The following is a 144,179-nucleotide window of genomic DNA, read 5'->3' as shown; positions in this document are numbered from 1 at the left end:
CAACCGAGCAGGATGGGGGCGAGGTCGGTGCACTCCTGCAAGCGATGGGGGAGTTCTTGGAGGCCGGGGAGCATGCTATGGAGGATGTGCTTCCTCTTTTGAGCAAGCTGAGCAGGATGGGGGCGATGGAAGCTTGCTCTCTCACTTCTCTCCCTTAACACGGCGTCATCCTTTGATCTCTCACGGCTCCAGCCTCCTTTTTTTCTCCAGCGGCCCCCCCTCGTTTAAATAGCGGAGGGGAGGGGGATCTTTCCTCCCGGCGTGTCATCACGCATGGTCCCCCTCCCTCCATAAGGCTCCACCAAGGAGCTTAATAGCTCCTTCTATTCCCCTCCCCCTCCAGCTCGTCAGTCGGCTGGAGGGATAAGGGGGGAATTTAAAAAAATTTCCATTAAACCAATTCATTTTTTTAACGCGGAATATTACATTGTGTGCCTCATCAGCATCCAACTCTCCTCTATCTGTAGTTACTTTACCCACACAACCATATCTAAAAAACACTTCTTCAAGCAAAAAACAATAAACAGCTTGAGTGGATTTGGTTGTTAAGGCTTTACCTTTAACTTGATTGGTTAGATCCTCTCTTGCAAGCACTAAATACTGCATATTCTATATTCCTATAGGCATGGTTACAAGATCAATAACCCATCTATAATGTAGACAAAGGATAAGTTGGTTGTAACCCATCTTGATGCTTGACCATAGAATACATTTGACACACATAACAGGTTTCAACAAAATGTGCTATGTCCCGATACATGTTTTGCCACCAATATTTTTCTTTGACTTTACTAAAGGTTCCCCACATGCCTCTATGGCCAGCCCACAGGCTTTCATGAAATTCCTTCATTACCTATTGTTGCAATCTTTTGTTACCTAAAACTCGAACAAGCGCTCCTTTCTTCTTCTTTGCGTGCTTCCATAGATGTCCTTCTTTAAGAAAAAAGCCATAATCTTTCCTCTTGATATGTTTGAACCCCTCATCAGTCCAAGTCTCCTTCTTCTTCATTGTGCTCAAATATTGGCCGAATCTTCTTCAAGGAAATGAACTAGAACTTGAGCAATGCAATGAGCATGCTGGCTTTTAGTTGACCATCCTATTGTTTTCAGCTTTGGACCAATATATGCACTAACTGAAAAGGTATTTTCAGCAATGAAATTCAGCAAGTATAGATTCTTCAGCTTCATATTCTTCCATCAACTCTTCTTCATTGTCACATTTTGCACGTGATAGCATGTCAGCAATTGGATTCGCCTTTCCTACAATATGCTTTAATTTGGGGTTGAGAGACTTAATATATGCAATCCATCTTAGCATAGCAATGTCGGGTGTAGAGCAGTTGGCAATCATGCCCAAGAGTGGAAGACAATCAGTTTTTGCTGCTATAGAAGCACCTATAAAGTATTCAGTTCACACGTTAATGCTGTTACAACTCCCCACAATTCCCTTTTTACTTGTGCATACCTTCTTTGAGGTTCATTGAGAACTTTTTCTCCAAAACGAATTGCATACTTGTTACCTTCAAGATCCTCTTGGCCAACAACCCATCTTATCCCAATGGGACTTGTATCCACAGTACGGATGATGGGTTGACCATTTGAATAGTCAGCCCTTTTGAGAGTGGGGGTTGAAATTAATAGCTTTCTTAATTTACACATAGTGAGAGTATGCTCTTTATTCCAAGAGAATCTTTGGCCTTTTCTTAATAATTGATAAAGATTTTTGGCTACATGAGCAAAATGTGGTATCCATATGAGATAGATTACACATGCGCCAAGAAATCTTCTCACCTCTGAAACATTTGTGCATTTTTCTTGCATTTTACTGATGGCATCTACCTTGATTGGAGAAGGTTTGCGTCCATAGGGGCCACATAGATGATCGACCACTAGGACTTATTCTACTCCAAAAATCAACTTAGCTCCAGAAAGGGTAAGATGTACCTCTTCTAGCCTTGTCAAAATCTTGTCACAATCTTGAATATGGTTAGCTACAAATGTCCTGCAACCATCTTTTTCAAGCTCCTCATTCTTTTCATTGACTTCACATCCCTTGATAGGTACATCATCAAGAAATGGAAGAGTAAGTTGTGGAATAAAGTCCCTTAAGACTTTGTGCATGGCATTCATCATATGGGCTACGGAGTTTGTTGCACCTTGTGGTAGAGTGCACATGGGGACCAATCCAAGAGGTGGCTTCATTGTGGTAATGTCTCAGCTTTCTAATGAAAGCTGAAATTGGTCATATCCTGAATATAGGTCTCCCATAGAATAAATTGCTCTACTTGCAAAAGCTTCAGCAAACTCATCAATAATTGGACCTGAACCAATATTTCGGATTGTGACATGATTGACAGGCTGTAGATCTTGAATGAATCGTAAAGATCCATTTTTACTAGGCACAGTAAACCATCGATTTGAGTAAGGTGCTGAAGAAGGTTCTAAAATCTTCATTCTGATATTCTCATTTAGAAGTTCCAATAATTTGGGTAGATGTGCCCTTGGAAGGGGAATGGGCTTGAGGTTCCAAGGCACATGTGGGACCTTAAAAATGACAATAGGAGCCACAATATTTGGATCTACACAGCCTATTTCACTTGGTTGAAAAGCAAAAGCTTTTCCATGTTTCATTAGCATTTGCATAAAAGAGTGTTTTTCAGCTGGCGAAAGAAAGAATTTTCACCTATTTTGAGCTCTTTTATACTTTCAGATGTTAGCTTGTGACCAATGTTGGAAGGATCACGAAGACTTGGCTGACTTCAATGAGCCCTTCACTTTCAAGAGACAGTGGGACTTGACTTTCTTATCCATTGTCTTGTATTTTGTCTCCACTTGTGCTTCAACCTTGTTGAGTAAACCATTGTCTTCCTGTTCAACAAATTCTTGAATTGTTTGATAAAAATCCAATGTATATACTTTTATGGACTGATTTTTAGCCTGATTTTCTGCATGAGCAGCTGCATATATTTTAGCCAATGTGTCAGTAGTAATTAGTCCAAAAAAAATGCTCGAAATATCTTCATTTTCAGCCATCATGTCATAAGTTTTCAGCTCCCTTTTTACATGACATAAATATTTTCTTTGAGCCTTAGTCATGGCTGGAAGAGACTTACAACGGCCCATACTATTGGCTGTACATACATATAAATTTGCTAGAGACACAGTTTCTATTGCATGAGGAGGTTCAATCTTTTTACATGATGCACTACCATAGCCTCCCTTTATAGTAGTGCAGCCTGAAAGCCCTTGAATTCTCGGGCATTAGGAGGCACAAGATAATCCCGCAGTCGATCTGTGTTTCAATGATGGTTAACACAGGCAGTAAGAAATTGGATAGCTCGTTCATTATCCTTGCTTTGGATTCGAGCATAGGAAGAATCATCATCAAGAGCTTTTGTTTCCAAGTGGACTTTAGAAATGTAAGGTCGCCCAAGAATGATAGAGTAACTACAAGAGTCTTGAACAAAAAAGTGAAAATTATCTTTTATGTCTCCAATAATTACCTGCACATTAGGACATGCAGCATATAATTCTCCAGAACAGTTATTTGCAGCTCTCATTCACCAACCTCAATCAACATCCATAGGCCATCCACCACTTTCATAGAGACTCGTTGCCATGACGTTTATCTCTGAGCCATGGTCTAAGAGTGCAATACATGGTGTTTCTCTTTCTTCAATTTTTACGACTGTCTCCATTGTTGCTCTTGCCCAATGCGTACAGGAGTAGTGACTGCTTGGAATGAACCAAGCCTCTTCTTCCTCATGCATGTGCTGTAGACGGCCTTCTTTTTGAGAGGTGGACTGCCCAACTAGTTTGGACCAGCTAAACATTCCATTTTCAGCTTTCACTTCTTTAATTTTTACGTTCATGTTTTATTTATCTTCAGCTTCAATTGCTGCAATTAATTCTTTTACTACTTCAAGTTGAATTCCTTGTGAAGTCAGCTTCTCTTCATCTTGCATAAAAACTCAAAGAACTTGCAAAAAAGCATGCACAGTTTCTTCATCACCAACATATTGTATTTTCCTTTTGATTACATTAATAATTACATCATGGAATTCACATTTGAAAATTCCAAGATTTCGCCTAAGGTAAATTCAATTTTGCTTCCTAGAATTTGTTCTTCTAGGACTCGTTTGAGATCGGTTGCAGATTCTATGTCAGAGTGCAATTTGTAGCCTCGCTGCTTGCCTTTCTTCTTTCCTTCGGTCTTCTTTGTTTGTGGTGTATCTTCCATCTCTTGATTTAGGGTTATATTTTTAGCAAGCTTTGGTTGTTCAGGTGTTCTTCTAATTACCCGCTATTTTGGAGGGCCAGAAGAGGAAGGCCCTAGTTCATCTTCTCTTCTTCTCTTTTCTTCAATCAAGACTTCTTTATGATTGACGTCACCCAAATGTGCAAAGACAAAAAAAGAATCTATCAGTTCTTTCCAACCAGTTATTCCTCGAATATACTGACTGGTGTTAGCCAAATCTTCTTTGGCTGCTTTACCACATTCCATTTGATCTAGTGCCTACATCCATACTTTAGATTGTACATTAGCTTTACATGCTTTCAAACTTGATTTAATTGGCTCAATTTGCAGCCCATAGGTAGCTGCATCAATTGCTGCATAGGCATTCTTTATAGCTAAATCTTCTAATTTTTTCTTCATTCCACCATTGCCAAAATTTGGCTCCAGTGGAAGACCAGTTTCAGCTGCATGAATTTTTTTGTCTTTCCAAAAGACGAGCTTCTATGCTTTAGCCACACAGAAGGCAGAACACTCCCTCTTGTCATGTTGTTTGTCACACTAAATACAGTGCCTCTTAAAGCCTTCTCTCATGGGTCTTTGAGTTGATGCTCGTCCTCGCTCTTCGACTTTGACATCCAGCTTCTCTACTTTGGAACTAATTTCTGTAAGATTCAGATGAAGGTCACGCATGCTTTTAATGAGTTCATATTCCACGGTGGATTCCGTGCCACGGTGGATTCCGTGAGGTTTTACGGTGGATTCCGTAAACTTTGATGACCGGGGCTCATACACAAAGTGGATTCTTTGTGCGAGAAGTTGATGGGGACGCCTGTCCTTTTCGGGCGTTTCATTAATTTAGTGTGTACATGGGTGATTCCATAGCAGGTGATTCCGCAAAATGCATATTAAATTAATAAACGTTTATGAGTTTAGAGTGCGCACTCGTAATAAATTAAGGTTAGGATTTATTTCTAACCAGTTGATTTATTTATGTAGTTGAAGACTGCTAGGTATTCACTTTTGTCGGTTTAATTGTATTATTTGACTAACGATTGTGAATGCTTCAGTTGATATGTAGAGATAGCAGCAGTGGCGGAGGAAAGCATTGGAGTCTAGTGAGTATTCGACCTATGGATTATATTTTGATAGGCACCATGCCTATATTTTGTTGTCTATTGAGGCATTGATTATTTATTATTATTTTGTATGCGCTTATGCACACGGATATGTTATTTCTATTTGGACATTGTGTTGGGCGTGCGAGACTCTATGGGCACCGTCCATTAGCTTTATCTCCTATTTTTGTAAAAGCAAACTCAAAAGCTAAAATCTTTTCATATTTTTGTAAATTAGGCTATTATTGAGCATGAAGATGGAAATATACATAAAATACATGCTTTGTGAAGCGCTCACACAAGGCATGGGGGGAGATTGAACCCAATTGGTCTCTTGCTCTTGTCGTTCATACTTTTTACATTGTAATTTGTGCAAAAAGGTAGAGTTCATTGTTCTTGGGGACCTTCCGGGATTCACTACGTGAGCATACAGTGACCGATCTGCGCACCAGTGGTATCAGAGCGGAGCTGAGATCAAGAGCTTCCAATCGCTACCCATCTCGTATGAATGCGGAGCTCCTGGAACGATCGGGCTCTACAGTAAGTCTCGTCGCGAACCGTCGATATAGGTAGACTTCTAGTGATCAAGAACCCCTGTTTCTGTTATCAAATCGCGAAGGACCAGGCAATATAGGCGGAGGACCACTCATTCATCTCTATCAACAAGTTGTGGATATACAGTGAGAAATTCCATATCTCCTCTCTTTCAAAGTTGAATCTTCAAGTTCATAAGCTTTAAAAAAAAAGCTTAATAGCTTCAGTAAATCATCGCGAGGTATCTGAGGGGCTTCCGAAATTTTCGGGCGGTGAAAAAAACGGCCCCCCCCCACGAGTGCACCGTTTTTCTGTAGCAAAGCCCCCCCCACTAAGCTTAATTCATTAAGCTACTCAAATCAAGTCAGATTACTCAAATCAAGTTAGACAAGTTACCTCCCAACTCTGCAAGTCAGCAACTCTAGGTCCTGCACTCCAGAAATCAAGTTTTGCAAGTCATCTGTGATCAAGTCCTGCAAGTTCACTAAGTCGGCTAAGTTCTGCAAGTCTGCAACTCTGCAAGTCACATAAGTCTGCAACTCTGCAAGTCAGACTAGTCAACTGGAGTCAGAAATGACTTGTGCTCAAAACTCCTAGAAGGGTTGTTCCTGTGCAGAAACTTCGAACTGCAAAGTTGTTCGTTGGAAGGTATTCTACCCATACACAGGTTTGCTGAAGTATTTTCAGCACACGAAGAAGGAAAAATCGCAGATTTTCTAAAGATTGAGAAAGAAATACCCAAAAACACATAGCCTTGTAACCCCGAATTTGAGCTACGCTCATCCCGCTAACCTGATTTTGAGTGAGAAAGGTCTTTTGAATTTTACAGGATGACGGAATCACATATGGATGATCCTATGTCTGAAGACGATCTACTTGAGCCTACGATGGAGCAAAAGCTGGACTTAATCATGATGCAATTGGAAGAAGAATGAAGGGCTAGGCAAGCATTGCAAGTGCAATTGGCAAAATTACAAAGAGCATCTACCAATCAAGAAGAACCTCAAGCTGAAGATTTGATTCGACGTACCATCGACGCTACTCTTGAAGCTCAAACCATCCACAAGGAATCAAAGATAAGTAAACGAAGTTTCAAATTTCGTACTTTCAATGGCATACGAGAAGGAAAGACTGTTCTAGCATTCATTAGTCAGTTTGATGACTATTTCCATGAGGAAACTTATCCAGAAAAAGATAAAATCAAGTGTGTTACTAATCATTTGGTAGACAGAGCATCCCTTTGGTGGACTGTAGTACGGAAGAGCATAGAATGTCCTGCTACTTGGGAATATTTCAAGAAGAAGTTCATGCGGAATTTCCTTCCACCGCAATTTCATGAGAAGGCTATCAAGCAATGGGATCTACTTCAACAACGGGATCGTGAGCCTATTCCTCAATATACAGAGCATTTTTGGAATGCACTCTTACAGCTACGCATGCTTGAAGACGTACCAGAGACGACACATAAGCGAAAGTATATGTCTGGACTTCTTGGACATTACTACGCTGAAGTGAACATGTTCAAGCCTACTACCCTTGAAGATGCCATTTCACTAGCTCACGACATTGAAGATAAGCTATGAGGTAGAGACAGACGACCACAGCAATTCCAAGCCAATGGTAATTATGGATCTAAACAATTCAATTCCAATTTTAGAAGATTTAATCCAGGTCATTTCTCTTCATCATCTTTCTGCAAGAATTGGGCTAAACCACCTGCATTACCATCCAATGTCAATCCAAATCCTAAGCCTATTCCACAGCCAAATCCAAATGTACCTAGACTTCCCGCCATTGCAAATAATGTAACCAAAGCCAAGCCAATAGTATGCTATAAATGCCACTAGCCTGGACATCTCGTAGCAAACTGTCATTCAAAGAAGCCACCAGCTCATATCAACTATCTTGGAGCCATGGACGAAGATGAACATGAGGATATGCCTGATTTCACTGAAGATGAGGACGACACTACTACTACTTCCGATACTTTACCAGGTATGCCTACTCCACATTCATTATTGACTATGAAATGTTTGGTGCATGGAAAGGAAAAGACTATTTTGCATGATGACGGTAGTACTCATGATTTTATTTCAGCAAAATTGGTAAAGGAATTGAAATTACAGACTATACCTACGCATTATCGCATAAAAGCTACATTTTTAGGCACTAGGTATAATGGTACACAGGAAGTGCAAGATTTAGAGATTCAAATTGGTTCATATACTGAAAGAAGAAATTTCTTAGTTGTTCCATTACAGTCGAGTGACATTATTTTAGGAATGCCTTGGCGACACCAGCATAATCCAGATATAGATTATTCCACACACACAATGAATATTAATTTTCAAGGAAAATCTATTACATTATACGGTATGCATGCATCCAATGTTTTTCCACTGCTTTCGCATACTCAAGCAAAACGTGCACTACGCAAGAGTAGTAAATCCTATCTCATTTGGGTGAATGAATTGCAAGTAAAGGAAAATCATATGCATCCTAGGCATAAGGAATTTCTTGCATATTTTAAGGATTGTTTTGCAGAAGACTTACCACCAGGTTTACCTCCTTCACGTCCAGAAGACCATAAGATAGATTTGATCCCTGGCACACAACCACCTTGCAAAGCACCATATAGGCACAACCAGATAGAGCAAAAAGAAATCTAGAGTCAAGTTGAGGAATTACTAAATAGAGGTTTCATTCGACCTAGCAGTTCTCCATTCGGTGCACCTGTACTGTTAGTCAAGAAAAAGAATAATACCTATCGTATGTGTATTGATTACCGAGCTTTAAATAAGATCGTTGTAAAGAATAGGTATCCTATTCCTAGAGTTGATGACCTTATGGACAAACTGCAAGGATCTTCTATATTTAGTAAAATTGACCTTAAGTCTGGTTATCATCAGGTGAGGCTAGATAAGTCTGACATATTCAAGACTGCATTCAGAACACAGTTTGGTCATTACGAATTCTTAGTCATGCCATTCAGATTGACTAATGCACCTACTACCTTTAGTAGAATGATGAACTGTATCTTTCTAAAATATCAATATTGTGTAATTGTTTTCGTTGATGATATTTTGGTGTTTAGTCAAAATGAGAAAGAACATTATGAGCATTTATCATTAGTTTTTCAATTATTGAAAGAAAATCAACTGTATGCAAATCCTGAAAAGAGTGAATTCTTTAAGATAGAAATTGAGTATTTAGGTCATATTGTATCATCTGATGGAATTAAAGTTGATCCTAAGAAAATAGATGCAATATTGAATTGGCCTGTTCCTAAAAACGTGCATGAGTTACGCTCATTCCTTGGTCTTGCTAGTTTCTATAGGAAGTTTGTACGTAATTTTTCATTACTTGCTTTACCATTAACCAAACTTCTGAAGAAAGGAATTGTTTATCAATGGACTGAAAATCAACAGAAATCCTTTGACTTACTGAAGCATGCATTAACCAATGCCCCTGTTCTACAGTTGCCTGACTTTAATAGACCATTCTTTCTAGTAGTGACCGATGCTAGTGGATCAGGAATAGGAGCCCTACTTATGCAAGACAATCATCCTATAGCATATTCTAGTTGTAAGCTGAAACCATCTGAGCTGAAATATTCCACATATGACAAAGAACTATTAGCAGTTGTACAAGCATTAAGACAATGGAAACACTACTTAATGGGTTCAGAATTTATGATAAAGACCAATCAGCAAAGTATTAGACATTTACTTAGTCAACCTCAAATCTCTGACCGTCATATCAAATGGGCTTCCTTCATTCAAATTTTTCATCCTATCATTCAATACCAACCTGGAAAAGAAAATGTAGTGGCTGATGCATTGAGTAGAAGACCTGCCATTCATAATATTTCTATCATAACTTTTGATTCTTTGATTTCTATGAAAGATACATATCACCAGGATATTACTTTTCATTTTGATTGGAATAAATTAGTTCAAAATAATTTCATTCCTATTGATTCATTGTCATATAATGATGGATTTATGTTTTATGAAAAGAGATTGTGTGTTACTATTCCATTCTGATCTTTTGTTTTGAATGAAATTCATTGTCCCCCATATCAAGGTCATAGAGGTATCATATCTACATTACGTACGTTAATTGAAGATTTTTATTGGCCGCATATGGATGCTAATGTATCTAACTTTGTTTCTGAATGTTTGATTTGTCAAAGAGTTAAGAGACATCATGGTAAACAGTATGGATTACTTATGCCTTTGTCTATTCCATCTAAACCTTGGGAACAAATTTCTATGGATTTCATTACTGGTTTACCAAATACTAAATCTAACCATGATATGATTTGGACAGTTGTAGATAGATTTAGTAAACAAGCATATTTCATTCCATGTAAGAAAACTTTAACAACATCACAAGCAGCACAATTGTTTTTGAAAACTGTTTTTACTAACCATGGATTACCAAAAGTTATCATTTCAGATCGTGATTCTAGATTTTGTAACAATTTTTGGATTACCCTGTTTACTAATCTAGGCACAAAGATTGATTTCTCATCTGCATTTCATCCAGAAACTAATGGACAAACAGAAGCCACAAACAACACCATTCTAGATCTTTTACGTGCATATACTATCTCTAAACCTTAAACATGGGACACTCATTTGCATTTATTACAGTTTGCATATAACAATACACCGCACACATCTACAAAGAAAGCACCGTTTGAAGTCATTTATGGATATAGATTATCTACACCTGTTGCATCTTTGTCTAATAGAATTCAGAGTGCTGATGATATTGCTAGTATGCATAACAGTATTTTTGATGAGGTTAAAGATATGATTGCTAAAGCCCAGCAATCATATACCAAACAAGCCAACAAGAAAAGATAAGCTATGAATTTCAAAATTGATGATTATGTTTGGCTGAGAATAGAAATACGTAGACTGCAAAGTGTAGATAGACATCCAGTTGTCAAACTAGCTCCTAGATTCTATGGACCATTTAGAATCATTCATAAAATTAATGACAATGCATTCAAGTTAGAATTACCATCTCATCATGAGGTTTTACGGTGGATTCCGTAAACTTTGATGACCGGGGCTCATACACAAAGTGGATTCTTTGTGCGAGAAGTTGATGGGGATGCCTGTCCTTTTCGGGCGTTTCATTAATTTAGTGTGTACATGGGTGATTCCATAGCGGGTGATTCCGCAAAATGCATATTAAATTAATAAACGTTTATGAGTTTAGAGTGCGCACTCGTAATAAATTAAGGTTAGGATTTATTTCTAACCAGTTGATTTATTTATGTAGCTGAAGACTGCTAGGTATTCACTTTTGTCGGTTTAATTGTATTATTTTACTAACGATTGTGAATGCTTCAGATGATGTGTAGAGATAGCAGCAGTGGCGGAGGAAAGCATTGGAGTCTAGCGAGTATTCGACCTATGGATTATATTTTGATAGGCGCCACACCTATATTTTTTTATGTCTATTGAGGCATTGATTATTTATTATTATTTTGTATGCGCTTATGCGCACGGATATGTTATTTCTATTTGGACATTGTGTTGGGCGTGCCAGACTCTATGGGCACCGTCCATTAGCTTTATCTCCTATTTTTGTAAAAGCAAACTCAAAAGCTAAAAGCTTGTCATATTTTTGTAAATTGGGCTATTATTGAGCATGAAGATGGAAATATACATAAAATACATGCTTTGTGAAGCACTCACACAAGGCATGGGGGGAGATTGAACCCAATTGGTCTCTTGCTCTTGTCGTTCATGCTTTTTACATTGTAATTTGTGCAAAAAGGTAGAGTTCATTATTCTTGAGGACCTTCCGGGATTCACTACGTGAGCATACATCGACCGATCTGCGCACCAGTTCATCCATTACATCATTTTTAGAAGGAACAGAAGAAGAAAGAGCTGGTTGATTAGTCAAAGGAATAGGGGATTTTGAAGGTGGAACAGGCTCCATCAATGGAGTTGTTGGAGTTGAAGTAGAGTCTAATCTTTGTCGCATTCGCTCTCTTCGAGCAATCATGTTAATTGCATTAGTAACATCTGTCCATGCTGTCTTGACTCCTGATTCGGAGGTAGCATCTTCTAGGTGATCAGCAAGCTTCTCTTGCAGAATGGGATCTGCAGCCTTAAGGAATAATTCAATCTTTTGACCTTTCCATACTTTGTTGGTCTTCAGCATCAAGTTGTCCAAATTTACTTTCCAGCTCATGGTATAGAGCTGTTGCACCTAAACCTTTGTTGGGTTTTTCAACCCATTTAGTGAAACTTTTCTTCGTCATTAGGCCGGAGTCTTCTAAGAAGAATTCTTCGCATAGGGCTTTTTTGAATGCAGCCCAGTCCGCATCTTGTTGAAAAAGACCATGGATTCTTTCTTGAAGACCACGCTTGGCTAGTCTAGCAAAATAACGGCTCCATGCATGTTGTGGTACACCAAAGAAGAGCATTTTTTCAAAATATAAGAGAATAAAAACACAGACATTTTGACCATTAAATTGTTTTAATTCATGCCCAACTTCCTCTAGGGCCTTGATAGCTATGGAATCAATCTTCTCTTCCTCTTGCCTTTGTTGTTGTTATTGTAACATTTGGATTTGTTGTTGCTGAGTCTACTGCAGTATATGCGCACCAATTGTTGTAGAGTATCTCCTGAAGAATCCCCCATCTTGGAGTTCTCTTACACCGACCTTCATGTTGGGTTCACCAATGTCGCAGCACGTAGGGTTGAAGGTCATCACAGGGGTTTGGCTAGAGAAGAATGTATGGGGGTTCAAGAGCTTAGACTTCGGAGATGGTAAAGATAAGAGAAGGGTTGAAGGTTTCAAGTCAAGTTCTTGAAGATAAGAGACAGCAGGATGTACGTAGATTGAAGGAGAGGAGTAGATGAAAGAGAAGGGGTTCGAAGAGATTGAAGATGTAGAAGAATACTCTAAAAAAGAATTAGAAAATATAGAAGAATACTAATAGAGATGAAGCCTGTCAGTTTCTTTCAGCATTATGAGAAAATATTACTCTAATAGATAAAAACGTGTACAAAATAATACCTTCCTCTATGCTGCTTGGATCGCCAATCTGATGCTTCCAATGGCTCCGAAAGGGGGGTTACATATTAGGACAGCTGACCAGAATCCTGCCAGATCACTCCTTCATCTCCCACTTTTAGAGTGCTATTCACTACCTAAAAACATCAATCGTGCGTCATGCGATTTTGCTAATCTCTTTTTTTTACATAAAATCCTCTCAAACTGGCTGAAAGCTACATACTTTCTTTTACATGTCCTCCTAATCTAGAAGTTTTCTATAGTTTTATGGATTTTTACAAGAGATAATATCTAGAATATCAAAAATTGACTAAAAACTTGTCCAAAAAAATCTAATATTTTGAACCATGGACACTAATACTAATGTCTAAAGTGACATTGGCTCTCTAAATCTAAAAGGAAGCCACACTCTAGATTTTTTTTTACACGGTGTGTGCGTAGCGGCACGACAACGTGGCCAGCAAGATTTTGGTAGCACCCATGGTTTTTTTCATAGCACCTATGAGCTGGGCGAGCCCTCTATGCGACATGATGAGCTCATCCTCCCCTCACCCATGACGAATCCTTCCATCCCATCCTTCGGACAGCAGCTCCTCCGTAGTGGAAGCTATATGCACGGGCAAAATGCAAATTTTGGGCAACATAGTATACAGGGTGTACATGGGCAGCATGCACATGGTAATGGGCAGCATGCACATGGCAGTTTTGGGCAATAAGGCCCCAATGTTCAATTTGGTTCGCATGTATGAGAGCGGAATTTAGGTGACGGGAAGTGCTTAAAAATAGCTAAAAATCATGGATATCAAGGGAAAAATATTCAATGTCAAAGGCGGCGGCTCGATCTAGGAAAGCATAAGCAGTCGATGGGCGCCCAAGTGATACCTCCGGATTTTTAGTAGTTTTTCTGTCAGTTAGGACAGGATGTGGGAGCTGCAGGCCTATCCGGGATGCCAAGGCGGACACCCAGAAATTTATAGCACGTCAATCGGAGCTCGTATGCGGAAGTTGGCCCGAAACCGGCCGGGGTGCCCAAAAGGGGGCCCAAATTTGAAATTCCAAAAGGTGTAAGAGAGGGGGGTGACCTTTGGCACCCCCCTCCTTTTAAAAAAAAACGTGATGTAGAGGGGGGGCGGCAACTGTTTTCAGCCGCCGAAAAAAACGCGCCCCCCCCCCCCCAAATCGTGATGCTGCTTGACAAGCAAGCTATGGAGTGCATTATGCCAGGCTTCAACAATCGATCCACGCTCCGCATCGCTTCAATCCGCACAGGGAATGGTGGCCTGTAGAGGGAGAGAGAAAATCAGTCTTTCTCTCTCCTCCCTCTCTCTCCTCTAAGGGGGAATTCATGTGGGAAGGAGAAGGAAGAAGAAAGAATGATGGAGGCTTGTCCGGCATGGATCGGATTGCTCCACGGGCTGGAAATGGTGATTGGTGATTGTGCTGGACATGAAGTGCTGCTCATTTCCAAATCTGCAGCCATGGACATGAAACCCGAAACACGCAAATAAGTGGTAATTTAAAATTTTCAAAGGAAATTTGAGCTTTTATGGCTTTTGATGGATGAAATGTTGTTCATGTGGGATAAAAATTGTTCATATTGCTGTTTTCTATGAGTTCTTGCTGGTCATAATCAAAAAATCAGAAAAAATATGCATCTTGTGGTTCAAAATAATATGCTAAAACACGTAAAACATGAGAAAACAAGGGAAAATGATGGTTTTTTGGCATAAAAATGGGAAAGTAAATAGGAACATCAACTAAAATTTCATTTTTCTGCAAGAAGGAACTAAGGGCCATAGCCCATAACCTGTTTTGAATTTTCAGTAATTAAATAATGCAAGAAAATAAGGAAAAATACAAGAAAATGGTGAAAAAACCCTAAAAAATAGGGGAAAAATACATTTTGGGTTCCAAAAAATAAGGATAAATAAGAGCAATGTTTGTGAATGTTTGTGGGGACTGAAGCATGAGGATTTTCCTCAGTTCAATCCCACCTTCTTGTTCTAGTGTGTCTTTTTCCGTTTTTTTCACATAAAATGATGACAAAATACCCTATAAACCTATGGAACGATGCAATATTTAAACAGGGAAGGGTAGAGGAGTTGAAATATGTCTAAAGGCCATGTGAAGATGATGGGAAAGTTGCTGATTTCTATGCATAGCATTTAGGACGGATGATAATTAAAATTAAGAGCTTAGTAGCATGAGGATCACCTCGGTGCTAGGCCCATGCAACGAAGCACGAATGGTAGTTGGAAACCATTAAAAGAATGTTTTTGCACTTGTGCACGATACTGTTTACTAAATGTTTGAGCCCTAGGCATCCACCAAATGCATGGAGCATGAAAAAGAATTTAAAAATATCAGTGACCAGCTCCTCGACATGCATTGCAATTGGTTTATTAGGACATGACCTACGATGAGAGGCAGTGAGGTAGCCATGTTGTAGGCTAGTCGTGGGGTCTAGGGGAAATAGAAGTAAGGACAATGGTACATTCCTGGACATGCTTATTTGGTACCTTGAGCGACTTTTGTGCGATGTGTCTATTTGTTGAGCGACGCACTGAGGGGCCAATCCCCAAGGTGTAGGAGAGTCGCAGAGGGTTGACGGCATTCAGCCGTAGGAGGAACCACATGTGTATGTGATTCGAGCCTTTTGGCTATGTGAAAGGGACTCCCTCTGAGGAGTAATATTGGGTAGGATCAGTTGGACTACAACGTATTACGAACGCAATGTTTAGGAAGGTAGAGATTTTGATAGACACTCCTGGCCGCGAGGCTGAGGGGTTGTCTTCTGTGTAGTGACGAGGCCCGGCTAGTGCATGAGCCAGTGCCGGCCCGTTTTTAGGTCCACCAGTGGTGCATCTGCCGGGAGCCGCTTAAAAGTGGCGGTTCTCGAATCCTGGTTGTTTAGGGACCAACTAGTAGTTTATGCCAAAGGATACTGAGATTGATCCGTTATTTATTGATAAGCATCGTCTAGCAGAAATCCAAAAACAAGAAAGAGACGAAAGAGCTAGGCGACGTGCTGAAATTTTTAGGAGATATTCCCCTAAGCGTAGCGGTGCTGAAACCTTACGAGGGAGTGGATCTAGTGGTCTTAGTACCACAAGCAGTAAGTTAGGAGAAGGTGGAAGCTCTAGTGCTCCCCTTCCTTCCATAATCCAATCTATACCAAGAACGGGAGGTGTAACCCCACCGTTCCCTATTCCTAGTGCAAATCCAATCCTCATCATGGCGCAGCCTATTGCAATTCCAGCAGGAACGACGGATTTGCCAGCTCTAGGTTACCCGCTACCCATTTTTAATGGGTTAGTTGAGGAAGATGCGGAACTCCACATTAGGGAGTTTCACAAGCTGATGTTTAACTGTCGCATTCAAGAGGAAGGACATTTAATGATGTTCTTCAATATGACTCTCAAAGGAAGAGCCGCTATATGGTATCATGGTTTAGAAGTCGGAACCATATTGAACATTGATGCATTTTATGGAGCTTTTCGAAGGGAGTTTGCCCCTGAAAGGGGTGGGCAATATTGGTTGCGTGTACTTAACGTGACCCGCAAGAACCACACGAGGATATTCGTGCTTATGCTAAGAAAATAAAAGAGGTTTTCCGTAAGTTGGACACCTCTATTCCTATCCCTGCAGCTGCCCAATTGCAATATTTCCTACATGGTTTGGACTTTAATATCCAATTGCAGTTGAGTAGTGTCCCCTTGGGGGATATAAATACTGCCATTACGCGAGCACAAGAGGTGGAATCCCGACTACAAGCAGCCTATGCTTCTCGAGGCAATTCGAATATGGGTTTAGTATTGGGAAACAATGTGGCAATGGCCAATGGCAGTGGTCGTCAAGGGATAGCGATGGCTAACCCTAATGGGAGAGGAAACATGATACAGAATGTCCCTTTATTACCAGCTCCCCCTAGCATGTCGATGCCTACGGGCAGTCAAATGGCTCCAAATGGTGGAGGCCAGGCGGTCAATTCTAATACCATGCCTGTGGCTCAACAACCAGTGCCTAATCGAATTGTTAGGCTGATGGAATGACATGGTAATGACCAGGGCTATGAGCCGAGTTCTTCCAATGTTCTTGGCGAGGTTAAGGACATGATGAAGCATTATACCGACATGATTACGGAGCAGTATCGACAAATAGCCGTTGATGTCAACTTCCTTAAAAAACAACAAAATTTGATAGGAAGTAGATACCCAGAGGAGGGTGCACCGTCGAGGTTTAGTTGCAAATGGTGTGGCGGGCAGCACTATCCAAGAAATTGCCCAAATGTTAAGTGCGACATTTGTGGAAAATCTGGCCATTTAGCAGCTACTTGCTGGAGTAAGATCAGTTCCCTCCAGCGAGGAAGTCGGCAACCAGGGCCTGTTAATCATTGTGCCCAAGGAAATGATTCCCAGCGAGAGGACGGGCCTAAACAAATACTTCAACGACCAAAGACTACAATGGAGGAGCTACCAAGTGGTAGTGGGGTTAGTTTGATTGAGGCTGTACGCGTTAATGATGCTGAAACCTCTAATCTACGAGCTGTCCTTACAAGAGGTCAAAAGGGTAGAGAAACCGACAAGGATAAGCCTGTCGACGGAAACCCTAAACAAGGCGACAAAGGAACGCAAGTTTTGGATCCTGCCATGGAAGGGGGACCTTTGAAGCCCGTAGAAAGTAAAGCCGATAAGGAACCACCAAAGAAGAAGGTGAAAGTTAAGAAAGAGGCAATAAAGCCAGTTCAACGACCTAAAGAGCGGATGGTTTGGCGTGAAAAGCGAGCTCTATCGAACTATCATGAATTCGATTTGGCGAGCTCTCTTTGCGAAGTCAAGCCGGATGTGAATCTTTTACAACTTATTAAGCTTTCCCCAGGAGTACGTAAGGAATTTAGAAAGATCCTACGTACCGGGTATATCGTAGAGCCTTTGGGTATTGTGCGAGTTGGTGATGACTGGTTTGAGCATGCTGAGAAGCATTGCCCAAGGGTTGCAGCCTATGTCGATGGGATATTAGTAGATTATGCCATTGATGACACGGGATCATCTGTTAACATTGTGAGTTCTGAACTGATGGAAAGGTTGGGTCTTGCGATTCAGAAAGATACCTCCACAATTCTCAGAATGGCAGATGATAGTTTGAGACAGCCGGAAGGCTGCATTACTAAGGTCCCTATCACTGTTGCAGATGTAGAATGCCTGTTGGACTTTAGGGTGATTCGTTTTGCAGGCCGTCCAAGTTACCAAGTATTACTTGGACGACCTTGGATCTTGCAAGCGGACTGTCAAGTGGATATATCCGCCGGTCAGCTAATATTTGGTAGAGGTGCCCAGCGTGTGGTGGTTGATGCTTATCCTGAGTCCCCGTAGAGTGAGAGAGCTCCTCTATCTTCTACAAAATTGGAGACATTAAAAGATTTATCTGGCAGTGAGACATCATCGAGTGATGAGTCCAAAGAGGGATCCACCATGGAGGACATCTATCAGGTCAGTTTGAACGAGCCGATAGAGGCCCAAGATCGTATAAGAGATGTAGATGTTATCGAGCTAGACCTTGGTACGCTTGGTGATTCGTGGCCAATCAAATTAGGTTCTATGCTCAGCTCAGCAGAAAGGGAGGACTATGTGGCCTTGATCCAGGAATTCCGTGATATCTTTCCCTGGAGTTATGATGAGTTGAGAGGCATCCCTCCTAGTCTTGCTGTGCATACAATTCCGTTGAAAGAGGGCAGTCGTCCTGTACGGCAGAAAGTAAGGCGTATGCCTTTCGAACTGAGGGACGAGTTGTTTGAAGAGCTGCAGAAGCTTCGAAAAGCGGGTTTGATTTTTCCTGTGCAACACACGGAATGGTGGTCGCCGATTGTGATAAGAAAGAAGAAGAATAATCAAATCCGATTATGTGTAGACTTTAGGGAGATGAATAAGCAGACAGTTAAGGACTACTACCCGTTGCCATTTATTGACTAGATTTTGGATCAATTAACGGGTAGGGAGATATATTCGTTTATGGATTGCTTTGCAAGATACAACCAAATGGCAATTGCAGAAGAGGACAAGTTGAAAACAACGTTTATCACTGTATTTGGTACTTTTGCATACCATGTGATGGCCTTTGGTTTATGCAATGCGCTTGGTTCGTGGCAACGAACAGCAGATAAGACATTCGGTGACATATCCCCTGAAGAGTTGAAGGTGTTTATTGATGACTTAGGGGCTGCCACCGTGAGAGAAAGGCAGTCGATCATTCTAAGAAAATGCTTTGAGCGCTGTAGACAATTTTGCATCGCCCTAAACCCACGGAAGTGTGTTTTTGGAGTACCTTATGGGCTATTGCTAGGTCATGTGGTCAGTTCGGTAGGAATTGCGACAAACCCCGAGAAGGTTAAAGTTATAGTTGCCATGGGTCCACCACGCACTCCGAAGGAAGTTCATAGCTTTCTGTCTTCGGTTGGTTACTACCGTAGATTCATCAACGCCTTAGCAGAAAGAACGTTGCCGCCTATAAATTTATTGTCCTTTAGCTGTTCGTTTGTATGGGGTGACCCTTGTAAGGTAGCATTCGAGGATGTGAAACAAGAGCTAGCAAGAGCGCCCATTTTAAAAGCACCTAAAAGAGGTGAGGTGTTTTATATATTTTCAGCAGCCACCATGTATAGTATCAGCTGCTGTTTAGCCCAAATTCGGGAAGAGAAGTGGTACCACCTGATTACTTTTGCCAGTCGAAAGCTAGGGGTATCCGAAATCAACTATACTTACATGGAGAAATTGTGTCTAGCGATGGTCTTTGGGACCAAGAAATTCAGGCATTACATTCTCTATGAGAAAGTCGTGCTTTATACGAAGGCGGAGGGACTTCGATTATTGATGAATAAGCTACAGCCGCCTGATCGTCTAGCAAAGTGGTTAATCACTTTGCAGGAATTTGATTATGCAATCAAGAGTAAGCCACCAAGGTTGCAAGGCATCGTGGAATGTCTAGTGGACTTTGGGGAGCCGAAAGAATCTGTGGCTGAAGGTAGTGACATGGAGATGTTATTTAAAATAGATACGGCATCTATTTCCTCCTGGTATGCTGCAATAACACATTATTTATCAACGGGAGAGACGGGATCCGAACTATCTAAAACTAAGAAAAGGAAAATTAAGCAGCAAGCGTTAAAGTTTGCTTTGATTGCAGGTACATTATATCGGCAAGGGGTTGATGACATCTATCGCCGGTGTGTGATGCCTGACGAGGTGCCATTCATTTTGGAAGAGTGCCATGATTCTGCTTGCGGTGGCCATTTTGCTGGACGGCTTATAGCACAAAAGGCTTTAAGAGCATGTTATTGGTGGCTTGCCATCTTCCAGGATGCGTTTGCGTATGTTAAGCGATGCGATATTTGTCAACGACATGATAGTCGAGAGAATCGGAAACGACCACTCACCCCTATTATGGTGATACTTCCATTTGAGAAGTGGGGAATAGACTTTGTGGATCCTATTACTCCGTCGTCGACTACACAAAAGAGGTACATCATTGTAGCAACCGACTACTTCACAAAGTGGTCAGAAGCACGTGCAACAAGGAAAGATGATGCTAAAGAAACTACTAGTTTCCTTTTAGAGCAGATAATATGCCGGTTTGGTATGCCGAAAGAATTAGTGTCGGACCGCGGAACCCATTTCCTGAATAAGGTGATCAAAGGTTTGACAGAGTTGTGGCACATCAAGCATAACAAGACAACCCCATATAATCCGCAAGCTAATGGGCAAGTTGAAAGCACCAACAAGTAGCTTGTGGGCATCCTGTCCAAAATTGTGTCGGAAAAGAAACGGGATTGGGATAAAAAGTTATACGTGGCAGTGTGGGCCTATAATACGACCTTCAAACGAGCCACTGGCCATACCCCGTTCAAGTTAGTATATGGAGAGGAGTGTGTCTTGCCTTTAGATATTGAGCTCCCGACTATTCGGTTTGCCATCAATCATTCTTTGAGTGATGAAGACGCACTTTTTGAGCGCTTGACGACACTGGCACATTTAGATGAGCTTAAGTTGCAGAGCTTATTGCACCAAGAAGTGGCGAAGCGTCGAATGAAGCAGTTACACGACATCAAAGCCAAGAAATACACCTTCAAGAAAGGACAGCTTGTTCTATATTATGATGCACGACGTGAATTATTTCCAGGCAAGCTAGAGCCCAAATGGGATGGGCCCTATAGGATCGTTAGAATAAGAAAGAATAAATCCACAGTTTTGTTAGCTGACCTTGAGGGGATAGAATTTAAAAATAAGGTTAATCTTAATAAGATTAAACCTTATTATTTCTGATTGCACTAATGCTATGACTGCCTTGCAGGTCTAGGAGAGATCGATCAAATATCTGCAAGGAAATCGTGATAGAGGTTGATGGGTCGTCTGATTCCTTACTTAGAACACCCATATTTGGAACAAATGTATCATCAGGGAAAGCTCATTTGGTGGAGCAAAGGATAAAGGTGATTGAGCAAGACGGCGGGACATTTATTTGGGAGATCAAGGTCTTCTGCCATCACTGCCTACAAATTTTGACGAGTATCCCTGTTGAATTCAATGATGATGGAGGGATGGAGCCTACAGTCCACCCGTTGAATATGCTGAATTTCGATTACCATAATTACGAGTAGAGTTCAGGATGGCGGGATATGTAAACCCTTTATGGACGTACACCTTGTACTTTGATGGGGCGTCCAGGGGTCCATGCAAAAAAGGAAGTGTAGGAGTTGTCATCCGAGACCCCCGTCGACGCATTGTCATGAAGTTAGCTGCTTATCTCGCGGCGAATTTTACCAATAATATGGCAGAATACAAAGCCCTGATTATGGGTTTGAATATTGCGAAGAAGGGTGGTATCCGCCAGTTGTTGGTGAAAGGGGACTCTCAGTTGGTTTTAAATCAACTCAATGGGACGTACATGGTAGGAAACCCCATCCTTTGCATGTACCATCATACTGCCATAGCCTTGTTAGACGAATTCGATAGAGTGTCTTTTCAGCTGATTCCACGAAACTGGAATCAGTTTGCCGATTCATTGGCTAATTTCGCGTATGAAGAAGACCTCTTCTTTAATTGTGGCCCTTGTCCGGATATATCTATTGATAGTGAGACAGGACCTGGTCGTTTGTGGGGTATGCTTTTTGAACATGCCCTCTTTCGCAGACGATGGTTGATTTGGGTGATGCAGAGGGTAAGCGAGACTCATCTGCCTTTATTATCTGGGACCCACAGACCGATTCGACGACATGTGATGCGAACACCTCTTGCAATATACGCAGGAGGGATAGGTCATAATTTAATGCACCTAGTTTAGGGCTACGAGCCCTGTTCCCCTGGGAATGGTATGCTTTGATGTCTATCATGGTTGTTTCCAGGAGGATGTTATGCATAGTATTGTTGGATTTCATTAGGCCAAGAGGGCCGATTCAGTTTTGTAGCAAAGTCATGTCTGATTTCATTAGGCCAAGAGGGCCATTTCCCTGTCTCATGCAGGTGCGTTTCATCGGGTTTTTGTTTTAGTGTTGTGCTGGACAGATTTCGTGTTTTGTGAAATTTGATGGAGCCTGGAGGAGCCTTTGCTGAGATGGAAGCTTCTTGTGGCCAATCCAGGTGATATTTCTCCTTTACGAGTACCTTTCTTTCCTGTTATATTTGTATTTGTACTTGTCAAAGGGATACATTTTTGTGGGGGACCGGCAACCAGGGCATGAAGTCCCAGGTTTAGGTTGAGTATGTTTGAGGGAGGTCGGAGTAGTCATTACCTCCTGTAAAGACATTGTTAGACATTGAAAGACCTGTTTTAGAAGGAAGTCCTAGTGGCCCTGTTCTGCTAGCCTGTTAGGCAGCCATTCTAGGAGTTCTTGTTAGTAGTGAGGCAGTTAGAGAAGCCTGCCAGATGTTAATAATGATGATGCCAAGAAACTTTGTACATCCTAAAAGATGAGTATAAATACGAAGGTGTGTAAAAAGGGGTTCTAACCCCTATCAAAGCAAAGAAAAGAAATGAAAATATATCAGCAGTTGATCATTGCCTTGCGACGGCCTGGTAGGTTCCTGGGGACGAATCAGACCCGGGGCCGATACCTTGTCTTCCTAGGGGTGGCTTCTTGCTGGAAAAATAATACCAAAACAAGGAAGGTTGGAGCAAAAATAAAAGTGAGCGTTAGAAAAGGATTAAGTGTCGCCTTGCGAGGGCTTGGTAGGTTCTTGGGTGCCGAGACAGGTCCTGAGGTCGATGCCTTGTTATCCTTGGGTCACTACGCTCAGCTCCCTCCTTTTTACATGCCCAAGTATATTCATAAAATAAAAACCCTAAAAGAAGACATGTACTGAAAGAAAATACTCTTTGATCAGGCTATAGGAGTCCTCGCCTTGCAGGAGCTCCTAGTTGTGTTGTCTTTAGTTGGTAAGTAGTGCAGACTACCACTTAGGGCAACCTCTTTGATAGGGTTTTTTAGTTTGGCTGTGTTGGAGCAGCTGGTTCGTGACTCACTTCGGATCTTCTTTTAGATGATGCTAGGCCTACTCCTTGTGGATGTCATGCCTTGGTTCTGTCCAGGGGTAAGGGGAGCATTGTGCTGAGTTTTATTATATATTTGCTTTGTATCAGTTTGATGCTTCTTTGGTTGTTTATGTGCAGATATGTTCGTGGATTCGACGGGCTGAGTCGCCCTATCCCGTTTTCAAAGAGATCGTGCAAGAGCTGCAGAACACTGGGTTCAGGGCACAGCAATGGAAGAGGCTAACAAGAAGGAGAATTTAATTGTTGATACCAAAGTACACTTTATTTCTTGTCAAGAGTGTTACAAGAAGTTCATGATCAGGGAATTCTGGTGACAGTTACATTGAATAGAAGAATGAACTTTATCTAGTAATCCAGTCAAACATATCCCTTAGTGCAGAGATCCAACTGTTGTCCAACACTGATTTCAGATTTCAATAGCTGCTTGATACAATTCTAGCAAATGAATTCAAGCCTGCACTTCCGCCATCAATCAAGGGGTCTATAAGCCTACACAATGCTCCAGCACCCCTCGCTATTCACCCCCATCAATTCCAAAGGAAACCTAGTAAATTCACTTTCAAGATGTATCAGTGTTATCAGTGCAATCTACCAGAGAATCGCTCTTTCATTTGAAGAACGAGTCTCCCGTTCCTATAAAGGCCATGTTCAATCGTCCTAATCTGAGATGATCAGGAAGAATTCATGACTTGGTGCAGCAATCTCAGACAAAACGCTTTAGAGCTCGTGGAACATTGCCATCTGTTGATTTCAGTTTTTTGGAAGGCCTCAACCGATCTTCGGCTTCAATAAACGGCCGCTTTGCAGTTATAATGTTATTTTGTTTCCTCTTTTGCCGCCTTGTGGGTTTGTTCTTCCCTTTCGTCTTGTTTTTTAGGACCACAGCCTTGCCAGCCTTGATAGCAGCAAGCTTATTGGCTTCTATAGCCTGCCGGCTTTTCATTTGCTGATTTTCATTTGCATCACGCCGAACAGAGCCAATCTGCTTTGGATCTAGCACAATCATATCAGGTTGCAGTTTATCAAGTAACGAGTGAACCTCAGCTTCTTGCCTCTGCTTAAGAGTTTCAAATGGGTTTGCCACGTATGTGTCAAAATTGGCTTCACCAGCACCAGGATTGACTCAAGCCAGACAGCCTCCAAAAATGAATGCAATTCAATTCGCATCAATGGATTGCCTCTCACTGTATGCATTTGTAAGCTTTTTCAGCTGTGTGGTACGCTTTATCTTGAAGAACACCTCATTGCCATCCTGACTTAAGTCCTTGCCGTGACGAAGAACGCGATCTCTGTAAAGGTCTGCCAAGGAATGGAACAATGCTCTTTTAATCCGCCAAATTGACGCCTTGCAATGGAAGGAAGGTTGCCTTGGCCGCCGCGTTTCTCAGAACGGGGAAGAGAGAGACAGACATAAAGACGGGAACACTGTGTGGATCTGAGTGTCTGTCACGCCTGTGCCACAAAGCTCATTTGTTGCCACGCCTCGCGATAGAATTTAATTCGTGAATGGGCGGAAGAACGAATCAATGGTTGGCCTGCTTGTTTGCTTCGTCTGTCTTATCCTCAGCGGAGACATTCAGAATGCCGTTGGCCTCGATATCAAAGCCGACAGTGATTTTAGGCACACCACGAGGAGCAGGGTATGGCCCCCTTTTCTTTCCAATCCAGCCCTCTGTTCCTCCCAGTAATCGGTATATCCCCCTCGTCTCCACAGAAAGCGAAAAAGAAGGAACCCCTCTTCCCATTCAAGCGCAGCCCACCACTTTACCTTTTTCAAAAATATACCTCTCCCTCTTTTCTTAGCTTTTTCTTTCCTTAGAACTCCCCCAATTAGCATTACTCCCCCTTCCTTTTCGTCATTTTGCGTCTGAATATGGTCTACTAGTTGGAGGACAGCAGTCCGCTGCGAGTAAGGAGATCAATACTCCCAACATTGTGCCTTCTAATCATTTTCTGCTCATAAACTTGGTTTCATAATTGCAGGTTCACATCTTTGCTGGCCCTCTTCCCGCCAAGACACAGCATCATCATCCACTTAATCTCGTAATAAGGGCATTCATTTTGGTTCATGTTCTGCATAAAGCTTTCACATATTACCCTCTGTTCATCTCCTTGCTTCTGACGTAGTGATTTTCCACAACATCTGATGTCTGACATCTCTTTGCAATCAGCATTTCAGTCCTATTGACGGAATTCATCCTCCTCACAACCTGTTCAGCCACTGTGACGGCCTCTGACAGTTTATATTTGCCTCTGATAGTTTATATACTATCAATCTCTCATGATGATTTCAGTGAGAAAGGAGCAATGGTGAATGAGTCTATAAGCAGGCTAGAGGGCAGTGCCTTGGCTGTTATTCAAAGCAGCAGGACAAAGATCCTTTGGCATCAATTTTTCATATTTTTCTAATACACGCACATCATGCATCCAAACAAAATCATGCGCATGCACTAAGGGAATATATACATTGGATGCGGATTATTAAAATGCATCACACAAACAATGAATCACACGCGAAGATTAACACAAATTCACAACAAAAGAAATGGAGGCATATACGACTCGGATGCGCAGCAACACGACATCCACCCCCTCTAAACCTGCGCATCCTCCGGATGTGCCAACTATCCAGGATCATTCAAGTCCACAAACAGGTCAAGTCCATCTTCTGATTCTAGTAAACCTGTTTTTCCATCAGCTTCATCATCCCAATGAAATTTCTGCCCCTTTCGAAACAGCTGATAGAGAACATCTGCAATATGAGCAAAATGAGGAATCCAAATCATGTAAAATACACAAGCTCCCAAAAATCTCCTCACCTCTGAAGTAGTTGAGCAATACTCTGCAATCCTGTTTATGGCATCCACCTTTGCAGGAGAAGGCTTTCTGCCATAATATCCAACCATATGCCCAACTATGATGACTTCATTAACAGCAAAGACAGATTTCAGCCCTGAAAACTTATGTCCAATATTTGCAGGATCCCTCAACATAGGCTGTTTCATAGCTTTTTCAATCTGCTCATCACTATCAGAAGGAAGCGGGCCTGCAACCGGCTTAACCTTCTTATCAACTGTTTTATATTTTGTGTCAACCTTGGCATCATTCAAGCACTCTTTCCTTTGCTGCAATTTCTGCAAATTTTCAACATCTTTCAACTCTGTTGGCTGAAAATTTTCAGCCTTTAGCTCTATGGACTGCATGGGTGCAGTCTGTAACTCTGTATGCAGAAATTTTTCTGCATTCAACTCTGTTGGCTGAATGAATTCAGCCCTCGGCTCAATGGACTGCATAGACGCATCCTGAAACTCTGTATGCAGAAATTTTTCTGCATTCAACTCTGTTGGCTGAATGGATTCAGCCCTCTGCAATTCCGTTAGCTGATCAAGATCAGCCATAAATTCAGTTTGCTGAGTTTTCTCAGCCTCTAACTCTGTTTGCAGCATAAAACCAGAAATTTCCTGAAACATATCCAAGGTTTGCACAGGTATGATCTTTGAACCCTTGCATGCATCAGTTTTCAGCATTGCTCTCATCTCAAACAATGTATCTGCATAAGACATCCCTTCATACAATCCATCTACATGCTCTTCTGCTTGCAAAATACCTGCATTCTTCAACTCTTTCTCCTTACGACCAATGTATGCCTGGCAGCTCTAGGCAAATCTGAAATTTTCTGATAACTCACTGAACTATCTGAAGTAAACCCAACAAAGCTATTGGAGAAAGACTGGCTGCCAGAAGGCGAGATCTCCTCTTTTCTCCGCTCCGTACCACTGGCGTCTCGCAAGACAGCGGTACCTAATGAAAATCCAACTCCTTCGCAGGTAGTGGTGCCTCACGCAAGGAGTCCCTGTTTCTCGGATGATTTACCCCAACAGTCATAAACTGAACAGCTCGCATACCATCTTTACTGCGTATCCGCACATAAGCTGATCCGTCATCCATCACTTTTGTTTCCATTCTTGCTTTTGTAATGAAAGGCTGTCCAAGAATAATCCGATAAGAGCATGAATCCTGAACAAAGCAATGATAATCCTCTTCAACATTACCAATAGAAATTTTGATACTCGGACAAGCAGCATACATATCACCAGAAGTATTATTGGCGGCTCTCATGCGCCAGCCATGCTCTGCATCCATAGGCCACTTGCCACTCTCATAAACACCTCGAGCAATAAGATTAATCTCAGAACCATGATCAACTAAAGCAATCAAGGGAATTTGTTTCTTTCCAATCCTTACCACTGTCTCAGTGGTTGCTCTAGCCCAATGACTTCGTGAAAAATGGCTGCGAGGAATAAGAATAGGGGTCTCATCATCTTCATACTGCATAGGCTGCACTATTTTCTCCAATTGCGGATTAACAGAAGCATTCTCAACCATCACTGCATCATCATGCTCTTTTCCAAGAGCTCCATGCCACAATCCCTGTAAAGCAGGTCCTTCCATCGCATGTCGTTTCCTCCGCAAAAGATCCTGCATCTGATCCTGTATTTCTCTTCTAGCAATCCCAAGAGCCTCTCCAACAGTAAAAGTGACTTCACTATTCAAAATTCTTTCATGAAAAATCTTACTCATATCCGTTTGCATATCAAGGTCTGACAAGAGCTTGAATCCTGGCTCTTTTCTTGGTTGCCTCTTTTCCTTCTGCTTGTCTCCCATTGGTTGATCGGAACCTGTTTGAGTTGGAGAATTTGACATAGGTGGAGCTGTAACAGGTGGTGAAACAAAGTCACCCCCTCTAGTCTTTTTGGAGGAACTAGGACCCTCCTCATCTCTTCTTCTCTTTTCTTCAACCATGGCATCTAAACCCTGCGTTTTAGCAATATAAGAAAAAATAGAATACCTGTCAACAGGAGAATCCCATCCTGTTTCTCCTCGGATGCTAGAGCCCACACAAGTCATAGTAGAAGTTTGAACTTTCCCTCTTCTCGCTATCTCCAAGGCAGAAGACCATAAAGCAGAGTCTCCATCAGATTTCTGCTCTAGCTGGACTCCAAAAGCTGAAGCATCTCCTCTAACACTCATATAAGCTGATCGCGCAGCCATATCATCAACAAGCTTCTTCATACCTCCCTTACCAAAGTTCGTGTCAAGAGGAGCGCCAGTCTCTGTCAGCCATATCTTCCCATCTTGTCCCCAGAACACTACATTCTTCTTACGTGCTTCCTGAAAAGCATCACAATCTCTGCAGTGTTGGTGCTCTGTACTATCACACCAAATACATCGTCGCCCTTTCCTTTGACCAGCTGGAAAAGCAGTCACTGGAGCAGGTGCTACAGCAAGTACTGACATAAGTTGCTCCTTTAACTTACCAACTTCAGCTTTGACTGCTTCAATCGTCAATTCCACCAAGCCTTTAATAACATCATCTACAGATAAGGGCACTGGAGCAGCAGGAACTGGTGGATTCATAACAGGAAGAGTAGGCTTAGGCAAAGAATCAGCAGGGGTAGAAGAAGAAGTCTCCAAGGATTTTTCAGGAACTGATCCTGTGTTTCGATGCAATCTGACTCTCCTGCGCTGCTTCTTAACAAGAGCATTCACAGCATCAATGACATGTCTCCACTCAGTCTTTAAACCTGAATCAGTAGCTTGATCTTCCAAAAGATCATCCAACTTTTCCTGTAAATCAGCATCTGCAGCTTGCAAAAATAACTCCACTTTCTGCATCTCCAAAGCTTGCTGTTCAGTCCCATCCAACTGATCATAACGGCTTTCAAACTCTCGCAGAAGAGCGGTAACAGAAAGTCCCTTATTAGGCATAGAAACCCATGCTAAAAAATTCCTGCGATTCATAAGACCTGTATCCTCCAGGAAATATTCATCTTTTAATGCTTTTTTAAATTCAGCCCAACCTGCATGTGCCTCTTGAATTTCTGCAATTCGACCTTCAAGAGCGCGCACCACGATCCGCAAGAAGTAGCGGCTCCAAACATCTTGAGAAACTCCAAAAAACTTCATCTTTTCTTCATATAAATGCAGATAAGTTGACACTTCCTGGCCATTAAACTGCTTCATCTCCTGTTGGACAGCTTTCAAAGCATCCATAGCATCACTGTCACGTTTTGCATGAACTTGCTGCTGCATATACATGGTAAATGACTGAAACAGGTTCTTCATGACATTATCATCTGTCATCTCTTCTTGCGAGTCTCCCATCTTGCTGATGACGCAGCACTTTCACGTCCGGTTCACTAGAAATGTCGTAGAGAGACACAGCATCATCATCCACTTAATCTCGTAATAAGGGCATTCATTTTGGTTCATGTTCTGCATAAAGCTTTCACATATTACCCTCTGTTCATCTCCTTGCTTCTGACGTAGTGATTTTCCACAACATCTGATGTCTGACATCTCTTTGCAATCAGCATTTCAGTCCTATTGACGGAATTCATCCTCCTCGCAACCTGTTCAGCCACTGTGACGGCCTCTGACAGTTTATATTTGCCTCTGATAGTTTATATACTATCAATCTCTCATGATGATTTCAGTGAGAAAGGAGCAATGGTGAATGAGCCTATAAGCAGGCTAGAGGGCAGTGCCTTGGCTGTTATTCAAAGCAGCAGGACAAAGATCCTTTGGCATCAGTTTTTCATATTTTTCTAATACACGCACATCATGCATCCAAACAAAATCATGCGCATGCACTAAGGGAATATATACATTGGATGCGGATTATTAAAATGCATCACACAAACAATGAATCACACGCGGAGATTAACACAAATGCACAACAAAAGAAATGGAGGCGTATACGACTCGGATGCGCAGCAACACGACACCGTGGTCGCCAATGAGAGCGGAATTTAGGTGACGGGAAGTGCTTAAAAATAGCTAAAAATCATGGATATCAAGGGAAAAATATTCAATGTCAAAGGCGGCGGCTCGATCTAGGACGATTTTAAGCATAAGCAGTCGACGGGCGCCCAAGTGACACCTCCGGATTTTTAGTAATTTTTTTGTCAGTCAGGACAGGATGTGGGAGCTGCAGGCCTATCCAGGATGCCGAGGCGGATGCCCAGAAATTTACAGCACGTCAATCGGAGCTCGTATGCGGAAGTTGGTCCGAAACCAGCCGGGGTGCCCAAAAGGGGGCCCAAATTTGAAATTCCAAAAGGTGTAAGAGAGGGGGGTGACCTTTGGCACCCCCCCTTTTAAAAAAAAACGTGATGTAGGGGGGGAGGGGGCAGCGGCTGTTTTCAGCCGCCGAAAAAAACGCGCCCCCCCCCCAAATCGTGATGCTGCTTGACAAGCAAGCTATGGAGTGCATTATGCCAGGCTTCAACAATCGATCCACACTCTGCATCGCTTCAATCCGCGCAGGGAATGGTGGCCTGTAGAGGGAGAGAGAAAATCAGTCTTTCTCTCTCCTCCCTCTCTCTCTTCTAAGGGGGAATTCATGTGGGAAGGAGAAGGAAGAAGAAAGAATGATGGAGGCTTGTCCGGCATGGATCGGATTGCTCCACGGGCTGGAAATGGTAATTGGTAATTGTGCTGGACATGAAGTGCTACTCATTTCCGAATCTACAGCCATGGACATGAAACCCGAAACACGCAAATAAGCGATAATTTAAAATTTTCAAAGGAAATTTGAGCTTTTATGGCTTTTGATGGATAAAATGTTGTTCATGTGGGATTAAAATTGTTCATATTGCTGTTTTCTATGAGTTCTTGCTGGTCATAATCAAAAAATCAGAAAAAATATGCATCTTGTGGTTCAAAATAATATGCTAAAACACGTAAAACATGAGAAAACAAGGGAAAATGATGGTTTTTTGGCATAAAAATGGGAAAGTAAATAGGAACATCAAATAAACTTTCATTTTTCTGCAAGAAGGAACTAAGGACCACAGCCCATAACCTGTTTTGAATTTTTAGTAATTAAATAATGCAAGAAAATAAGGGAAAATACAACAAAATGGTGGAAAAACCCTAAAAAATAGGGGAAAAATACATTTTGGGTTCCAAAAAATAAGGATAAATAAGAGCAATGTTTGTGAATGTTTGTGGGGACTGAAGCATGAGGATTTGCCTCAGCTCAACCCCACCTTCTTGTTCTAGTGTGTCTTTTTCCATTTTTTTCACATAAAGTGATGACAAAATACCCTATAAACCTATGCAACGATGCAATATTTAAACGGGGAAGGGTAGAGGAGTTGAAATATGTCTAAAGGCCGTGTGAAGATGATGGGAAAGTTGTTTATTTCTATGCATAGCATTTAGGACGGATGATAATTAAAATTAAGAGCTTAGTAGCATGAGGATCACCTCGGTGCTAGGCCCATGCAACGAAGCACGAACGGTAGTTGGAAACCATTAAAAGAATGTTTTTGCACTTGTGCACGATACTATTTACTAAATGTTTGAGCACTAGGCATCCACCAAATGCATGGAGCATGAAAAAGAATTTAAAAATATCAGTGACCAGCTCCTGGACATGTATTGCAATTGGTTTATTAGGACATGACCTACGATAAGAGGCAGTGAGGTACCCATGTTGTAGGCTAGTCGTGGGGTCTAGGGAAAATAGAAGTAAGGACAATGGTACATTCCTGGACACGCTTATTTGGTACCTTGAGCGACTTTTGTGCGATGTGTTTATTTGTTGAGCGACGCACTGAGGGGCCAATCCCCAAGGTGTAGGAGAGTCGCAGAGGGTTGACGACATTCAGCCGTAGGAGGAACCCCATGTGTATGTGATTCGAGCCTTTTGGCTATGTGAAAGGGACTCCCTCTGAGGAGTAATATTGGGTAGGATCAGTTGGACTAGAACGTATTATGAACGCAATGTTTAGGAAGGCAGAGATTTTGATAGACGCTCCTGGCCGCAAGGCCGAGGGGTTGTCTTGTGCGTAGTGACGAGGCCCGGCTAGTGCATGAGCCAGTGCCGGCCCGTTTTTAGGTCCATCAATGTACTACATGGGCAGCATGCTTATGGACAATAATATGGCCAAAGTTTTGGTAATAGTAAGCAGCAAATAGATGTACATGTGTAGCAGGGCTATTATCACCATATATAGTATGGACAACCTGAGTATCATTATGAGCAGCAGCCACATTGGTATGACCCTCCATATGGATAGCATGAGCATTATGGTCATGGGCAGCCATCTGTTGTACATGAGCAGCAAGATGACTATGAGCAGCATGTCAGAACTATTACTGAGCTCACCAATGGTGATGAGTATGTGTGTAGATTGCTATCTAAGGCTCAATGCATTAGACACATTACTAGTGATAGGATACGGGAACTACATGCTACGGGCTTATGCTATTGATGTGTTAAGCCGATATCTTGTGATCAATCAGACAAATGTAGAGCACAGAATGCAAAACTCCTATTTGTATTTGAATATCATTATACCAAGGATAGGACAGATCTTGCTAAAGACCATTTCGATGTGGGTCTAAAGTAAGGCAAACTTTCATTCAAGAAAGAAGATCATGTAGATCTTAAAGATCATGCTCATATTACTGATCAAGAAAACATGTCCTTTCAGGAGACCCTTCAGTCTGTACACATGTCACATATGAGGTTTGATGCAGTACACTTTTCAGCTTATGCAACCTCATGTGTTATTGACAGCATCCAGGCGCAGATCGAGCTTAATCTTATGATGCTTATGGAAGACTCGATGCAATAGCTAGTGGTACTGACCATTCTAGCTTTACTTGTGGATGGTAATCCAATGCATGGAAAGGATAACCACTTTCCATTTGACCTCGGTGGTAGTGCAAAGACCCACGCTTGAATGGATGACCTGTATGCTGGTGATGCTTACCATGCAGGTTATCCATTTGATCCCGAGGGTTGAAAACAACCTCTATCTACATTAGCACTCCCCGGATGCAGTCCCCTCACCTTGAGGCGACAACCTTGGCTGAAGAACAACGTGATTTGGACCTATTTTGTAGTAGACAACCAACTGTCTATGAACGGTTTTGGGTTTGCATTAATTGCACCCATGCATGACCTACCTAGGCTAAAAGTATGCTCAACGAGCTCCGTTTTGACATGCAGAACATCTCATTTGGAGTTGCCATTGCAAGTTATGATTAGTTTTCCATTGCAGGCCTGTTCGGGACAGCATGCTGTCCAGTGTTGTCCAGCCCTTCTTGTTTGCAATTGGTGCCTATCCTTGTACTAAGTTACTTGCTTTCCTCATGCTCACACTGCATACATGCTCATAGGCCACCATTCCACAAGATTTCACCCCGCCCCCTCCCCCCCACCTAGCCATACTAATACGCCCTCTTTTTGTTTTTGAGGGCAAAAACCTTTTGGATCGGGATGGAATGTAAATAATGGGATTAGAGGGTCTTATATAGGGTTAACACAGAGTTAGCACATGTGAATACCCGGTTACACTAATGGGGTATTTAAGGTGTACAAGGACTTGATTAGGGTACCATTTTGATAAATACAAATCTGTCTCCTCACCTTCACCTTCAGCTCCCATGGCTTCCTTTCTCTCTCCCCTCTTTCTCTCTCTTTCTCTCTCTTTTCATGTCTTTCTCTCTCTTCTCCTAGTGTTTCTCTCTCCTCTGCTTTCTTTTTCTCTCTCTTCTGTGGTCTTCTTCCTTCTCTCCTTCTCTCTCTCTCTTTTAGTTAGATTAGTTAGGCATCCTTCATTACATAATCAAAACATATGACAAGGGATTGTCATGATATATTATAAGATAAACCCAATGACAAAGGGTATACATTGCACCTTATAAAGTCACCTTTGTGGTCAGATTCCTTGGCTTTCCAAGAAAGACCCAAAATTTTGCCCAAATCTTCCCTTGAAAAGTTTCTATTGAGCCATGAATCCTTCGTCCTTTGTAAACATGTTGTTTTGAAGTAAGCTACAAAAACATGCAAGGGTAAAAACCACAATAAGCATACTCTTCTTGAGGTCCTTCCAAGAGTCATAGCCTTTTGAATATCTTGAGCAATTTTGAGTTTAAAACTCTCCATTATTGCTTCATCGGGTATCTCCCAATCCAAACATAAGAGACTTGGTAATTACAAATCTTGAAGGTATCCATACACACCTCCTCTCGAGTAAACCACATATTGTGCATACTACACAAAAATTCTAATTTCATTAAAAAACTTGTGGTTTGATCAACATAAATAATGTCTACAAATTCTTTATGAATGGCATGGAATGTTCTGCTAAGGCTCTCTATAGGTTGCCACTCAAAACTCGCAGATGGAAATATATTCTATTTCGCATTTTCTTCAAACAAAAAAATATATTCATATATATTTTGGAACTCAAACTTACAGTGTGCTTCCTAAGAAAAACACACATTTGGTTCTTTTCACCTTAAGAGAGCCCCCGCAAGATGGTAACATTGTAACCCAATCATTTATAGTAAATGTTTTGGGGTCCCATTCTCCATTTATGCTTTTACTATAGATGGTGTGAGAGTTTATGGAATGTGAAGGATGCCTTGTGGATGCCACATAAAAGACAACAAGCATGCAAACAATGTGCAAAGAAAGAAACCTACAAAAGAGAGGTCAAGGATCTAAGGGTGAACCTCAATGAGAAAATTTAAAAATACTACGAGCGCCAAAAAGAACTTTGAAAATTCTCTCAATTTTCAAAATGTTCTGAATTACCTTTACTCTGTCATGTCTTTTTTAGATGTTTTATCAGCTTTTATCTCGCTTTTATTAGTTAATAGGTCCTTTGGGACTACCAAAACTTGTCACGAATTGAAGGGGGGTTTTATTTTTGTGAGCTTTTATTTTCGTTCTTTTGCAATCAATCCTTTTTTTTAGAGCTATTTTGTGCAATGCACCCATTCTATATATACATTTTTCTATGCAATATACCCCCATGCTTTGCATTTACATGAATGCACATCAAGAAAACAAATGCCCACATGGCATATTCTCAATATAACCAACCAAAAACTAGTAAAATATACATATCATATTGTGGGAGCTTTCGCTCAACTGCCAAGACCCACGGACCGCTTATTGCTTCAAGCGTTCCAAGCCAAGCACTAATGGCTACCTCTCACATAGCCGACGCGCCATCCATATCTATGGGTGTAGTGAGCTTACCTCCATGTCATTCGAGTCACCTCCTCTTCCGTGCACTCCGGTAGCTCCACGATCCAAGTGCAAGCTTCAAGCAAGCTCCATCCTCAAGCTCCACGCTCCAAGCTCCATCACTGCGAGCAAGAGAAGAGAAGAGAAGAGAAAAGAAGAAGAGAGGAGAAGATGGAGAGCTTCTCCACCCCACGGTCCCTCACCCTCACACACTCACTCCCTCACACTCTCACACTCCCTCTCTCAAGCACAAGCTCAAGCAAGCAAGAACAAGAACAAGAAGAAGAAGAGGAGAGCTACTTTTGGCCACACACAAGAATGAGCTTCTCATTCACTTTTCAACTTTATATACAAAACCCTAAATCCCTTTTGGGCGGTCATCCCCTTTTCCCATTTTTTACATGGACGGCTGTGGCCTAGGCCCTTTTCCCATTGTCCCTCTATCTTCCTAGCTTCCTTTCCACCGGCCGTCTACATTTACAATTTGCACGCCGGCGCTCCTTGAATTAAACCATGATGCGCTTGCGCTCTTTCACAAAAGTTTTGACTTGCGCTTTTCCTTGTTTGCCTTTGTCTTGTCTTCTATTTTAACTTTCTGGATCTTCCACCGCCTGGCACTCTTCTATAAGATTTCAGGGTGCACCTTTGTATTTTAAAATGCACCTTTCCCCTTTTGCATTTGCCTTGGGCTTTTTAAGGTTGCCCCTACGCTTTTGGCCTTTTCTTTTCTTCTTTCTTCTGTCGGGCTACCTTTTTTCCACCTTTTCCCTGCGTCTTTTTTATTTCCTTTTGCTTTCTTCGTGTTGTGGTTAGCATTACCCCCCTCCTAGACGAGTGCCAGTCCCATGGCACTCTTCATCAAAGGTAGCATGTGAAGCTTGCACCGAAGACGTGGGTGGAAGGGACTGTTGTGGTTTGCCTTGGGGGAGTTCTGATGTTGGTGTGGATGAAGGTAGTTAGTGGCACTGTGCTATTCTGATTGGCTGGCTGATATGATGGTGATATGGCTAGTCTTTTTTGGGAATGGCTACTCATAGCTGGCATGGGGGTTGGTGTTCATGGGATGCTGCATAGATTTGAGACGGGTATTCACTGGTGGGTTTAAACCAACACAAAATTTTGACACGTGTTGTGTCATGTCCATCTCTGGCGCATACTTAAGAAGTGAGACAAATTTAGAGTAGTATGCATCAAGAGTGAGTCCTAGCTATTTCAGCTCGTAGAACTCATTCATTTTCTGCATATGTTATGCAGGTGGTAAGTATCTTCCTTGCACCGCTTTCTTCAGCTTTTCCCAGGTAATAGATCCTTCCGCGATCCCTTGATCTCTACACCATTGTTTCCATCAAAGCCTGGCTTGGCCGGTGAGCTTCAGCTTGGTGAGCATAGCCTGGTTGGCAGGTGCAGTACCGGCTACTTCAAAGTAATCCTCCATAGACTCTATCCAAATTTCAGCATCCACTTGGACAGTTCTACCTTTCCCATCAAATTCAGGCAGCTTAATCTGCTTGAGAAGAAACTTCTTCTCCTAGATTACGATAGTACTTGATGTAGGAGGCGAATTGGGAATCTGTACCTGGGGTTGTACCTGGATAAAGTATTCTTAACGTTATAACTCGCTAATCGTTATGATTTATATTTCATACACAATTCAGCTACTATCAACCAAGAATCCTAGCCACTTAACTTTTTATCGATTCTCATGGACAAAACAAACATTGATAAAAAGAAGTCTTATTGCATTTATATGGGTCTAGTTCTTTCGAAGTACAATATTTCTTGAGATGATAGGGCAACTATTTACATTTAGTTTGGGGAGAGTAATGTTGTATTACATTTATCTACGGGAACCGGATAATAGTATGGTTTGAATCTTCAGGAATCGGTAAGTCATCGGAAGATTAGGGTATCCTTTCCTTTGGAACCCATTCTTCTCATAGTGCCCCAACACCTTGATCCTATCAGCGGGGATTACACGGGTCACTTCCTCATATACATATGAGTTTAGCTCAACCCTCCGACCTTGAATATGTAAAGTTGAGTTTACATGAGTCTCCACAAAAATGAACAGCTTCACGATCTTTAGGTCTTCCAACCACTTGATCCTCTTTAGGTTGGTTTGAAGGTATGAAAACCGGTGGACAGCTATATAGTAGACTCCAGAGTCACCCATCCATCTTCATTTCACTTACAAAGGCGATGGATTAAAAATACAATCTAGGATGTTCATCATCTGAACCCTTTGTTGATAATCCGGGGAATGCATCGCGGTCATAAACATGACTTGGAACACTAAGGACCTGTTCCATGCTTCATAATTCTGAAAGACAGCATCGAAAGTAAGGAAATGTTCGGAACAACAACATTTGCTTTACTTCTTCTTATTAAGATTTCTTAAAAACAAAACCTTCGTTGGTTCGCTCTGATATCAATTGTAACGTGAATACCTGTTTTCTTTAGGACATGTCTTAGCAATCCATCAGAAAGGAGATCTAGAAAGCTCCGCCCGGCACTCCCATGGAATGTTACGGGGTTTGCGATCTAGGACTTTCCACATCTGACACGTAGCGGAAGTATTCTGGCCGTTCCCACTTAGGACCGACCTAAATCAGGGTTTTCCCTAATGGTCATTTCCTAAAAGGCAACTAGCACCGAAGCCCGAGCGAACTACTTTACGCAGAAACGCCAGGCCCGAAGCAGATTTACGTTGCACTTGGTTCAAGGATAATGGGAAACGAGAGGGATGCAAAGCTCAACCTCTCTGCCATAAGGCATAGCCCAATTCCGTTCCCTTAAAATAGCGTAAATCAGGATTATCATAACCTAGACTCTAGGTCAGCGCCCTTGTTGTTCATGTCCTTTGAAACGATTTTCTTGCGGTCATTTATGATTGAGAAAAGCTCCCATCCAACCAGGACCACCCATCCGTAGGACAGACCCATGGCCACATCCACCGCACTTTTCTCAGGTTGTTTTAGTTGTCTAATTACCTACCACATTTAGTTGGACATGCATCAAATAGCTTCCTTAATTAGTCCGTTAGGCACCGGTTCCTTCATGTAACCATAGCACTTGACATAGAAAAGCAATGTCAAACAAGTTCCTTTTCAACAGCTTATCATATTTATCTTTGGAATACATTTATAAAGTCTAGCCCGTAGGCTTATCCATAATCTGCCCGAAGGCTATCCAGCAATCCACAGGGATTACTAATCCAAGATTGCGCCCGTAGACTAGTATGCGGGCCTTGAGATCCAATCCTGAGTCACATTGGCCTCTTGTGCAAGGCCCGGAAGGTGAGGGATTTACAGCCAGAGCCCCCCCGGGCACCCAAGCGTCCTCCTGCTCCAAGTAGCGCTCAACAGAGAGACCTCTCACGAGGGTTCGGTCCACCTTCCTGGTGCGGTTAACAACCCCCTTGGCTAGGGTCAGGCAGACAATCGGGGGTAACTGAGGCTACCTCTCCCTTCAGGCCTTCAACCTGAAGCATTAGATATCTTTTCATCCTTTAAGTCCATGTGCAAACAATTCAAACAGTGCTTTCGAAACTGTTACAAACACAATCAATTCCAGTGGTCGTTTATTCAACCAACTGCTAAGGAGTGAATCCTTCTCTCCGAATGCATCCAGCATTTGATCCAGGATCAATTGCGACTTGGCAAGATCCCTAAGGGTTTGTTTGTTAACCCTTATTTCCTTGGGTTAGGGCCATACCCTATTAACGCAACTTAACCAATATCTTAAGTTCTATTAGTAGTAATTATGGTATTCCAAATTACTGGTTGGTCTTTTGCTTCCAAGCAATTATCTAATCCCCTTATCTTGGTCACTTTTCCCAAGAAAGGTACTATATCAGGATGACTACTCATCCTCTTGCAAGATAAACTTGCGCAAGAATCTGCCAATCTCATTCCGAGGAATTGGCCATTCTCTTGTGGTCAAACCACAAAATCATGTGACTACAACTTGTTGCACAAGTGCCGCATCTAATCCATGGGACTATTTTACCCATTCAACAACGTCTTCTAATCACGGAATCATGATTAGATAGGAAACAGGGTTAGGGTGTCTTCATAACCAATCCATTCCTGATTGCACTAGGTCGACATTGTCGGTCCTAGGATTCCAATTCAAATCGAGTTTCATCTTTTTAGCGAGCGATCCTTAGGGTAGAAACCCTAGATCGTTTTTCGCAAGTGTGTCCTATTGTCCCTGCATTCTGTGAATGTGGACAAGTTTTTAGGATATGGAGTTTCGACTTGGCAATAAGTGCGACTATGTCACATCCTCAACGTGCTAAACCCTAGTTAGCACTTTGGGATATGTTGCATCGATTTAACCATTCCTAAGCGATTCCTTCGTGATTTTAGGTGTTTAGGGTAAACCAATTTACTTGTCTACTCATGAAGATAATTACGAATGCAATCTCGTAATCACATGATTCATTGCCTACATATGATTAGATTTACAAACCCTAACTTTTCTAGTTAAGATCAAGAGGTTAAGTTACGACATAATTTCCATTGATCCTTCTAAAACATGCATTCACGATTCATGCTACTAGGCTTTTAGGGTTTATATTAAAATGAACCATGCAGCCTTTTCCTAATTTCATTTCTGAATGAATTATTCGTATCCTGAATGAGCATTACACAACCTTTCGTAACTACTTACATAATTGATTGAGATTTATGCCAACTGACTAGATTTTAATGTACTTCATGCAGCCCTAGAATCATTTCCATGCCTTGCAAATTCCTACTGTTGTTAGCCATCTTCTTTAATGAATCATTGCAAAGAAAGAGATGTCTAATAATGCAACATGCAATTTATCTTTCCATTCATAATCGAATTGTAGAACAATAATTTTGACTTTGTAAAGATGATCATTAGTTGACTAAATTCGTTACTTTGCAATGCATAAAAACAACTTGCTAAGAATGCATAGACGTCTTATGTCCTTCTTTCATTTGTTTCTTTGAAAAATACAAATGACCGACTCTTTGATTGTGAGTTATTTTCTTTAAAATAGCCAAAAGTGCATCCTAATTCCATAAATTATCCATGCACAATTGCAATATTTTGACGTAAACCAAAAATAGGAAGAAAACCTGGACTTGTGGTGAAATGTCCACATGGATGTTAGGAGAAGATCCTCCTGCGGTTACACCTTGTGCCTTTTTAGGGGCCATTGCGAATTCGACCTTCTTGCCTTGGCCGCTGACTTATGATCTTGGCCCATCTCCCTCGCACGTGAAACTCCCTTTGAGATTCGGCTTCCTTGATCCATTGCACCGTCTTTCGGAATCGGGCTTTAGAAGGCCTTATAGGCTTCCTCCTCGAATCTTGGAGAAACGAGAAGTTATCTTTAGGAGGGTTTAATGGGAAAGCCCTTAAACCCAACAAGGATATTGGCCTTGTGACAGATGAAATGAAGGCTTTTAAATTCCAGATTTAATATGGCCCTCACGGAAAGGGATAAAATGGATTTATAAGACTTGTGTGGGGAGGGTTTTTTAAAAGGAAACCGGGGGGAAAGAGGTTTTGTGGAAATGCTATGGAAAGGTTTTGAAAACTGGCTAAGGTGGCTTTTATAGAGACTAGGTTGGAGAATCCACGGGAAGGGTTTAAAACGGGGGTAAATGGATTCTTGGGGGATGCAAAGGGGAACTGCTCAATTCTCAAGGATGTAAGGGAAGAAAAGGGGGCTTAAATTCCAAGGGGGAAACAAGGGAAAAGGGTTTTGAAGAAATTCGGGAGTTAAAAAGGACTTGCATGGGAATTTCAATGAGAAAGGGGGCTTAGAGATCCCCCTTAGAAGCTTCCCAAGAAGCTTCTATGAAGCTTCTGTAGCCGTGACTACTCCACGTGGAGGAGGAGGCAACTAACTTTTTAACAGTTAGTTGGCGATGGAAGTCGAATGATGGCAGCGCGGCAGCAACTGGCGGCTCTTCTCCGGAATTCCTCCCCCCTCACGGCGCACTCAGAGGCAATGTTGCTCTCCTCTTTCTCTCAGACTGGCAGCGTCATGACCCTCCTTTTATTTTTCTTCTTCACCCCATAGAGGGGGTTTTTATAGGGTAGGGAGAGGAGACCTCTCTCCCTACACAGCCAGTTGCATGGCCCTTCTCCCTTCCACAACCTCCAGCAAGAGAGCTAAGTCATCCCTGCCTACTCCCTCTCCTCTAGCACAGCCTTCGGCAGGGGGAAAGAAGGGTTAAAATTTTTTTGCCATAAATTAATCAATTTCCTCTTGACCTCCTCCCAAGAGGAGGTTCACAGGAATATATGTGGTTTCTTTTACTTCGGTCTCGTTTCTGCTAATCATGATACGTTGTGTATAATCTCACCGTCCCTATTTTCAATGTCGGCATTGTCATTGCATGAGACTCATGCGTGCACGTAATATTTTTCAGCAGAAATATTACATCAAGCTCCCAATAAGGACTTGTATGCTTTGGAACCCCAAGGTAGATTCCTTGGAGCTTAAAGATACTAACATATTTGAGGTTTCTTTGCAAGTGAAGTTTGGAACTTTTCCTCTCATATGCTACCTTGGCAAATGATGTAACTACCACACATTGAAGTCCTCTTCCATGCCACCTTGGCAAATACTATATCCACTTTCTGATAGACAATGCATCAAAGCATAGAAGAATACTAAATCCTAACCTGTAAATCCTAAATCCTAAACCAGGCCCTAAACCTTAAACCCTCAACACTAAACCATAAATACCAAAACCTAAATGGTAAATACTAAACCTAAACTAAGCCTAAAATCCAAATCCTAAATTCTAAACCATAAACACTAAGTCCTAAACTCTAAATACCCACTTCACGAAGGACCACCCATTAAAGCATAGGTCAACATAAAGCCCTAAACTCTAAATACTAAACCCTAAATTCTAAACTATCCCACATGTTATCTTGGCAAACAATGTATCCACTTCACGAAGGACCACCCATTAAAGCATAGGTCAACATAAAACCCTAAACTCTAAATACTAAACCCTAAATTCTAAACTATCCCACATGTTATCTTGGCAAAAAATGTATCCACTTCGTGAAGGATTGCCCATTCAAGAAGAGGACAACACTAAATCCTAAACTCTAAACCCTAAACTAATCCCTAAATGTTGTAGCTCCCTCACCCCACGTGGTTTGAGCTCTGTTGTAGCGCATTGATAGCTCCACTCTCCACCCTTGACAAAGTCCCTTGATGTGCCTCTAACTACCTTGCACATACTCTTTGGCTATGAATATGACTTTCTACCCTCAAGATGGACCATTCTACAAATTGTGAGCATTGTGCATGACGTGTCGCATTCCGTGGGGATTTTGCTCCTGATGATTCTCTAGTGGTTTGCATGATGAAGGCAAGGACAAGAGGTCAGAGTGGAGTGTTGATGTAGGGCTCACGGTGCATTTGTTGGAGTCTTTAATACCTGCAATTGGAAAATCTCTCATGTGGTCTCTTCTTAAGGAGAGGTGCTCCCTAGGTATGTCTTGCCCTTGATGTGCCCTGAACTATTGTGGGGGCTGCTAGGGGGCTAGGGGACTAGGGGCAGAGCCAACCGACCAAGGACACTGGATGCACCGAACATGAAGACCCCTAGGTGTGGTGATGTGATCGTGGGTGCTTCTTATCTTTTCGTTCCTTTTTTTTTTTGCCACAATATAACCATTGCACTATGCGGAGGCTATGAGCCTTTCAATGGGCCCGGACATGTCAAGCCTCGGAGGCTCTGGAATTGGATATGCCTATGATGATTTTGCCCTAGCCTCGTTGTTAGGGGAGCCGTTGTTGCAATATATGGTGCGATTGCGATGATACGCGTCGTGAGCTCACTGTAGAGCTTGGCCCAAGAAGAGAGTGTAGCCCATGTATATGCTTTGGTTCGTGCGATGTGGGCACTCGCAAGGGTGATCTTTCGCATTCAGTAGTGTGGCTTTGTTGTGGTTCTTGTGCAGTTGGTGGTCTTGCGGTGGCCTGGCCATTGAACACGTTTGTTTGCACGAAGACCTGTGTCATCCTGCATCCACTTGTCACTTTGTTAGAGTATATGCTCGCTTGTGTTAAGTACATCAAACAAATGCAATCATGTTAAGACATAATTTTTCAGAATGCTATGATGTCTATTGGGATGCCTATTTCATTGCTTGTTAAGGTTGCATACATTAACGATAGGTAAACGAAGTGTGTACAAGTGGGGATCTTGCCCCTTTACTCAAAAAGACAAAAAGTTATTGCATGATGACTTGCCAAGCTACTTGTACATCATAGGGGCTTAGTCGATTTATACCAGGCGGGGTGAGTCCGATTGGTTAGGCGACTGGGGCGGTGCTGGTGCGGGACTCCCGTGAGGTTGGGCGGGGAACATGTCGGCCAAGACATGAATGGTGTAGTCCCAAGTTGCCACCGTTTCCAAAATGCCCTTAAACAATTCATTAAATTCTTCCCTGTCCCGAGCCGCCCTTTCTTTTCGTAAGCACCTGGTGCCCGAGCATACGTTGGAGGTCTGTGCAACTGGTGTTGCCACATGCTGCGCGTTTCTTTGAGTCTCAACTTTCTTGGCCCGTGGATTCTTCAGCCTTCGTTTGGGACGGTTTCACTTAGGACCTCGTTTCTTTGCATACCTTTTGAGGGTAGGCACATAGCGCACCGGCAGAGGCGAATGTGCCGCATGTTCCCGTCGTCCACGGAGAGCCTCTCTGCAAGCCAGCTGCCCTAGGTTTTCCATGTTTTTCTTGTAGGGGACCTGCAACATGCAAACCAAGGGTTAGGCCTTGATGCAGAATAAGACCGTTCGCATGGGCTGAATTATAGTGTGGGTTAACAAATGCATATGACTAGAAGAGGCGGAGTAGGATGTGCTGTGCTCGTCGTAGCGGGGTGGGCCTCGTGGTGATGTTGAGTTAGCCTCCCACCATTAGCAGACCTTGGATCACGCCGAGTTACATCAGCTGGTGGTCATGGATTTGGGCAGGGCTCATCCTCGGAAGGATGGAACGGAAAGGAAAAGGTGTATAGAATGGGATTGAACCCTGCTTACATCATCAAGGATGTTGGTCAGGCCTTTCCACAGTGGCTATGCGGGTTGCATGCCCTTCGACCGGAGGTGGAAGCGGTCATGTGAGAGAGGGACCGGACGAGCCTAGCCTGTTGGCCCCAACTCTTCTGTCTGCGCTTGAGTGTTATTGCTTGTGTGTGTTGATAGTGTCTATAGAGGGTGACACAAAAATCATTGTTTATATGTACACTTATTTACGAATCCATGTCACTTCATGAGGATAGAAACCAATAGTAGAACTCGGGATTGTACTGGAGCCCGACACAAGCATCTAGTACACGTGGCAGCTTACTCAATTCCGATAGATATTTTGCCACATCGAGTAGCATGGAAACTTGCTCGAATCTACTGGCAATATGTAACTCCTCCTCAGTGAGAAATTTATCAAACAGAGAGTTTTTTTGTCTAGGTTCAGCCAAGTCCGTACCCTGAATGGTAGTTAGCACTTGAAGGGAAGTTGGTGCCACATAGGTTGGGTCTCTTTGAGACCGCCATTTGGCCAATCGCTCCTCAGAGACTCTCATGATCTAAGCTCCTGGTTTGGCTATTGCAACGTGGTTTTCACACCAACGTTGTTCAAATTGACTTCGGCCCTCTGACAGTCGCTTTAGTTGCTCTATCTCTAAGAGATTTGGCTGGCAGAGCGCATCATTGAATGTGATAGTTAAGCGCAGTTGGTCGCCTTCCTCGCCCGAGATGAGTCACATGCGTTCATGTAGGAGCCTGTTATAGTGCTCGTCAAGATGTTCTTGCTCTTCCCAAGATAAGGGAAATGGAAAGTATTCTCCGAGTTGCTCTTTAGGGAATGCGCGCATGTCTGCCAAGACATAGACACGTGCAAACACCTTGAGCTTGGCATCCAACTCAGTTAAGCATTCCGTGACACTTCTATGTTCAACGAGGGCTTGCTCGGTTGCTATCTCATGCAAGGTTCTAGGAGTTTGCCTGGGCTTTACCGTAGCTGGGGGCTCACGCCTAGATGAGCAGGATCGGTAAACGCTAGGATATCTGATGCTCTGGGGGTTTCCATGTTTCTCCTGATGCTTCACCATTGCGTCATGGTTTTCCTTGGATGTGGCTGGTATAGGTTTGTCACCCTCTTGTGACAACGTTATATCCACTCTTGACTACTCAATGAAAGTTCTATTGTCGGTGGATTGAGTATTGCAAGCAACCATTGATGGTAACGACTGCTTTGTTTTTTCAGAGCACACGGATGTGTCTGCGGTTTCACTGTTGTTAGGGGAGGCGTCAATGGGTTTATTGGTGGGTGGACTCGATGCTTTATTCATCAACTCTCCAGTGCTCTTCGTCTCAATGTTCTTGGAGTCCTCAACCACCTGCAATTGTTGTTGTTTCTGTTGTTTTCTCCTCTTTTTCTTGGTCAGTGAAGGTGCATCTTTCAACGACTTAGGACCCTGGACTAGGTCAACCGTTGATGTGCTTGGTTGGGCCTTAGCATTTACTTTCTCTAGTGTGTCCACATGGGTCATAGCTGTGGCTTGCTGACTAGCCTCGCCAGGTTATGAGGGTACAACTCTCTCCCTTTTGGAAGAGCCTAGCTCTTCAGCCAGTTCTCATGTGTTTAACTCCTCCGGCCTAGGTTTTAGGCACTTTGGGGGTGATGGAGTTGTTAAGGAAGTTGCTTGCGACATTTCCTTCACAGGTAAACTGTTAAGGACACACTCCGCACGGGGCACTGTCACAGCCAGGGGTTGTGGCTACTGTGATCCCTGATTTGAAGTACTAGCAGTTGGTTCAGTGGACTTGCTACTGTTGGTGGATTGCGGTGTCCAGTCCTTAGGGCGATAGGAAGTGGTCGTGTCTTTTGTTGCCCTTTGAGCATTCATCTGTGTAGATCGAGCATGAGTTGATATGGTCGCATTGGGTTGCATAGGCATATCCTTGGGCCGAGAGCAAGGGCTAGTATCATGTCCCCCCTCTTGGATACTTGGAAGCTTTGATGGAGATAGAGATTGGGAGTGAGCAGCTGCCCATTGACGACCGTTGTTGTGCTTCCTGTGGCCGTTTGGAAAAAGAGCATGTAGGAGATCTAGGACTCTTAGGTGGACTTGGCACTAGCTGAATGGTTTGCTCAAGGCTATTGGACAATTGTGCCATTTACTTTGTTGAGAGATTAGCCTTGCCATGAGCGATGTGCCTATGATGCATGTTATGCTCTTGGAGAATCAAAGGCTCCTTGGCTACTAGTGGACCTCATGCACGCTCGACAATTACCTCCGATATCTGCTTGCTAAGCACGGTAGGCTGAGGATCTAAGTTTTGATAGGTCCTGTTCGGTATCTTGATTTTAGTCGTGAGGGGCTCAATCCCTCCAATATTTTTGGTTTGAGACTTGGATTTTAGTTTAGGTTTCCTCCTATGCCTCTTTGCTTTTGACATAATTTGGGCTTCTGGCAGAGGTGGTTTAGCAGGGGGTTTTGGTATCCAAATCCATCGGTTGCTTGCATAATACCCTTGAGCACGAAGCAACGCCTTGGAAATCCATCGAGGCGTTGTGGTAGCTCTCCATTGATGCCTTCGTCTATAAGCCTTGGGCTTCTTTCGTGGTCTTCTATGATATCTGTAAGTCCCAATTCTATCCTCGGCCTTGTCTCTTGACCTTTTTGCTTCAAGTATTGCCTCACTCACTGGTTCTCTTCATTCAACCTGCACTTGCATCAACTCCTCCCACAACTCCTTGCTCTCATTACTAGGCTTGGCTGTTACGTCAGCGCCTTCCTTGCCTTTTCCCCGAGGACTGATGAGGTCACCCTTGCTAAAGGTTGTGACTATACTCACACCTGGTAGTGTCAGGTGTATCCTCTGAGCTTCTAGTCAACCTCACATTTGGTTGCCCTTTTGAAGGGTCTTCCCAGGAGGGTTTCCTTACCATATTTAGCACTATTTGGAGGAACATGGAAGAGGATAGGCAAGCTCTTAGTTTCAATTGTTGCAAGGATATTGTACTTCCCTATGAGTGCTTGTGGAGGTCCCCCATAAGGGTTAAGAGTTGCATTAGTCGGTCTCAGCTCTGGTTAGCCTAGTAGGGTCCATGCCTCATAGGTCAAGACATTAAAATCTGCTCCTTCATCAATTAGAGCATTGATAGTATGCTCTCTTTTCGCGGTGAGTTTGACCCTAAGATAAGCAGGTGATACTATGTCTTCGTCTTCCAGGTCTTGGCTTGTAAATTTAAGCCTTCTGACATATGCCCTTGAGTCCCCAACTACACGACCAGATGTGGATTCTCCACTGATGTCTTGGCTTGTTAGTGCAGCACTATTCAAGGAGCATCTATTGTCAGGACTATCGTACCTAGTCATTCTCGCTATTCTAGCTTGATGTTGTTGCTCTCCGCTTTGACTAGATGCAGTACGAATGCAACACGTATGTGTTTTTGCAGTGTGGCCGTTTTGCCCTTGTTGGCTAGATTGGCCCATTGAGGTTCTAGGGTCTCTGTTTCTCTCGGTCCGGGCATGGGATTTTGGTTGCTCTTTCGTCAATGAAAATCCATGTTCATGTAGAGCCATTACTACGCTAGGGTCTAATTTGGAGGGCCTGTCACGGCGCGCGTCTTCTCTCCAACCTACTAGCGGGAGTTGTGGAGGAGGCAGAGCTCCCTCTGCGGGGGTCCTCTCCTACTAGCGGGGTCCTTGAGAGGTTTATCTGAGTGAGTTCCTTTAGTTATTGAATGCAACCCTCACTTTATGGTCACTTAGTGTGCGTGTCACTCCTCGTGCACTTGTGCTCAGTCAGGCTTTCAATTTCTTTTAAATGCATTCAAGTACGAAAATTTGCGGTGAGTGCAGCAAGCTACTTGAAGCGTCTCATGCACTCCCGTTTTGTTCGGGCCTGATAGGCTTGCTGGTCACTTTTCTGGCCGCCTTGACGGGGTTCAGCACCTTTCTAATATGTTGCCGCGTTCGTTTTTGGCCAATTAGGTTTTAACTGTGCAGCGCTTTGCATCTAGGTCTCTAGTTTTTGCTACAGACTACTCCAAGCTGCTAAGCGGCTGCATAGTTAAAACCTAATTGGCCAAAAACGAATGCGGCAACATAATTGCCTATGTCGTGTGCTAGAGTCAAGTTTTGAGCATCCTAAGGGCTTTCGCTAGTTTGCATTGTTGAGTTCTAGCCGAGTCGGGTCAAATTTCTGAGAATTTGATCAAAATTTTTACTCGGCCCAGCTGGTCCGAATTGCAAGGGCCGAGTGCTCAATTCGGCCCATCTCAGGGCCAAGTGAAAGGGGCCGTATGTAACTGTCCGAATGCCAAATTTGGCCAGTCCAAACCTAGATGTCCAAGGGCCAAGTGGGCCGACGCAGAGTCTGGAAGGCCGAGTGGGCCGAGGTCGAGTCAAGAGGGCCGAGGGCCGAATTCCAAGGTAGTTCGAATGCTCAATTCAGATGGACCGAGCGGTGGGTGTCCGAGTGGTAGTGGCTGAATGGTCTGAGAACCAAGTGGCCGAGGGCCAAGTCGAGTGGTCTGAGGGGGCCGATTCTGGGACTTGGCCCAGAATCGCCGTCACTCGGACACACCGAGCACGGTGCGTTTTTTCGTCGGACCTCAGGAAATCTGCCATGCCGAGCGTTGGAGGCCTTCCCCCTAGTCAAGCAGCTCTAGATCCATCCTACTCATGTAGAAGAAGGTGCAGAAATCACCTGGGCTGGGCAAATATCTCACGGATGACAAGATCAAAAGTGGGTCCACTCACGAAGCTTTCCTCTTCTCTCCTGCTCTCCTGAAACCTTGCAATGCGCAATGTGGCCTTTCTTGCCACTCTTTGCCTTTATACCCCTTCCTGGGTATGGTATTGATGCCCCCAATCACTCATTTGCTGATCTTAGGCATCACAAGCGAGCTTTTTACCATTTTTTACATGATTTTTGCCTTGTTTTTGCCCTATTTTGCAACAGTAAACCCTAATGCTTATTTTCTTTGTTTTTCTTTGTTTTCTCCTACTCTAATGCATCCGAATCACAATGTAAATACCTACACTACTCCATATCACAACATAAATCTCAAAAAAAAAACTACTTGCCAAGGAGATCGAATACCATCTTCAACCCCCTCACTTCCTACCTATCTCAAGCACTGATTTGAGAAAACCCTTACTTCGATGCTCGATTCGAAGTGCACAAGCGCTCAAGGCTTGAATCCATTGGTCCCGGCAATGGAACCAAAATGTGGGAGCTTTCGCTCAACCGCCAAGACCCAGAGACTGCTTATTGCTTCAAGCGTTCCAAGCTAAGCACTAATGGCTACCTCTCATATAGCCGACGCACCATCCATATCTACGAGTGTAGTGAGCTTACCTCCATGGCGTTCAAGTTACCTCCTCTTTTGCGCACTCCGGTAGCTCCACGATCCAAGTGCAAGCTTCAAGTAAGCTTCAAGCAAGCTCCATCCTCAAGCTCCACGCTCCAAGCTCCATCACTGCGAGCAAGAGAAGAGAAGAGAAGAGAAGAGAAGAGAAGAGAAGAAGAGAGGAGAAGATGGATAGCTTCTCCACCCCACAGTCCTACACACTCACTCCCTCACACTCTCACACTCCCTCTCTCAAGCACAAGCTCAAGCAAGCAAGAACAAGAAGAAGAAGAAGAAGAGGAGAGCTACTTTTGGCCACACACTAGAATGAGCTTCTCATTTACTTTTCAATTTTATATACAAAACCCTAAATCCCTTTTGGGCGGTCATCCCCTTTTCCCCTTTTCTACATGGCCGGCCGTGGCCTAGGCCCTTTTCCCATTGTCCCTCTATCTTCCTAGCTTCCTTTCCACCACCCGTCTACATTTACAATTTGCACGGGTGAGAGCCCGACGCTCCTTGAATTAAACCATGATGCGCTTGCACTCTTTCACAAAATTTTTGACTTGCCCTTTTCCTTGTGAGCCTTGGCCTTTGTCTTGTCTTCTGTTTTAACTTTCCGGATCTTCCACCACCTGGCACTCTTCTATAAGATTTCATGGTGCGCCTTTGTATTTTAAAATGCACCTTTCCCCTTTTGCATTTGCCTTGGGCTTTTTAAGGTTTCCCCTGCGCTTTTGGACTTTTCTTTTCTTCTTTCTTCTGTCGGGCTACCTTTTTTTTGCCTTTGCCCTGCGTCTTTTTTATTTCCTTTTGCTTTCTTCGTGTTGGGGTTAACACATATAGTCACAAGGTACTCTCTCTAGCACAAATCAAATATTGTAATGCATGCAATCACTTAGGAAAAGTCTCCTTATTGCTAGCAAACATTTTTCAACATGATATATCAACCACCCTCACTTGGACTTCGATATGGAATTCAAGGCAAAGTAATGATACAAAAAGGAAAAAAATAATTATCACACACCAACCACATCATTATGGGGACTTAATGTTTCGAGCTTTTGCAATCATTTAGTTTTTTTTTCTTTTAAAAAAATATTTCCATATGTAAATATTTTGGTTAGCTTGTATCAAACAAATATAAATTGAGTCATCACAAACTCTCATTGGGTGAAGGAATAGGAGTAATTGTGAAGGTGAAATTCTTAACCTTTTTGCAAATCTTAATTTTGGTGAAATACCCAAAGATATCACAAAGTATAGTTGGATGAAAGTGAAGGAGAATTTGTGTGCTAAATTTACAGAATAAGTGGTTTTTTGAAGCATATCAAGAGCTCGCAATGCACATTTAAAAATAAGAGCCACATGGCAAAAAATGTTTAAGACTACTTTCTATGCAAACCTTAGAACTTCATGTGATATCAGAGTGTCCATACAAAAAAGAGAAATCCTTGCACACAAAACCATAGCTATAGTGACATTACTCTCACAAGATAAATGTCTAAAATATAGTGAAAGGCCTCAAGTCACATGTCCAAAGATAGAAGTGTTACTCATAAATTAGGACCTTTCTCTAGATGTGATGTTTGAGAGGCACTCTTGTATAGCAGGCCATCAATCTCCATTCAAAGGAAATGGTAGCCATCCTTAGCATTGACCTATACAAGGCCACCACATCCCACAATCACATCCAAAACACATAATCACATCATGTCGTGAAGGTAGAGAGTGGGAATCATGATGAGGCTGACTTAGAGGAAAGTTTAACTACCTCATGAGGAATCAGGTGAACGATGGAATTCAGGGTGGGATAGTTCTCCTATTTGCATAAAAGTGACTGACTACATCTTGCATTAGCCCTAGAGGCACTTTCCTTCCTAGTTGTTTGAAGTGTTTAGATTTTTTCCCCATCTTCCTTTAAATCATTTTCACCACTATTCGCATTGTTATTTTTTAGAGGATCACTAGTGATATCATGCTCAACATTTCTCCTTGAAAAGAAGCAAGCATTTAACTTAACTAAATTATAAGGAGACAAGTATGCAAAAAGAATAGATAAAGAATAGCATACATGTAGCCTATATCTTATCATTCAAGTTTTTGGAATCCTCTTCAACTTGTGCCTCAACACCAACAAAGTTGTTGGAGTCCTCTTCAACTTGTGGGCAATTAGTGAAAATTTTTGTTACTTCTTAGCTATAGCTTGGTTAGTAGCAACAAAAGAATCCATTGTAGAGGTGTACCCAAAAAATCATATAGGGCCAATAAAAACGGATCTGAGCTAGCCATAACTATAGAAATCTCTTTTATATCTCAACATCTACAGACCATGATAAAAAATAATATGAAACAAGAGATGGTCACCTATAGAATTTAAAATTTCCTAAGACCTCTTATACCATTTGGGCTTATAAATAGAGCCTCTTTTTAGCATATGTCTACAGAATTTTAAATACATGATAATGAATCATAAGCTACAATTTCTTAGATGTAGGGATGATCTCTATTTTGTATATAGCATCAAAGCATCATATGTGTAAACATAAGCATATCATAATATCTAGCACTAGGTGAGATATTCTTAGGTGGAGTAGATAAGATATTTGAAGGAGCATATCATAATATCTAGTGCTAGGTGAGATATTCTTAGGGTAGTAAATAAGATATTCACTGGTAACTTTGTGCGTGTGTGCATACATGCATTAACTAAAACACAATAGTAGACTTATCATTCTTATACTAGTCTATCTCATTATTAACTCCCATTGCAATTTTCACCACATGGTGTACAAATCCTCATCCATTACAACATTGAATCCAAACCTATATTGATAAGTTCTTGAGTCTTGCATTGGAGAAAAATTCACCTACATTTTGGTTTTGATTTCTTGATACTTGCATTGAGTTAGTGAGAGAATTTCTTCATCACAAAGTTATGCATCATCAAGCGCTTCAAGTCGGGATATTCTACATCTCAAGGAGGCTTAATTCAACTACATCAAGCTTTATCAAAATATTACTTGGCTACTTTCCATGTCAAGAAGAGTTCTATAAATGAGAAATCTATATTGACATTGAAGTATGTAACTACTGTGTGTTAATATCATTGCTCTTTCCAAAGTAATTATGTTAAGAAATTTACCATATTTGATCAATTTACCCTTGGAAACTCTACCATTTGGATTTCCTAAATTGGAAGTTTGACTTGAATTTTCTCTTAGCCCCATTTGGCATTGCACTAAAGAGCAAGTAGTATTCTAAATCATTGACATGGAGTTATATTATGGAGCATTGCCAATCTGTGCATTTATGCCTATTTGGTTTCTCTATCAATTTGGGGACATATTGTTAATTTCAATGTACTATTGACATCTACTAAATTTGTACAAGCAATGAATAATCACTATCCACAAGCTTCATGATGACCTCATTATGGTCTCTCAAGCTTCTATAGGGCCACCATACGCATGAACTAAAAGTAAAGTGTATTGCAATATCCTTGCTCATTGACATCATCTTGTAGAAGTACTTACTTTGGAATTGATACTGCACTTGTCCTCTCAAAATAATAACCCACATGGTAAGTTGTCTTCCATGGCAGCGATAATCCAAGGTGCTTTGAGTAGTCTAGCATACATTGACCCACATGGCAATCTATCTTCCATGGCATAGATCCTAGTAGTGGATGCCCCTAGTTGTATCCCAAATATCATGGATTCTACTAAAAGTCTTGGATATGTCCACATGAAGGAAAGGATTGCATAAGGTTTCTTGATTTTCACCTTTCATACAACTATCCCCCTTGATCGACTCACTCTTTCTACACCTCCTCCACCACCAGAACAAGGAATAAGAAAAACTATTTTTCTAAAAATGCCATTGGTAGCTTATGCTCCTAATCCTAGGCTCACTTAAAGACCCATTGTACCACGTCCACCACCTATTTTGTTGTCTAAACCCAAACTAGCCCCTTTCAATCAATTGGGAGTTGAGGACCATGAGGCTCAAGACTATGGTTGAAATGAGTATCATCTGAAAAATGTAAAAGGGCATGCCATGAACAACATGGGAAATCAACCCCACTACAATGTCAAATGCCCCATAAGATTGCCCCTATTCGGCTACCAATGTTGCCTCACAACTTAGTTGAGTGCCCCTACAAAAATAGTGAATCCCATCCCTATCAAAAAATTTTGCTCACAACAAAAAAAGAGGATGGTAGTCCCCATATCATCCACGTGCACACAGACGATGGGGCTACTATGCCTTCCTTTTATTTGTACTTTATTTGTAGTTCTATTAGTGCTATGATATTAGGTGACTAAGATATCTAGCCCTAAAAGAATGTCATTAATTTTATGTGAACTATTGAATACAATGTATATCTTTCGGGTTGGAATTTTCCCTATCATTCTAGACTATTAGGAAAGCTAGAGATAGACCAAATGTGTTGTCTATCTATCTTTGCCAAGGATTGAAAGCTCTTGAATAAGCAGATTTTGCATTGATGTTATTCTTATGTCTTCAACAACCATGTCTATCCATAAGACATAAATTATACCCTCCTTGAGATAAATTATACAAAGGTGCTTAATGTCATTAAAAAAAGCGAGAAGCAACTCCCTCATCGTCCACATGCACGCAAACAATGGGGGAGCTACCAGTCCCTTTCTTTTTGTTGGTTTTTTTGAAATCTTAAGCTCATACGTTTGCCAGTTTTGTGTACAAGGTCCATGTATCCATCGGTGTGACAAATTGAGGATGATGTAGGTGATGGGGTTGGCATAATGGCGATTTGGTTGGCATGTGAAAGTGCAAGTTGTAATTCTTGGTTGTGCTTTACAAGGCTCTACATTGATTGGCTCTCTAACCTATATCTCGGTGGTGCTAGGATCTGGTGAATAAAATAAGACAAAGAAGCACCATACTAATTAAAAAACTAGTATAAGTTGAAATCACATATCCACTCAAGAATTTCACACGAATCTTGGTGATCTTTGACTCGTTTGTATTTCTTTAAGGATTATGATAAGCAATAGCAAAGTGTTTTGACTATTTTTTCTTTCTAGGAGTTGCCATCCATCTTTTTCTATTACACATATTAGACGTATTGATAGAGGGACATTCGTACCTTGGCACAAGCTTGGCATACCTATCCTCATGCTAGGACCTCTCATGCATTCCTTTTAATATAATTGGGCTCCGCAACTTTCCATTTTTAGGCTACTTTCAATATTCTCTAGGCTTATTAATTTAGAGAGAGAGAGAGAGAGAGAGAGAGAGAGAGGTTAGGACTACCACACACTAACTTGAACCAAAATTGTAAATAATTGTAGGGTGGATTGTTGATCATATGAAATTGAGATATGTTGGTGGGGGATTGACGATCCTATTGAATTGACCTAATACTAGCCTTTTAATTGAAATGGTGGTTATTTGTCATTATCTAGTCCACTCATGCATGCCCGCATACCTATATCCCAATGCTGGAATCTCATGAATTGGTAAAAGGGGTGAAATTTCTAACCAAGGGCCTCTACATTAATTGCAGCTTGCATGACACATCCATATTGGGAGAGAGGAACATTCATCATTAACTTTATTATTGTTTATTCATTAAACACGGACATATTGATAATCATTTTCTTGCCACTCATCTTTGTCTATCCATGCCAAATATTAGAATACATCATATCTGATTATATTATAAATACACTCACATGCCAAATCGTCTCGATTCCTTTTCCAATCTCACATCAAACAGCATTGCCTAATGCGGACAATGCATATTTTGCAAGCAATCTTGTGGCAACAACAACACTTAGTGACATCACCATTAGCCTTATGGCTTCACTACTAGCCCAACAGCAAGCCATGTTGCTTTGCTAATAAGGACATCACACCACTACTAATGGCACCACCAACCTCATGGCTTCATTAATAGCGCAACAACCAGGTCACTTTGCAACGACGACGTCACACCACTAGCCTCCTAGTAGACGACTAGTCAAAAGAGAGCCAAGCAAGAGCACATCCAACCTCTTGTTTAAGAACACTAACCATGGTTTAAAAAGAAAGGTTAAGGTTGCATTGTTACATGGCATGGTTCAATGTCTACCAATATAAAATCAATAAAAATATAATGGCTAGAAGAGAAACAACAAAAGAAATCTCTCAAAAGGAAGACAAGTTCCATGTTTAGTGCAGTTCACAATAGAACATAGCAAGACATGTTCCATTTTTTTTCACATATCCACTCTAAAAAGGGTACGATGTAATTAGTACACATTCTAACTTGGCATTCATTGCACGAAAAGAACTACACACAAATAAGATTTGGGAGTTTGAGAGGGGGTAGGGTAAAATTAAGAAAGGGTAGCTTAAATGGCACTAAAGGTTGGACATTCAGAATGGTGGTCGGACATTGAGAATGGTGGGTGATATCCCAATTTTGGGATTTCCTAAGGGACCAATGGCGGATACAAGCTTGAGGGCTAGAATGGACAAGACTATTGATCTTTTCCCTCTAGAATTTTATTTGATGGTGAGGTTACTAGTGAACCAAGTGAGCTTGTTGGGAAAACCTTTAGACATAGTAGGTTCACTATGTAGAAACCAAATATGGCATGTGTGTATGCTCAAACATACTTTAGGATTTGATACCATTTATAGCCCCAATGTTTGTCTACTGTTTACAATTCCACTAGATTCGCATAAATCTCTTGTTTATCCCCTATGCAAATCTGCTTTCTGTAATTCCACTAGAATATAAGAACTATTCTATAACCCCATGTATATGTTTTCTTTCTATAATTCCACTAGAGAATTGAATGTCTTCTATTTCATGCATATTACATGATCCAAGTTGAACCCCTAGGGACTTTAGGTGGCTAAGGAGTTAGGGAGGGGGATCATGATAGGACATACCATGAGAGGAGGAGAGAGTGTTTTATAAATAACCATACAATTTCAAGCTAACCTCAAAATGATCCTAATAGGGAAGGCTCCATCAAAGATTACTTCAATATCAAAATAAGAGCCAACTTAAGAGAGTACAATGTCACAATTTCTCAACATTTGATTGGCCAAAAGCAATCAAAATTTACTTATGTGCATAGTCATGGTGATGTCTAAATTATTTATAACTGCATGACAAGTCTATGCAACGATAATCAAGTTTGAAGTTTTACTACCCATTTGTGTGAAGAGGAAAATTTGGTAAAGAGGAAATTTTTGTCAATGAAATTTCTTATTTATGTCAAAATGGAAATATTTTCTCTACCCTTGCTCTCTCCTTAATTGAAGAGCCATGAGTATGTGGCTTTACACACATGTTATTTGCACCTAAGATTAATTGTATGTACTTAAGTAGATTTTGATGAAAAGTAAGAATTGCAATCATGACTAGTTGTAAAGAGCTTCTATTAGTAGATTGCTATCACACACACACACACACACACACACACACACAGAAGGAGAGTTTACAAATTTATAATAGATTGCATAGCATTTACAAGAAACATAACATTACACAAGTTTTTTCCTTACAACTATTGAGTATAGGAAGCAATCAAGACTAGTTGTAAAGAAGTTAATAGATTACTGTGAGAGACAAAGAGAGTAACAAATCACAATATTCCATAATATTTACAAGAAAGATAACATTACATAAAGTTTTTTCTTCTTAAGAACTATCAACTCGATGAATAATGCTAAATAAATCACCAAAGACCAACACATATCAACATAAAATGGTCCCCACAATAAAACAAATTTAAATTTCCAAAAACAATTTTTTTGAATTAGGATACTAACATTGCCAATTTTGTGAAAGAACTTTGTTTGGCATACATAGTGAAGCAAGCAAAATATTGATCAACTAGAAGCTTTTCATATTGCTTCGTCCTAACATGCTTTGTCTAGTTTTCCTAGCATTGTTGCCTTAGTTCTATAAGGAGGATTCAAAAAAGAGGGGAGAGCCCCCAAGCCTACTTTTTTCCTCAAAACCATCTTGAAACAATCTTTCTCAAATAATGGTCATGCCCTAGCTAGCCAATTCCCATAATAGGCTACAAGGTATTGAGTGGATGTGCTAGCTATGACTTTGACACCATTTCTTCTTGGATAGATATCTACATTTGAGGCACAAGAAGATGTTGAGAAAACTCAAATAGATGGGCATTTTCATATGCTAAGTACAAATTTTTAAAGAAACAAATAACATCCATAATACACTAATTCCAACAATGATCATAGCCAACATCTACCACATTGCAAGAGTGTCTCATAAACATGTTGACATTTTTGCATGATCATATCCTCCTTTGATATCATCAATGAGCCTAGGTATGCACCACTTTCCAATGAGAAGCTATCCAATTCAAAGGATTTTGGCTTCTAAGTTTCATGTTTTACCACATCAATATAAACCCACTTGCTTTTGGTAGGGTTAGTCAAGTAGTAGCAGCACAAAGCGAAAGTGGAGGAATGGGATCTCAAAGGAAGCACAAAAAAGAGTAGAGGCATATAGAAACATGGATGTGACATTCCTAGAGGATGTTATATAAGTAAAAAAGTAACATGTAGTGTTTTGGATACTCACAAAGTGTACATATAATGTCCACATCAAAGAAGAGCCTAGCTACACCTATTCTCGATTCTAGAAAAGAGAGAGTGCAAAAAAGTCATTTGTTGCTTTGCAAATGCTTGTCTTACATATATGTACACATTCTTGGTCTCCATCCAAAGAAGCTTATCATTGTATCATGTATATGTGCACATTATCGATGTCCAACCAAAGGAGCACATAGTTATATTTTAGAAAACACCAACACCTTTGAAAGGAACCTTTCTAAAGACTATGATAGTTTTTAAGGGGTTATCCCATCCACATATGATGTTTGTGGCTTTCCAATGTGTTGTAAAGCACGATGGATATGGTTCTACAATCATGACATGAAGCATACAAATGTTGTGTAGAAATAGTTGATATAGTATGATCAATTGTTCTATCTTTATGGCCAGTTGGTATATGAACAAATATATCAAAGGAAGAGTGTAGTGGCCTAAAATAGGCTAGTTTCAACTTTGCATGTTTTGCAACACCACCAAGGAACAAGAAGAGAAAACCTCCTACTTCTGTAGAAGGTGCTTCAAGTAGAAGGAGATGGAAGTGAAGGCATGGAATTTCCTAAGATGTACAAAAGAGAATAGAGATAGTTGCTTGCATGGTTGCCACCTTCTTGGAGGAGATAGTGCAACATGTGTATTATGTATACATGCACATACTTGGTCTTCAACGTAAGGAGCACATGGTCATACACCCGCTTGCACTAACTTACATTGACCTTGCATTTTTGTTCGGGGAAAAGAAAAAGGCCCCGCTATGCAGGAAGCCTGAAGTTAAGCGTAGCTCATACATTGTTTTGGCCTGCTCATCATGACATGTCAGTTTTATTGTAAGAAGATTAGGGGGTAGCAATGTTGGAATATTTCTAGGTATTGTGCTATTTTTGGGAAACGTAGAAATTTGGCAAATTTTCTCTGTAGTAATTGTTTGGTACCATTGCTTCCTCTATTTTGGTTGTAGGTTTTGTCAAGAGCTCCCAAATAGTGGTGCATGCATGATATATCATATATCTTCATGTTTAAAAAAGCAATAGTGTATGGCATAACCTTTATATAGTGAAGAATAATGTCAATGTCATATTTAGAAGAAATCCAAGGTTATTTCAAAAAGCTCAAAAAATGAGTTTCAATTGCAAAAGCACGAAATCGAAAGCTCACAAAAATAACACACCCGATTTGAAGAATTCACCTAAATAGGAGGGAAGAACGACAAAATGTAATCTACTATCTCAAAAGTGGAGGACACAAGAATATCATATTTTTGTCCACGTGGTGAAATCTCTTTGGCCCTTTCCTTAATCTACTCATTAACAAAAGTGCCTTTTTTGAAGCGTTTTTGGCCCTAATGCAACTTCTCATGAGGAAGTGCTTTAGTGGAAATGTCTACAAGATCCTCTTGTGTAGGGGCATACATCAAGCTAATATCTATTGCATAGCATCTCTCTTTGATATAATGATAATGAACCTCAATGTGTTTCCTATGAGCATGAAACACAAAATTCCATGCCATTGCAATAACACTCTGATTGTTAGACAGAATGGTTGTAGGACCCTCCAATGAAATCTATAGATTAGTTGACAATCTAGACATCCATACACATTCCACTATTGTTGCAATCAAGGCTACCATGTACTTAGCCTCACAAGATGAGGTAGCCACTATAGGTTGTTTCTTACTTAGCCATGAAATGCGTGAGTCGCCCAAAAAGAAATAATGTCCACTAGTAGACTTCCTAGTGTCTGTATCACCAACCCAATCTAAAACACTACAAGCCTCTAGATGCAAGTCTCCCCCTTGGGAAATAGTAATGCATATGACTAAGTACCTTGCAAGTATTTGAAGATCTAGTTAACAACTTATTAATGTATGGTTTATGGGCTATGCATGTGCTTGCTCACCTAAGATATTGCGTAGTGAATGTGTTGCAAAGATAAATATGGTAATTGGATGTAAATGACAACATTAGACATCTCTTCACCATCATGCATGGACAACTGGGCTCCATAAAAGTGCACATAGGTTTGCAATCTTGCATATTAAATCTATTTAATAGCTTATTCACATTTTGTGACTCTGGCATATGATGATATTATGTTGATTTTGGGCGATTTGAATCCCCAAATAATAGTGTAGGTAGCCCATATCTGACATAACAAGTGTATGTTCTAATTTAGCCTTAAAATCTACAATTTTTTCATGTGTAGTCTAGTGAGTAGCATGTCATCTACATGAGGAATAATAATTAGCAAGTCCCCCTTAATTCTTAATGTATAGAGTGGGAGCATTCTGTCTATTTTTGAACTTTTTTCTAGCCAAATAAGCATCGATTTTGGAGTAACTTACACAAGGAGCTTGTTTTTAAGGCCATAAAGATCCCTCAAAGATCCTTACACAGCTTGCATACCATGTACTCTTTCCCTTTAACCACAAACCTTAGAGGTTGTGATACATAAACATCCTCATGTAGATCTGATTCAAGAATGATGTCTTAATGCCCAATTGATCATTCTTTCCAGCCATAATTTGCAACCATAGCAATCACATATCTCACAGTACTCATACAAGATGTAGGAGAAAACATTTCCTCATAATCTATGCCCTTTTTTTGTGCATAGCCTTTTGCTACCAATCATAATTTGCACCTATCAATAGTACTATCAGCCTTGCATTTGAATTTAAAAATCCATTTTGTGCTAATGGCCTTTTCATCAAGCGGTAAATCCAAAGATCCCATGTAGAGTTAGTAGCAATGGAGTCTAACTCATCCTTCATGGCATGCATCCAATGTACATCTTGTTGAGCGTTGTCCAAGCAAGTACTCTTATCATCATCCACTAGTGAGCTCATAAAAACAGGCTCATCACAATCATCTACCTCCATAATATCAGCTAAATGTTCCCTCTTGCATCATGTGTTGCATGTATGATAGTCCTTCCAGTGTGCTAAGATAAAGGAGCATCCATTTTACTCTCCTAGAGAGTCTGTAATATCCATCGTGGGACTTCTTTGGCTACATTTACAACACCCCTTTCATGTTTTATTATTTGTGACTGGCCAAAGACCAAGCCACTTTTAACTAGGTTGCCAAGCCAACTTCTAAGAGCTGTTGCACCAGATATGTGATTTTTGCCACTAAATAATTGCAATAACTCTGTCTAGCCTTCTTGGATATTTACGACACTCTTCCGTAGTGGTCCACTATTCTCATCTAAATATCTAGACCACCTCAGTAAGCTTATTTAGTCTTGCACTTAACTTTTTTCAACGTTGACGACTATATCTCTATACTAGGCACTAGGATGTTAAGCCTAGGATAACTTTTTTCAACGTTGACGACTATATCTCTGTACTAGGCACTAGGATGTTAAGCCTAGGATAAATATGGTTCTCCCCCCCCCCTCGCCCCCCCCATCTTTTAGGGTCAGCTCCTCATAAATTACTCCTGCCACACTAGTGACTGTTTATCTAGAGGGTTTTGATATTTGACCTTAATAAAATTTGTTTGAGGGCATAGATCCAATGGATCTATTTGCACATCTCCATTTAAGTTCCTTTTAAGTTATTTATTCTCCACCTTTGTATGATTAATTCCTTTTATTTACTTACTAATAAGCAAACATTCGAAACAATCAACTAACGTTCTACAAATCCATAAACTGTAATTCCCCTTTTCAATGTCTCCCCTCTTTTTCTTCACGATTCATTTTAACGGCATCTTTCTCCCCCTTCTAATTTTCGTTTTTTCTTTCTTCTCCTTCAATTCATTTCCTTCCCCCCTCCCCGCCAAACCTTAGAAAGCTTAAACCTTCTAATCCCCCTTTTTCAACATACCAACATAATCGTATGATCTAATGATCATCACAACAGTATCAATGTTGCTAATGAAGAAGCAACATCAAGAGGGCTTAATTCTTAATCATGCCTGATAGCTTTTGGGAAGCAATGTCTCCATAGGTAGGATCATGATGATTTAATAATTTCCTTGAAAGGTAGCATAACTATGAAATCCCCCACCCCTCTAGAAGATATCCTATCATCTTGTCAAGACCTTGCCAAGTCTAAAAATCCCACGAAAACCTCTAATTTATAACAAGGTCTTATCTTCTTAAAGTGATAATAATCCCTATGGGAAAATTCTCATAACTAAGATTCACTAAGTAAATTTATTAGATTTTATCTGAAACTCCATCTTCCTCTCATAGAAGAACTTCCTTGTATCGACATCTCCTTGCTAGACTACAAAGACCGTCTTCCAAAAACAACAACAACAAACATCGCATCTGCATTAAATTAATGTAAAACATATGATAATAATGCTTCAAATGTATACAATGTTGTTGAAAATTTGTGCAATGTTTCACATGTTTTTATTGAATAAATTTTCTTCAATGGTGCTTCAACTGCACTCATTATTTCCTCTTTTAATTTTCCCAGAGACTTTGCAATAATTTGTGCTACTTTACCTTTATCTAAAGTGGATTGAGTCTGAAGCCTAGAAGGCATGCATGTGTGCATCATGTAAGCTAGGATTGAGGTATATGAATTTAAAGGTATACTTGCCACATTAGAATTTATCATTGTAGACAAGATCAAGGGAATGGTCACATTAGACATGTTCTTAGGCACCCCGCTTGAAGTACTGGCATGGTATTCCATTCAAGGCTATCCATTTCACTAACCATCCCATCTCCTGACTCTTTCAAAAATCCTTTCGAAATAACTGGTATTTTAATCCGATTATTTGGAGGGCCAATCACAATTGAACCTTTATACCAATCCTGACTGCACTTTGCTTGGTATAACCGAGGTCAACCCAACAACACAAAATATGAAGAGGTATTTGACAACGAGTGGACTACTAAGTAATTCACATGAAATTCTAGGCCAGCAATTATAGATTTCACATTTTGAAGTAACCCCAAAGTAATCACTTTCCTTTGATAAGGTACACATAAAACTATATGGGTAGGTTCTATATTCTTAAACCCTAATTCTTACATCATTTATTCTATCATCAAAATGACTGCTGAGCCACCATCTAAGTGAACTTCATTCAGCAAGTGGCCATTAATAGTAGTATCTATAAGTGGAGCTCCTGGATCCACAAACAAATCTACTATTTTCAAGTCCATAGTTACTTTTATTTTGGAATAATTTGTGGTTACTTTAGGAATCACTACAAGATATAAGCCTTATACCGACGTTAAAAGAAATGAAAATGTAAATAACAAAATTTGCCCCCGTCGTCGATACCGACACAAATAGTGACGTTGATAACGACGCTTTGCGATGCTAATAACGATGCGTGCAGATAAATTTGCGACGCTAATAGCGACGGTAACAGGGAGAAAAAAATTGTGGGGGGCAGGGCAGCTTGCTGCCCTGCCACATATAGCACTGTGTGCTTTATTTGGGCCATACAAAATAGTTTACGCACTGTGTACAATGCTTGTGTAAACAAAAACAAAGTGTACTTAAATCATAACACTGATACATGAAATAAATACATGATCACATAATGAAAGCGACTGGTACAATCATAACAAGATATCACTACTACATAGAAAATGTCTACACACATCAGGTGACCAAAAAAGAAGGGTGTGTGAACTCAGGGATCCAAGGGTGAGCTACATATCCTCCCTATCCGAAAGCTTGTCCTGCCGCAAAGGAGCATCGAATGGACTCTGCAAAAAAAGAAATGACTACACATCAGTTCATCATACAATAATGCATTCTAATTAAACATGGTAACTACGAACAAGAAAGATGAGTGACTTACAGGGCCATGGAGTCCATACAATCGGTCAATCAATGTAGTGAGACCATGCCTCTTTGCATATCGAGTCTCAAGGCCGGTCGGATCGTGATTTGTAATGGAGTGTTGCAAAGAAAATAAAATATAACTGTTAGAAACATGATTCTCAGTACAAAGGATATTGCAAAAAAATAAGCAAGCAAAATAAAAGAAAAACTTACAAAGTCCTCCAGATATGTCTTGTGGCTGCCACTCCCAGAATAATGGACCACTCCAGCCTCTAGTCATGCCCTCCTCGCCTCGCGCTGCTAACTCCAACGTCCTAGAGAATCTGTAGCCTCCTTCCTAAATCGGCGCCAGACGTCCGCGTCTAGCCACTCGGGCTTTGCAACCCCACTCTTGAGTGCCTTGCATGCGTTCGATCGTTTGTGTGACATATATGCACACATGCAATCCATCATCCAGCCCGTAGAAAATCCATCTACTGTGGCTGAAACCGAAAACTCCTCATGCAAGGATGCTACTATGTAGTCCTTGCTCCCCTCCGGTATGTTTTTCCAATGATCTAAGATGTTGTGCCAAAAAACTTGTTGGCACAACTCTCTCATGCAAGCCATCACCCTCCTCCCCTTATCATTCATGATGATGGCTCCTAATCTATCATCAACAAGATAGGCATATCCCTCTGGGGTATGCCTAAGATGGGTCCTCTCCCACATGTGTCCATATTCCTGGGCATATCTAGGAGACCCATGTACATCCGCTATACCGACCGGGATAGTATCTATCGGTGTAGCACCCATAGGGGTGCCACCTGATGGCTGAGAAAAAGCCGAAGCAACTGGAGTAGACATCCTCACAGGTGTGAAAAATCCTAGAGGTGATGCAACTCCAGCAGAATGAAGAGACGGAGACATTGTGTCCGTGCCTCCACAGCAACCATATGAGCCACGCTCCCTAGAACCGCCATGAGAGCAAGGAGTCGCACCTGTATCCCGTGCTAACCACGGGCTCACTGCCTTTGTATCTCTACAGCATCCCCCTGACCCTGAAGCACTCCCTCCCTCTGGCCCAAGTCTGGAGCATCAATCTCGTATGCTTGAAGCTGAAGCATCTGATCGCGTCAAAATAGATCTAGTAGAGCGGCCTGACGATGTCCAAGACAGCTTCTGGTCCACCATGTCTCTGAATCTCACCATCTGATCTGGAGACATGTGCATGAAGATATCCTACAACTCCTCATCGCTCATCCCTCGACTCATCCTGAAAAGGTCACCTACACAGACAAAAAATGATGTTAGCATAATCAATTTAAATCATACAAAGCACGGTAATATAAATCCTAAAAAAATGATCTCACTTAAAATGCATACCTTATGTACCCTTATAAGTGATTAGTCAACGAATTAAGTAAGTGGATGCTCTAAGTATGAAGTATCCTATGGTCCCATGTAAATCTCCTGACACAACTCGACATACACTGGAAGGTCGATAGACATGTCACCACAAAACGATGAGTCCACCTCGTTCTCAAAGAATTCTTCGACTCTTGTATTTTCATCATTATTAGCTGATTCTGGCTCCTCTACATGCTCCAAGCTTTTGGTAGCCTCCACCCCTTGCAATATCGACCCCTCTATTTGCATATTGTCCTCGTCTATGCTCCGAACATCACTTTGATCATATAATCTCGCCCTTCGAGGAGGTGAAGGTATAACATACCACCATCGAGGTTGTCGGGGGTTTGGATAGAAGATTACCTGTTCACAAACACGTACAAGAGAGATTAAATTATTGTGACATGTACCATGTCGTAATACAATTAACAAACAAATGAGTTCATGCACCAGTTTAGAATGGGCCGGAAACACAAAGGTGTCCCGCAAATCCATCCATTTTTTTCGGAATCTATTTTGAGAAATCCAAATGGACCTCGTCGAACTGTTGCTCCAACTCCTTCAAGTACCACTTTGAACCACTGCAATCAAATAGTATCATGGAGAAGCTACCGTAATCCACCATAAAAAAACTTTGCAAGTTTCCAAAATACTCCATCTCGTCTATAACCGTGTTTGGATCTGTTGCTTGTCATTGACTCTCCTACTCGAACTTTGCCATGATACCACAGTCCATTATCAGCACATTTTGTCAATACATGTAATATTTCCATTTGAAAAATATTACTAGTCCGACTTTCCACACCCCGCGTGAAACTCATGCAAAGGTTATTTCCGGCATTGGAGTTATCGACAGTGCAACCTGTAAATCGTACGCGAGGAATCATGACCTCCGCATTGGCAAACAGGGACCGGGGTTCAAAACCATAGGAGAAATCCCTCTTGGGAAGAGGTTAAGGGGATAAAGGTGGAATAATTGCAAAAAAAAATTTAAACCTTCCCCAACCCATGCGTGGCTGAGGGAATGGGATGGGCTAGTAAGGGCAACATGAGGAGGTGGGGGGAGAGAGCCATGCAACGAGCCACATGGGGAGGTCCCCTCTCCCCCCTTTGGACTATAAGAAACCCCTTTGTGGAGGTGGGGTAAGAAGGGTGAAAGGAGGAAGAGATTGCGCAAAATAGTGGGAGGTTCGAGCTGCTATTGTCGACGTGTGGTGAGGAAGGTAGGAGGGAGGCTGCGTACGTCGTCGTTGCGCTAGAGAAGATAGTCACCGGGCTTGCTGCTACTGCAGCCACTCTTCGCCACGGGCTATCACGCCACCACCAGCCTCTGCCAAATCCACCCGCGAATGGCGTCATCCGTCTCCATGCCGCCATGTAGCTGTCAGAAGCTATTAGAAGCTTCTAAGGGGGCTTCTCTAAGCCCCCCTTCCCATTGGATCCTCCAACATAAGTCCCTTTTATCCCCGGGATTTAAAGCCCCCTTCCCACTAGGTTTCCCCACCTATCATCTTTACCTCCCCTAGGCTGCGAAGAGGAAGCCCATAAGGCATTCCTACCAAATCTACCACAAGGCCCTAGGCCCGGCTCATTGTAAATAAGAAGAGGGGTTTCTCTAAGCCCTTCCCACTCGATTTCCCCCATAAGCCCATCCCTATTTTCCCCCCTTGGGTCTTGTAGAGAAGAAGAGGATTTCCTTAAAACCCCCAGTCCACAAGATCTTTAACCCCCGGGATTTTGGAGAAAATAAGCATAAAGTCCTTTCCACCAATCACCCACAAGCCCTAGGCTTGGGATTTAGAGTTTCCTTTTTCCACAAGGCCCCATTAAACCATTCCTAGCCGGAATTTCAAGGAGAAGAATATCTCTCAAGCCGTTGTTTCACAAGATTCCTTCACAAAATCCCTCTTTTCCCGAAAGAAAGAAGGCCCAAGCTCCGAACCCTAAGGCCGTCCAAAGCCAAATTCTGCAAGTCGGTTCTTCTATCAAGGAGCTGTACCTCAAAGGGAATTTCTGCATATGAGGGAGACATCCCAAGATCATAAGTCTGCAAGCCAAGGCAAGAAGTTCGAATCCACGAAGGCAAACTAGAAGCCGAATTCTCGATGGCCCCTAAAAAGTCACAAGACGCACCTACAGGAGGATCATCTCCTAATATTCATGTGGATATTTCACCGAGCCCACAAGTCCAGGTTTTCTTCCTATTTTTGATTTACGTAGAAGTATTGCAGTTATGCATTGTTCTTTCATGGAATTAGGATGCACTTGTGCTTGTCAAATCCACCTAGTTATATGCGATTGAAATAAATTGGCTATTTTAAATTTACTAGAAGTAACTCACGACTGAAGATTGGTCATTTGTACTTTGATTGGAATGAACGAAAAAGAACATAAGGTGTCTAAGCATTGTTAGCAACTTGCCTTTGTGCATTGCAAAGTAACGAATCTAAAACAACTAATGACTACCATTACAAAGTCAAAATTCATGTAGTACACCTTCGATTATGCATGGAAAGATTAAATTGCATGTCACAATTTTAGACAAATCTTCTTCGTAATGATTCATTAAATAGTCGTTATCAACCATAGGAAACTGCAAAGCATGGAAAGATCCTAAGGCTGCATGAAACAGGTTAACTCTAGCTTCAATTGGCATGAATCCCATTTAACGACGTAGTAGTTAGGAAAGGTTGCATAATGCACATTCATCGTAAGAAGAATTTCATTCATCAAGAGATGTAGTTAGGGAAAGGCTGCATGGTTCATTTTAATATAAAACCTTAAAATCTTAGTGGCATAAATCGTGAATGCAAGCCCTAGTAGGATCAATGGAAATTATGCCGTAATTTAACATGTGTTTTGGTCTTAACAAGTAAAGTTAGGGATTGTGAATCTAGTCATATGTAGAGGCAATGAATCGTGTGCTTACGTGAATTACGACGTAATGCGACTAGTTTTCCCCTTTTAGAGAAAATCAACATCCCTAGGATTGGTTCGCCCTTGTCATAAGACAAGTAAACTGGATTACCCAAAATACCTAAACCGCAAAGGATTCACATAGGATGGTTAAATCGATACAATATACTCCAAGTGCAAACCAGGGTTTAGCACGTTAAGGACTTGACCTAGTCCCACTTGTTGTCAAATCGAAACCCTCATACCCAAGGGTCCTTCCCACATTCACGGAATGTAGGGACAATTGGACGTACTTGCAAGAAACAATCTAGGGTTTTTGCCCTAAGGATCACTTGTTCAAAAGATGAAACTCGGATTGAGTTGGAACCCTTAGGACCGATGTCGGCCTAGTGCAATCGGGAATGGATTGGATATGAAGACACCCTAAACCCTACTTCTTATCTAATCATGATTCCGTGATTAGAAGACATCGTTTGATGGGTGAAATGATCCCACGGAATAGACACGACACTTGTGCAACAAGTTGCAATGTCACATGATCTTGTGGTTTGATGACAAGAGAATGGCCAATTCCTCGGAGTGAGATTAGAAAATTCTTGTGCAAGTTTAACTTGCAAAAGAATGAGTAGTCATCCTGTTATATCACCTTTCTTGGGAAAAGTTGCCAAGATAAGGGAATTAGGTATTTGCTCGGAAGAAAATGACCAATCAATAAATTGGAGCGACATGGTTGCCATGATTTACTGTTAATAGAACCTAAGGTATTGGTTAAGTTGGGTTAATAGGGTACGGCCCTAACCCAAGGACATAAGGGTTAACAAACAAACCCTTGCGGATCTTTCCAAGTTGCAATTGATCCCGAATCGAATGCTGGATGCATTCAGAGAGAAGGATTCACTCCTTAGCAGTTGGCCAAATAACGACTTGTGCTTGTAACAGTTTAAAGAGCACTGTTTGCTTTGTTTTCTCAAGGAACTAAAGGATGAAAACATATCTAATGCTTCAGGTTGAAGGCCTGAAGGGAGAGGCAGCCTCAGTTACCCCCAACTATCTGCCTGACCCTAACCAAGGGGGTTGTTAGCCACGCCAGGAACGTGGACTGAACCTGCCACGTGAGGTCTCTCCGTTGAGCGCTACTTGGAGTAGGAGGATGCTTGGGTGCCAAGGGGGCTCTGGCCATAAATTCCTTGCCTTCCGGGCCCTATACAAGAGGCCAACGTGACTCGGGATTGGATCTCGAGGCCCGCATACTAGTTTAGGGGCAGAATCTTGGATTAGTGATCCCTGTGGATTGCTAGATAGCCTTCGGGCGGATTATGGATAAGCCTACGCGCTAGACTTTATAAATGTATTCCAAAGATAAATATGATAACCTGTTGAAAAGGAACTTGTTTGACAATGCTTTTCTATGTCAAGTGCTAAGATTATGTGAAGGAACCAGTATCTAACAGGCTAATTAAGGAAGCTGCTTGATGCCTGTCCAACTAAATGTGGTAGGTAATTAGACAACTAAAGCGACTTTAAGGAAAGTGCGGTGGATGTGGCCATGGGCCCGTCCTACGGATGGGTGGTCTTGATTGGCCGAGAACTTTTCTCAATCATAACGGATAGCAAGGAGATATTCTCAAAGAAAATGAATAACAAGGGCATTGACCTAGAGTCTAGATTATAATAATCCTGGTTTATGCTGTTTTAGGGGAACGGAATGGGACTATGCCTTATGGTAGGGAGGTCAAGCCTTGCATCCCTCTCTTTCCCATTCTCCTTGAACCAAGTGTAGCATGAATCCGCTTCAGGCCTGGCGTTTCTACGTAAGGTAGTTCGCTCAGGGGTTTGATACTAGTTTCCATTTAGAAAATGACCATTAGGGGAAACCCTGATTTAGGTAAGTCCTAAGTGGGAACGGCCAGAATACTTCCGCTACGTGGAAGATGTGGAAAGTCCTAGATCGCAAACCGCATAACATTCCATGGGAGTGTCGGGCGAAGCTTTCTAGACCTCCTTTCCGATGGACTGCTAAGATGTGTCCTGAAGGGAACAGGTGGACACGTTATAATACACTCCACACACAAATGACGTCCGTGCAACCACGCTGCACTATATATTTTGTACTATATATTGAAACACTAAAATTAGTTGTCGCATATAAAATATAGATACGACAAATCCTAAACACGTCATCACCTTTGGACTACATCCCCTTGAGGATTTCCACTCCTCCATTGAGACCTTCGCCCCTTCGCGAGACGCTACGGTCAAAGCTCCATGCAACCATCACGTTTACATGAACCGCAGCATCTCCTCCATGCCCTCGGGATATCGATTCGGTCGATGGCGCGTACTACGTCGAAATTTAGATCGCTCTTCCTCTTGATCTTGCCCAGCGATCTGGTACTTGGCGAGCCACGTTTGCATAGAGGCATGGTGCAACATACAAAAGCAATTCACCTTCTCCTCCATTGCAGCATCCATTATTTTTTCTACCCCATTTCCAACCACCACATCTCCGGTCAGTCTATTATCATCCTTGAGCAACCATAGCATTTTGTTGTCTGGATCCACCGTTGGTAGCCATTGTGAAATATTCACTAGCATCTCAGACACCAACCAATCTTCAGCCATGCTACCTTCTAGCCAAGCTTATTGTCGCACAAAGCCTTTCAGGGTTTTCATGAAGCGCTCCAAGAAGAACATCCATCACATATGGACAGGTTTAGCAATCTCCACTTCATCTACAAGATGCACAAGAAGATGGATTTGTATCGTGAGCATGTTGATAGGCAAATATTTCTCAAAGAGACAGACCGTCTCCACTGATCCCTGCCTTGCGGATTCAATAGCAGACATCTTAATCTCCTTCTGTGAGATCCATTGTACCAAATTTGACAACTTATAAATAGGCCCGTGTATTTCTGGAGTAAGGTATCCTACGATCGCGATTGGTAGTACAAACTGCCACAATTGAGAAAGCATTATGAACAATGGCTACACTTCAAATAGAAAAATGTGCATGCCAATTACAATCCATTCGTAGTACAAACCTGACATATCTTATGCCGGTCATGGGATTTTAGCCCTGATAATTGGTTGTTTTTAGAAAATTCAAACCTGAGAGAATGCACCATACCTATTGGAGTGCAGATAGACTTGACTACTTTCTTCACAATGCGCTCTTCTTTGGTGGACAAAACCCAAGGAGCGCGAGGTAGCTGCACGTGACCATCAGCGCTCGACTGCAGCCAAAGCATCTCTATCTTGCCTACCTCCTTTAAATCCATTCGTGCCCCTATAGTGTCTCTCTTTCCTGTGATGTCGTCCCATAGCAAGCTTCCCACATTCTTGAAAATATGTATGGGATCCAACAAGTGGTTGATCTGTAAGTGGGTTCAATATGGCAACTCATAGAAAGCTGAGAACCGCCACATTCCGTTTAGATGTGACTCCGCGTGGACCATTTTCAGCTCGTATCAGCTTGCGGCATTCATACGTGTTGGAGGCCGTCCAAGAAAACCTTCCTTGACTTCATGACCCTCTAGCAAGAAAGTGGCGTGTCCTTGATATACTATCTTTTTCATGGTTCTTGACCTTCGAGAGTCTAACTGTGACCCGCACAATGGACATGCATGATAATCTGAGGTAACCAAACCTATTCCAACACCTCTATCCAGTGAATATAAACTTGAACGAGATAAAATATAGATATTACCAACAAGAATGGAAGCCTATTTACCTAAGCACTCTCTGAATCCCAAAAAGTCATGCATCGTCCACATGAGAATGGCTCGAATATTGGCAGACCGTCGACCATTGCGCTTGCTCATATCTTGCACGGTGACCCCCTCCTCCCACAAAATCTTAAGCTCATCGACTAATGGATGAAGATATACGTCCATATTTTTGACTTTGTAGCGGCCGGGGACGAGTAAGCTAAGGATAAGATGTCCTTTCTTCGTAGAAAGCCATGGAGGGATATTGTAGTTGACAAAGACTATAGGCCACACACTGTAAGAAGTTAAGCACATACCGAATGGGTTCACGCCATCCATTGCAAGACCAAGCCGAAGATTCCTTGGCTCTTGGGCAAAGCCTGGGAAGGTAGAGTCAATGTGGCTCCATGTACGTGAATCCGCTAATATTCATTAAACTCCATCTGTGGACCTATTCTGCACATGCCACATTGTCAAGCTCACCATGTCGAATGTATAAAACATGTGGTTTATGCAGGGGATAAGCAAAAAGTGTCTAAGAACTTTTAGAGGGATGCTTTGCCCTTGCAAGTCCTGTCGATACCTGTGAGCACCACACTTTGGACATGTCTCCATAGTCTTGTATTCTCCTCGAAACAATATGCAATCGTTGATACATGCATGGATGTTGTTGTAGTCCATGCCAAGCTTTCGTAAAACATGTCGTGCATCATCATGAGACTTAGGCATGGTATTTGCATGTGGTAATATATGATATTTCAATAACTTGAAAAAAATCATAAAACATCTTGAAAAAATACAAATGTTTTTAATGATAGTGTCGAAAAGAAATCAATGAAGCATACATACAAGGTACCTGAACAACTCGGTCACACTCGCATCGGCCCACCTATATTTTGCTTGCACACTTAGGAGTGCAAGCAATGTCTTCAGGTGAGATACTCGGCACCCATCATATAATGGTATGGATGCTTCCTCTCTAAGCGTATCAGAAGTCTCGACATCCATGGGAATCAATGCATCGATCATTGCCTCCATCTTAGGCTCCAAGTTGTAGGTAGGTCTGGAAGACTGCCTGTCTCCTCTAGTATTGATGATATAGATTGGGTAGTACCTTCCAAGTGGTGGATTGGCTCAGGCACTCCATCCATCGCACACCAACAAACTCTTCTAATTGGCCGCAAAGGGTGCACTCCTCCTTGGGATGAGACGTAACCTCCCTGGATAGAAAATTTTCCAACCACACCTAATCTTCTTGTATATGGTATTCAATTAGCTTGCGAGAACAATGCATGATTGATATTAACTTTTCTTACCGTTTGATGAAAATCCGCAATCGCCTGATCAATGATCTTAGATTGAAACTCGTCGAAGCGTCATACGTGTTCTATAGATAATCGACGTTTTCATCTAATTGCCAGCTTGCATTGAGAGCAAGGACATGGGACACGTTGATTAAGATACGCCTCGTGATCTTGAACAACAAGACCTTCATTGTTTTCCATTTTGTCTACGTTACGACAAACAATTTGTTTTTATTATCATTCTTTTCTTCTTTCTTGAATTGTTTGAGAAGGGATTTCTTCTCTTGTAACTCAGCAAAAATTAACGTATGTAAAGTCTTCACCCACCCACCCACAGATTAACATATATATGTCCAAGTGTTTCCCATCTCGTGACGTTGCACTGGACCTAGCCACCACTCTCTCTTTGTTTTTTATCCATTCATTATCTCCTCTCCTTCCATCTCTCTCTCTTTTTCTCTTTCTTTATTATGTTGTATGTTTATTCCCTCTCTCTCATTCCTTCTTTTTTTCTCTCTTCCTCCCCCTCTCTCATTTTCTTTAACGATCACGGCTATGACTACAATGAAGACCATGTTCACGACCACGACCACGACCACGAATACAACTGCGACTACGACTACGACTATGACCACGACTACGACTACGACTACGACCATGACCACAACCACGACTATGACTATGACTATAACTACGACGACCAGGACCACGACCACAACTATGACTATGACTATAACTATGACGACCAGGACCACGACTACGACTACGACCAGGACCACGACTATGACCATGACCAGGACCACAACTATGACTACGATCAGGACCACGACTATAACCATGACCACGACCACGACTACCATTACCACTACCACGATTACGACCACCACATCTACCACTACCACTATCACTGCCACGACAACAACCACTATAATAAACAAGAAAAGAAGAAAAAAGAAAACAATAACAGCTACTACTACTATTACTACTACAAATAAGAAAACAAGAAAAAACTACTACTACTACAATAAAAAACAAGAAAACTAAACAACAATAAACAAGAAAAGAAAAGAAAAAACTACTACTACTACTACTACAACAAACAACAACAATTAATTTTCTTTTCTCTCTTCCTCTCCCTCTCTCATTTCCTCTCCCTCCCTTACCCTCTCCCTCTCTTTCTCTCTTTCCCTATCACGTTTAATGTTTTTTCTCTCTTTTTCTCTCCTCTCTCTCTCTCACATTTTTCTCTCTCCTCTTCCTCTCTCATTTCCTTTTCTCTCTTCCTCTCCCTCTCTCATTTTTCACCCTCCCTCACCCTCTCCCTCTCTTTCTCTCTTTCCCTATTATGTTTAGTGTATTTTCTCTCTGCTCTCCCTCTCATTTCCTTTTCTCTCTTCCTCTCCCTCTATCATTTCCTCTCCTTGCCTCACCCTCTCCCTCTCTTTCTTTCTTTTCCTATTAGGTTTAATGTTTTTTCTCTCTTTTTCTCTCTCCTCTCCCTCTCTCATTTTTTTAAATCTCTCATCCCCCTCTCGCATTTCCTTTTCTCTCTTTCTCTCCCTCTCTCATTTCCTCTCCCTCCCTCACCCTCTCCCTCTCTTTCTATCTTTCCCTATTAGGTATATGGGTTTTTTCTCTCTCCTCTCCCTCTCTCATTTTTTTTCTCTCTCATCTCCCTCTCTCATTTACTTTTCTCTCTTTCTCTCTCTCTCTCTCGTATACGCTCCCTCCCTCACCTTCTCCCTCTCTTTCTCTCTTTCCCTATCAGGTTTAATGTTTTTTCTCTCTTTTTCTCTCTCCTCTCCCTCTTTCATTTTTTTCTCTCTTTCTCTCATTTTTTATCCCTCTTTTTTTTTCTCTCTCTTTCTCTCATTTTTTTTTCTCTCTTTCTCTCCCTCTCTCATTTCCTCTCCCTCCCTCACCCTCTCCCTCTCTTTCTCTCTTACCCTATTATGTTTAATGTTTTTTCTCTCTCCTCTCTCTCTCATTTCCTTTTCTCTCTTCCTCTCCCTCTCTCACTCGCTCTCCCTGCCTCACCCTCTCCCTCTCTTTCTCTCTTTCCCTATTAGATTTAATGTTTTTTCTCTCTTTTTCTCTCTCCTCTCATTCTCTCATTTTTTTCTCTCTCCTCTCCCTCTTTCATTTCCTTTTCTCTCTTCCTCTCCCTCTCTTACTCGCTCTCTCTACCTCACCCTCACCCTCTCTTTCTCTCTTTCCCTATTAGGTTTAATGTTTTTCTCTCTCCTCTCATTCTCTCATTTTTCTCTCTCCTCTCCCTATCTCATTTCCTTTTCTCTCTTTCTCTCCCTTGTCACAACTCTATAGAAACAAAATTTGTATCCTTTTTCATTAATTTGTCTATATAATGATTTATTAAATTTATTTCCTTTGCACTAATTAGATATAAAGAAAAGTGCATAGGAGCTGGCCACTGATGAGTGGTCACAGGTTATGGTGGACCCACACGGTGGGTTAGAGAAAAGATAGTTCACACTTCCACCTATATGACCCGATTGGGCGCTTGTGACTAGAACTCACGCATATCAGGGTTAGACTCGCACACAGAAAGGATTGATGCCTTGAAGTGTGGGCTAGATCCACCAGAACAGACAGTTACAATCAACAAGATGGCATGATCATGAAATGCTTGTATAATGTGCATGTGTGGGCTGAAAGCTTGAAATGCACATTTCTTTGCATAGGAAAGTCACATGAAGATTCGGATACCATTTTTGCGATGTACACGGAAAAAGCTTTCATACGATACCCATATTGGGGGGTCCCTAAATTTTAGGAGATCCCTAAATTTTAGGAGGTCCCTAAAATTTAGGAGCCTCGAATTAGTCTAAAAATGCTAGTCCTAAAAAATAGGGATGTCATTCTAAAAATAGTAAGTTCTGTACTCTGACTATGCTTACTAAATTTGGTTGTTTCTATTCTTGACAGTATTCAACCCAAAAAGAAAGGCCATAGAGAAGAGACAAGTGTCAAGACACTTGTCACACAAGTTTCCAAGTGTCCCACCACTTGTCACATCTCATGACATGTGGCTGGACACTTGTCTTGTGCTACTCCACTTTCCCCTTTTGTAGTAGCTCTCCCCTCTCCTATAAATAAGAGCTCGTTTTTCTTCATTCAACATCATTTTTCTTTGCTGTAAACTCATGTACAGCACCCACAGATAGCCAGAAACTGGCCCCATCCATCCCCATCATCATCCCCCACTTCTCCATTATCAAATTCCTCCATATTCCCTCTTCTATCACTGTTGTTTTACAGGATAGCAAGCCTGTAAATTCCTTACAGCACCTCCTTCTCGAGCTCTTTCTTCCATTTTAGCTACAAGAAGCAAGCCCTATCCATGTACTGCTGATCAACGATGGAGAAAGGCTGAATTTCCCTTTTTCTTCTCTCATACTGTAAAGAAATCAGTTCTTATCATTGCATAATAGATAATGCATGTGTGTTTGTACATCTTTGCATGATCTTGTGAGAGTGAGAATTACTTCTTCTCACTCTCAGGTTGATTGTAACTGAGCTCTTCCCTAAGGGAATTGGGTTGAGTAGAAATACATTCCTTCGGGGGGGGGGGGGGTTTCCCATCTTCAACCCTCAATCTTGTCTCCATTACTTTTACATTTTCATGGCTGTAATTTTGTGAGTAATTTTCATTTTCAGCTTTAAGTGTTCATTCTCTTTTATATTAAATCTCGAAAACAAGCGAATATCATAATTGTTAAGCATACTACATTGTTCGGGGCGTTTACATTCCTCTCTTACTCACTCTCGCTACCTCACCCTCACCCTCTCTTTCTCTCTTTCCCTATTAGGTTTAATGTTTTTTCTCTCTTTTTCTCTCTCCTCTCCCTCTCTCATTTCTTTTTCTCTCTCCTCTCCCTCTCTCATTTCCTTTTGCTCTCTTTCTCCCTCCCTCACCCTCACCCTCTCTTTCTCTCTTCCCCTATTATGTTTAATGTTTTTTCTCTCTCCTCTCCCTCTCTCATTTCCTTTTGCTCTCTTCCTCTCCCTCTCTCATTTCCTCTCCCTCCCTCACCCTCACCCTCACCCTCTCTTTCTCTCTTTTCCTATTATGTTTAACATCTTTTCTCTCTTTTTTTCTCTCCTCTCCCTCTCTCATTTCCTTTTTCTCTCTTCCTCTCCCTCTCTAGTTTCTTCTCCCTCCCTCACCCTCTCCCTCTCTTTCTCTGTTTCCCTATTATGTTTAATGTTTTTTCTCTCTTTTCCTCTCCCTCCCCCTCTCTTTCTTTCTCCCTCCCTCTCCCTCTCCCTCTCCCTCTCTCATTTCCTCTCCCTCCCTCTTCCTCTCCCTCTCTTTCTCTCACCACAACAGAAACGAGTCATAGACACGTATGTTAGACGCGCAAAGTCAGGTGCGTCTATCATTGCGTCTATATGCGCGTGTAAAAGAGTGTGTAAATAGACACGAATTTTGCGTCTATATATCCACGCAGATAGACGCGAATATAGACACGTTTTCAGACGCGTAATTATGAAACCACCTGAAATTGGACTTAATATAATAAAAAAACCAGAGTTAATAATTATTTTTGCATTGCTCTCTAATGAATGGCAGTTCCTCCAGTTGACAAGCCTGATCTAAGTAATTAGTGGCAAGCGACACAAACCTTATTATACAATTGGTAGCAAGCATTGCATGTATCTCATAATTTCTCTACTTGAAGATGATAAAAAATAGTTCCTTTTTATTATGGAAAATTCAATTTAGCTCTAAACTTGACTATTGATTCTTGAGTATGCACATGTGCGTATGATATTTTCCATAGAATTAAGAATACACATTGAATCATTAAGTGAATTAAGTATGTTACAGTGAATGATCCATCTCATCTTCAATGAGATCAGCCCTTGCTAAACTATCTACTTCTAGGTCTATGTTACCAAGAGGTAACGAAACAAATAAGTCTATCCCACTATCAGATGTGTTGCTATATTGCTCACTAACTTCATCATCATCAACCACATTACTGTCCTCTTTTGCATTTCCTTGAACACCTCGCGAGGTTCATCTTGTACTATATCACGCATATCATCCATTATGGTGTCATCATGTACATCATCATTAATTGTTGGATTGTCATCTGCTATCTCTATGTCAGTAATATTACCATATATTGGTTTTGAACGATTAGATATAGGGCTGATATACCACCATCGGTTATTGTTTACCATTGGATGATACACAACCTGTATTTGAAAAACAAAAGCAAGAAACTTAAATACCTATTATATTGTGTATATGTATCACATGTCTACATATAAATAAATTAGCTTTTACATATATACCTCCTCGCATTGTTGAGGTAGTACTAATGTGTCATTCTTGTTTTGGTGAAATTTTGTAGAGTCAATGATTACAAAACCACTTGGATGATGTCTGATTGTGCAATGCTCACCATTTGTTACAACTTCTTTAAACCACTTCTCATCCAGTACATATATAAAGAATCATCTGAAGTCAAGCTTCAAAATATCTTGGATCAAGCCACAATAACCTTCCATGGTACCATTGGAATCCTCGAAGTGAGCAAGGACACCACAATCTTGGGTATTTCTCTTTTCATCTATACGTTGAGCTCGAATATGTTTACCCTCACACCAAATAGCATTGAATAATGTGCACTAGTAGTAAAAGATTAAGATCAAACATGTCAATTTATTATATAAAATATAACTAAAAACAAATTAATGGATAGTATGTCTCACCTTTGATAAGCAACCTCGTGCGTATTCCCACTCTTCTTGAGATATATTAATTTCCTCCTCTTTTTCCATTCTCTCCATTTCCTCATGTAACCAATCTATATCAATATGACGTGGGAGCGCATTTAGATGATCTGAAAATGAGACATTACGTCCATATCTGGTGTGAAATGCTTGTCTTTTACTTTTTCTTCTTGCCCTTGCTTCATTATATAGTGTCACCCATTTGCTCATTACATCACTATTGAGCACACAAAAACTATTTAACTTACGAAGTTATTCTTTTGTTAGCACTTTACTCATTCCTTTTCCTTGAGGTATTATAGAGGTCATCCTCAAGTCTTCATCGTCTTTCCATAGTCGTGGTTGAGAGGGGTCCACTTCAGCAAGATATTCAGAGATATAAACAAGGAATGATTGCACTAATCAACCCTCAGCCATGCTTCCCTCAGGCCGTGCTTTTTGCGTCACAAAATCTTTCAAGGTTTTCATGAAGCGCTCAAGAAAAAACATCCACCTTGCATGAACTGCCCTACAAGGTGCGATCTCATCAATCAAATGTACAAGTAAATGTAATTGAGTAGTCAAAATGGAGCGAGGAAAAAATTCCTCCACCAAACAAACCACCTCAACAGATAATACTCGAGCATCTTGCAATGTGTTTGGATCAATTTCCTTCGAGCTCACATATCTGTCAGGATGTATTTGACAATTGTTTATTTTTGTGTAGAAATTCAAAGAGGTTCACTACATGATGTATGCAATATATAATAACAAAATACAATGTATACACACCTCACAAGCTCTCCCATCTTGTAAATGATACCACGTACATCTTTGGATACGCAATGGGATATGCTAGTAGGAAGTACAAGCTGAATGTAAATAATATTCATAGATTAAATGATTAGTTGAGGAAATTTTCATTATATGCCAAAGTCTACACATAGTTACTCCACTAATTACTATATTCATGGTTAGAGATACCCTTACTTGAATCATTTTGTGCCAATCGTGGGACTTCAAACTAGATAGTTGCTCCATACCTCTTTTCTTTTTCTTTTTGAAGGCTCCCTTAAGACATCTCATACATCCTGTGGGTGTTCGAAAGCTACATATATGTTCCTTCACTAGCTTTTACTCATTCTTTGACAACATCCAAGGTGCATGCGGTAGCTCAATCTTTCCTCTGGGTCCAATGCATGGCCAGGCTCGTCTCATGTGACCAATGTTATGTAAATCCTCCCTTACATGACTGAATCATGAGCCCCTATCAAGTGATCCCATAATGTAGATACAACATTTTTGAATATGTGCATGGGGTCCAACAGGTGATTGATCTTGAGTTCAGTCTAATACGAAAGACGAAAAAATATAGAGAACCTAACAAACAAACAATATATTATGTAAACAATTCATCATGCTAAATACTTTAAAGTCAATCGAGAGAAATATACTTCTTACCAACTCATGCCGAGTGGAGGGTGGCTGTCGACATTAATCCATCTCTCCTTCCAATCTCGAATGGTTAGAGATTGTGGAGTCATTCCATTAGTAGGAAGAACATATTTGGGATGGTTAATAGGAAGAAATCGATGATGATTGTCATAGATAACCTTCTTTAAATGTGCCGGCCTAGAGGGAACTAGAGAGGGACCGCAAATAGGACATGCATGATATCCTGATGTGGTTAAACCTAAACAAACAAGTGAATTAATAACATGCAATTGATTCAAGTCTTGAATTTCAAATATAGAGTTATATACATGTACCTGAACACTCTACATATCTTAGAAAGTCATGCATGGTCCACAACAACATGGCCTTCAAAGTGAAATCTCTAGAGGATGCAGATGCACTTGTATCTTGCACCTCAATACCTTCCCATAACATTTCTAACTCTTCAATCAAAGGCTCTAAGTAAATGTCCATGTTTTTTACCTTATGCTTTCCAGGAATCAGAAGGGACAATATTACATGTCCCTTTTTAATTGCCATGGATGGAGGAATATTATAGTTTACCAATACCACTGGCCATACACTGTATGATGTGCTTTTGATGCCAAATGGATTGATTCCATCCATACCTAAAACCAAATCTCAAATTTCTTGGCTCTTCTTTGAAAACGGGCCACAAATTGTCTATATGTTGCCATGCCGGTGTGTCTACAGGGATTCTCCATTTTCCATCACTTGAATGATGACTAGCATGCCATGACATGAGCTTTCCAATAGACTTACACTTGAACATAAGTTGAATACGTGGAATAATAAAAAAATATCGCAAAACCTTATGAGGCACATCCATTGACTTCATCTCCACTTCGTATCTTGATTCACCACAAACAGGACACTCTCATGCAAACTCATGAATCCCACGAAATAAGACACAATCATTGACACATGCATGGATCTTGACATAATCGAGGCCTCCCAAAGATGTTAATTAGCCTTGCTTGCTCTCTCTTAGTTGGGAATTTGTTTCCTTTTGGAAGCATTTGTGATAATAACCTACATATATTTTTAAAAGTGAGTTAAAAAACCACCAACATATTTTTGTGTCTGATTTCAAAATAGAACAATTAATATTATGAACTGAATTGATACCTACTTCAATAACGCATTCAAACTGACATTAATCCATCCATAAATTGTTTGCAAGTTAAGTATCTCGAGGGATGCATGAATAACGGAGTACGTACAACCTTCATACAACCGAGTAGATGACGCTACGTATAGTGGGTCATCTGGCTTCGTCGAGTGACCTTCTCCCCGAACCGGTTGCGAAAATAGATCGTGTACCATGTTGTGCAAAATCTTATCCTCTACAACTTGATGGGGCATTTCATGAGGGTTACTATCATGCTCGTCAGTCTCCACTCTTCTTGAAGACTCTGCCTCCTCGCGTCGACATTTTGCAGCCTCTCAACGCCCGGGAGGGAGCATTTGAGGATATGGCACCACATCCTCCTCAACCACAAAAGGGAGTTACATGTAGGTTGATATATATTTCAAGCATAGACTAGCAATCTTAGTGTTAAAAACAATGAATATCGGTGATTTGTCTCGGTCCCATTCTCCATACATGCTGAGATGTGACATTGCAACTCGACGTGCTCGAAAAATACACCCTCGACAACGATCACACATGCATTTAATTTTTTGTCGTAGCCATGCATCTCGATTATGAAGACGTAATGTTTCATCCTCACTTGAGGATGTGCTCGTTGACTCATCAGCATGCACCGCACTAGGTGATGAGGACGACATGATTAAACCTAATTCATGACAACATCAACTTTGTTATTAATATGTTTACATAAAAACTTCAAGGCATATTAATTATTCTAAGATATTCAATTTTAAATACACAAAACTTATCATAAATACATAAAAACTTATCATAAGAACTTACTATCAAAGCTTATCTTAAATATAAGAACTTATGATAAAAATGCAAGCGCACTAAATGTACGTCTATGCCTGCGTCTACCTACACGTCTACTCCTGTGTCTATCTGCGCATCTAAATTTGCATCTATTAGCGCGTTTACGTAAACTTAGACGCGCATATACATGCAAAAATAGACGCAAATGTAAAAATTCAAAAGATACAAGCAATTTCTTTTCAAATTGTGCATTTCCTGCGTATTTTGCGTGTTCTGGAGCTCGACTTCAGCTGACATGCAATCTACCTCCACTAGTCTCTTCATGACTCACCTCCTCATGATTCACCTCTTCTTTCACTTCAAAGAGACAAGAAGGGAAAGAAGACAGCTAAAGAGAAGAAAGCCAAGAAGAGGAAGAAAGAGAGAACAAAAGAAAAGAGAACAAGAGGAACAAGAGGCAAAGAGAGGAGATAACAAGCAGCAAGCATCAAGGGAGAACAACTCACCAAGGAGAGAAAGAAGGGGAAGGAAGCAGCGCCACCACCCATCCACACCAAAGACCCAAGGTGAGTCCTCTCTCTCTCTCTCTCTCTCTGTCTCCCCCTCCCTCTCTCTCTCTTTCTGTATTAGGATCTTTCTTTCTATGATTAAAGTTTTTATATCACAAATAAATCATGGATGGTGGTTTTCGGTTTGAGAGCGGTCGAATTAGCGCGTTTGACAGCGCGTATAGATTCCAGTGCAGATGCAAAAATAGATGCGCAGCTATGTTTGCTATTTTCGCGTCTGCAGTTGCGTCTCCAAGCACGTCTATTTTGCAACTCAGACGCGAGAATACACACGCTCTACTCAGAAGCTTTGACTTCAGAGAAGCGTCTGAGAGCTTGTCTATTCTGCATCTTAGACGCGAATATACACCCGCTCTGCTCAGAAGCTTTGACTTCTGGGAAGCGTCTGAGAGCGCATCTATTCTGCATCTTAGATGAGAATATACGCGCATTGTGCCCAAAAGGTTTGACTTTAGGGAAGCGTCTAAGAGCGCGTCTATTTTGCATCTCAGACGCGAATATACATGCGTCAGCTCTGATAAAAAATAAGTTTTTATTTTTAGAATTGTACAAATATGTTACACAATAGTACAATTTACACAATATTGCAGTTTAGCAAATTTGTCTTATTCCTATGTTTTGTTTGCAGATGTCGCATCCTGGTTCATCTAGCAATGACCCAGATTTGGAGCGCATGAATGATACATTGGTCTTATTCAGCAGAGAGGTCAATGCTTTTTTTGGAGGTTTTCCTAGTAGCCTAGGAGGTGGCGAGCAATCACCCTCACCAGAAGATCACGTAGAGGAGCTAGTATGCCAGTACTATAGAGTTACAGATAGTGGTGGCATCTTCCATGATGATGAAGGAAGGGATATAATGGCGTACATGAGGAGCGTTGTGCATGCGACATATAAATATTGTTTTGTTTACTTTAATAATCAGAAAAGCGGCTTGTGCCAGGAGGTGTTGAGGGGAGTCCATAGGAGGTACCCAAATTCTGAGGGTCAGCGATTCTTGGATGATTGGGGACGCACAAAAGTGAGGGATTTGCTTCACAACAAAAGATCCCACCTCATGACACGTGCGAGGGAGTCACTGCGGAGACAAGAGGAGGGGTGTGGAGCCTATAGCCAACCACCTATGTGCCACTACATAGAGTGGAAGAAAGCCAAGAAGAAAGCAGCAGAGAAAGTGAAGAGTCGCCAGCATGCAGAGGCGCGATGCATCCAAATGGAAACTATGGGATCGTCGCATTACGGATCGGGCGGCAGAGTGTCATGGGAGGCAGAGTTTGTAAGTATATTTTGATTTTTTGTTTTTTAAAATTTATATTTTTTTCAATTCTTTATATAATTTGTTCTAATACATTGTGTCTCATAATTGTTTGTATATCATAATTGTTTTGCAGACTACTATCGTTGGTAGGATACCTACTCCTAGAGAGGTAGGTTACCATCGAGGCCATAACCACGCAGCCACATGGCTTCACTTCTATGAGGAGGGTCTCATCACTGAGGAGCAATAGAACCGGGCTATGAGGATTCGACAGCGCTCTCTCTTTCGTGAATGTGCAAAAAATGATGCGCTCGGGTTTCGACCTGCATTTTTTTCCTCTGGGTACCATCGCTATTTGCATCGCTATTAGTGACACAAATAGCGACGCCACTATTTGTCGTCGCTAATGGGCGTCGCTATAGCCTCATATCCTTGTAGTGAATGTTAATTTCAATCCTTTTTCTTCGATGCCGAACTAATTTATGATAAAGCTGCTTTCAACATGTAGGCGCTATTTCTAGCAATTGTCAAAGGTTAATGGTTAAAGATATTTGTTCTAATGCAGCCCAAAGATCATAGGTCTTGTTTATTGCTTCTGCTTCTCTTAACTTCCTTCCTTAGGAGGTATCAGTCTTTCAAGAAAAGAAGCTACCCCTACTTGAATCTTAGGATTTGATAAAGGTACACGCAATAATGGATGGTCAGAGGAATGTTGTGGAGAATCTTACTTAGGTTTCTCTACATTAGGATCTATATCCTTAGATTTATCCTTCATTGCTTCTTTTAATTATAAAATTTCTTCCTCTTGTTGCTGCTTTTGTGCTCTAGTAACCACACCAATCATGGGGTCAACCTTAAAGGTCACCCTATGGGGTATGCATTATACCTAACTCCATTCTCTTTCCTTGTTGTTTCTGCATCAACTAAATTTGCGGATGAGGTTGAGGGTTCATTAGAAACTTGCTTAACCCTGTCATTAGGTTGGTTAACTTCTCACTTAGGGCAATCCTCTTCATGATGCCCTTTGCTACTACACATCTTGCATAAAGGAGTATAGTCCTGATTTTTATGCGCATTTGGACAATATGTAGCTATATGACATTCCTGTTGGCATCGATAACAAATTACCAATCCCTTAGGCATTTGTGGTCCCCCTTGTCCCGTTGGATTACAAAGAGTACCATTATTTCTTCCTCTGTCCCATTGAATCTCTTCCTATGTTTCCATCATTATTGTACTTACTTCGAGGTACTGGGGGTCTACCTTGGGTTGGAAACTCTCTCGGCCTAGAAGGTTTATTAGGTAGTCCAATCACATAAGTCGTATTATTACGATCCATGTAATTGTAATTCAAAGGAGCTTGTTGTTGCTCTTGACCTATCTTATGCCAACAATTTCTATCTAGATGCCTTGTCTTAAGGCAAAAGGTGTAGAGCTGTGGATGGTCATGAATTAGTCTTGAAGGCGTCGAACACTCTGTAGTAGCCACATGGCCATACCCATAACACTTAGCACATGAGATATTGGATCTAGGTGGGGTTGGAATTGAGCTACTCCAGGATTGTTATGCACTAGAAGACTATGTTGTTATCGAATAAATTTCTTTCAAAGGTGCTTGCATTGCACCCATGATTTCCTCCTTCAACTTTCCTAGAGATTTTGCAATAATATCAGCTATTTTTTCTTCATCAAGAGGGGATTGAGATTGCGACATAGAAGGCATTCATGTTTGCATGATATATGCTAGAATAGAAGTGTATAGATTTAAACGTACACTTGATACATTTGGACTTGCAGTTACCAATGGATTTAAAGGAACGGTTAGACGCATTTTTAGATATCCCTCTTGGAGTGCTTGGATACTCCATATGAGGTTCTTTAAATAAGTCCCTTCATCGTTGTTGGCTGAGTTGCACTTCTTCCCACCATCTAGCATGTGTTCTAGCATCAGCTAGTGTAGCTGACCGTTGTAGACTAACATATTGATGAACTTCAGGATTAAGGCCATCAATAAATTTACACTTTTGTGTAGGCTCATTAGGAGATGGATTCATCTTTCAAATAATTGTTTCCATACATTCAATGTAATGTTCAACACCTTCGATTATTTCTTGGGACAAATAATCCAATTGAAGGGCTAGTCTATCTTGGAAACCTTGCTGTCGAAATTTTTCCAAGAACGCTCTTGATAAGGTCGCATAAGTCACTTTATATAGGGCATCTAGGTTCTCGTACCACCTTGCTGCTGCATCTTTTAATGTTGCAAGGAAGATATTAAGCTTTTGGTCATTGTCTACTATCTCATTGGTGACACATGTCACCTCAAATATTTGCAAATGTGCATCAGGATCCTCATCCCACGATCCCCTAAATTGCGTGAAGTTAGCTAATCTAACTGGATTATGAGCCATTGTTTCTCAAAATAATATCTCTAACCCTAAATCTGGGGTAATATCCAACCATTTACGTTCCTTAGGCTCCTTACATAATTGGCACAATCCAAAATTCAACTCTAAATCCCAATCAAAGGGTGGTTCAGTACTCCCTACACTGTAGCATTAGCTTCACTCTATCTACTTTTGCTAATTTGTCTTCTCCTTTTCTCAATGACACTACTAGTGGTGGCTGAGGCCACTCGATCCTATTGATATGAGTCTACTTCACTTCCCATTGACGGTGTTCTATTGAATGATATACTAGGCTTAAAAGGTTATACGTTTGAGTTAGACACAATATCTATCCCCAGGTTCAGGAATGTATTCACCCTTTCAAGCCTTTCTAATAGCCAAGCCTCCTATCGCATTGCGCATTCTCTAGCTCATTGATCTCGAGCTTTATTTTGTTGTCTCCATCTCTCCTCTCAATTCATCCACTATTAATGAAATAGCTATTATTGTCATACTCCAAAATTTTGCATGTTTTGTTTGAAGCTATAAAGTTAAATGTTTGTGTGCATGCGCGCTTAGAAGGTTTAAAATGGTTGCTAACTCTGGATCTATTTCTCCATAAGGAAACTTTTCTTCTTCCTTAGGAATTAGGCCTAAAATTTCAGCGGCCTCTCTAATGTCTTTTGTGTCCAAAGTAACTTTCTAACTTCTGAATACACATATCCAAGGCAACACATCATCCCATACCACTATTCTAAAAGATCGATAAGCGTTACAATAATACCAATCAAAGTGGTACGATACAGTGATTGTAATTATTTCCACTGTATTTATTATCCCAAAGTGCGTTGCTAATAAAATTATGGTTTGCGTGCAATCATTATAACCCCAACTCCAAGAAGATAATTGTTCTATGTCTATCGTTAATTTCGGGCCAAAATATTTGCTCCCCTCTACTAAGTCTATGTCTCTTGCCCGATCCAATATTCGCCTTTGGCAATTTTGGGGCAAATTAGAAAAATAGTCCCCTAGAAAAGAGACCTCGTATTCACTCATAAATACCTAGGATTTTAATATCCTAGGGAGATCAATCACCCGTGTTCGAGTGCACTTAGCTCCCGGCAAACGCACAAAAAAATGACTAGCCAAAGACCAAGCCACTTTTAACCAGGTTGTCAAGCCAACTTTTAGGAGTTGTTGCACTGAATAGGTGATATTGATAACTAATCTCTATGATTTATCCTAGCCTTTCTCAATAGTTATGACACTCGTTCATAGTAGTCCAACTAATCTAATATCGAAAACTCAATAAACTTGCATATTCTCGCACTTCATCTCTATCTCTATACTAGACACTAAATTACTAAACCTAGGATTTTTATCCCTTAAGGAGTAAATTTTAGAGCATAAATCCAATAGATCTATTTGCATGTCTCCATTTAAATTTCCTTTCAATTATCCCTTCTCTACCCGTATATGATAAATTTCTTTTATTATTTATTAATTAGTAAACATTAAAAAAGAATCAACTAATATTTTCGCAAACCGATCAACTCTAATTTCCCTTATAAACATTTCCCTTGTCCCATATTGCTATTAATCAATACCTTGTCAACACTTTAATTTGCATAAAGTTAGGCACACTATATTTTATATTAATAATGTTCAAAGTAATAATATCAAATTAATTTTCTTTTTATCTAACCCCAATACAATTTGATAAAATATCCAAAACTATATTCTCAGGTTTTCTATAAAAGATCCTAATTTTTGTTGAGTTAAAAATATGATTTTCATCACAAAATATTGTAAATTTCATCCAAAATAACTATTTTTTATTTTTAAGACATATTAAACATATTTGAAAAACTCTAAAAAAAATTTAAGATACTTTTAATAGTATATTATTCATTATAAAAATATTACATCTCACAATTTCCCAACCAGACAATTTATAAAAGTTTATCTATACCATTTTAAAGTATTTTAAACTATTTTTTATTTTTACAACATAACTTCTAACAACTATCTAGAGTTGAAACTCAAGTTCAAATACATTTTATAAAAATTATAAACCAAAGAAGTATTTATGGTGAATCACTTATTTCTGTTAAACGAGTTAAGGCACTTACGTAAAGTACGAAGATTGTAATTGCGTCTTTGGGAGCCGTGTCCTTTGCAGTCTAGCCAAGACAATTGTTCCAAATAGCAAACTCATCATTTTCCACTTTCTCAAGTTTTCATTTTCGAATTGCCTTGTTTCCATAGGAATGACCACTTATAACTCTCTTAAGACTTAATCTTGATTAATTTCAAGCTAAAGAACTTAGCCTCCATAGTTTCATGTTGACAACTAAGAGGGGGGAAGAGCATAATTCAATATTTCTATCATTTATCCACCGAATGAGGAGCGAACTAGAGCGATTGGAAGGCAATAGACTATTCTCCTACCCTATTACTTCAGAAGAAGGGGGTACATTGAGGCTCCGAATTTGAGATTGAAGGAGAAGACATGGCGATGGTTTTCTACAGGCCATTGGCTTCAATGCTCCTCTCTTGCTTCTCCCCAATTACATTTCTCTTGCAATCTTCTTGTTTTGATGGCCTGGGAAGCCTCCTATCTCTCTCCCTCTCTCTAATTGATGGTGCCAAGAAGATGGAGTTCAAGGAGATGATTTCTCTCTCTCTCTCTCTCTTCTCGAATTGCCCATCTATTCTCTTTGCCTTGAAGATGATGCCCATGCCTCCCTCATGTTCAATAGAATCAAGTTCCCACTGATTCAACTTCACCCTCCTCTACATGTGTCTCATCCCCCTTTTCTTTTTTTATGGCAAGTCATCTTTAAGCTCCTAGCCTGCTTATCATCAACTTTTTTGTCTCCCTCTCCATCTTTCATTTCGCATGATGGCACCCCCCTTCATATTCACGACCCCTCCTTTCCTCCTCATTTTCGCAACGGCCATCCCTTTCTTTTTTCTTCATTTTATAAAAAATTTGAAACCTTTCAATTAATTAATCCTACATTTGAAAGAACACCTCCAGCTTACAAGCGTTATGCATTTCCTTAGACTTCCAATTCTACGTATATTATGATCAGTCAAGTAAAAAATCCTCAAGTGTGGACAATGATGAAGACCCTCAATGCAATAGATATTCTGCTACACTAATAATATGGATACAAAGCGAAGGTCCCTTAATCATTTTGGCATTGACAATTTGACCATCTCATGTAAAAATCCTATGTTGGTTGCGGAAAGGTTTAAGCTTTCCAATTACGTGATATTCAACACCTCCCCAAAGGGATCTAAAAAACAATCAATAATCTAATGATCGCCCTTGGAGATCATTACCAAATTATCAATGTAAATGATGATGATGATCAGGATGTAGTAGCAAGGTTTAGTTCTAAATCATGCAGATTCAATAAGTAAATCTATCAGTATTTCTCTAAAACTCCACCTTCCTCTCCTACAAGAACTTCCTTGTATCGACATCTCCTAACGAGACTACAGAGACACGGCCTAAAAAAATAGCAAGAACGAGGATCGCATCTACATTAAATTAATGAAAACAAAGTTGGTAGCAATGTGCCAGTTATGTACAGTTTTGCTAAAAATTTTGCAATAGTAAGCTTTGTTTCTAGGTGTTTTCAACCACTCTTCTAAAAGTTTGATAAGCGTTGTTGTGATGTTATGGGGACACAGTGTAAAAAAGTATGGAAAGCATCATCATCCGACTTCTTATTAATCAAGAGAGTCAATGTGATCTAAGTCATTAGTATTAGTGTGAGTTGCATGGATTATCCAAAAATATTAGATTTTTGGATCATTTTAGCCTATACTTGATATTATTTATTGTAAAAATCTGAAAATATTAAAAAAACTTCTAGATTAAGATGGCATGCAAAAAGCGAGTTGCTTTTTCAACCAGTTAGGAGATTTTTCATAAAAAAGACAGATTGACAAAATTGCGCGCATCGCAATTGCTATAAACAGGCTGAAAACTGCAGATTGAACTGAAAGAATAAGAAAGAGTGATCTGGGAGATCCGTGAGTAGGTGTCCTGCAGTTCTACCCCCCTTTCGGAGCCAAGAGAGCCATCTGATTTGGGTTCTGAGCAAGAGAGAAGGAGTTGGAATTTTGATGCACATTTTGTCCTACAAAGAAGTACCAGGAGATCTAATTGCCTGGAGATTGCTTCTAAGTAGTGTGAAGATTCTAGGTTCTCTCAATACATATTGATTCAATTCATTGTGATTTGTTTTTGTAGTGTTTACCACTTGGGTATTCTCTATCTTCTCTTCCATCTCCTATCTCTACTTCCTTCTACTTCTGATCCTCGATGGATTCGACTTTTTGACAAAAACCCCTTCGACATTAGTGAACCCGACATGAAAGGTCGTCAGAAGAAGGAAAGACAAGATGGGAGAATCTTTGAATACATTCTCCAGTGATTTTTTGCAACAGTTGGTGCAAAATATGAATATTCTTATGTAGCTACAACAACAACAAGAGGCGATGCAAGCTTCGGCTCAAACAGAAAGTGTTGTGATGAATGCTTTGCAAGCAGTTGAGTGTGAGGTGAAGTTACTTAATGGCAAGAATGTATCTGCATATGTATATATCTATGCTCAGAAGATGGAATTCTTTGGGGTGGCTCAATTTGCATGGAGCCGGTATTTTGTAAGTGTTACTGTTTGGTGCACAGATCGGACGCTGTACGTTTGCGTAGTGAATGCCAGAAGGTCCCCAAGAACAATAGAACTCTACTTTTTGCACAAATTACAAGGTAAAAAGCATGAACGACAAGAGAAAGAGACCAATTGGGTGCAATCTCCCCCCATGCCTTGTGTGAGCGCTCCACAAAGCATGTATTTTATGTATATTTCATCTTCAAGCTCAAATAATAGCCCAATTTACAAAATAGCAAGCTTTTAGCTTTTGAGTTTGCTTTAACACAAAAATAGGAATAAAGCTAATGGACGGTGCCCAAAGAATCTGGCACGCCCAATACAATGTCCAAATAGAAATAACATAATCGTGCGCCCATGCGCATATAAAAATAATAATAAATATCCAACGCCTCAATAAATAGGCGTGACAAAATATAGACGTGGCACCTATCAAAATATAATCCATAAATCGAATACTCGCTATCCTCCAATGCTTTCCTCTGCCACTGCTGCTATCTCTACACATAAACCGAAGCATTCACAATCGTTAGTAAAATAATACAATTAAACCGACAAAAGTGAATACCTAGCAGTCTTCAGCTATATAAATAAATCAACTGGTTAGAAATAAATCCTAACCTTAATTTATTACGAGTGCACACTCAAAACTCATAAACGTTTATTACTTTAATATGCATTTTGCGAAATCACCCGCTATGGAATCACCCATGTACACACTAAATTAATGAAATGCCCGAAAAGGACAGGCATCCCCATCAACTTCTCGCACAAAGAATCCACTTTGTGTATGAGCCCCGGCCATCAAAGTTTACGGAATCTACCGTAAAACCTCACGGAATCCACCGTGGCATATGCCTCCTGGCATCATACCCCCGGGGTGGGATAGCAATTGAACTCAATTGCTATTAGCTCAATGTGGAGCTAACAGAGTGGGGAAAGCATTTAAGTCTCTAGCGTGCATCCATTGTGCTTCCTCTACAGGATGGTTCTTAAATTTAACTAGATATCTAAAATATCTTCGGCCAGTTCTAGTGGTCATAAAGTCAGTGTCTATGATAGCTTCTGGTTCAAGTATTTGAGTCTCTTCCTCTAACAAAGGTGGATTTTCATAAACAGGGTGTACAGATAATTGGCCTCTAAAAGGTCTTAACAAACTAATGTGAAATGTGTTGTGAATTTTCCAATGAGGTGGTAATTCTAACTTGAATGCATTGTCATTTATTTTATGAATGATCCTAAATGGTCCATAGAATCTAGGGGCTAATTTCACAACAGGGTGTCTATCTACACTTTGTAGTCTACGTTTTTCTATTCTCAACCAAACATAGTCATCAACTTTGAAATTCATTGCTTGTCTTTTCTTATTGGCTTGTTTGGTATATGATTGCTGGGCTTTAGCAATCATGTCTTTAACCTCATCAAAAATAGTGTTATGCATACTAGCAATATCATCAGCACTCTGAATTCTATTTGACAAAGATGCAACAGGTGTAGATAATCTATATCCATAAATCACTTCAAACGGTGCTTTCTTTGTAGATGTGTATGGTGTATTGTTATATGCAAACTGTAATAAATGTAAATGTGTGTCCCATGTCTGAGGTTTAGAAATAGTATATGCACATAAAAGATCTAGAATAGTGCTATTAGTGGCTTCTGTTTGTCCATTAGTTTTAGGATGAAATGCAGATGAGAAATCAATCTTTGTGCCTAGGTTAGCGAACAAAGTAATCCAAAAGTTGTTACAAAATCTAGAATCACGGTCTGAAATAATAACTTTTGGCAATCCATGGTTAGTAAAAACAGTTTTCAAAAACAATTGTGCTGCTTGTGATGCTGTTAAAGTTTTCTTACATGGAATGAAATATGCTTGTTTACTAAATCTATCTACTACTGTTCAAATCATATCATGGTTAGATTTTGTATTAGGTAAACCAGTAATGAAATCCATAGAAATTTGTTCCCAAGGTTTAGATGGAATAGACAAAGGCATAAGTAATCCATACTGTTTACCATGATGTCTCTTAACTCTTTGATAAATCAAACATTCAGAAACAAAGTTAGATACATCAGTGTCCATATGCAGCCAATAAAAATCTTCAGTTAATGTACGTAAAGTGGATATGATACCTCTATGTCCTTGATATGGGGGACAGTGAATCTCATTCAAAACAAAAGATCGGAATGGAATTGTAACACACAATATCTTTTCATAAAACATAAATCCATCATTATATGACAATGAATCAATAGGAATGAAGTTATTTTGAACTAATTTATTCCAATCAGCATGAAAAGTAATATCCTGACGATAAGTATCTTTCATAGCAATCAAAGAATCAAAAGATATAACAGAAATGTTATGAATGGCAGGTCTTCTACTTAATGCATCAGCCACTACATTTTCTTTGCCGGGTTGATATTGAATGATACGATGAAAACTATGAATAAAGGATGCCCATTTGATATGTCTGTCAGATATTTGGGGTTGGCTAAGTAAATGTCTAATACTTTGCTGATCGGTCTTAATCATAAATTCTGAACCCATTAAGTAGTGTTTCCACTGTCTTAATGCTTGTACAACTGCTAATAGTTCTTTGTCATATGTGGAATATTTCAGTTCAGAGGGTTTCAGCTTACAACTAGAATAGGCTATGGGATGATTGTCTTGCATAAGTACAGCTCCTATTCCTGATCCACTAGCATCGGTCACACTACTAGAAAGAATGGTCTATTAAAATCAAGCAACTGTAGGATAGGGGCATGGGTTAATGCATGTTTCAATAAGTCAAAGGATTTCTGTTGATTTTCAGACCAATGATAGACAATTCCTTTCTTCAGAAGTTTAGTCAGTGGTAAAGCAAGTAATGAAAAATTATGTACAAGCTTCCTATAGAAACTAGCAAGACTAAGGAATGAGCGTAACTCATGCACGTTTTTAGGTACAGGCCAATTCAATATTGCATCTATTTTCTTAGGATCAACTTTAATTCCATCGGATGATACAATATGACCTAAATACTCAATTTCTATTTTAAAGAATTCACTCTTTTCAGGATTTGCATACAGTTGATTATCTTTTAGTAACTGGAAAACCAATGACAAATGCTCATAATGTTCTTTCTTATTTTGACTAAACATCAAAATATCATCAAAGAAGACAATTACACAATACTGATATTTCAAAAATATACGGTTCATCATTCTACTAAACGTAGCAGGTGCATTAGTCAATCCAAATGGCATCACTAAAAATTTGTAATGACCAAACTATGTCCTAAATGCAGTCTTGAATATGTCAGACTTATCTAGTCTCACCTGATGATAACCAGAATTAAGGTCTATTTTACTAAATATAGCAGATCCTTGTAGTTTGTCCATAAGGTCATCAACTCTAGGAATGGGATACCTATTCTTTATAGTGATCTTATTTAAAGCTCGATAGTCAATGCACATACGATAGGTATTATTCTTTTTCTTGACTAACAGAACACGTGCACCGAATGGAGAACTACTAGGTCTAATCAATCCTCTATTTAGTAATTCCTCAACTTGACTCTGAATTTCTTTTTGCTCTATCTGGTTATGTCTATATGGTGCTTTACAAGGTGGTTGTGTGCCAGGAATCAAATCTATTTTATGGTCTTCTGGACGTGAAGGAGGTAAACCAGGTGGTAGGTCTTCGGCAAAACAATCTTTAAAGTGTGCAAGAAATTCTTTATGCCTAGGGTGCATATGATTATCTTTTACTTGCAATTCATTCACCCAAATGAGATAAGATTTACTACTCTTACGTAATGCACGTTTAGCTTGAGTATGCGAAAGCAGTGGAAAAACATTAGATGCATGCATACATATAATGTAATAGATACCTAAAATAATGTCACTCGACTGTAATGGAACAACTAGGAAATTTCTTCTTTCAGTGTATTGACCAATTTGAATCTCTAAGTCATGCACTTCCTGTGTACCATTATACCTAGTGTCTAAGAATGCAGCTTTGATGCAATAATGTGTAGGTACAGTCTGTAACTTCAATTCCTTTACTAATTTTGCTGAAATAAAATCATGAGTGCTACCATCATCATGCAAAATAATATTTTCCTTTCTATGCACCAAACATTTCATAGTCAATAAAGAATGTGGAGTTGGCATACCTGATAAAGTATCCGAAGGTGTAGTAGTGTCATCCTCATCTTCTGTAAAATCAGGCATATCTTCATGTTCTTCATTGTCCATTGCCCCAAGGTAGTTGATATGGGCAGGTGGCTTCTTCGAATGACAATTTGCTGCTAGATGTCCAGGCTAGTGGCATTTATAGCATACTATTGGTTTGGCTTTGGTTACATTGTTTGCAATGGCAGGAAGTCTAGGGACATTAGGGTTTAGTTGTGGAATAGGCTTAGGGTTTTGATTTACATTAGATAGTAATGCAGGTGGTTTTGCCTAATTTTTACGGAAAGATGGTGAAGAGAAACGACCTGGATTAAATCTTCTAAAGTTGGAATTGAATTGCTTAGATCCATAGTTACCATTGGCTTGGAATTGTTGTGGACGTTTGTCTCTACCTCGTAGCTTGTTTTCAGTGTCATGAGCTAGTGAAATGGCATCTTCAAGAGTAGCAAGCTTGAACATGTTAACTTCAGCGTAGTAATGCCCAAGGAGTCCAGACATATACTTGCGCTTGTGTGTCGCTTTAGGTACGTCTTCAAGCATGCGTAGCTGGAGTAGTGCATTCCAAAAATGCTCTGTATACTGAGGAATAGACTCACGATCCCGTTGCTGGAGATGATCCCATTGCTTAATGGCTTTGTCATGAAATTGTGGAGGAATGAAATTATGCATGAACTTTTGCTTGAAATTATCCTAGGTAGTGGGACAATCTATACTCTTGCGTACTACAGTCCACCAAAGAGATGCTCTGTCTACTAAATGATTAGTGACACACTTGCTTTTATCTTTTTTTGCATAGGTTTCCTCATGGAAATAGTCATCAAACTGACTAATGAATGCTAGAACAGTTTTTCCTTCTTGTATGCCATTGAAAGTACGAAATTTGAAACTTCTTTTATTTATCTTTGATTCCTTGCGGATGGTTTGAGCTTCAAGAGTTGTGTCAATGGTACGTCGGATAAGATCTTCAGATTGAGGTTCTTCTTTGTCGGTAGACGCTCTTTGTAAATTTGCCAGTTGAACTTGCAATGCTTGCCTAGCCCTTCGTTCTTCTTCCAATTGCATCATGATTAAGTCCAGCTTTTGCTCTATCGTAGGTTCAGATAGGTCGCCTTCAGCCATAAGATCATCCATATGTGGTTCCGTCATCCTGCAAAACTCAAAAGACCTTTCTCACTCAAAATCAAGTTACCGGAATGAGCGTAGCTCAAGTTAGGGAATACAAGGCTTATGTGTTTTTAGGTATAGCTTTCACAATCTTTGGAAAAACTGCGTTTTATCCTTCTTCGTATGCTGAAAATGCTTCAACAAACCTGCGTATGGGTAGAGTACCTTCCAATGAACAACTTTGCAGCTCGGAGTTTCTGCACAGGAACAACCCTTCTAAGAGTTTTAAGCACAAGTCAGTTCTGACTCCAGTTGACTTGTCTGACTTGCAGAGTTGCAGACTTATGTGACTTGCAGAGTTGCAGACTTGCAGAACTTAGTCGATTTATGGAACTTGCAGTACTTCAACTTGATAGACTTGCCAAATCTGATTGACTGTGTATGACCTGGAGTTTGTGAGGACCTCACTGATTAAGGAGCTTAAGTAATTAAGCTTAGGGAGGGCTTAAAAATCAACAAACAGTGCAATTCGTTGGGGGGGGGGGGGTCGTTTTCTGACGCATCGTGATTTTCGGAGGTCTCCTCTTGTCCCGATGTGACGAATTTTGAGATGAAGCTTTAACAAGCTTCTAGCTAAGCTTAATAACTTTGAAATTTAAGCTTTGAAGCTTAATAAGAGATATGGAAATTACTCTGTTCTCTGTACAAAACGACTTGATGAGGGAGAGTTGGGAGTGGTCCTCCGCCTCTGCAGACCGGTCCTTCGCGATCCGATAATGGAAACAGGGGTTCTTGATCGCTAGAAGTCTGACTGTATCGACAGTTTGTGACGAGATTGACCGTAGAGCCCGATCGTTCTAGGAGCTCCGCCTTCGCACGAGATGGGTAGCGATTGGAAGGTCTTGATCTCAGCTTCGCTTTGATACCACTGGTGCGTAGATTGGACACTGTACGTTCACGTAGTGAATGCCGAAAGGTCCCCAAGAACAATAGAACTCTACTTTTTGCACAAATTACAAGGTAAAAAGCATGAATGACAAGAGCAAGAGACCAATTGGGTGCAATCTCCCCCCACAAGTAATAGCCCAATTTACAAAATAGCAAGCTTTTAGCTTTTGAGTTTGCTTTAACACAAAAATAGGAATAAAGCTAATGGACGGTGCCCAAAGAATCTGGCACGCCCAATACAATGTCCAAATAGAAATAACATAATCGTGCGCCCATGCGCATACAAAAATAATAATAAATATCCAACACCTCAATAAATAGGCGTGACAAAATATAGGCGTGGCGCCTATCAAAATATAATCCATAAATCGAATACTCGCTATCCTCCAATGCTTTCCTCTGCCACTGCTGCTATCTCTACACATGAACTGAAGCATTCACAATCGTTAGTAAAATAATACAATTAAATCGACAAAAGTGAATAAACAGCAGTCTTCAGCTACATAAATAAATCAACTGGTTAGAAATAAATCCTAACCTTAATTTATTACGAGTGCACACTCAAAACTCATAAAAGTTTATTAATTTAATATGCATTTTGCGGAATCACCCGCTATGGAATCACCCATGTACACACTAAATTAATGAAATGCCGGAAAAGGACAGGCGTCCCCATCAACTTCTCGCACAAAGAATCCACTTTGTGTATGAGCCCCGGTCATCAAAGTTTACGGAATCCACCGTAAAACGTCACGGAATCCACCATGGCGTATGCCTCCTGGCATCACTGTTCATGAACTGAAAGCATGGATTACTAAATTATACTTGCAGGATGCAGACTGGGTAGCCTTCAAGAAGACATTCAAAGAAGAATTTTACATTGAGGACACTAGTTTGATTACACGCAAGACTTTTCAGAAGTGGGTTATACAACCTAATAAGGGTCTTGTGCTGGCTGCAGAATTGTTAAGAGAATTTGAAAGTCAATTTGAGTAACTGGATCTTGCAAAACAGCAAGCTCTTGCAAGTCAGAAAATTGAATTGTTTCTACAGGTAGCTGATCCTACGCTTCAAGAGAAGCTTTATGATTTGCTGGAGGATCAGACTACAGAGACAGGTTTGAAAGCAGAGTGGAGACATGTCAAGGAAGCTGTTACAACACTTGTGAAAAAGCATAGAAGAAGAGAAAGATTGCATATCTCTAGCTTGCCCACTGTTACGGGCAAGACAATTGATGTATCCAATAAGCCACCTACTTCTGTGGCTAATTGTATGTCTATACCTGCTATTGTTTCCTCTATTAGGGAAGATGTCTTAGATGAATTGGTCAAAGGCATGCGGGATCTTCAATTGAAGGTTGCAAAATTGGACGAAAAAGGACAAGAGGAAAGGGGACAGGCAGCAACCCCTAAGCCTGGAGAAAGATGTATGTGGTGTGACAATTTGTAGCACAAGAGAAAGGATTGTGCTGCCTATTAAGAGGCCTTGGTAGGACAGCTTATCCTTTGGAAAGATGGCAAGATCCATGCACAAGAAATGGGATTGCCTCTTGCTTTGAATTTTGGAAAGGGAGGTATGCAGAAGTTCTTGGAAGACTTGGCTGTCCGAAATGCTTATGCAGCAGTACATGCTTCTACTTTTGGTTTACAATTGGATAGAATGCATGACTAAGTGATGGTTGGCCATGCAGCAGTATATGCTTCTACTTTTGGTTTACAGTTGGATAGAATGCATGGCCAAGTGATGGCTGAAATATGGACACATACTTTACATGCAGCTGAAAAGAGAAAGGTCACTAATAGTGAAATGTCTCATGTAGGGCAAGACATTCGTGGCATAACTGGTTGGGAATCACCGGCAGATCCAAATTCAGTGTATGCATATTAGCAAAGTTACAAAACACAGATGTACTTGTGGAAGAAAAACGAAAAAGAGATGAAGATATTGCAGGGACATCTAAAAGAATGACAAGAAGAAGTGTGGATCAGTCTAAAGCTGCAAATCAGCCACCTCCCGAGCATTTTATGGAAGAGGTCAAGGAGAAAAAACAGGATAACAAACAAGAGGGAAAAAATAAAGGCAAGCAGCTAGGATATAAGTTGCAATCTGACATTGAGACAGCTAGAGATCTTAAGAAGGTTCTTGAAGAATGGATCTTAAACGGTCGGGTGGAATTTACCTTGGGAGAGGTGCTTGGCATTGCCAAGCGAGAATTTGATGATGAGATCATTGACATAATTAAAAGGAAGCGTCCATTTCTTGGTGATACCACTAGTGCATTGTTGTAATTTGAAGAGGAAACTGGTTTATTGGGTATTCGCGCTGAATATGAGCATGAAGTAAGTACTGGATTATCTATGCAGGATGCTACTAATCAGTGGACATCATGTGGAAAAGAGAAGAAAGTGGCTGAAAATGCATTGTCTTGTAGCAATATGCATGGTGGAGTAAGGCAAATGCAACAATATGGAGAAGAGACTCTAGGATTTATTCCTCGAAGTCACTACACAAGAAATCATTGGGCTAGAGTTACCACTGAAACGGTACTGAAAATAGGGGAACATGAAACTACTTGTGTTGCTTTTCTTGACCATGGGTCTGAGATAAATGTCATTGAGTGGGGATTGTATGAAAATGGTGCATGGCCTATGGACACTGATCATGGTTGTTGTATGAGGGCTGTAAATAATTCTTCAAGGGAGCTCTATGCTACATGTCCTAATGTAAAAGTGATGATCGGTAATGTACAGGAAGAGCAACACTTATTTGTGCAAGATAATTCCTCATATGCATTGATTTTGGTGTTGAAAACCAGAGTTGCAGCATTGGAATGTGTGCACAAGAGGGAGAAGAGAGCTCAAAGTACAAGAATGAAATCTTGCTTACTAAGTTGCTTAGAGTACAACTTGGGTACACTCTCCCACACTTGATAGTGACCCATAGGATGTTTATATAGCCTTTGCCAAGCTAAGGTTAGGGTTTCCCCTGCCCCTAGGGCTATTCACACTCATCTGCCCTTATACTCCCTTGCTTATAGTGGGTTCCTATGCCTTCCTTCTAACACCCCCCCTCAATGCCAGGGTGACATTAGATTACAAAGCATCTAAGAGGTTCCCCCCTTCTTGGGATGCCTTTATAAATCAGGCTTACAAGGTTGTTTTAGGTAGATGATTTAAATAGTCAAAACAATCGATCTTCAGATGGATTGGAGGCATTGTTGGCCACCAATTCTTTGGGTATATTAGGAGTGTTGGGGAATTTACTAGTGATATGCCCTATCTTCTTGCACTTGTTACATTTCATCTTCTCGGGATACTTCTTCCAGCAATTGTTTACAAGATGTCCTTTTTTCTTACAGAAAGAACATCTAGTGAGAATTGTATGAACCAATACTTGATCACGGGAATTTGAAGTTGCCTGACTGTTGATGCTTTCTTTGTGGTTCCTCTTTTCTTCATCCAAACAGGATTGAATGGTATCTTGCCAATGTAGGATTTGGAATGTTGGTGAGAGTGGTTACAAGAGTAGGAAACACATGTTTTACAGCTTTTAGGAGAGTAGCAATAGCATCTTCTTCATGTATTGGAGCTTGTACAGAGGCAAGTTGTCCCATAAGTCCCTTCATATGAGAGATGAATTTTCCCAAATCTTCTCCTGAACGATATTCCAAGCTAAAGAATTCAATTTTAAGGAAGATTTTAGTATTTTTTCCAGTGGCTCCATAGAGCTTTTCAAGCTCATCCCATTTTTCTTTAGCAGTGTTTAGTTGATCAACATGATGAATCAAGGATTCATCTAAGTGTAACATTATGATTGCTTGAGCACGTTGGTCATCCTCTATATCAACCAGATTTGCAGAGTTTATAGCTCTACTACCTTGAATGAGAGGCCAATACCCTCTCTCCATCATTTTGTATTTTATAAGTACCTGCCATGGGTGGAAATATTTGCCATCAAACTTTCGAATTTGAGGACGGACATCAGCATATGTTGTGGTCATTGGGAAGGTCTTACCACTTGTTAGGACAAGGGTAGTGTCTAGTCCCTTACAAATTTTCCATTGAATGCGGAAGAAAATCAAACAATTTGAAATAAAAGTTGCAATGAAGAGAAAGGTTGAAAATCATATAAATGCAATATTTCAAAGTATGACTATGGTGGTCCTTTCTTATGTGCAAACTTCTTCCGAGGTTTAATAGTCTTTTTAGGTTTTAATGAAGTAAACCTAGACTGGACTTCAGGCTCCTCCTTATGGTATGGATTAGTGGACGAAGCTTGTGTTGGACAAGGTTGGTCTATGATCTCAATGCTTGTTGCTGATGATTCCAAGGAGAGTACAATGACACTCATGCTTTTGATTTCATTGACCAGTGTACTTGAAACAAAGTCACTCACGATATGCAATACACTTCTAGTGTATGATTGTCTATGTGCTAATTGTACACATAACCTTACAACAATATACGAAGAGGAACAAAAAAACTCACTGGATTTTAGTGAATGCCCAGCAAGCAAATGATTAGATGATTCATGATTAGTGTTTAGAAAACACTATTGTCAAGCTTAATGAAGTGCTTGAATGGAACCCGGTTGGAAGTCAGCTTCCCAATGCTTAGTGATGTCCATTGAGCATGCACAAGAGCTTTAGAATCTGGAATAGGCTTAAGAGACTCTACTTCAGTGATTAGAATCACTGTTAATGAAGCTCATAGTGAAAAAATGACAAAATGTCAAGCTTGGATCTTGTTAGCTATGGCTGTCTCAAACAACACAGTTAGGATTAGGCAGAGATCTCTCTCTGTGAGAGAAATTTCCAGGAACCCTTGTAGATGAGGATAGCCCACTAGGGGGGCTATGAAAGCCAGAAGATAGCTGCTGGGATCGCGTCGCCTGCTGCGTGTACAGCAGCATGAATTTTGCGTTGTCAGAAACTGCACCTGTTTCTGGGAATCACGCAATGCCAGCCTCACATGTGGACAATGTCGGGGGTAGAATTAACGAGGAACTGCGCCCTGATGTGGGGAAGAGATCTCGAGAAGAAAGCACAGGCCGATATGGCCTCCTTTGTCCTCCCCAAGTCCTCCAATGGAGGTAGGTTATAGGCAGCTATGGAGGAAAGAAGGATAAGATGAAGGAGGTAAAGGCTCATGTGCACTTAGTGATAGCTGAGGCTAAGGGAAGCTGAGGAGATCAAAGATGGCTCTGATACCATGTTGAAAACCAGAGTTGCAGCAATGGAATGTGTGCACAAGAGGGAGAAGAGAGCTCAAAGTACAAGAATGAAATCTTGCTTACTAAGTTGCTTAGAGTACAACTTGGGTACACTCTCCCACACTTGATAGTGACCCATAGGCTGTTTATATAGCCTTTTCCAAGCTAGGGTTAGGGTTTTCCCTGCCCCTAGGGCTATTCACAATCATCTGCCCTTATACTCCCTTGCTTATAGTGGGTTTCTATGCCTTCCTTCTAACATTTGGGACATCCCTATATTACAAGTGTGCGTATGGAAACAAAGGTGCTTGATGATGGTTCTGCTTATGCAAGAGTCAGAAGCAAGGATGGGATAAAAGCAGTCCAATTTCTTATTGTTTGTGTTAATTATCCCAGAAATTGTGATACGCTTCAAGAGTATCCTTTGGTTCCAAATGCAAGGGAATTCAAAGACCTGGATTTTCATTAAAGCACTGCTGTAATGCGGGGCTATACTAGTGCTGTTCAAAGGGTGTACTTGCCTCTTGATGAAATGAAGCATGCATTTACTATTGGTAATGCTCAAGTTACAGGAAACAGTTCATGTTGGTTTAAGCCTATGGAAGCTATGTGTAGGCCTGAATGCATATCTATGAAACGGGCTATTAAGAAACAAAGAGAATTGGGGCTGTTAGCTGAAAATGATGGCATTTCAAGCATCTTTTATGGGCTAAATATTTCTAACACTATGGCTGAAATTTCAGCAACTATACATGCAGAAAATGAGGCTAAAAACAGAGTGTTGTCAATATATTCTTTGGATATGTATGATGTTATAGCATTGTTTGCTTAGCAGGAAGGATTACAATGAGCTGAAGCACTTATGGAGACAAAGTATAAGACAGTTGTTGACAAAAATGTGAAACCAATTTCTTTGTCACTTCCACCAGAGAGTGAGGGTATGTATGAAAAAGTTTCAAGGCAGCCAAGCTTATGAGATCCTAAAGATATAGGTCATCAGTTTACATATGAAACATTACATGAATTGAAAGTTGGTGCAAAAGGGTTTCTTTTGCGTGCTGAGAGAGACTATTTTATGCAGATGTTGGCTAGACATGGGAAGGCTTTTGCATTTCAGCCAAGTGAAATAGGTTGTGTGGATCCAAATGTTGTCTCTCCTATAGTCATATTTTCTATGCCACATGTACCATGGAATTTGAGGCCTATTCTAGTGCCTAAAGCTTACTTGCCAAAGCTGATGGATTTGCTAAATGAAAAGATTCCCATGAAGATCTTGGAGCCTTCTTCAACCCCGTACTCAAATCGTTGGTTTACTGTGCCCAAAAATAATGGGGCATTGATATTTATTCAAGACATGTAACCGATCAATAAAGTGACCATAAGAAATGTGGGTGCAGCTCCTGAGGTTGATGAATTTACAGAGGCTTTCGTAGGCAGAACGATCTATTCTTTGGGTGACCTTTACTCGAGTTATGATCAGTTTCAGCTTGCAATTGAAAGCAGGGTTATCACAACCATGAAGACTTCTTTGGGGTTAGTACGGATGTGTACTCTCCCACAGGGTGCAACAAACTCAGTGGCACACATGACAAATGCTATGAATAGGGTACTCAAGGATTTTATACCACAATTGACTATGCCCTTCTTAGATGGATCTTCCAATCAAAGGGTGTGCAGTGGATGAAAAGAATGAAAAGATGGATGCTCATGGATGCAGATAGTTTGTTGCAGACCATATTGTGGATTGTGAGAGGATTTTGACATGTCTCGAAGAGGCGCATTTAACTCTTTATAGACAAAAGTCTGTGTTTGGAGTTGAAGAGATTTTGATTGTTGGGCATATGTGTGGGCCTTATGGGCAAAGGCCATCACCAGCAAAAATAGATGGGATTGATAGAATGCAAGATGTATGCACGAATGTATTAGAGGTGCGTAGATTATTGGGTGCATATGTGTTCTATTTGATATGGATTCCTCACTTTACACATGTAGCCAATGCTCTTTATCAGCTTCTAAGGAAAGGTTAGAAATTTCATTGGGAAAGGAAGCATCAAAAAGCAATGAAGAAATTGAAGCAACTCTTAAAATCTGCTCCTACATTGAGAAAGGCTGACTATTCACATGGAAAGGCTATCATTATTACTGTTGATACAAGCCCAATCGGGATTGGATGGGAAATTGGGCAAGATGATGAGGAAGGACAAAGATATGCAATTTGCCTTGGTGCTAAAGTATTAACTGAACGACAGAGAAGATGTCCACAGGCTAAAAGAGAATTATGGGGAATTGTGACAGCCCTTAGATATGATAAGGAGTATTTTATGGGTGCTCATGTAGTCACTGAGACCGATTGTTTGCCGCTATTGGATATGATTACTAGTTGTGCTACTTCGGACATTGCTATGCTCCAATGATTACATACATCAAATCTTTGAACCCTGAATTTTAGCATATTGCAGGAAGAGATAACCTAGTGGCAGACATGCTATCTCAAGCACATTATGAGAATTAAGATTGGATGATGGATGAGGAGGAAGAAGATGACTTTCTTATGGCTGAAAATGATGTTGCAAGAGTGAGTTTAGCAATGCAAGGTATTGCTATAGCATTAACAGAAGCTTTGACAACAAAGAGAAGACACTTTAGATATTTTATATCTTGTGTAGAAGTGTTTTTGGAAGACAAGTATACAGGACAGTGGCTCAGAATTGGTCAATACCTCAGTACATTAACAAAGAGACATGAATGTTCAGATGAGGAGTTTAAGAAAATCAAGAGGAAAGCATATGGGTTTTTTTAAAAAGATGGATACTTATGGAAATATGATAAAAAGAAACAGAGTATGCCATTGCGAGTTTTGGGTGACAAAGCTTCACAAGTAAAAGTAATGCAAGAATTTCATGAAAGCTTGTGGGCTGGTCATAGAGGTGTTTGGGATACTTTTACAAAGATCAAAGAAAGATATTGGTAGCAGGGTATGTATAAGGATGTTGCTCACTTTGTGGAAACATGTATCACATGTCAAAAGTATTCATTTGTGAGACATCGGGATGGATTGCAACCCACATATCCATTGTCTCTTCATTTTAAGTGGTTGGTGGATTTGGTCACAATGCCTATAGGTCTTTGGCAAATGAGGTATCTTGTGCTTGCTCGTGAAGACTTGACTAATCAAGTGGAAGGGAAAGTTTTATATACTAAGACAACAAATGCTATGTGTACTTTTCTCTTAAAAGAGTGTGGGGAAAATTATAGCAACTAGGGGTGAGTTGGATGCAGATGAAGCTCATGATTTCTTTGCACTGTTGGGGATAAAGCTTGCTTTAACTTTAGCCTATAACAGAATTCATTCATCTTTAAGGTGTACTGGTACGTTCGTGGGAGGTATCACCCATGCATAGCCTCCTTCGACTTCTCTGAAGTGATGGTTGCTTCAAAAACCCCTCAGCCCTTACACCATTGTTTACACCCAAGGTGAACTTCATATGTTAGCTTTCACTTAGCTATCATAAGTTCATTAGGATGAGCAATTTTTACAATAGAAAAGTAATCCTCCATGGACTCAATCGAAACTTTCACTTCAAATTCAACATGCTTCCCTTTGACGTCAAACTTTGGTGGCTTGATTTGCTTGAGATGGAATTTTTTCTCTAATAAATCAATATATATGCTATTGGAAGGTGCTTAACAATCAAGGTCATATTATTTAGGTTGTTTATTTGAGGTAGCTAGAACTCTTTCGCTCCTGACTTATAAGTTAAATTGTTAAGGAAATACATGCATAGCTTATCGATGACTTATTCAATTCTTTCTAATACTACTATAACGTGCTTGACTGAAAAGATTTCAGTGGCATGATTTAGCGGTCCATCAACACATTTCCTAAGTGACTGTGTCTTATGACTATATTTTTGGCAATGGCGATGTAACTCTGATTGTCACATCTTAGCACTATTGGATCTTCATTCTGTACACCCATATGCCATATGATATTCCTTCTTAACTATACTTCCTGGAGCCCCAAGAGGAACACCAAGGAAAAGGGAATTCTCTTGCAAGAAAATCTATCTTGTAACATCAACAAGCTTGTTTTTCATGTTTCATATTGTCACAATGAAGAAAAGAACACCAGGCACAACAAATCTTCATGCAGCATCATGTAAATCTCCCACGGTTTTTAATAGAATCGACCATATTCTTCAACATCTTCACAAAATCCATCAATAGAACAAAGAAAACAAAGAAGTACACCATCTTTGAATGGAAATACATCACATAGTATTCATCTTCAATATCTTCATAGTCTTCTCTCTCAATCTCTCATATACAATCACTTTGTTTCAATAGAATTGGCTATCTCTGACTCTCTCTCACACACTCCATCAATAATACATCATATCCTCACTACAATCTCTCAAAATTACTCTCAATAATCACTCTTAGGTCGTGGATACCCCTCCCAAGAGGTATGTCTGATATGAAAGGTCACCAGAGCCACTACAGTGTCTCTTCACAGCTCACTACTGTCACTTCACTCTAGTCTTCTCTTGAGTCTTCAACAGCTACTTCTTCCACTTCTTTCAGCTCTTTTGCACTTGTATTCACCTCTTTCCAAGGCTAGAAAACTTTCCCCAAAGTCACACATACATTCCACAGAACACTTACAGAACAGTCTACAGAACAGTTCCAGAACAGTTACAGTACAGAAACAGAACAGAAACAGAACAGAAACAGAAGCTCTACAGAAGACCTACAGAAGGTTACAGAAGGTCATCAGAACTACATAACTCACTCTCAAACCATTCAAAACTCTCACAAACCATTCACTAAGCTTTCACAATATCTCATTCTTCATCAATCAATACTCCATCCCTCTTTACAGAAGACAATCAGAACAAAAACAGACCAAAACAGAGCAAAACAGAAGGTATACAGAACCATTCAGAACCTATCAGAACATCACAGAACCATCAACAAACATCATGATCTTCCAAAACACAATCAATATCATCCAAAACACTCTCAATCCACTTCCAAATCAATCAATCATCCCTTAAAATCAACCATTCAGCTCTCAAAAACAACAAAAATCAGCCAAAAAACAAGTCATTTCAACACTCAACATATCCCCACACTTAATAAGGAAGCGTCCTCGCGACCCAGGAAAAAGGTAATACAAGTTCATTTAAAAGCTTCACTTTGATCTTCAATATCTTCATACAAAGAATCCATCCACCACGACCCCATCTTATAACCTGTTTCTGATATAAAAATACAAAGAAAGGAAAACGCTTTCACACATTAACACCTCTTAGCAAACTAAAAATCACCACAAATTTGTAAAGGATATAAGAGTTTGCTTCTGCTTCTTCTGCATCAGCTTCAACTCTCCAACCACGACCCCATCTCTACAAATCTCCAAAACATAGCTCGTACACAAGATCCAATAGGAAACCACCATGTTCGTTTGACATAAATGAACTCACAACACAAACACTAATACACAACACAACCATCTGAATGACTTCTTCAAAAAGAAGAGTTTGGCATTAAAAAGCTTGCACCATACATTGGAAAGGTATCAATGAAGATGATCCCTCTTAAAAGATTGATGTTGTCTGAATCGATCCATAGATAAGGATTCATCTACAAAGTTTTTAGGAGGATTTTGGAAAAATTGGAGACAACCCATCCTTTCCAATAGGACTAGGTATCTGCTAGGCAAACAGAGGGCATGAAAATACAGTATCTCCAGCTGTTGAGAATCAATGCTAACATTGACATTCATGCACAACTTTGGGATAGGCTTTGAATCAGTATGGGAGTGCCTATGCATATACGCCAGATACCAAGCAAAGTGAGCAGTTAATCTCACTGAGGGATCTGCAGACTGTGAATATTGTTGGGCAAAATGAACATAGTTTTGATAAGCTTGACTTGAAACTGTCCATTCCCCTGGAATTACTGGCCAATTAATCTGCGGTCCTGTAAGGCAATCTTCCGAACTCCATCCCCTTCTTCTGGAAATCTGATTATCAAAACCAGCACAGTCACTAACCAACTGAGGTGGTTGAGATATGGAAGTGCTAGGAGAGGGTAATGGAATAAGGGAAAGTGGATGTAGGGAAGGATAGGAAAAATCATAAAAGGAAGAAAAGGTTAAAGAAGGAGTGGCAGAAATTTGTAAGGAATCACTAAGGAACGGTGTTAACTGATAAATAGGAAATGTGGAGGGTACATTTATGAGGGGTGAAGGACAGGGTGGAGAAGGGGAAAATACCCTATCCTCAATAAAGGAACAATAGGTGAAAATAGGAATTTGAGGGGAATTGGAAGGTTGGAAAAGAAGTGGTAAAATTACTGTGGAATGAGTTTGACAAAGGGAGAAATATATAGCATAACGGTGAGCCAATTGTTGGTAATAAAGGAGGGTAGGAACAGAAGGTCCTAAAAGAGATCGTCTATGATAGGCATCAAAGAAAGTAGCATCAAATGGATTATGTTTAGAAAGATAGGTTAAGAGATCCATCCTTAGTTGGTTAGTACTCTGGACAAAGGTAGGAGCTGTGTTTTGTCTTTGATTTAGGACCACCGAATCAATCATGGGATGCCACGAATTATCCTGACAATCAGCTACTTTGGAGGAATAACTTTGAAACATATCAGCTATGCGCAACTCCAAATGATTGACATATAGAACAGCCTGTAAGACCACATCCCCCACATACCATGCCATATCTACCTCATCTGGAATTAACAAATCGCCTCGGAGATACATGTATGACATCAGCATGGTGTCGGGCGTGACAGAATCTTCAAAGAGCATTCTGACTACCTCGGTCAACAACTCAGCAGACCAAGCCCCACTCCAGCCATCCTCTGGAAAAGGTAAATCCATCGTGGAAAGCTTCATATAGAAGACCAGCTTCTGTAAGTGGTAGTGGACAAAGAAAGAATGGTCTGGTAAGACATAGTCCTGAAACTGTTCAAAGGTAGACCATAACAAGTCCATTCTGGACTGCAATCTTTCCACTTTGTCTTGGAATAAAGGGCACAAAGTAGCCTGTCTCTGTAAGGCAGCCAAGTCCTGCTGTGAAAGAGAAGGAATTAATGGAACAGGAGGGCTTGGAGGAACAGAGCGGGACTTTGCAAGCTGATCCTGCAACTGTTGGATTTGGGAGGCTTGGTTGGCCACTGTATCATTAGCCATTTGTAAAGCTGAAAGCTTGTCATCTAATTGATCTTGGAATTCTTTCGCTTCACTGGACATCCTCTCCGTCTCTGCTGAAAGGCTAGTAACCTGTGACTGAGCCTCGAATAACTGGGTTTTCAATGAAGAAATCTCATCACTCTGAGTGGCAACCAGTTGGGTTTGCTGTTCCATTTGCTTAAATAGATCTGCTAGGGTATCCTTAGTAGATGCTAACTCAGATGTTGCTTTATGCAACTGGTCTTTGGACTGCATAAGCTCCTCATAGAAAGATGCGTACAACTGTTGAACACAGGCCGTCACGGACAACTCAATGGAACTTTGAATATCCTTGCAGAGGAAAGGAATGGCATCTCCTGAAACGAGACTGTTTAAGGAAGGAACTGATATATCCAAGGATCCTTCTCTATGTGCCCTGAATAGGTTATTGCAAGTGAGAAACTCAGGGAGGTCACTGCCAGAAGTAGCAGGGATAGGCACTGAGGGAAGTACAGCAGGGGCTTTGTCCGCTACCCTCTTCAAGCGTTTGCGCTGTATGACCAGGGGAGGCGGAGAATCATCATCCTCAATGTCAATAGGTGCTGACTCTTCGGAAGGTGGAGGAGGAGGTACTGGATCTGATGGAGGAGGTGGAGGCACAGTCTTCTGTAAACCTGAATAGGTCAAGAAGGCAGACAAATAGGATCCATAGGTAACATTGGTAACATTACCCCTCGTGACTTTAACAAAATGCTGATCCATCTTAGTAAGGAGGTATGTGCTCCAATCAATGGCAACTCCTTTTAGCACCATCCTGGAAGCTGTGAAAAGCTCTTTGGACAAATAGTGGGATGGCGTTTTGGCAGGCATGAACCTGTCCTGAAGGAACTGGCACATGGTCTTCCAGACGGGATCAGTGATCATAGAAAACGAAACTCCTGAAGAGTTTATCACTTTCTTAACATCAAGGACCTCCCTTGTCTGCTTCTGCAACAGTTTGAGAATCTCTTCATTAGAGAAGAGCTGTCGAGTGGTCACAAAAGGTTCTCCTTTGGAGGGTAAGGACAAAGCCTTCCCTAAGCCTCGAGACGTCAATGTCATAGACATGCCTTGGACTACTCCTGTCTTCTTGCTGTAAGAGGCCAGGAACTCATCACATACGGACGGATCCTCTGGAAGTAATGGAAAAGGAGTGGCCACAAAAGCAGCAAGTCCTGCCTTCGTGAGGGGCTCAAAAGTAAGTAGGGACGAGTAATCCCTACTAACTAGTGGGACGTACTGGATAGGGGGAGGAGCATGAGAAGGCGCCATTCAGATGGTTACAGACACACCACAAACACAGACAATCAAGGTGAATGCCTGCAAACCAACAGACAAAAACCAAGGATAAGAGAATTACCAATCAAACGTGACCCGACCTACTAACCCCAGGCAAACCACATCCTAGAAAAAATTTGACATGACCTCGAGACAAATGCGACCGAAAGCTTCATGCGATGCATCAAACAAACACCCTGAACCCCGTATCAGGCAATAAAAGAAAAAAACTACATACCGTACCCGTAACCGTAACTAAGGCATGAAATCAAAACCATACCATATCCAACACATATCAATACGACATCTGTGATAGAACCAAGATTGGACCATGGAAAACAACACTAAGAACTGCGTATACCCATCCCACGAAACGCTTCAGTGAAAAGGGAAGTAAGTGCAGTGAGGGGGGATTTAATTTAATGAAGGGTTGATTTTAATCAATTATGAAAAATGGGTGAATTTTTATTAGGTGATAAACCTTAATAAGAAAACGGCGGTTCCTTATTACAAATTTATTTACCAATTATTAGGTTAAACCGGTGCAGTTATACGAGTCCCGGACTTCGATTCCCGACTGGGTCTCTAAATGCAATTCATTGATTATAATTAAAGTGATGTGGAGCGCTTTTTTGCCAGCGCGTGCTCAAGTGACGGCTGGTTGATTTTATTTTAAATTTTAGAGTGCCTCTGTAGCGCACGTAGCGCGTGCGAAGTGAACGGCTGGTTTATTTTAATTTAAAAAAAAGGATGTGTGTTTAGCGCGAATGCGCGTGCCATGGTGGGTGAATTAAAGGGTTTATTTTAACAATTAATTGTGATTAAAGGGGAAAAATAAATAAATAAATAACAGAAAATAAATACCTGGCAGGGTGTGTATGAAATGCAGGAATGCGCACGGAAGAGTCCCAGGAGAGGAAAAGCAAAAAGCACTGATGAAACAACAAATAACACCTTAGCAGATGTGTTAATTTGATTTATGTTGGGTTTTTATTTTTATTTATTTAATTTAATTTTTAGGTATGAGTTGTTATGTTGGAATAAATGGAAAATGAGCAAGGGAGGTGAGGGAAATTTGTTAGAATGTTTTTATAATTTTTTTAGAATTTTTGATAATTTTTAAATGATTTTTCTATATTTTTTTGGCAATTTATGGGTAATTTAGGAAAGATGGATTTTTCTAAAATTATAGGAAAGGCAATTCCTAGCAGACAAAGGTCCAAAAATTAACAAAAAACAGAAGGAATTTTTAGAAATTTTTTGAAAATTTTTTATGAAAAAAAATGAATGTTGTGATTAAGTAAGTCACATTGATCACATAAATCACATTAGTCATATTAATCACAAGGCACATTAATCACTTAAGTTACTTAGGTGACTTAGGTTAGTTAAGTTATTTGGTGACTTAGGTTAGTTAAGTTACTTAGGTGACTTAGGTTAGTTAAGTTACTTAGGTTACTTATTAACTAACTTAGGTTAGGTTAGTTATTAACTTAGGGTAGTTATGAACTAACTTAGGTTAGGTGGTGACTAACCTAGGTTAGTGGGAGGGTGGAGGTGGAAGGGAGGGAGGAGGAACGATGGCGGTCGGGCGGTCGGCGGCGCGGCGCGAGGTGGCGGCGGCAGCGCGGGCGGTCGGCGGCGCGGCGCGAGGTGGCGGCGGCAGCGCGGCGGCCAACTGGACGGCGACGGCAGCGACCCGGGCAGAGGGCGACGACGGGCGACGAGGGCGGCGCGTCACGGCGGCTGGGACAGGGCGCAGTCGACCACGGCTTCGGCGGGCGGCGACGGAGGGAGGAAGGAGAAGGGGAGGAAAAGGGAGGAGGGGAGGGAGGAAGAAGGAGGAAGAGGGAAGGGAGGAAGAAGAAGGGGAGAAAGAAGAAGGGGAGGAAGAAGGAAGGGAGGAGCAATGGCGGGCAGGGAGGGAGAAGGAGGAGAAAGAAAGGAGAGGAAAGAGAAGAAAGAAGAAAGGAGAGAGAAGGGAGGGGAGAGAAGAAAGAAGAAGGGAGAGGGAAGAAGAAGGAAAGGCGATGGTGGCAGGAGAGAAGAAGGAGAGAGAAGGGAGAGGAGAGAGAAGAAAGAAGAAGGGAGAGAGGAAGAAGACGTGCAGAGAGGGAGAGAGAGAGAGAGAGAAAGAAAGAGAGAGAGAGAGAGACGGTTGAGGCGGGAGGGGGGTTGTTTTTTTTTTTTTTTTTAAACAAAAATAAAAAGAAAATAAATAATAATAATAAAAATAAGAAAATGGGTGGGCGGGCAGGAGGGGGTGAGCAAGGGCTAGGGAGGATGGGCGGGGTCAAGAAAAGGCGGATCCCCGTCCCGCGCACGTGCGCGGGGCGGGGTAAAAAAAATTTGCCGTGACGGGATTGAAATGACGCTGGGAGGACGGTACGGGGTACGCGGACACGACCGGGGCGCGTGGAGACGCGTTAAATCGAAAACGGGCACGTTCACGCGCAAAACGAGCGCGAGAAAAAACACAAAAATACAGAAAAATTAATAACTCCCAATCCGGATGTCAAAACGAAATACCGTAAGAACAAAAAGTGGGCAGGACGACAGGAGGGAAACAGGGAAAATACGGAACGGGGGTTCCGGGAGGGGTAAAGGGCGTTCACGTGCAAAAAACACAAAAAATGAACCAAAAACGCAATTGAAAAATTAATTACGAAAGATCCGTGCATCGGAATAAGGTGTGGAAAAAAGGAAAACTGTGCAGAAAGAGGTGCCCGACAATCCTATCATATCAAAACATAATTCCGACTGAAATAAGACGCGTTCACATGGGAAAAACCCAAAAAACAAACCCGAAAATGGGATCGGAAATTAAAATCGAACAAACCGTTTACCGGAATAACATGCAGTAAGAAGAAAAAATGGCCGCAGGAAGGAATGGCACAGGGTTATCACGTTAAAACGCAGTTCCGGCAGAAATAGGAGGGGTTCACATGTGAAAAACTCCAAAAAGACTCCCGAAAAGTCATTTATAAATTAATAAGTAAAAATCCGAACATCGAAAAAGGGTAGAGGAAAAAAGGAAAAAGGGAGGGGAAGGCACAGGGGACACGGCTGTCAAAGCAAATTGGAATTCCGATGCCAAGAGGGCAAGTTCACATGGAAAAATGTCAAAAATACGCACGAGAAAGGCTTAAAAACCCGGAAAATTAATAACGGACAAACCATGTATCGGAAGGATACAGAATAAAAAGGAAAAATGTCAGGGGAAAAGCGTTGGTCAGGGCTATGACGTCAGATCACGGTTTCGAAGCAAGAAAAGCGCGTTCACATGGAAAACCGTCTAAATTGCGTAAAATGCTTCAAAAATTAATAACTCAAAGACCGTGCACCAGAACAGGGGTAGGTAAAAAGGAAAAATGGTCCGTTCAAAGAGAGGAACAGGGCTATAAGGTTGGATGTGGATTTAAGTGAACGTAGGGTGCATTCACATGGAAAAACCTCAAAATCAGGGAATGAAGGAAAACTGCAAGGAAACAGCCCCAAGGGTGAGTGAAACATAACCGGGCGGGTGGGAAGGGACCCCAGGAGGGTAAAAGCAAGTCAAGGCATTCATGCATGAGCAAGATAAGGCATATGCAGATGAGTATGCAATGTAGACGCGCAGGGACGCGTCCCCACACTTAAGACCTTAACGGATAGGGTTAACCGAGCAACAGGGACCCAGGACCATGCCACAGGCCATCCACTAACTTCCCCACACTTAAAACATGAACATCACGAAGAAACAGAAGTTGTAGGGTTAGAAAAACTTGGCCCATTTCGTCAAGAATCAAGGTTGAGTGTCAACGGCACGTCCAGTGTGGTTGTCGGCACTGGAGGGACCAAGGCATCTTCTCGGCACACGTTCGTCATGGCAGGGACCACGCGGCAGCACCCAGGGAGGTAGCTGATGGAAGGAATCGCAGGAAATTCGTTGTCGAGGAGGGATATTGCACTCAACTCACAGTCACTCAAACGAAATGAAAAAACAGTCACTCGCCCCATGACTAATATCACACGAGAAAGAATGATTAAAACCCATATCTCATACCCGGTTGAGGAATCAACAAGGGGGGAAATGGTGCAGAAGGAGTATGCCAGGGTGCACGATTGACGGTGCATTAGTGCGTCCAACCCGTCTGGCATAGGTGCAAGGAGGAAGGCAAGGGAGCCTTACAGTGCAGTGTACAGAACAGGGTGATGTGTCTTGTATTGACGGTAAAGACCCATCCCGTGGGTGCATAGGGAAACGGGAACATACCTGACTCCAAGTGTCGTAACGTCCCTCAATCTCACCTCTCGGTATTTGATTGAAAAAAAACTCCTGTCACACTCAGCCCACCCTCTGTCTCACTCTCTGTTGATAGTTACAGGAGGGCAGCCTTTTCCTGAAACCCATTGATGTAATCCTCACAGTCACTTGTGCAAAAGTGTATGCCTTGTGCGCATTTGATGGTGCAACAGTGCATCCCGCCCTGTGCCGGCATACGGTGCGAGAAGGAAGGCCAGGGAGCCTTATGGTGCAGTGCACAGAAACAAATCGTGCTTTGTGCATTGAGAGGCCCATCCCGTGCGTGCAACACTTCATTCACACTTCTCACCTCTCATTCGATTTGAAGGGAAAAGACTGGTCTCTCGACCCACCCTCTGTCTCACGCTCTGTTGATAGTTACAGGAGGGCAGCCCATACTCACTTCCCCATCCGGTTAGGATGAAAGCTCACATCACTCGATTGTTTGTCGATGAAGATCGCGTCATCAGTTGTTGAAGAGGCGTACCCAGGGAGGTAGCCATCAAATCGAACATTGTGTTGAATAGGACATGTCATCTGCTAGAGGACAGTTAGTTACTTTGCAAAGAGACCCATGACACAGCGTACCAAGGGAGGCAGCTTCGGAATTGGATCCGAGGGATATCAATCAATGAATCCACTTTCTGGACTGCTGGGTGTTACCACCTTTTCCACAGCCAGCTTCTCGCCCAAGGGTGTTTACCACCTTTCCTTGAAACGAGGCCCGCTATGACAGGGAATTGCTTCCTTTTCTCTCATAACAGATTTGTTTTGTTTTTTTTCTCTTTGATTTTTTTTCTTTTCTTTTTTTTTCCCTATTCCCGAGGGTGTTTCCACCTTTTCTCGAAGAATAGGTCGGCATGACAGGGACCTAAGTCCTTTTCTCCCATGACCGATATGTTGTGTTTTTTTTTTTTTTCTTCAAATTGAACAAGGGAATGGTGGAAAAAACCATGTGTCAAAACCATCCTCTGTACTGCCGCTGGTGAAAAATAGAAAATAAGAGATCAAGGCTGAAAGGAGGTTTTGAGGGAACAGAGGGTTGCATCCACTTCAGCAGGAGTGATTGAAGAACGGCTATCAGAAGTAGCATCATAAGAAGTACAGTGCCGCGCCAACGAGGGAAAAGATCAAGTGTCCGTAATTGTCAAGATCCCCAAGGAGGAAAGTACTTCTTCAGGCGATATCCATTAATCAGAAAGGGATCATCAGAGGCATCAACGGTCTGCACTTGGACAGAACCATTAGGGTTGACGGCAAGTACCTTATAGGGGCCCATCCACCGCTGTTGGAGCTTGCCAGGAAACTTGCCAAAGCGTGAATCATAGGCTAGGACCAAATCACCTTCTTTGAACTCCTTGTGCTTGATGAAGCTGTCATGGTAAGCCTTGCGTCGAGCTTGCGTGGCTTCCATGCACTGTAGAGCCATCCTACGAATTTCGTCCAAACATTCCAAGTGCAAGAGACGGCGTTGCAGTGAATCGTCATCCCCCAAACGCTCTTTGATAGCCACTCTCAACGAGGGTAGCTCCAGTTCAACAGGGAAAACTGCTTCTGTACCATACACCAACTGGAAAGGTGTTTGTCCCGTTGCTGCTTTATGGGAGGTTCTGTATGCCCAGAGGGCCTCTGTAAGTCGATCATCCCAATCACGACGATGTGCGGCAATTGTTCTTGTCAGAATCGAGCAAAGGATGCGATTGGTGACTTCGACTTGGCCGTTGGCTCTGGGGTAATAGGGAGTGGACTTGCGATGGCGGATCTTATACAATTCTGTCAACTCTTCCATGACTTTGTTAAGGAAATGAGTGCCTCTGTCACTTACCAGCTCTAAGGGACTGCCAAACCGGGTGATGATATTCTCATACATGAACAGGGCCACGCTGTTACCATCGTCCCGCTTGAGGGCTTTAGCTTCACACCACTTTGTGACATAATCCGTACATACGAGGATGTATCGGTTCTGTTTCCTTCTGGTAGGAGGATCGATCGGACCTACGAAGTCAATGCCCCACTTCTCAAACGGCTTCAACGGAAGGATAGGTTGCAGTGGCATGGCACTTGTCTTCGTGGGTTTTCCCATTCTTTGACAAGCATCACATCTTTTACAGTAATCATAGGAATCTTTGTGGATGGTAGGCCACCAATATCCTGCTAGCAGAGCCTTCCTGGCTGTAGCTTCTCCTGCAAAGTGACCTCCACATGGCTCATCGTGGCAAGCCTTCAAAACAATCCCAATCTCGTCTCCTGCAACACATCTTCTGAGCACTTCATCTTTGCCTTTCTTGTACAGTGCACCACCTAGCAAGGTGTATGGGGCTGATTCTAGCATGAGCTTCTTCCTTTCCCGACTAGAAATACCAGGAGGGTATTGTTGGGTTGCCAGCAAATTGGCAATGTCTGCATACCAGGGAGTTACAGTTTCTACCAAGAATAGGGAAGCATCAGGGAGGTCTGGATCATCTCGTTCCTTGTCTACAGTTTGTGGGATACGCGACAGATGATCAGCCAGAACATGGGAACGACCAGGCTTAGTAATCACCTCAAAGTCGAACTCCTGGAATAAAAGGAGCCATCTCATCATTCGTCCTTTCACATCTGCTTTGTTCATCAAGAAGGAGAGGGCCTCATGATCCACATAAAATTTAAAGTGGGTAGATAGGAGGTAATGGCGGAACTTCTCCAGGGCAAACACCATTGCCAAGCACTCCAGCTCTGTCACTGTATAGTTTCGTTCCCTATCAGTGACTTTTCGGCTTGCATAATAGATCGGTTGATCCAACTTCGAGGAGCCCTTTTGGCAGAGGACAACACCTAAGCCTTCAATTGATGCATCAGTGTGTACATGGAACTCTTTCGTCCAATCAGGAGGTTGCAGGATGGGTGCCTCTATCAGACACTGCTTCAGAGTGTGGAAGGCTTTGTCACATTCTTCTGTCCAAGTAAACTCTGCATCTTTCCTTAGGAGCTTATGCAAGGAAGTTGCCTTTGTCGCAAAATGGGCTATGAACCTTCTGTAGTAACCCACATGGCCTAGGAATCCCCTCAACTGTTTGAGGTTGGTGGGTGCTGTCAGAGCTGAGATCTTTTCGATCTTTGCAGGGTCTGTTGATATCCCTTGTGCTGAGACAATGTGGCCCAACAGAACTCCAGAAGAGACCCCAAAGATGCATTTGTCGGGGTTAAGGGAAATCCCATACTCCCGGCATCGATCAAAGCATTGTTCCAAATGTCCCCAGTGTTCACTGATCAAACTATAGACACAGAAGTCATCCAAATATACCTCAATAAAGTCGTGCAGATGATTTTGAAATGCAGCCATCATGACTCGTTGGAAAGTAGCAGGGGCATTGCAGAGCCCAAATGGCATCACTCGGTAAGCGTAGGTCCCCCATTCTGTAGTGAAGGTTGTTTTGGACTGGTCTTCTTCTGCGATCTGGACTTGATTGTATCCACTGAATCCATCCAGAAGGGAATAAAGCTCATGTCCTGCCACTGTGTCCAACAGTTGGTCTGTGAAAGGGATTGGAAAGTGATCCTTCTTTGTCTTGGAATTAAGCTTTCGAAAATCCACACATATTCGCAATTTGCCATTCTTCTTGGGTACAACCACGATGGGTGAAACCCATTCACTATTTGCCACTGGATAGATGAACTCGGCTTCTAGAAGCTTCAGCAGCTCCGCTTTCACCAATGTGGAATAATTCGGGTTCATTCGCCTCTGTCGTTGCCGTACTGGCTTGGCATCAGGCTCCAAGTCAATATGATGTTGACATATTGTGGGATCAATCCCCTTTAGGTCTTTGTAAGACCATGCAAACACGTCCAAATTTTCTTTCAACAAGTTGTACAAAGTTGACAACTCCTCTTCTGGGAGACTGCTACCCACCTTTAAGTGGCGTTCAGTGCCTTCTGCATCCACAAAGGTTAACTGCCTTTCACCTTCTACTTCACGGATGAAGGTCCCGCGGACTGCTTCTGGATACAGATCCGACTCCTTCAAAGGAGTGATGTCCTCTTCTGATGTCCCACTAGAACTCACTTCTTCTTTTGGTGTAGACTTAGGTTGCTCCTTAAGATGTTGAAATGGAATTAGAGCCGTTCCGGGTTTGGTTTTAAAATTAATTACCTCCTGGCTTGAAGACTCATCTTCTGAAGATACATCCAGGAACGTCACATAACAGGGACCCTCTGATGCCTGTTGGGTTTGTTGGATTGGTGCTTGTTGGCACGGTGCATCATCATCATCTTTCTTTGGCAAGGATGGGTTAGGACGGCATGAGCCACACTTAAAAGACGGCTTGCTCTTCTTTATCCATTTCTTATAATGGTTTTGCATATGAGAAGATACATTTACCAAGCCAAATGGTACCATTGCCATTCTGTCCCATAGCATGAGCTCATCGGCTTCTGATGCTTCTGGAACTTCTTCCTCAAATGTATCCTCTTCAAGTGGGATAGACTCTTCCATTTCACTTGCATAATCCTCTTCGTCCATATCATATTCATCCTCTTCTGTCTCTGTCTCTGCTTCTGCTTCTGCTTCTGTCTCTGCTTCTGTTTCTGCTTCTGCTTCTGTAGGAGCTTTGTAACAGAAGAACAGATTCTCTGTTTCCTCTCCTGCCTCTGTCTCTGGCTCTGCTGTGGCTATATAACAGGGAGAGCAGTACATCCATGCTTCTATCTCACTGTCAGAAGTGATTTCAGAAGTCATGCCTGGTTCAGGCAGGAAGTATTCACCCATTGATAATGGCTTTGCATCCTTTGGAAGTCGGCTTACAGTATCCACTGTTAAGGAATGTGCCACTGTTTTCTTGGGAAGGATCTGTTTGACAGCATCTTCGTCTGCTGATGTTCCATCTGTAGCCTCGTTAGGGGAATCAGAAGATAATTCCAAGGAGGTGGATCCATGTCCTTTTTGAGAACCATACAGTTTCAGCACCACTTTGTTGGGTCCTCTGCCCAAGGTCAAAGTTCCTTTAAACCAATCCGTCCTTGCTCGGGCTTCAAAAAGCCATGGTCTGCCCAGTAACAGAGGATAGGATGTACCATAAGAGTTTGGCTTCACCACCAAATAGGTCAGCCAATAATCTTTTCCCGCCACTGTAGTCTTCACATATGGAAGAATGCCCAGAGGCTTGATTCTGCTCTGATCCGCCAGTCTGATGAGCCATTGGGTTGGTTGCACACCTTGTAGGCCTAGATCCTTCATCGTCACATCCGTCATAATGTTCACTGATGAACCACCATCAATCAGTGCATTTGCAATGAAGCAGCCTTCTATCCACACGCCAGTCTCTGGAGTACCCGGATCTAGGAAAGCATTAGCCACATCCACTTCTTTTACAGGCTCTGGAGCCTTGTTGGACTTTGTTGCTATTGAGGGAGCAATCCTTAAACCACGTCTTTTCGTCAGTATACTTTTGAACCTTTTTCGGCAACTGGGAGACAACAACAATAATTGTCGGAATGTGAGGTTTGGTCTGAAGGTATCTAGATCTCTGACCAGATCGTATTCCTTAATAGGATCCACTGGCTTTTCTAATCGGTTAGGAAATGGGGCAACACCCATTTTCATTTTCCCTCTTTCTTCCAACAGAGGAATTACAGGAACTTCTTCTGCCACTTGTGGCACTTCCTCCTCTTCTGTATCCTGGACCTCTGGTCCTGTCTCTGTAACTGTCTCTGTAACTCTCTGTGGCACTGTAGGGCTCTGTAGGGCACTGTTAGGCTCTGTTCTGTTCTGTTTTTCTAGTGGAAGATTGAACTTCACTGTTCTAACAGGAGGATTATTTTCTTTCTGGATAGGTGGTTCCTTCTGCTTTGCACGCGTGATGGCAGCAACTTCCAATTCCACCAAATTGGAGGTAGGCTCTTGGGCCTTGGCTGGACTATCAGTAGCACTGTTTTTCACTGGGGCTGGGCTTGGACAGTCTTTTGCAGTGTGGCCTTCTCCTTTGCATCGACTGCATAAGGGCTTGTAATCCACTGACCTTCGAGGATTTGGACAATTTGGTGAGATGTGTCCCTTTTCTCCGCATCTGTAACACTCGACTTCTAATCTCTGACCACCGCCAGACTGTCTTCCTCTGTAACTTTGAGAAGGAAATCTTCTGGGTCCGAAATTAGGACCAAACTCTCTAGGCTTGGGTCCAATATCTTGTGTTGTCATTTTGGATTCCAGCAAGTTAAATCTTGCGTCTTCTTCCTTTCTTCTCCTATCATGCATCTCCTTCAGAGAGCAAATGTCCTCTGTATGGTTCTTCCGCAAACAGTAGGAACAGAAGGCTCCAGGGATAGTTGGTTTCCGTGTACATTCAGTGGCTAAATGGCCTGCTTGATGACACTTACCACACCAAGTATTTGACCGCATCACATCTCTTCCTGCTCCTGCAACGTTGGATATGCTCGCTGTGTTCACTTTCAGCGTCTGTAGTTGCTCTGTAATCACATCCATCAACTCCTTTTTTATGTTTGCAACTGAGTTGGATAAATAATCCTTCAAGCTTTCTCCTCCAGACGTACTGGTAGGAGGGTTTTGAGGAGTCTCTGTAATCACTGCATAAACGGGTTGGGCTGGTACAGAGGGGTCTCTGTTCTGGTTCTGACTCAGAGCTCCTGTTTGAACTGTTGGCTGTTGACTCCAGTTGGTAGGGTTCCACTGTTGCTGCTGATTTGGCATTGAGGAAATTGGTTGAGACCATGGTTGTTGTGGTTGAGCCATCATTTGAGGCATGGATTGTGGCCATTGTGGATTTGGTGCACTGTACTGTGAGACCGGGGGCATCTGTTGGTATGGATAGGGAACAGTCCCTGGGACTGCATTTGGTGGGTACATCATTCCTGACACCAGAGGAGGTAGGACTCCTCTTCCTGTATTCATTGCTAATCTAGCTTCCACTTCATCGTACAGTCTTGCACCTTCTGTTGCAGCTTGCAGTGTGGCTGGTCTTTGTAGCTCCACAAACTTACGAACTTCTGGTTGTAATCCTCTGAGAAACACTCCCTTCTGAATGCCATCATCTAGATTATGGTTAGTCCATCTCTTCAGGATGGATTCCATTCGTGAGACATAGGCTTCTACTCTTTCTCCAGAGGACTGACTTAGGTTCATAAATTCCTCTCTCATCCGCTCTTCAAAACCTTCACGCCTGAATTTAGTGAGGAAGGCCAACTTCAGGTCATCCCATGTGCCAAAAGTTCCAGCTGCTTGTCTCTCATACCACTGAAACGCCGCGCCCTTGAAAGTGGCGGGGAATATTGCCAACCAATGCTCAGGGGTTCTGGCATTGTTAGCCACACATGCTACCATAAACTCTGCTACATGAAGATCGGGGTCTTCATTGTACTCTCCCTTAAAAACTGGCAATGGGACTACATTCGCTGGTCTGTCATCAATATTTCCAGGACGGATCTGGCTTGGAAGTGGACCTCCAGCAAGAGGAGGAAGGGCTTGATGTGCCATTGGGACTTCTGTAAAGAGTTCCGCAAGGGCGTCCAAGGCGGCTTCTGCTGCGAGCTCGCTCTCAGCTTTGATTCTTGCTTTCTCTCTTCGTACGTACCTCTGGACTCGTTCTAACGCTTGCCTTTTTATTGCGTCATTCATCAGGGGGTTGACTCCACTATGTTGTTAGTGCTCCACAGAGGGTTAACAGAAGGCTTCAGTCTCTGGAGGACTCTCGTGCCAACATTTCTTCTACTTCTTTCTTTTCAACGTCCCTGAATTCTGCTTTCATGCCACTACACAGAGGAAGGTATTCGGTTCTGAAGGTGTCATAATGCATACGTCTGAGCATTGTGGTGGTGCCATCATCATAGTAATGCCAGCTTCTGATGGTTTCAATAGTGTATGTTGTGAAAAACACTCTGTCTACCAACTTCCAGTGGGTTGCTAATTGGACAAACAGAAGATTATCAGTACACCAAGCATCCCATGTATCTTGCTGTTGAGCATCCACAAACAAATTCCAACTCTTTTCCTTCTTGTCCCTGTGAACCTCTACAGACCAAGACTCCTGAAGCTTCTTCACAATCTCCCACTTGATGTTGTCTGGAAACTTCTCAATGAATGCCAAATCTTCCATGGATGTTCATTCTCTCTGTTTCTGCTCTTCAGTTTGTTCCCAAACAGTTTGCCACCAAGATGCAAGTTTCTGCTGCTTCAACAGGAAGAGGAAACTGTCCACCACATAGAGCATGCATCATGATGGTGATGTGTTTCCGCCATTGTGGGATGAACTTCTTGTGGAAAGTGGCTTTTATTATGAGAAATTCCAACTCTTCAGTGGAAGAAGGAATTTTACAAACATCCATTGAATTCTTCTCTTCTTGGCAATGCCAATTCCTTCATTTTCAGCCTCTTTTGGTGCTTGTTGATGGCAAGTTTCCCCGGCTGCGCACCAAAAACATGGAGCCCCGAGAGGAACACCAAGGAAAAGGGAATTCTCTTGCAAGAAAATCTATCTTGTAACATCAACAAGCTTGTTTATTATGTTTCATATGATCACAATGAAGAAAAGAACACCAGGCACAACAAATCTTCATGCAGCATCATGTAAATCTCCCACGGTTTTTAATAGAATCGACCATATTCTTCAACATCTTCACAAAATCCATCAATAGAACAAAGAAAACAAAGAAGTACACCATCTTTGAATGGAAATACATCACATAGTATTCATCTTCAATATCTTCATAGTCTTCTCTCTCAATCTCTCATATACAATCACTTTGTTTCAATAGAATTGGCTATCTCTGACTCTCTCTCACACACTCCATCAATAATACATCATATCCTCACTACAATCTCTCAAAATTACTCTCAATAATCACTCTTAGGTCGTGGATACCCCTCCCAAGAGGTATGTCTGATATGAAAGGTCACCAGAGCCACTACAGTGTCTCTTCACAGCTCACTACTGTCACTTCACTCTAGTCTTCTCTTGAGTCTTCAACAGCTACTTCTTCCACTTCTTTCAGCTCTTTTGCACTTGTATTCACCTCTTTCCAAGGCTAGAAAACTTTCCCCAAAGTCACACATACATTCCACAGAACACTTACAGAACAGTCTACAGAACAGTTCCAGAACAGTTACAGTACAGAAACAGAACAGAAACAGAACAGAAACAGAAGCTCTACAGAAGACCTACAGAAGGTTACAGAAGGTCATCAGAACTACATAACTCACTCTCAAACCATTCAAAACTCTCACAAACCATTCACTAAGCTTTCACAATATCTCATTCTTCATCAATCAATACTCCATCCCTCTTTACAGAAGACAATCAGAACAAAAACAGACCAAAACAGAGCAAAACAGAAGGTATACAGAACCATTCAGAACCTATCAGAACATCACAGAACCATCAACAAACATCATGATCTTCCAAAACACAATCAATATCATCCAAAACACTCTCAATCCACTTCCAAATCAATCAATCATCCCTTAAAATCAACCATTCAGCTCTCAAAAACAACAAAAATCAGCCAAAAAACAAGTCATTTCAACACTCAACACTTCCTCACACGCAGTAGAGCAAGCTACCTTGTACTTTGCTAAATTTCATAGTTGGTTGCTTCCCCAATGAGTTCACCTATAAGAAATCATCTATATAACATGCGTCCAAAGGATATTAAGAAATATCCTTTTGTTCTCGGGGGGTTCACTATATATATATTCTCTATATAACGTGCGTTCATGGCCTATTTATAAATATCCTAATCTGTGAATTTTTCTTGAAAAAAAGACAACCCTTTTCTATTCAATCAGTAAGTAACCCTTTTATATGGTACCCTTCTGTATGTAAAAAATGTATAAAATAGGTGTTTTAAAAACCCCTAATTTTGAACTCACGTTATATATACATATATTCATGAGTGACCCTCGCGAGCTTTTGTTACATACTATAAGGCCTTAAAATGATCCCTTTTACTTTACTAAACTTACAAAATTTTTAAAATTGTAATTTAAAAACCTCGTTTCCAAATATAATCTTGTAAATTTTAAACTATAATACCCTTTCTTTTGAACTTATGTGGTATCTTACATATTCTATAAGGTGGACTCCCTAAGGTTGCTTCTTACTCATCCAGGATAAAATATCTAAATCTAAATAGAAACAGTATCCAAAAATTGTCACCTGCCCAATCTGAGTCAAAGTTTACCATAAGAGCACTTCCAAAATTGTATGTGATACCATAGTGAAGAGTCCTCTTTGAATATTTGAGCACTATCATCCCACCTTTTCAATGACTTTCTCATGGTTTATTTAAGAACCTACTCAAAACACCAACAACAAAATTGATATTTGACTTGGTGTCACACAAGTAGATAAGGCTACCAACCAACCTCATGTACCTCCCAATGTTTGCTAGTGGTGATGTATCCTCATTGAAAAAATTCACATTGACCTCTATAGGTGTAGTTATCTCCTTACACTCGGTCATATTAAATGCTTTTAATATATCCCATGCATACTTATTTTGAGAGATGAAGATTTTCCAGGAAATTGCCAAAGACTTTAATCTCTAAAGAATAGTGCAAGAAGTCCAAGTCTTTGAAACTTAGAGCTCAAAGCCTTTCGAGTCTAATGAATCATATATTCACATTCACCTATAATAAAAAGGTCATCCATACATAGGAAAATCACTACAGACTTTTTACTAATCCAGTAGACATATAAATTATCATCTGAGGCACATGTTTTGAAGTTCAAACCTAGAAAGGATTTATATATCCAATGTTGTTGGTACCATGCTCTAACACTACAAGATACATGCCTTATACCGGCATTCAAAGCGACGAAAATGTTCATAAAGAAATTTGCCCCCATTTTTGCAAAAAACATCGGTATTATCAACGCCATAAAACAATCGCTATCATCATTGCTATTTGTATCACTATCAGCATTGTATATGCGATGCTCATAGTGATGCAAATAGCGACGCTTTGCAACACACATTGTGACGCTAATAGCGACGGTAAAAGGGGAAAAAAATTTGTGGCACTATGTGCTTTATTTGGGTCATACAAAAGAGTTTCAGTAATATGTACAATGCTCGTCTCTAAATGAAGGTAAAGTGTACTTAAATCCATAAGATTGATACATAAAATAAAGACAAGATCATGTAATGAAAGAAATGCTACAATCATGACAAGATAGAAAGGATGATAATAACATAGTGCATAGAAAATGCCTACATAAGTCACATGACCAAAAAAGAAGAGTATGTGCGCTACACAAATCCAAGGGTGAGCTATAGACCATCGCCATCTGAAGCTCGTCCCTTTGCAAAGGAGCATCGAGCGGAGACAGTAGCATGAGAAAATAATGCATTTTAATTAAAATTAGTAACTACCGACAAGAAAGATGAGTGACTTACAGGGCCATCACATCCATACAATCGGTCGATCAATGCAATGAGACCGTGTCTCTCTGTATATCGAGTCTCTAGGCCGGTGGGATCGTGGTTTGTAATGGAGTGCTGCAAAGAAAACAAAATAAAACTATTAAAAACACGATTGCAAAAAAATAAGCAAGCAAAACAAAAGAAAAACTTGCAAAGTACTATAGATAAGTGCTGTGGCTGCCACTCTTAAGATGATGGACCGCTCCTGTCTCTAGTCATACCCTTGCTGCCTCATGCTACTATCTCCAATGTCCTAGAGAATCTGTAGCCTCCTCCCTGAGTTGGCATTAGTCATTCGCATCTAGCCACTCGAGCTTGGAGGTTGCACTCTTAAGTGCCTTACTTGCGTCCGATCGTCTATGTGACATGTATGCATGCATACACTCCATCCTCTAGCCTGTAGAAAACCTATCTGCTATGGCGGGTAAAATAAAATCCTCATGGAAGGATATGTATTTGTAATATTTCTGCGTAACCGTACCGTAAATATTAACCTTCCGCACGCCGTGTAAACCCCGTACAAAGGGTATCTCCTGCATTGAAATTATTGACCGCGTAATGTGTGACCCGCGTGCGTGAAATGGGGTCCTCCGCTTTGGTAAATCAAGACCGGGAGATCAAAACCGCAAGCCGCACGAAAACACCCTCTTGGGAGGGACAATTTTAATTAAATTAAGGCAAAAATTTTTTACTATTATCCCTTCCCCCAGCCGATGCATGGCTGGAGGAGAGGGAGTGTGGAGGGGGGGATGGCCAAGTGAAGATTGCATGAGGAAGCTCTCCACGTGGGTGGAGACCCTCTTCCCCACCCCCCATTCCTATATAAACACCCCCCATCAAGGGGGTGTGCTAGGGAGGAGGGAAGCCGTGCTAGAGAGAAGGGAGGCCTGTGCTAGAGGAGAAGGGAAGCCGTGCTAGTGACAAGCTGCCGCCCAGACTGCCGTTGCTGCCGCCAGCCATGCCGTGAGCCGCCAACGCTGCCGCCACAGCCGCCAGACGACCACCACGCGCCCGTCACGCTGATCACGACCCCACGAGCTTCTGTGAAGCTCAGAAGCTTCTTAGAAGCTTGTTTGGAAGCTTCTAAGAGGGGCCTCCTTAAAGGCCCTTCCCACCCCCTCTTCCCAAAGGCCCTTCCCAAAGGCCCTTCCCACCACAACTCCCAAAAATCCACTAATACCCTTCCCGGGATTTTTAAAGAGGGGACAGTGAAGCCATAAAGACCCCGCAAGATCCATCGAAAGACTTCCGCAAGAAGATTTTATGCCGCAAGCCGTCCGAGGTTAAAGTCCGTGCCGGTTCGAGTTCTTGAAAGACTCCTAAAGCCTTCGTCGCAAGCACCATCCCGAAGAGGAACCCTCCCGCATACAAGGATAAAGGCAGAGGTCGGAAAGCCGCATTCCGAGGGCTATCACTCCATAGTCCACTAAGGCGAATCGGAAGTCGAATTTACGTCTTCGATGGCCCCAAAAAGATCCCAAGATGCGACCGCGGGAGGCTCATCTCCGAACATGCAAGTGGACATCTCCCCGACTCCTCAAGTCCAGGTTCTTTCGAGTTAATTCCGCATAAGGAAATGATAAGGCGCGCTTAGCCCATAAAAAGGAATTGCATTTTACGCTTAAATTTAATGCATAAGGAAATTGGAAAGAAATACATGTGATAGGACATCTCTTGAACGTTAGGTAAGATTGGAATTGTCATGAATTTGAGCGAGTAGAAGGCTAGTTGCATATAGATTGGTACCTTATCAAGGTAATGAGTCTAAACTTAGGCAAAGAAATGGAATTTATAAATGCATTCTCTTTCGTGCTAGACATGGTAGGAATAAGCGGGTGCCGCACATTAGGCAACATGCTTCTCATAATAACTTCATGAGGCAAGGTTAACACCATAAGGTATTATCCCAAAATGAATAATAGAGAACGAAGATAATCTTATGAACTTGTAAATAGCATGTAAGATGGAATAAGTTAGCACTAGCTTTGGATGAGTTCATTGACTACTTCGTAGCTAGGAGAATGTTGTGTATTGCGTAGTCGTCATGTGAAAAATGTCATTCATTAAGAGCCGCAATTAGGAGTCAAAGCATAAGATGCCAAAGTGTACACAACAAGGTTGTAAGTAGGACTATTGATGTAAGACCTAGTAGGTCCTAGGCAAAGTTAGTAGCCAGATTATCGTGCACCAAGGAAAGATAAAGTTATCATGAACCATGTGATACGTAGAGGCAATCAATCGCATGTCTACGCGAATTGGAGGAGTTATAACTATTGATCCCGTTAGATTTAGTTATTACCCTTAAAAGGATCATCCTTGTCGCAAGACAAACCTAGTTGAATTGACTAAGTAATCCAAACCACAAGGATTCGTATAGACATGACTGAGTCAATATGATAGGAATCCTAAGTGTTAACTAGGGTTTAGTGCAATAATGATTCGACCTAGCTTTAGACAAGAACCGTGAATCTAAAGATCTTACACACATTCACAAATGGCGAAGCAATTGGATGTTCATGCATGAAATGATCTAAAGTTTTATCCTAAGGATCACGATGAAACTCCGACGGAGTTGCCTATTTCTAGGACCATGGGCCAACCTAATTAGGAATGGGTTGGAGGATACCCAATAAAACCCTGTTACTCGATGGAGGTAAACTCCGTGATCGGGAAACGCTAAGCAATGGATAGAAGGATTCCGTGGAATAGATGCAATACTTGTGCACAAAGCCGCAACATTGTATAGTCTTGAGATTTGTCCACAAGAGAGTTTTTGTCATCTCTCGAAAATGAGGTTGGCAAGTTATTGAAAGAATTTAACTTACAAGAGGATGACTAATCATCCTGTTACTCACTTTTCTTGGGGATAATTTGCCAAGGAAAAGGAAAGTTAGGTATTTGAAAATGACCAGACAATAAACTGAAGCGACATGGTCGCTGGAACCTACCACAACTAAACACTAAAGTATGGGTAGGGTATGACCCTAACCCAAGAATGATAGGAATCTTGCCAAGTTGCAATTGATTCCAGAACGAATGCGGATTGCATTCGGAGAAAAGGGAGTCACTCCTTGACAGTTTGCCAGCCACAACGACCATTGGAATTTGTTTGTGCTTGTAACCGTTAGAAAAGCACTGTTTGCATTGTTTGCTCAATGAACTAAAGGAGGAAAACATATCTAAATAATTTAGGTTGAAGCCTGAAGGGAGAGGCAGCTTCAGTTACCCTCGACTGCCTGCCTAACCCTAACCAAGGGGGTTGTGAATCGCGCCGGGAACGTGGACCGAACCCGCCGTGAGAGGTCTCTCCGTTGAGTTCTGCTTTGAGCATAAGGACGCTTGGGTGGCAGGGGGGGCTCTGGCTGTAAATCCCTCGCCTTCCGGGTCCTGCACAAGAGACTAACGTGACTCGGGATTGGATCTCGAGGCCCGCATACTAGTCTACGGGCGGAAACTTGGATTAAGTAATCACTGAAGGATTACTGGATAGCCTTCGGGCGGATTATGAATGCGCCTACGGGCGGGAACTCCTTGTATTTCAAAGATAAAAGGATAAAATGATAACAAAGAAGTTGTTTGATATTGTTTTCTTTATGTCCTGTGATAAGATTACGTGAAGGAGCCGGTGCTTAACAGGGTTAATCAAGGAAGCTGTTTGTATATGTCAAAATAATGTGGTAGGTAATTACATAACTAAAACAAACCGAGGAAAGTGCGGAGGATGGACCATGGGTCCGTCCTACGGATGGGTGGTCCCGGTTAGCCGGGAACTTTTCTCAAGGTCTTTGACGAACAGCAGGTTGACCATCAGCATCAAAGCGAGTAACGAGGACGATGACCTAGAGTTACATCCTGCCCGATTTACGCTGTTTTAGGGGAACGGAATGGGACTATGCCTATGGCAGAGAGGTCGAGCCTTGCATCCCTCTTGTTCCCATTCTCCTTGAACCAAGTGCAGCGTGAATCCGCTTCGGTCCGGGCGCTTCTGCGTAAAGTAGTTCGCTCGGGTCCGACGCTAGTTGTTGCTAGCTATTGACTAAATAGGGAAACCCAAATTCAGGTCGATCCTAAGTGGGAACGGCCAGGATACTTCCGCTAAGTGGCAGGCTCGGGAAGACCTAGATTGCAAAACCCGTAACATTCCATGGGAGTGCCGGGCGGAGTTTTCTAGACATCCTTTCCGATGGACTGCTAAGACGTGTCCTAGAGGGTTCCAGTGGACACGTTACAGTTGGTATCAGAGCAAACCAACAAAGGACTTGTTTTTAGGAAATTTTAATAAGAAGTAAAGCGAATGTTGTGTCCCAAACATTTCCTTACTTTGATTGCTGTCTTCCAGAATTACGAAGCATGGAACAAGTTCTTAGTGTTCCAAGTCATGTTCATGACCGTGATGCATTCCACGGATTATCGACAGAGGGTTGAGATGATGAACATCCTAGACCGCATTTACAATCCATCGCCTGTGTACATGGAACAGAGATGGATGGGTGTTTCAGGGATCTATTACATAACTGCCTATCGACCTGCGTACCTTCAAATTAACTTGAAGAGAATCAAGTGGATGGAGGATTTGAAGATCGTGAAGCTGTTCGTCTTTGTTGAGGCTCACGCAAACGCAACCCTACAGGTTGGAGATCGAAGGGTTAACCAGAATAAGTATGTGTACAGAGAAGTGATTCAAAGAATCCCTGTCGACCGAATCAAAGTTTTGGGACGTCATGAGAAGAATGGATATCAAAGGAAAAGATACCCTAATCTTCCAATGGACTATCGATTCCTGAAAATCAATGACCCCAATCCGTACTACTACTCAGTTCCTGTAGCTGAATGCAATAATATCTTATTCTCCTCGAATTAATGTATTAACTTGTTCCATCGGCCCAAGAAATAATTGTACCCCAAAAGGGCTATGCTGATATGAATGGAATAAATTTTTGTTAAAAAGCATCAACGATTGTCTTGACTATGAATATTGATAAAGAAGTAAAGTGAATTGGTCACTTGGCTGAAGGAATACGTGGACGTAGTTTCTGAAGAGTTAACAGAACTCCCACTTCAAAGAGAAGTAGATCATGAGATCAAGCCAGTAATAGGAGCTGCGCCAATTGCAAAGAGACCTTATAGAATGTCTATTCCGGAAGCTATTGAGTTGAAGGAACAACTCAAGCAACTGTTAGATCAGGGCTACATCCGGCCTAGCAATTCACCATGGGGAGCTCCAGTCCTATTCCAGAAAAAGAAAGATGGGACACTTCGACTATGTATTGATTACTGTGGGTTGAATCAATCAACAGTCAAGAACAAGTACCCTATTCCTAGAATAGATGAGCTTCTTGATCGCCTTCAAGGTGCAAAGATCTTCTCCAAAATTGATCTCAGATCAGGCTACTATCAAATCAGGATCAAGGATGAGGATATTCCAAAAACGGCCTTCAATACAAGATATCGGCACTTTGAATTCTTGGTTATGTCATTCGAACTTACGAATGCACCTGCCACCTTCAATAGGTTAATGCAGGACATTTTTAGGCCATATCTTGATGACTTCGTGCTTGTCTTCTTCGATGACATTTTAGTCTATTCTAAACAGGAAGAAGATCATGAACCCCATCTACGGATTGTGTTGGAGACAATGAGGTCCCATAAGTTGTATGCAAAAATGAAGAAATGTGCATTCTTCAAACGTCAGATTGAATATCTAGGATTCATCGTATCATCAGAAGGAATATCAGTAGATCCAGCCAAAGTCAGAGATGTGCTTGAATGGCCAATACCAGTATCTGTCAAAGAGATACGTAGTTTTCTTGGCTTGACAGGATGGTATAAGATCTTTATCAAAAACTATGCTTTGATTGCAGCACCTCTTACCGACTTACTAAAGAAGCAGACTTCTATTACATGGTCAACTCCCGAGCAAAATAGTTTCGACCAATTGAAGCAATGTTTGGTATCAGCACCTATTCTGAGACTTCCTGATCTCAGTAAGGAGTTCGAGGTAGTAACTGATGCTAGCATTCTTGCCTTGGGGTGTGTTCTTATGCAGGAAGGTCATCCAGTAGCATATTCTTCAAGGAAATTGAAGAGTCACGAAAAGAATTATGCCACTCATGATCTGGAGTTATTAGCTGTCATCCATGCTCTAAAGCTTTGGAGACACTACCTGTTGGGAAATAAGTTCACTCTAGTAACCGATCATAAGAGTCTCAAATGGATTTTTACCCAGAACGAGCTCAACATGAGGCAACGTCGATGGATTGAAGTATTGGAGGAATATGATTTTGAAATCAAGTATCGACCAGGGAAAGAGAATGTAGTTGCCGATGCACTCAGTCGCAAGGCATTCCTAAACTCCCTAATCTTGCAGGATCCATCAACGGCCAGATCTCTGGCTACAAAGGTATCTATGCCAAGCAACCCAGTACTCGAATTAGCTAGAGAGGAAGCATGCCATGACTTAGCCTACCAAGCAATGATAAAAGAAATATCTACCAAGGATCAGAATCCGAAGTTGCAAGCAAAGTATCATGAATTTTCTATTGACAATGGACTTATTTACTATAGAACAAGGCTATGTATACCAGCAAGCCAGTCACTTAAGCAGAAGATATTGTGGGAAGCTCATGACTCCCCTTTCGCAAGACATCCCGGCTATGCAAAGACTCTTAATGCAGTCAGGAAGAGCTATCATTGGGAGAGGCTCAAAGGTGACGTCCTCAAATATGTCACTGAATGTTTGTCTTGCCAACGCATCAAGGCTGAACATGTCATGATGCCAGGAAAATTACAACCACTTGACATTCCCCAAATGAAATGGGAATTCATCAGTATGGATTTTGTGGTAGGCTTAACCCAAGTCCAAGGAGGATACAACTCCATTATGGTTGTAGTTGACATGCTTACTAAGGTTGCACACCTGATTCCAGTAAAGACAAACTATAAAGCTTCCGATATTGCAAGAGTGTTTATCAAAGAAATATTCAAGCTACATGGACTACCTAGAAGGATCATTAGCGATCGAGATTCTCTTTTCACTTCTCACTTCTGGAGAGCTATCTTTGAAGCTATTGGGACTCAACTCTGTTTTAGCACTGCCTACCATCCCCAAACAGATGGACAAACAGAGCGAGTAAATCAAATCATTGAGGATATTCTTAGGGCTTACTGCTGTCGAGAGCCAAAGAGATGGATTCAATATTTGCCATTAGTAGAATTTGCTTACAATGCTTCTTATCAACAGAGCATTCAAATGACTCCTTTTCAGGCATTGTATGGTCATGATTGTCGAAGTCCTCTAAATTTTTCTGATCCTACCCTGAGAGTGGAAGCCTCAAGACAAATGTTGGAGGACATGGATGACCAAATAAGGTCAATAAGACAAGACATACAAGCAGGCAAAGATAGACAAAAGGCATATGCGGATTTGAAACGCCAAGAGAGGATCTTCGGAGAAGGAGACATGGTCTTCATTCGTGTACGCCCAAGAGGAGCTCTTTATCTCTAGGTAAATGCAAGAAGCTAAGTCCAAGGTACTGTGGTCCGTATAAAATCCTCAAATGCCTAGGACCCAATGCTTATAAATTGCAACTTCCGGATAACCTAAAGGTTCACAATGTATTCCATATTAGTCTCTTAAAAAAGTATGTACCCAACCCAAATCATGTACTTGATGACCAACAAATTGTAATGCCTAGTCAAGGAATCCTTGAACTAAGGCCGGAAAAGATTTTAGATGTTAGGGAGAGACAGTTGAGATCTAGAACCTTGAGAGAATGCCTCATCCAGTGGAAAGATTACCCCAAAGAGGATGCTACCTGGATGGATGAAAGCTCTCTCAATCTTCAATATCCCCAGTTTATCTCGAGATGAGGACATCTCGATTCTTCTAAGGAGGAGAGAATGTAATATTTCCGCGTAACCGTACCGTAAATATTAACCTTCCGCACGCCGTGTAAACCCCGTACAAAGGGTATCTCCTGCATTGAAATTATTGACCGCGTAATGTGTGACCCGCGTGCGTGAAATGGGGTCCTCCGCTTTGGTAAATCAAGACCGGGAGATCAAAACCGCAAGCCGCACAAAAACACCCTCTTGGGAGGGACAATTTTAATTAAATTAAGGCAATTTTTTTTTACTATTATCCCTTCCCCCAGCCGATGCATGGCTGGAGGAGAGGGAGTGTGGAGGGGGGGATGGCCAAGTGAAGATTGCATGAGGAAGCTCTCCACGTGGGTGGAGACCCTCTTCCCCACCCCCCATTCCTATATAAACACCCCCCATCAAGGGGGTGTGCTAGGGAGGAGGGAAGCCGTGCTAGAGAGAAGGGAGGCCTGTGCTAGAGGAGAGAGGAGAGAGGCTGTGATGGAGGAGCTGAGGAGGTCGCCATGTTGTCGAACGTGATGGGGAGGTTGCCGTGAGCGACAAGCTGCCGCCCAGACTACCGTTGCTGCTGCCAGCCACGCCGTGAGCCGCCAACGCTGCCGCCACAGCCGCCAGACGACCACCACGCGCCCGTCACGCTGATCACGACCCCACGAGCTTCTGTGAAGCTCAGAAGCTTCTTAGAAGCTTCTTTGGAAGCTTCTAAGAGGGGCCTCCTTAAAGGCCCTTCCCACCCCCTCTTCCCAAAGGCCCTTCCCAAAGGCCCTTCCCACCACAACTCCCAAAAATCCACTAATACCCTTCCCGGGATTTTTAAAGAGGGGACGGTGAAGCCATAAAGACCCCGCAAGATCCATCGAAAGACTTCCGCAAGAAGATTTTATGCCGCAAGCCGTCCGAGGTTAAAGTCTGTGCCGGTTCGAGTTCTTGAAAGACTCCTAAAGCCTTCGTCGCAAGCACCATCCCGAAGAGGAACCCTCCCGCATACAAGGATAAAGGCAGAGGTCGGAAAGCCGCATTCCGAGGGCCGTCACTCCATAGTCCACTAAGGCGAATCGGAAGTCGAATTTACGTCTTCGATGGCCCCAAAAAGATCCCAAGATACGACCGCGGGAGGCTCATCTCCGAACGTGCAAGTGGACATCTCCCCGACTCCTCAAGTCCAGGTTCTTTCGAGTTAATTCCGCATAAGGAAATGATAAGGCGCGCTTAGCCCATAAAAAGGAATTGCATTTTACGCTTAAATTTAATGCATAAGGAAATTGGAAAGAAATACATGTGATAGGACATCTCTTGAACGTTAGGTAAGATTGGAATTGTCATGAATTTGAGCGAGTAGAAGGCTAGTTGCATATAGATTGGTACCTTATCAAGGTAATGAGTCTAAACTTAGGCAAAGAAATGGAATTTATAAATGCATTCTCTTTCGTCCTAGACATGGTAGGAATAAGCGGGTGCCGCACATTAGGCAACATGCTTCTCATAATAACTTCATGAGGCAAGGTTAACACCATAAGGTATTATCCCAAAATGAATAATAGAGAACGAAGATAATCTTATGAACTTGTAAATAGCATGTAAGATGGAATAAGTTAGCACTAGCTTTGGATGAGTTCATTGACTACTTCGTAGCTAGGAGAATGTTGTGTATTGCATAGTCGTCATGTGAAAAATGTCATTCATTAAGAGCCGCAATTAGGAGTCAAAGCATAAGATGCCAAAGTGTAGACAACAAGGTTGTAAGTACGACTATTGATGTAAGACCTAGTAGGTCCTAGGCAAAGTTAGTAGCCAGATTATCGTGCACCAAGGAAAGATAAAGTTATCATGAACCATGTGATACGTAGAGGCAATCAATCGCATGTCTACGCGAATTGGAGGAGTTATAACTATTGATCCCGTTAGATTTAGTTATTACCCTTAAAAGGATCATCCTTGTCGCAAGACAAACCTAGTTGAATTGACTAAGTAATCCAAACCACAAGGATTCGTATAGACATGACTGAGTCAATATGATAGGAATCCTAAGTGTTAACTAGGGTTTAGTGCAATAATGATTCGACCTAGCTTTAGACAAGAACCGTGAATCTAAAGATCTTACACACATTCACAAATGTCGAAGCAATTGGATGTTCATGCATGAAATGATCTAAGGTTTTATCCTAAGGATCATGATGAAACTCCGACGGAGTTGCCTATTTCTAGGACCATGGGCCAACCTAATTAGGAATGGGTTGGAGGATACCCAATAAAACCCTGTTACTCGATGGAGGTAAACTGCGTGATCGGGAAACGCTAAGCAATGGATAGAAGGATTCCGTGGAATAGATGCAATACTTGTGCACAAAGCCGCAACATTGTATAGTCTTGAGATTTGTCCACAAGAGAGTTTTTGTCATCTCTCGAAAATGAGGTTGGCAAGTTATTGAAAGAATTTAACTTACAAGAGGATGACTAATCATCCTGTTACTCACTTTTCTTGGGGATAATTTGCCAAGGAAAAGGAAAGTTAGGTATTTGAAAATGACCAGACAATAAACTGAAGCGACATGGTCGCTGGAACCTACCACAACTAAACACTAAAGTATGGGTAGGGTATGACCCTAACCCAAGAATGATAGGAATCTTGCCAAGTTGCAATTGATTCCAGAACGAATGCGGATTGCATTCGGAGAAAAGGGAGTCACTCCTTGACAGTTTGCCAGCCACAACGACCATTGGAATTTGTTTGTGCTTGTAACCGTTAGAAAAGCACTGTTTGCATTGTTTGCTCAATGAACTAAAGGAGGAAAACATATCTAAATACTTCAGGTTGAAGCCTGAAGGGAGAGGCAGCTTCAGTTACCCCCGACTGCCTGCCTAACCCTAACCAAGGGGGTTGTGAACCGCGCCGGGAACGTGGACCGAACCCGCCGTGAGAGGTCTCTCCGTTGAGTTCTGCTTGGAGTAGGAGGACGCTTGGGTGCCAGGGGGGGCTCTGGCTGTAAATCCCTCGCCTTCCGGGTCCTGCACAAGAGACTAACGTGACTCGGGATTGGATCTCGAGGCCCGCATACTAGTCTACGAGCGGAAACTTGGATTAAGTAATCATTGAAGGATTACTGGATAGCCTTCGGGCGGATTATGAATGCGCCTACGGGCGGGAACTCCTTGTATTTCAAAGATAAAAGGATAAAATGATAACAAAGAAGTTGTTTGATATTGTTTTCTTTATGTCCTGTGATAAGATTACGTGAAGGAACCGGTGCTTAACAGGGTTAATCAAGGAAGCTGTTTGTATATGTCAAAATAATGTGGTAGGTAATTACATAACTAAAACAAACTGAGGAAAGTGCGGAGGATGGACCATGGGTCCGTCCTACAGATGGGTGGTCCCGGTTAGCCGGGAACTTTTCTCAAGGTCTTCGACGAACAGCAGGTTGACCATCAGCATCAAAGCGAGTAACGAGGACGATGACCTAGAGTTACATCCTGCCCGATTTACGCTGTTTTAGGGAAACGGAATGGGACTATGCCTATGGCAGAGAGGTCGAGCCTTGCATCCCTCTTGTTCCCATTCTCCTTGAACCAAGTGCAGCGTGAATCCGCTTCGGTCCGGGTGCTTCTGCGTAAAGTAGTTCGCTCGGGTCCGACGCTAGTTGTTGCTAGCTATTGACTAAACAGGGAAACCCAAATTCAGGTCGATCCTAAGTGGGAACGGCCAGGATACTTCCGCTACGTGGCAGGCTCGGGAAGACCTAGATTGCAAAACCCGTAACATTCCATGGGAGTGCCGGGCGGAGTTTTCTAGACATCCTTTCCGATGGACTGCTAAGACGTGTCCTAGAGGGTTCCAGTGGACACGTTACAGTATTCCTTGCTCCCCTTTGATATGTTCTTCCAATGATCCAAGACATTGTGCCAAAAAACTTGTCGGCAAACTCTCTCATACAAGCCATCATCCTCCTCCCCTCATCATTCATGATGATGGCTCCTATCCTATCATCTACAAGGTATCAATACCCCTCTAGGGTATTCCTAAGATGTGTCCTCTGCCACCTGCGACCATGCTCATGGGCATATCTAGGAGACCCATGTACATCTGGTGTACCTACGGGGGTAGTATCTCTTGGAGTAGCACCCATAGGGATGCCACCGGCGGGACGGCTGAGGGAGTGACTGGAGTAGATGTCCCCACAGGTGTGACAAATCCCATAGGTGACACAACTCTAGTAGAACGAGGAGATGGAGACATTGCATCGGTATCTCCACAACAACCACTTGAGCTACGCTCTCTCAAACCTGTATGAGAGTGAGGAGTAGCATCTATATCCCGAGCCAACCATGAGCTCACTGCATGCATGTGTTCGTAGCATCCCTCACAACCACTCCCTTTGTCCGGCCCAAGTTTGGAGCATCGACCTCTTCTGCTGGAAATTGAAGCATCAGAGCACATCGAGATAGATCTAATAGAATGGCCTGATGGTGTCCAAGACGGCTCCTAGTCCACCATATCTTTGAGTCGAGCCATCTGATTTCGAGACATATATGTGAAGATCTTCTATAGCTCCTCATTACTCATCCCTCGACTCATCGTGATGATCTAAATATCCACAAAGGTCACCTAAAAGGACAAATATTGATGTTAATATAATCAATATAAATCAAGCAAAGCACTATAATATAAATCTTTAAAAAATGATCTTACTTAAAAATGCATATAACACCATATTGGGGAATATGGGAATTTCCCATAAGTTTGAGACACGTGGTCAAATCTTTGGATTTGTCATAAGTTGAACACCATTACTCCAAATCAAGTGCTCTATAGCTTAATAGATTCCATTTTTCAAGTGCTTCCCAATGATATGTCACATCATATGGTTTTGGAAAACTTATGGGCACGTTATCTAGGTGCCACCTATTTAGTATTCAAAACATGTGAATTGGGAGATTCCCAAACTCACTAATATTGTGTTCTATCTTATGTACCTTTATAAGTGATTTGTCAACGAATTGAGTAGGTGGATGCTCCAAGTATGAAGTACCCTATGGTCCCATATCTATCTCCCGACACAACTCCGCATACACTGGAAGGTCAATATACAGGTCATCACAAAATGATGAGTCCACCTCATTCTCAAACAATTCTTGAATTCCTATATTTCCATAATTGTTACCTGATTCTGGCTTCTCTACATGATCCAAAATTTCAACACCCTCCACCCCTTACAATATTGACCCGTCTATTTGCATACTATCCTCATTTACACAAGGAACATTGCTTTGATCATATACTCTTGCACTTCAGGGAGCTAAAAGTATAACATACCACCATCGAGGTTGTCAGAGGTTTGGATAGAAAATTACATGTTCAAAATCATGTACAAGAGAGATTTAACTTTTGTGATATATACCATGTCGTAATAAAATTTAAATAAACATGAGTTCATGCACCAGTTCACAATGGGCTAGCAATACAAACGTGTCGCGCAAATCCATCCATCGTTTTTTGGAATCTATTTCGAAAAATCGAGATGGACCTTGTCGAACTGTTACTCCAGCTCCTTCAAGTACCACTTTAAACCACTGCACATCGAATAGGATCATGGAGAAGCTATGGCAATCCACCATGATAATACTTTACAAGTATCCTAAATACTCCATCTCATCTATAACGGTGTTTAGATCCATTGCTCATCGTCTGCTCTCTTCTTTGAACTTTACCATGATACCACAATCTATTGTGGAGTGCATTTTGTCGATATGCTCCACGTGGAAATGTTGTCCACGTGACCACGATGCATTGTATATTTTGTACTATACATTGAAACACTCAATTATTTGTCACATATAAAATATAGATACGAGAAACCCTAAACATGTAATCTCCTTTGGACTACATCCCCTCGAGAATTCCCACTCCTCAGTTGAGACCTCCGCCCCTTCGCAAGATGCTATGGTCAAAGCTCCATGCAACAATCACGTTGATATAAACCACGACATCTCCTTCATATCCTTGGAATATGGAATCGGTCGATGGTTTATACTACGTCGAAATTCAGATCGCACTTCTTCTCAATCTTTCCTAGCTTGCTCGTACCTAGTGAGCCATGTCTCCATGGAGGCATGGTGCAACATACAAAGTGGTTCACTTTCTCATCCATTGCAATATCTATGTATCTTTTCTCTAAGAGATACAATGCAGCAAAACTAAAGGAAAGATCAATACTTGAAGGAGTCGAAGTAAACAAGTTCCTAGAAGTCATGGGAAATACCAAATAGCATTAACACAAGGACCGACAAATGTAAAGGCACACTAATATAAAGAAGCTTCTTACAAGATTTACATCTCTCTCTCGGGAATAAAAGGACTTAATGGAAGATATTAAGGATGCGGATTCGTTGCTTTTCTCTTAAAGCATTGCAGGACTCATTTAATTAAACAAGTTCAACTTACTTCTACATATTAGCAGCACATAAAACAACTCAGCAACGTGCATGAAGATAGAGTAGCTATATTTACTAAGGGTGAGAGGCCACAATATAGAGTTATAAACCAAGTTCCCACAATGCTTGGGACTCAACTGGGCATAAAAATATGGCAGAATAATGATGTAATCAGTGACATCAATGGTGTGTTTTTTTTCCGGGTCTCAAATAGAAGAGACGTATATGAAGCTTTTAGCTTTTCCAAAATCTTAAAGGAGCCATGTGTTATGGCACTGAGTATATAAGGAGGATGAGGTGGTAGACAAAGCCATAGAGGAAGGAGACGCAGAAGACAAGGAGGCCGTGATGCAACTGAAGAAGGGACAAACGATGAAGGTGATCCAGAGGAGGTGAGTTTGGCATACGGAGAGCTTTGGAAAACGAAGCTTGCAGACGCAACGGAAGGAGGAGCTGTTGATGAGGATGATAAAGAAAAGACTTGCTGGCCAAGGTGGCGAAATGAAGGAGAACGAAAAAATTGGAACCGCTGAAGGCGAAGGAAGCCGACGACGATTTGTGATCTGCAGAAGACGATGATAGGACAGAAGACGATGGAAAAGAGAAGTTTAGCGAGCTATTGCGAAGTTAAAGACCGGTGATGCAGCCTGCTGAAGACTACAGCAATGAACGATGAAGGAGGAAGCTTGTAGACAAGACGGACAGAAGGAGCCGCAAAAGACAAGAACGAGGCCAAATTTAAGTTGACGAAGTGGCGAGATCTTTAGAAGAGTGAGTAACTATAGCTGAAGAAGACGATGAGAAAGCAATGGAAGACCGCGTTGTAGAAGAGATCGTGCGAGACATAAGGAAGCAACCGACTCTCGAGCTAGGGTAATCTGAGGCAGCGCACGGCATCTTTGGAGCGATAGGGAAGGTTCTTGTGTGTATGAAGGAGGTGGTCTACACCCTCTCCCCTAACCAAGTGCACATTATGAGCAGGCTGTGGAAGGATCTTCCTCACAAGATCAACGAGAAGATCTCCGGCAATTGGCTCAATGCCATCTTGTTGATTGGTCCTCTCACTGGAACTTACTAGTACTGTGAAGATTACAAGAAAAAGGAAAAGGCAGCACACTCCTTCAAACCTCAATTCTGCTATAACTTGCAATAATTGTAAAAAGAAGGCTTCAAAGTCGCCAACTTGAGGGGAAGATGATACATGAAAGGAGAAAACATTGTTTTCTTGATGACTATAGTATTTCAATAGTCATCAATTGGAAAAAGTATTGATTTTTATTTTCAAGGAACATGAAGATGACTTCAGGTTACATCAAGTCCAAGGCTTCAACGAAATCTTAGCTTCACCAAAATATTATATCAAGAAAGCTTAATCATTGAATTGATGAATATCTAACTGCCCTTGCATACTCACAACATCTAATCTTACAATTGTGAAATTCTTTATCCACACCTTCTTCTACATGTTAATGCTTATACCATGGAGAGGTTGTCTTACCTTGGAAGATGGTTTCTTTGTATCTTCTTCCCATATACAAAGGAAGATTGAATGTATACATGACTTCTTCTGTCTTACCTTGCCCACTAATGTATTGATTCTTCTATTCCATGTATTTATCTTGAATTGAGCATAATTCATCATCCTTTACTTCCATCTCGCAAAGTGTCCCTGGCAAGTGACAATCACGAAACCCCCCTTCCCCCCTTGCACGAATCCCAAGCGACAGCGTAGCCTCTAGAAAGAAAGGAATACCTAAGCTTTCTCCTTCAAAGTTTGATCCATATGCTCTGAAGTCTCAAGAGAAAAGGGTACCCATGAAATTCAAAATCTTTCAGCAAAATAAAAGAAACCTTAGTATAAGGAAACTAGTGATGATTGATGAAAGTGATGAAGAAGAAACTGTGCCAAAGAATGAGAAAAATACAAAGCGAGGAGAAATTGAAGATTAGAAAGAAGCTAAAAATACTATATTAGATAACTTGGAAATTTTCCAAGTCCCAATTTCAAATAAGTGATAAATATTTGACCACGTGGCTAGATGTTAGAAGTTAAAATAACCTCCTTTTCTTTTTGTCTAATTACTTATACCTCCAATTTTAGTGGAATAAAATCAATATCCAAATATAAAGGAGCCAATCACTATATCTGAGTTTGTACCTCCTATAATCCAAACCCATAACAAGAGATTATTAAGAGATGTAAGATATAGCCAATGATTAAGGGCACACTATATAAAATCACCCTTGTGGTCACATCCCCTAGATTTTCAAAGTATTCCTAGAATGTTATCCAAATCCTCCTCTAATAACTTTATGTTTAGCAATGAAATCTTTGTTCTCTATAAACTCACTATAGTTTAAAATAAGCTATAAAGGTATGTAAGGGTACAAACAATGACAAGTGCATTCTTCTCTAGATCCTTCCAAGAATCATGGCCTTTTTGGATGTCTTAAGATACTCCAAGTTTGAATCTCTTTATCAAGAGTCTCTCACTTTAAAGATGCAAGGCTTGGCAATGGAAAATCCACAATATTTTTAGAATTTTCCAATTCTTTGGGTAG

At 41.4% G+C, this 144,179-nt stretch overlaps 1 protein-coding gene across 1 annotated transcript; it reads right to left on the bottom strand.

The window, feature by feature from the left end:
• Positions 1–24,182: 24,182 nt before the first annotated feature.
• Positions 24,183–112,523, bottom strand: LOC148015461 (uncharacterized). Its single transcript, XM_087665209.1, has 4 exons — positions 112,475–112,523; positions 110,757–111,652; positions 24,665–24,768; positions 24,183–24,580 (listed from the first exon to the last, which is right to left on the bottom strand). Exons 2-4 carry the CDS (start codon positions 111,602–111,604, stop codon positions 24,183–24,185), a joined length of 1,350 nt encoding a protein of 449 aa, XP_087521335.1. The 5' UTR covers positions 111,605–111,652; positions 112,475–112,523.
• Positions 112,524–144,179: the final 31,656 nt, after the last annotated feature.

This window comes from Lygodium microphyllum, chromosome 24 (assembly GCF_053477565.2).
Source record: "Lygodium microphyllum isolate KBCC chromosome 24, Lygodium_microphyllum_v1.1.10, whole genome shotgun sequence".
In the NCBI taxonomy this organism is placed as follows: domain Eukaryota; kingdom Viridiplantae; phylum Streptophyta; class Polypodiopsida; order Schizaeales; family Lygodiaceae; genus Lygodium; species Lygodium microphyllum.
Note: the sequence above shows the minus strand (reverse complement) of the source record. Positions and strands in the feature narration are given on the sequence as shown.

What these genes read in the sequence shown, in the direction of transcription:
- LOC148015461 (XM_087665209.1), bottom strand. Translation starts at nt 111,604, where the DNA reads ATGGCGCCTTCTCATGCTCCTCCCCCTATCCAGTACGTCCCACTAGTT. An exon ending in TCTGGCAGTGACCTCCCTGA is followed by an intron (nt 24,769 to 110,756) that starts GTTTCTCACTTG and finishes AGACCTTTACAG; the next exon opens with AGATCGCGTTCTTCGTCACG. An exon ending in AAAGCTTACAAATGCATACA is followed by an intron (nt 24,581 to 24,664) that starts GTGAGAGGCAAT and finishes GTGCTGGTGAAG; the next exon opens with CCAATTTTGACACATACGTG.